General features: G+C 39.1%; 2 protein-coding genes, 2 long non-coding RNA genes and 2 pseudogenes across 5 annotated transcripts; 3 read left to right on the top strand and 3 right to left on the bottom strand.

Annotated features, from left to right (window-relative positions):
- Nucleotides 1-302: 302 nt before the first annotated feature.
- Nucleotides 303-2,234, top strand: LOC110347044 (large ribosomal subunit protein P1 pseudogene; annotated as a pseudogene).
- Nucleotides 2,235-7,094: 4,860 nt separating this feature from the next.
- LOC101708788 (mitochondrial fission factor pseudogene) lies at nt 7,095-7,784 on the bottom strand (annotated as a pseudogene).
- Nucleotides 7,785-25,659: 17,875 nt separating this feature from the next.
- LOC147824205 (uncharacterized) lies at nt 25,660-40,225 on the bottom strand. The gene is made up of 3 exons (XR_015442483.1): nt 39,638-40,225; nt 37,524-37,666; nt 25,660-36,795 (listed from the first exon to the last, which is right to left on the bottom strand). It is a non-coding gene; the product is annotated as an uncharacterized LOC147824205 (long non-coding RNA).
- Nucleotides 40,226-45,056: 4,831 nt separating this feature from the next.
- Ifngr1 (interferon gamma receptor 1) lies at nt 45,057-67,638 on the top strand. Its single transcript, XM_004871472.3, has 7 exons — nt 45,057-45,264; nt 54,554-54,671; nt 57,261-57,421; nt 59,227-59,390; nt 61,618-61,798; nt 64,903-65,027; nt 66,377-67,638. The coding sequence occupies exons 1-7, from the start codon at nt 45,168-45,170 to the stop codon at nt 66,938-66,940; spliced, it is 1,410 nt and encodes a 469-aa protein (XP_004871529.2). The 5' UTR covers nt 45,057-45,167; the 3' UTR covers nt 66,941-67,638.
- Nucleotides 67,021-78,588, bottom strand: LOC147824204 (uncharacterized). Of its 2 annotated transcripts, none has more exons than XR_015442481.1 (2): nt 70,913-78,588; nt 67,021-70,418 (listed from the first exon to the last, which is right to left on the bottom strand). It is a non-coding gene; the product is annotated as an uncharacterized LOC147824204 (long non-coding RNA). The 2 variants fall into 2 exon arrangements; XR_015442482.1 differs by having other exon boundaries at nt 67,021-69,024.
- On the top strand, nt 77,022-87,274 carry Il22ra2 (interleukin 22 receptor subunit alpha 2). Its single transcript, XM_013068042.3, has 5 exons — nt 77,022-77,120; nt 79,886-80,021; nt 82,284-82,462; nt 84,810-84,979; nt 86,041-87,274. Exons 1-5 carry the CDS (start codon nt 77,063-77,065, stop codon nt 86,188-86,190), a joined length of 693 nt encoding a protein of 230 aa, XP_012923496.3. The 5' UTR covers nt 77,022-77,062; the 3' UTR covers nt 86,191-87,274.
- The last annotated feature ends 56,905 nt before the right edge of the window (nt 87,275-144,179 follow it).

Below are 144,179 nucleotides of genomic sequence, written 5' to 3'. Positions count from 1 at the left end.
TCAATCCCCGGTACCAAAAACAAAAACAGAGTATTGAGTTGTTGTTGGTTTTTTTTTGGTGCCAGGGATCGAACTTGGGACCTTGCGCTTGCAAGGCAGGCGCCAGAACCACTGAGCTAAATCCCCGGCCCCAGAGTATTGAGTTTTCAAATTAAAGACCGATTATCACTAGCACAATAATATTTAAATAAATTAAAAATAAATTTGTACACAATTAGCAAGGTATCTCTTGAAGAATATATGTGTGTGTGTGTGTGTGCCTATTTATATACTTATATTTATGGGTTAAGTAAAAAGCCTCATATGCCCCTTGTCCACAGCTGTCACCGAGATGCTTGGTCTTTCTGAGGCACCTAAAACTGCACTGGGGCGGGCCCTTACTTCATCTAGCAGCTAGCCCCACACTTGCTGCAGCACCATGGCCTCAGTCAACAAGGTTGTCTGTATCTACTCTGCCCTCATCCTGGGTGACCTTGAGGTGACCTACACAGAGGATAAGTCAATGCCCTCATTAGAGTAGCTGGTGTAAATGTTGAACTTTTCTAGCCTGGCTTGTTTGCAAAGGCCCTGGCCAATGCCAACATGAGGAGCCACATCTGCAACACAGGGGCTGTTGGACCTGCTCTCACAGCTGGTCTTGCACCAGCAGGAGGACCTGTCCCTCCATCTCTGTTGCCTGGCTGAGAAGAAGGAAGGTGAAGCAAAGAAAGAAGAATCGGAAGAGTCCGAGGACAACATGGCTTTAATCATTTTAACAAACACTCTTTTATAACCTGTTCAATAAAAAGTTGAACTGGCATGGTGGGGGGCACCTCATGGGACTGGTGGACAGGAAGGTAACTTGAGCCATGATAGCGAAGAATCTTAATCCTCAATCACCTCTGGATTTGAGCCCAGTTACAGACAGAGTCCCTGGAATGAAGTGAAAGAATCCCTCGAGGAAGGGCCCTGCAACACTGTCATAATTCTGGACTGCAAATCTTTTTCCTAAATATTTAACAAAGAAACATGTAGTCTTTCACCAGAGCATCCATGCACTGGGGAAAAGGAAAATGCCTGTCTTTGGGAGAATTATTAGACACTAAATCTCAGCTGACTCTAATTCTGTGAGAGCAGAATCCCACACTGGCCTGTTTTTCAGGGTGGGAATGAATAGTAATAATTAAAGAGGCAGACAAAAGTAAAGGTTTGGCCTGAATTTTCTCAGAATTTCAATTTGTCTACAACCTCAATTTGTGATGATTTCTCCTGTCCCTGGGTGTACAGATGAAAGACTTGTAATAAAATCCTTCACCTGTGTAGTAAAGGGTATTGTGGTAGCAAAGTTCAAGTAGGAGGCCCTTTGGCAATCTCTCCCTTCCAAAATATCAATCAAAAACAAGGGCACATCTTTAAGGGCATCACCAAGATCTGTGCCACCATCAGAGACTCGGTAATGAAGGTTTCAGGGGGTAACTTCTATATTTTATTTAACTTACCAGTCTGGCCTGTGAAGAAGATACATGGATCTTGGAGAATGACTGCTAATCATCCTAAATATAATCACATGGAGGGGGATGATGCTGTTAAAGCATTTTATAAATGTGGTCCTTTTCTTGCACCTTCTGGCTTCAGGGACAGGGAGCATATGTCAGAAATTTCATATTAATGATAAATTTCATGGAAGAATAGAGCAATTCAACAGACGTAGGACCACTAAGGGCTCAGATCCTTCAGAAATGAATATTTGAAAATTCCAGCCAAGTAAAAACTCACTGACCAGCTATGATACTATCTATGGACAAAGGGAACAAGAACAGATAGAGGATAAAGGATAAATATTAACTAGCATTGTGATAATTGCAGAAAGAAGTGCCAGACTACTCACTATATTCTGTTTGTTAGCTTTCCATTGCTATCACATAATACCTGAGATAACCCACTTATAAAGGAGAAAGGTTTTTTGGCCCAAGGTTCCAATGATTTCAATTAATGGTCACTTGACCTTTTTTGCTTGGAGACTGTGCCAAGGCAAAACATCATGGCAGGAAGTACCTGCTCACCTCATGGTATCAGGAAGAAAAGAGAAGAGAAGAAGGAATAGGGGTCCTGATATCCCTTTCCAGTGCACACCTCCGATAGCCTCATTTCCTTCTACCAGGCCCCACCTCCTAAAGCTTCCACCCTTTCCCAATAGCACCACAGGCTGGTGCCCAAGCCTTCAGGACATGGTCTTGGGGAATATTTAAGATTCCAACCATAACATTATCACCAGTTGAGCATCCCTCACCTGAAATGCTTGTGGTCAGAAGTTTCAGATCCTTAGTACTTTTTTCTTGGTAGTACAGTAGATTAAATCTAGGGTCTTGCACATGATAGGCAAGTGCTCTACCACTAAGCTCTATTGCCAGACCTTTTGATTTTATTTTGAGATAGGCTGGCTTTGAACTTCCAATCCTCCTGCCTCAGCCTCCCACATAGCTGATATTATAGGTGTGCACCACCATGCCCGGATTGATTGATGATAACATGGGCCATTATAGTGATATTCTGTATGTATCTCCTTTTAAATCTCAGTTAAAAAAAAAACATGTTGCTTAAATATACATTTTAAGGTTGGTGTTTGTTAGACCTGTGCTTTCTGTGGATCTGAGAAGTGACTGTGAACAGACCATTCAACACACATGAGGAAGACAATAAAGCCAGAGCTGAAGTGGAGAGAAGGGGGAAAGAAAGCATTTCCTAATGAGTCAAACAATATCCAATGTGTTATCAGGGCAACTGTAGTGTTTCAGAGGCAGACATGATCTCTCTTTCCTTCCTTAAAATAAAAGAAAAAAAGAAATGAGAACCTCCAAAAGTTTGCTTAGAATCATGCCTTGAGGGAGGGTTCAGAAATGAAGGAGAGTTAATATTCAACAGTCACAAAGTTGCAAAAAATTACTAGGGATTTTTTTTCATGAAGTGGGTAGAATTCTCAAAGCTCTGAATCTTTCCAAAATATGAGAGAGCTTGGGACATGAAGTACCAAGACTGAGAGAGTAACTAAAGAAGTATTTTTCTAGTGAAAAAAGGAAGAATGAATGGAGAAGAGGTACTGATGAAAAAAGTAATCAATGACAATCAATTGACTATTCGATTAATTAAGAGATTAATGACAATTATCAAGAATGTTAATTTTTCTTTCCTTCCTATCTAATTACATTTTTCAACCATTGTGCCCAGTAATAATACTCAGGCTTAGAGCTTTGATGTCCTTAGAAACACATAACAAAAAAACAGCCGAGCTCTCATCGGAACTGAAGCTCTAATACAGCCAGTGTGACTCCTCAGTTGGATCACCCACCAAGGCACAGTAGATTCTGGTCAGATCCTCATTTCCACAGCCAGATATTCCCAGCACTGAGCTGGTAAATTCTAGCAAACACATAGTAATTGTCAGAACCACTCAAGACTCTCTGCAAACAAAAAGGACATCCAGGAAGCTATCATAATTGTGTATTTCTAGCCCTCAAATATTTGACTAATGTACACTAGATACCATACAAATAAATACAGCCCTAGACATCTACAGCTAGATACAGAACCCTTTCATTGTCAGTCGCTTGCAGTGGCCAGAGTCTGTGGTCCACATCTGAGCAGCCACTTGCAATGGGATCAGAATCATAAGGAGTATCAAGAGAAAGGTTGAGTTAGTAGACATTGTTTTTTGGGTTTTGTTATTTAAATCATGACCAGAAAAACAATCCATGTCCAGAGATAATGAGTCAATAGTAAAAATTTCTTCAGTGACATATGGAATAATCCTGTGCAACATCTTTCCAAACGCTAGATCTCAGATCTTCTGGTATGACCAAGTCAAGGGAATTTGAATGGGAGCATTTGTGGGCTCTATTGCAACTGTGCCTGATTCAAAAATTATCAAGTGTTCCCTACATATATTGCTCTATGAAATAATAGAGAATAAAATCATCCTCCCATATTTGATAAAGGAATGTCAGCGTAAGGATTGAAGAGTTCCTTTTAGTGACAAAGTAAAGGAGACAAGAACCTGCACGTTTAATCTCCAGTCTCTGCGATCAGAAGAGCAGGATGCTCGTCTGAAGCACTTCTCAATTTCATTCAAAGCAGAAGGAACAGCTGAACAATTCAGAAACATGTCAGCTCTTCTCAGTCAAGGAATTCCCCTTTTAAAATCATACTTCAGATTATTCAAAACTCTTCATCTCTGGGTAACAACAGAGATATTTCTTAAATGGTCAGCATAAATATACTACATTGTGTAACTTCCCCTCAGCCAAACCATAAACAATTACAACATAAATAGTTACATTCTTGTGAAGAAGCAACTGAAAATATTACATTCATAGTTGGGATTACTGGAAAAATGGCCCATTTTTTAAAATGTAGCTTTATGTATTCTCTGATGTAGAATATCTTTCTGTAAGTTACAAAAATGTTAAATGTTAAATGTCATTTATTTAGTGTTTACTACATACAAGATGCTGTACTGTTTTACCTGAGTTGTCTTGCATATTCTTCACAACATTCTATGAAAAGGATATTATTGCTATTATCCCTTTTTTATAAGTGTGGAAAATAAGACTTAATGAGTCAGTTGCATGGCAAATCTGTCAATAAACCAAGTTTCAAAAACCATATCTGACTCCAGAATCAATGTTTCTATTTATCTTCTTTTTTAGCAAATCACCTTTCCCCATCACTATGGATACTTCCCAAAGATGAGGCTTGGTGGCCTTTGCTCTTTTCAAGTTTTTCTCTTATTTTAACAACTGCCTTTAAAACCACTTTTCCCAAAATGAGTATCTTAGAATCAGGACATTTCCTACCTGTTTGACTTTACAGACGCCCACTGTTCCTGTGAGATCTCTAACTTCTAACTAAGGCTTTCTATTTGAATGTCACTTTCATCTCATAATAAGTAGGTGTTCGGTTTAACCAAGCATTTCATTTCTTTTGTCCTCAGCCTTTTGTTAAACCCTGGAAATAAGTACTTTTAAAGGATCCCTATAGTGTAAATTTCATTGTATGGGCCCCCACAGGGCTCTTTTGCCATTTTGCTATGTCTGCCTATGGATGTTTGTTCAGAGACCAGAAGGAAACAAGGAAATGAGTTACACAGATCACTAAGGAATGGCCAGTCAAACAGAGGAAACATAAACATGAAGTCGGGCCCCAGGCTGGAATGTCCCAGAAATCCGAGGAAGGCCTTAAAATTGCAGCAGAGTGGGTGAGGAAAAGAGCAACTCAAGACAAGTTCAGAGTGGGGTCAGGTACACAGACCTGGGGTCCCAGGGGCTCTGTGTTTACAAGGGGCCTGCACTTTCTGTAATGCTTGGTCACTGGCACCCTGAAATGCACTGGTAACAAGGGCCTCGAGTTTTCATTTGCATTGGGCATTGCAAAGTACAGCAGTTCCCTTTTATCTGTGGCTTTGCTTTCCTCAGATTCCCTTACTCCTTGTCACAGTGCCTGGAAATAATAAATGGAAAATTCTAGAAATAAACAATTCATAAGTTTTCAGTTGTACACCATTCTGAGTAGCATGGCAAAATGTCTCAGTGTCCTACTCTGCTCTTCTCAGGATCTGAATCATCACTTTGTGCACACTATCCACACATCAGTTGCTCAGCAGCTGTCTCAGTTACCCAGTCAATCACTGCAGCATCACAGTGCTTTTGTTCAAATCACTAACACTGCACTTTATTAATAACGGTCCCAAAGAATAAGAATAGTTATACTGGCAATGAAGATACACTAAAGAAAAGGAAGCTGCGTTGTTTAAGTAACAATCAATGGTAAGTGCATAGGTATAAGAAAGTAAGCAGAGCTCATTGCTATCTGTGGTATTAGATACCCACTATGGGCGGATCTTGGAATGCGTCCCTCATGGAAGAGGGGGCACTGCTGCATGTAGTCAGAGCACTAACAAAGACCCCATTGCTGTAGAGTTTGTTAGTCATTGACCTTTGCAAGAGTCTTACTTTAATTCTGAATTAGATGAGAAGCCATTGAAGGGTTTTTTAACAGTGGAATAACAAGAGATGACTTTTTTTACATCACTCTGTTTTCTTCTGTTAGGCTGGATCTAAGAAAATGAGGTTGGAAACTCGGAGACCAGCAGCAATATAGGTAGTTTTATCCATGATGCTTGTAGAAGCAGAGAGAGATATGGTCACATTCAGGGCATATTTTTGAAGGTAAAGCCAAAAACATATGCTAATGCATGGGAGGTAGGGTGTGAGAGAAAGAAAGAAATCAAAGATGACCAAGTTCTATGCCTGAGCATTTAGAAGAGGGGAGGAAGACTTCAGGAGACACAAGCATAGGGTTTGGAGTTTGATTGTGGAAATGCTAAGTTTGAGATGTTCAGTAGACATTCAAGTGGAGGTGTTAAATAGGCAGGTAGAGATGCAAGTCCAGAGGTGGAGAAAAAGGTTCAGGCTAGAAGTATGAATATTTATAGGGAGAGGAGGTGAAGGGGAACCAGAAAGAGGATGAATATCCAGCATAACGAAAAGAAAACCAAAAGAAGTAGTATCCTTTTTTTTTTTTTTTTAGATAAACCGATGAATTGTTAAGAATTAATTTAATTTGTACAGGTGGATCATGAAAATTAGGTGGTTTGATTTTCTTAAATCCGGTACCAGACCATAACTTCAAAAGTGTTAATGTTGAAAGGTAGTGCAAAAATGCCTGTTAACAAAACTGCTTCATAGTGTTGAGAAACAGCATGAAACACTTTTTCCTTTACAGATATCTTTCTAAATCCATTCTTGATGCTTTCACTCTCCCTTTCAGAGAATCAGTTGTGCAGACTGATGAGGTGAAAAATCAATTTCTTTTAAAGAAAAACGTGCAAAAGAATTTTACGTAAGCTGTTACTGCAGAACTAGCTTAAAGGGAATACAGCTGAGAGACAGAATACCTTTACTTCTACAAATATAGGTCCTTTCCCCTACTTTCTGGAAGAAATACATTGTTTAGGGCGTGGGCTCTAAAACGGCATACAGTGCAAAGACAAAAACAAAGAGTCTGTAAATCCTTTGTATTTCCAGCAGGTGGGACAATATACTTGAGTGCCGAGGTTAGCTCTAGCGGCGAAACCAGAGCCAGCTATTAAGCAGCAGAATGCAAAGGTAATTGAATACATGACCATTTCTCTTTTAGCACATTCTTTGTTTTTTTCTTCTAGAAGTTGTAGATGTCTATTTAGTTTGATTATCTGCTGTCTTAATGAAGCTGCACCTACAACATTCATATTATCTGCCACTCCTTCAACTGTTGGATCTATATTTGAAATGCCGTATATCGAATCATTTCTGACCAGCTGTCCATTTTGGCAAACAACATTTTCACTCACAGAGCACTCTCTTTTTAGCCTGCCAACTGCATGGATTTCAACATTTTGAGGGGTTGGAGGAGGTCTTTCTAAGTCCAGAAAAATCTAATGGTCTTTCACTTAGTGTAAGTACACGAGGTGGTGTTTTTAGTGCCAGAGGCTTTAAAGGAGTTGACTGAGTAAGGTCAAGATCTGCTGGTCTTGAAAATGAAATGTCTTTATTATTTCCTGCTACAACAATCCTCTTTGGAACTTGCATTATCACACTAGCACTTAGAACTCCTTCTCGGAATCGTTGTTCCAGGTCAGCATTTGGTGGTGCTACTTTTAATTTTTCCAGGACCCTCATTTGCTGACTAATACCTTCGATGTATTCCATTTCATACCGAATTCGACTAATTTCTGCCATCTCAGCAGCAGTAGAAGAAGGAAATGCTGCCACACTAACCAAATGTGTACCAAGTACCTCTTGCTGTTGGCACTGTTTCTGTGCTTCATATTAAATCCTTAACTAGCTTCACTGTGCATGGGCTGGACTTGGAGCCACTTCCGCTCCCCTGGTCCCTCTGGAGAGGCCTGCGGAGGCCCGCTGCCCGCCAGCTACTGGGATGCTCTCAGAGGCCGTTGGCCGAGCGCCTGCCTCGGGCAGCCCTGGCAAGGCACCCTCAGAGCTGCCCGCAGCCAGATGGGACAGACACAGAATGTCCGGGACTGGCCAAGTAGTATCCTAAGGTTAAATGCAGTTGGGGAATTGCCTGACCATTGGGTTTGGTAAGATGACAACTTTTTTTTTAAAGGTTTCACTAAAGTATTGGCATCCTTATCCTTATCATTGAAATGGAAACTTCGAGTATGTCAGCTCTCATTACCCTCATGCCAACATTCAGCTATTAGCATAAATCATTCTTTGATCATATCCATCTTCTTTAATTATTTTATTTATCATATCTAGATTTTACCAATACTATAACCTGGCTGAGGCTCCTTTTACCTCAGAACTGGATTACTGAAAACAAGCTGCCTCCTGGCTTGTTCCCTCTAGTGACCCAACCTGATTTGTCATCCAGAAACAAATCTTTATTTAGCAGTTTCCTAGGCTCTTTGGTTTTTACTGAAACATACAAATAAAAGGTTTGTCCTACCTGCTTCCCTACACCAGTACAAACATGCCCTGCTGATATATGACATACCTCTATGCACTTGACAACTACAAAGATTTGCTTAAACACCACAGAAAGGAACCTACAAGGAGAATCCCCAGTTAGAATGATTCCATGAGGTCTCCTCAGTTCTTCATAATTTGATGGAGTGATTTAGTCTCTTTTCATCTAAAGCGAGTATTAGAGATAGAAAAATAATAACACTGATTAAGTTGGGCAAAGGACTGATGCCTTCCAAATAAATATAAGTTCACACACCTAGAAGAATGGTTAAAGTTATACTTATTTTTAAAAACTGGCAGTAACAAATACTGGCAAGGACAGAGAACAACTGGAACTGTCATTTACTACTGGTGGGAATGCAAAATGGTTCGGCCACTTTGGAAAATGGTGCCACAGTTTTTTACAAAATTAAATGACTACTGCTTGGGATCTAGCTCAAGGGCACCACGGCTGCCTTGCAAGCACAAGGTCCTGAGTTCCATCTCCAATACCCCCCCACAAAAAAATAATCTCAAAAAAAAAAACAAAATTAAACAACTACCGAACATATGACCCTTAAGTCTAAGTGTTTACTCCAAAATGACTAAAATGTATGTACATGTGCATGCACACATACACAAACATATACACACACACATGCACACAAACTTGTAAGTGAATATATGTGGTAGCTTTGTTCATAATCTCCCCAAACTGAAAACAACCCAAATGACTGCCCCGCGGTGAAAGGACAGATTTTTGTACATGGTTTAAATAGAATTCTGCTCTAAATAAAAAAGAACATATTGCTTGTGCATGCAAGAGTGTGGCTGAATCTCAAAAGCAATATTTTAAGTGAAAGAAGCCACGGTTTACTAGGGGCTGGAGGAGGGGAGAGGGTGTGACTACAAAAAGCAGTAAGGGAACTTTTGGCAACGATGGAAAACATACTGCAATTTGATTATGGTGATGGTTGAATGAGTGAGTAGGTTGTCAAAGCTACAAAAATGTACACCTGAATTGTACACTTGTATTGCAGTGCATGTAAATGACTTGATAAACCTGATTTAAGAAAGAAAATTCCATAAGGGCAAGTACTTTGTTTTATCTACTGCTTTATCCTAGCATGAGAAATGGTAAGTGGTATATAAGTATTTATTTATCTTTTGGTTTGTTCCTTTGTTTGTTTTTGAGTCAGGGTCTTACTATGTAGTTCAGGCTGACCTTGAACTCACTATGAAGCATACGCTGACCTCAAACTTGAAGTGATCCTCCTACCTCAGCCTCCCAAGTGCTGGGATTACAGGCATGCACCACCACACCCGCCAAAAGAGAGGGAAAAGAAGAGGAAAGGGAGAATGCAGGAAAGAGAGAGGAAAGGAGAGAGGAAGGAAGGCAAGGAAAGAGAAATAGAGAAAGGAAAGAAAGGAGTAGAGGAAGAAAGAGCTAATTCTGGATTTTAGTCTAAACATTCTTCACATTACTTAATACATGAATTCTAAAACTAGTACAGTACATAGTCTATCCTACATGAAACTCCAGAATTTATATATTAAACATTTTACTTTAAATTTATTGAATGTTTTATTTCCAATTTTTTTGTAGTCCAGAATAGAGAGTAAATGTTATGTCTTGAAGTTTGCGTACCATATAGTCTTTTTTCCAATTTCTAAAATCCAAATAAAGATTATCAAGACTGTATATATCTCTCGCTGAGTTAATACAGATGTAGAACAAAAGAAGAAAACATGACATAAAATACATTTTTTTTTCTTAAATTCTTTTATTGGTACATTGTAGATATACAACACAATTACATTTCTCATTGGGAATTGTACCTTTACATGATGCATCTTGGTTTTTATTTTTTCCCCATTCCTAGCCCTCCCTTCACCCCCTCCACCCTTCTCTATTTACAAAGACTTTATTTCCATTTTTTCCATTTCTCATCATTTTTCCTTTCCCTTTTTTCCTTTCTCCTGCCCCTCCCACTACCCCTATGCCTTTGGACCTTTTCTTCCTATTTTGCATTATCAATTATTCATTCTAATCATTGGTACATTTTAGGTATACAATATAATGACATTCATCATTGGAAATTTGCACCTTTACATAATCTCTCTTGGTTCTTATTTTTCACCCTTGCCCAGCCCTCCCTTCAACCCCTCCAGTCCTCCCTATTTACAAAGATTTTGTTCCTATTTTTCCATTTTCTCATATTAATTCCATTCCCTTATTTCCTTTCCCCTACTCCTCCCACTTCCTTCCCCTTTGCCCCTTATCTTCCTATTTCACATTACCTATTATACATTTTAGTCCTTATTTACACTTTCAGTTTCTCACACCAGAGAAACTATTCGGTATTTACACATGTGTGTCCTATTTATTTCACTTAAGAGTATCGCCTCAATGTGCATCCACTTAGCTATAAATGTCTCTAATTTCTCATTTTTTATGGCTGAGTAGTACTCCATTTTATAAAAAAAAAACACATTTTCTTTATCCAGTCTCCAGTTGATGGGCATTTGGGCTGTTTCCAAGTTTTAGCTATTACAAACTGCACTGCTCTGAACGTGGACACACATATATCACTGTGGTATGATTCTTTTAATTCTTTGGGGAAGATCCCCAGCAGTAGAATAGCAGGGTCAAATGGGACTTCCAGTCCTAGTTCTTTGAGGTATCTCCATACTGATTTCCACAGTGCTTGCACCAGTCCACACTCCCACCAGCAGTGGAGCAGGGTGCCTCTTTCCCCACAGCCCTGCCAGCATTTGTTATTGGTAGATTTCATGATAGCAGCCATTCTTTCTGGAGTGAAGTGGAATCTCAGTGTTGTTTTCATTTGCATCTCTCGAATGACCAGTGATGTTGAACATTTTTTCATGTATTTATTTGCTATTTCTGCTTCTTTGTCTGGGAAATGTCTGTTCATTTCAGATGCCTATTTTCGGATTGGGTCTTTAAATTTGGGAGGTCTCATCTTTTTAAGTTCTTTATAGATTCAAGATAGTAGACCTTTGTCTGAGGAAAAGCAGGTGAAGATTTTTTCCCACATTGTAGGTGGTCTCTTCATACTGATGGTGATTTCTCTTGTTGTGCAGAAGCTTTTTAATAAGAAGCGATCCCACTTGTTGATTGTTTGTGCTAGTTCATGGGCAACTGAGGTTTTGTTCATAAAATCTTTTCCTACACTGATGTCTTCAAGAGTTCTACCTAACCTCTGTTCCAACTGGTTCAGAGTTTCTATTTTAATATTTAGATCTTTAACCCATTTCGATTTTAGTTTAGTTCATGGCGAGATATAGGTCTAGTTTTAATCTCTGGCAAGTTGAAGCCCAATTTTTCCAGCACCATTTATTAAAGAGGCTATCTTTCCTCCAGTGAGGGTGTTTGGCTCCTTTATCAAAGATGAGATGGCTGAGTGTATCTGGCGTTGTTTCTGCATCTTCTAATCTGTTCCATTGGTCCTCAGGTCCGTTTCTTTGCCAGTACCATGCTGTTTTTATCACAGTAGCTTTGTAGTATAGTTGCAGGTTGGGGATTGTGATACCCCCTGCCATGTCTCTGTTACCTAGAATTGCTTTTGCTATTCGGGGTCTCTTCTTGTTCCAAATGAATTTTTGGATTGTTTTCTCAAGGTCTGTGTCTCAACTGGAATTGCATTGAATCTGTACAGCAGTTTTGGAAGTATGGCCATTTTCACTATATTAATCCTTTCTATCCAGAAGCAGGGGATGTCTGTCCATTTTCTGATATCATCTTCAATCTCTCTTTTCAGAATGCCATAGTTTTTAGAGAAGAGGTCTTTGATTTCTTTCATTAGGTTGATTCCTAGGTATTTCAGTTTTTTGGGTGCTATTGTGAAAGGAATTATTTGCCCTATTTCTCTCTCAGTGAGTCTGTTGTTTGTGTAGAGGAAAGCTATTGTTTTTTGTGTGTTGACCTTGTAACCAGCTACTTGACTGAATTTGGTTATTAAGTCTAGAAGACTTTTGGTGGAGTTCTTGGGGTCTTCTATATAGAGTGTCATGTCATCTACAAATAATGACAATTTGACTTCTTCGTTTCCTATCTTTATTCCTTTTATTACTTTCTCTTGTCTAATTGCCGTGGCTAATGTTTCCAGAACTATATTGAACAAGAGTGGTGATAGTGGACATCTTGTCTTGTTCCTGATTTGAGTGTGAAGGATTTCAGATTTTGACCATTTAGTATGATATTGGCTGTTGGTTTTTCATAGATGGCTTCTATCAGTTTGAGGTAGAGACCATCTATTCCAATTTTTTGTAGGGTTTTTATCATAAATGCATGTTGGATTTTGTCAAATGCTTTTTCTGCATCTGTGGAGATAATCATATGGTTTTTGTCCTTGGCTCTAATGATATAGTGTATTACATTGATTGATTTTCGTATATTGAACCATCCCTGCATCCCTGGGATGAATCCCACTTCATGAGGGTGTATGATCTTCTTGATGATCTTCTGCATTCTACTTGCCAGTATCTTATTAAGGATTTTTGCATCTATGTTCATTAGTGAGATTGGCCTATAGTTCTCCTTTTTGGTTGGGTCTTTCTCTGCTTTGGGGATCAAGGTGATGCTTGCTTTCAGGAGTGAATTTTGGAGTATTGCTTCCCTTTCAATTTCATTGAAGAATTTAAACAGCAGTGGCAGCAGTTCCTCTCTAAATGTCTTGTAGCATTCAGCAGTGAAGCCATCAGGGCCTGGGCTTTTCTTAGTTGATAAGATTTTATTACGTTTTCAATTTCATTGGTTGATATTGGGTTGTTTAGAATTTTTAGGTCTTTTTCTTTCAACTTTGGTAATTCATATGTATCTAGGAATCTGTCCATTTCTTCTGTGTCTTCCATCTTATTGGCATATAGGTTCTGAAAGTAGGTATTGATGATCCTCTGGATTTCTGCTGGGTCTGTTGTAATTTCACCCTTTTCATTCCTAATTGCATGGATTTGGGCCTTTTCTTTCCTTTTTCTGACAAGGTTGGCTAAAGGTTTGTCAATTTTGTTGATTATTTCAAAGAACCAAATCTTGGCTTCATTGATTTTTTGTATCATTCTGTTAGTCTCCATTGCATTGATTTCTCCTCTGATCTTTATAATTTCCTCCCTTGTATGAGCTTTGGGGTTGTCCTCCTCTTCTTTTTCTAGAAGCCTGAGGTTCGGCATCAGGTTGTTTAATTGGGCTTGTTCTGTTTTCCTAAAATGCATATTCACTACTATGAATTTCCCTCATAAGACTGCTTTCTTTGTGTCCCATATATTCTGATATGTTGTATTGTCACTGTCATTTAATTGAAGGAACTGTCTGATTTCTTCTTTAATTTCCTCTGTGACCCATTGGTTATTCAGAAGTGTGTTGTTCAATTTCCACGTGTTTATGAAATTTTTTGAGTTTCTTTTGCTATGGATCTCCAATTTCATCGCACTATGGTCTGATAATATACAGGGGATAACTTCAATTCCTTTGCACTTACTTAAACATGTTCTATGTGTGAGTATGTGGTCTATTTTGGAGAATGACCCATGTGCAGCTGAGAAGAATGTGTATTCTGATTTTGTGGGGTGGAAGACTCTGTAAACATCTGTTAAGTTCATTTGTTCAAGAGTTCGATTGAGTTCTAGTATTTCATTACTTATTTTTAGTCTAGTTGATCTATCTATTTGTGACAGTGGGGTGTTGAGGTCCCCCACTACAACTGTATTAGTGCATATATGACTTTTCATGTCCGTTAGTATTTGTTTTATATAGTTGGGTGCACTAGTGTTTGGTGCATAGATATTTATGATTGTCATCTCTTCCTCTTGGATTCTTCCCTTTACAAGGATGTAGTGTCCTTCTTTGTCTCTCTTAATCAGTGTTGGTTTGAAATCTACTTGATCTGCAAAGAGCATAGCTACTCCTGCTTTTTTTCAGGTTCCTGTTGCATGGAGTATTGTTTTCCACCCTTTAACTTCCAGTGTATGAGTTTCCTTTTGAATTAAGTGTGTTTCTTGTATGCAGCATATTGTTGGATTTTGCTTCTTGACCCATTCTTCCAGTCTCTTTCTTCTGATTGGTGAATTGAGACCATTAACATTGATGATTATAACTGAAATGTATTGACTTATCATTACCATGACTTTTTCTTTTTGTTGGGTTCTCCCCCTTTTCATTTAATTTCTTGTCATGTCAGATGGGTTCATTCTGCTTTGCTTCCTGGGGTTGTGATCCTCAATGTCTGTTCCTAGGCTATTGTGTAAAATTCTTTGGAGTGCTGGTTTGGTATTCACGAAGTTCCTAAGGTGCTTTTTGTCATGAAAGTATCTTATTTCTCCATCCATTTTGAAAGATAGTTTTGCAGGGTACATCCATCTGGGTTGGAGGCTGTTTTCTTTTAGGACTTGGAATATGTCACTCCAAGCTCTTCTTGCCTTGATGGTTTGTGTTGAGAAGTCTGCTGTGATTCTGATGGGGTTTCCTTTGTATGTGATTTGTTTTTTTTCTCTAAGTGCTTGTAGAACTTTGTTCTTCTGTTGTGTTTCTGGAATCTTAACAATTATATGCCTATGTGTAGATTTTCTTTTGATCAAGGCTATTTGGAGTCCTATATGCCTCACTTATCTGTATGTCAAGTTCTTTTCTCCTGCTTGGGAAGTTTTCTGCCATTACTTCTGTGAAGAGTTTTTTTTATGTCATCTGCACTCTCTGCTGTTTCTTCATTGAGTCCAATCAGTCTTATGTTATTCTTCTTTGCATTGTCTAGCAGCTGCTGGATTGATTTGTGTTCCCTTATAATTTTGAAGCAATTTTTCTTTTCCTGGTCAGTAACTGCAATCTTATCTTCTATATCTGAAATTCTGTCCTCACCTTTGGCTCATTCTGCTGTGTAGACTTTCAATGGAATTTTTCATCTCCTGGAAATCTATTTGCATCTGTTTTAGGGATTCCCTTTGTTTCCTATGTTGGGATTCCATCATGTTCCTCAGCTCCTCTCTAGATTTATTAATCATGTCTTGCACTAGGAGCACAATTTCTCCTTTTATCTGAGAAATCATTTCTGACTTCATTTTTTCCAGATCCCCTTTTGTTGCCAGTTCAGTGGGTCCAGGTGTTTGAGTATCAGAGTGTTCCATCTCATTTCCCTTTGAGGTTGTTGTAGGTGATCTGGAAGTCTGGTTTTGAGACTTATTTACGTATTTTCTCATTTTGACTGGGGGGGGGCAGGGGGGTTGCTGTTGGAGCCCACGTGGCTCACTTCCTCTGAGCTGGGAGAGGTGGGACAGGGGCCAAGAGCACTGGTAGGGATGGTGGCCCGGAAGCCCCTTCCTCTGGGCCGGGAGCAGCTGGACAGACGGAGGCCAAAAGCCCTTTCCTCTGGGCTGGGAGCGGTGGGAGGGATGGTGGCTGGGAAGCCCCTTCTTCTGGACCAGGAGCAGTGAGACTGTGGCTCAGAAGCCCCTATGTCTGGGCCAGGAGTGGCAGGATGGATAATAATTCATTTTCTAATGGATTGGAAATCTACAAGAACATGGGGAAAGTTTACCTTTGCATATTACTAGAAATTTCTATTGAAATTGCTTAAGCTGGGGATTCAAAATCAGTCAAAGGTCTATTTCTCAACATACAATCATCAACATCAACCTTTGTAAATTCCAGTAGCAAGAGTTAAAATCTTAAAGAGAATTCCATTTGAAGAACCAATGTGTTTTGTGCCAAACTTCTGCTGTATTAAGCTAAAGTGCAAAAGTAGGCTCTGTGTTGTTGCCAGGCACACTGTAGGCTGGGTGCCTCAATTAGTAGCAGCAATCTTCAAAAATAACTGCAACCAAGCACAATTGAGATAATGAGGAAAAGAGTACAGTAAAGAAAGCTAGCAGTTTAGCATCAAAATACCAACAAACAAGATTAGTATTGGAACCTTCCAAGATTTGGGAGGCTATGTCACTGTAGATTAAATACTTGGTTACAGTGGGGTATCCTTTTGTGATTCACTTGTCTTCCACATGGTTGGGACTTTTGGAATTTTAAAGGCCCAATTTTAGAATGACATGATTAGCAGCCTCAGTCTTTCAATGTCAACTATAGATTGTCACTGTGAAGCTTCACCACCTACATCCTCTAGGAGATACTTATCTTCCTCCTGAACTAGACCTTTCCCTTAATGTCTGGGTGGAAACAACAACCCTACCTTTCTGAGAATGGCAGCAAGGAATAATACATGTGTATAAATTATGATTAATGAGTCCTACAAGAAAAAGGAAATGACTTGATTTTTCAGAACAATAAAAAATACGCCCCCAAAAAGTAAATTTTAGAAAATATTCAACCTTGCTTGAAGGTTGAGTGGATTTTCATTGAACCAGAAATCTTTGTTAGTGATGGAAGAATCTACTAGTAGTGCTGTTGAGGAAACCATAAGGAAGGACATTTTTTTGTTGCTATTGGGAATATAAACTGTTAAAATAGCTTTGGAAATACTGGACTTGTCTAAAAATGTTCATATACTGTGACAAATAACCAGTAGTGCAAGAAAATATTAATAAACTAAAATGGGGACCACTGGATTACTTCTTTGGCAAAGAACTGGAAACAACCAAAATGTTCACCATCAGAGAAATGGGTAAGTACATGATGGGTCCTTTATAAAATCATAATATAGAACCTTTTAAAATGATGCTTATGAAAAATTTTACTAAAAAAGAAAATGCTAAAATATAATACTAAGCCAGAATAACACAGAATTCAAAATAGAGCACTATTTCTAGCTATGTAAAATTTTAAACAATTCATATAAAAAGGATTGGAAAGAAATAGCCAAAATTTTTAATAATAGTTCCTTATGAGTGATAAGATTAAACTTAGGGACTTTCTGGGATTTTTTTTTTATAAGTCACTGTAGTTTCTAAGGTTGCTACATGAGAATGAATTGAAAACAATTATCAAAAAACATGCGTAAAAATTATTAAGTCAGGTGTGGTGCTACACACCTGTAATTCCAGGACTCTGGGAAGCTGAGACAGGAGGATTGCAAGTACCAGCCCGACCTAGGCAACCTGAGAGATCTTGTCTCAAAAAAATTTTTTTTTGTAAGGAATAGGGATATAGATCGGTGTAAAAGCCCTGGGTTCAAATCCCAAGATAGCCAAAAAAACCCCACAAAAGGATAGATAGATAGAGATATTGATATCAAAAGAATCTAGACACAAAGGAGCACATGGAATACAATTCCATAAGGTACAAAAACAAGCAAAGCCCATCTCTGTTTTAGAAGTGAGCACAGGGCTTCTCTTGTGTTGGAGGCAGAGAATAACTGGCAGCTGAAGGGCAGTTTGAGGATGCTGGGAATTTAGGTACATTCACTTACCAAAAATAAATAATTACATTCACTTACAACATGTGCACTTTTCCATTTCTTTAAACCTTATTATCAAACACACACACATACAAAAATTAAAACCATTCAAAGAAGAACAATGAAAGGAGAAAAAAACTACAGTAATATTTGAATACAGTAGAACTCAATCAAAAAGAACTGAACAGCACTTAAACATTTTTCCATATAACTTAAAAAAGCATCTCAAGCACCAACAAGACACCAGAGGATGGGATTTGTTTCAGAAAGATCCCCAAAACCAACACTGAATGAATTGTGGTCTGGAAAAAAACTCCAGTTAGTTAGCAAACTCCACACAAGCCAAGCTTCTTGCTAATTTAAATTTTGATACAGTCATATGACATGCGATGGAAACACAATCCAAGAAATATGTTATTAGGCCATTTCATCTGTGTGTATCCTTAATTATGCTTTTGGTTTCTCACACTAGAGAAACTATTTGGTATTCAAACATGTGTGTCCTATTTATTTCATTTAAGAGGATGGCCTCAATATGCATCCATTTAGCTATAAATGTCTCTAGTTTCTCATTCTTTATGGCTGAGTAGTACTCCATTTTATAAAAAAACCCCACATCATCTTTATCCTGTTTCCAGTTGATGGGCACTTGGGCTGTTTCCAAGTTTTAGCTATTACAAACTGTGCCGCTATAAACATGGGTGCACATATATCACTGTGGTATGATTCTTTTAATTCTTTTGGGAAGATATCCAGCAGGGGGACAGCTGGATCAAATGGGACCTCTAAGCCTAGTTCTTGAGGTATCTCCATACTGATTTCCATAGTGGTTGCACCAGTCTGCACTCCCACCAACAATGGAGAAGGGTTCCTTTCTCCCCACACCCCTGCCAGCATTTATTATTGGATGATTTCTTAATAGCATCCATTCTTTGTGGGGTGAGGTGGAATCTCAGTGTTGTTTTCATCTGCATCTCTCGAATAACCAGTGATGTTGAACATTTTTTCATATATTTATTTTCTGCTTTTACTTCTTTGTCTGAAAAATGTCTGTTCATTTCAGATGCCCATTCTTGAATTGGGTCTTTGAATTTGGGGGGTCTGATTTTTTGAGTTCTTTATATATTCTAGACAGTAGTCCTTTGTCTAAGGTATAGTTGCTGAAATTTTTTTCCCACATTGTAGGTTGTCTCTTAGCTCTATTGGTGGTTTCTATTGCAGTGCAGAAGATTTTTAATAAGATAAAATCCCAGTTGTTGATTCTTCAGGCAAGTTCCCGTGACACTGAGGTTTTGTTCATAAAGTCTTTACCTATACCAATGTCTTCAAGAGTTCTACCTAACTTATCTTCCAGCAAATTTAGTGTTTCTGTCATAATATTTAAATCTTTAATCCACTTTGATCTTAGTTTAGTGCATGGTGATAGGTATGGGTCTAGTTTTAATCTTTGGCAGGTTGAAATCCAGTTTTTCCAACACCATTTATTAAATATGCTATCTTTCCTCCAATGAGGATGGTTGGTTGGCTCCTTTGTCAAAGATGAGCTGGCTGAGCATATATGTAGTTGTTTCTGCATCTTCTAATCTATTCCACTGATCCTCAGGTCTGTTTCTTTGCCAGTACCATGGTGTTTTTATCACAGTAGCTTTGTAGTATAGTTTCAAGTTGGGGATTGTGATACCCCCAGCCATATCTTTGTTGACTAAAATTTCTTTGCTATTCTAGGTCTCTTCTGGTTCCAAATGAATTTTTGGATTGTTTTCGCTAGTTCTGTGAAATATATTGTTGGACTTTCAATCGGCATTGCATTAAACCTATATAATAGTTTTGGAAGTATGGCCATTTCACTATATTGGTTCTTCCTATCCAGGAACAAGGGATGTCTTTCCATTTTCTTATATTCTCCTCAATCTCCTCTTTCAAAGTGCTATAGTTTTTAGTGTAGAGGTTTTTTGCTTCCTTGGTTAGACTGGCTCCTAGATACTTCATTTTTTTGGATGCTATTGTAAAAGGAACTGTTTCCCCAATTTCTCTCTCAGTGAATCTATTATTTGTATATTAAAAAGGCTATTAGTTTTTGAGTGTTGACCTTATATCCAGCTATTCTACTGAATCTTCAATTAAGTATAGAAGTCCTTTGGCAGAGTATTTTGAGTCTTCTATGTAAAGTATCATATCATCAGCAAATAATGACAGTTTAACTTCTTCCTTTCCTATTTTTATTCTTTTTATTTCTTTCTCTTTTCTAATTGCTGTGGCTAATATTTTGAGAACAATATTAAACAGGAGTGGTGATAGTGGGCATCCTTGTCTTGTTCCTGATTTTAGCATGAAAGTTTTCAGTTTTTGACCATTTAGTATGATGTTGGCTGTTGGTTTTTCATAGATAGCCTTAATAAAGTTGAGATAAAAACCTTCTAATTCCAATTTTCTGTAAGTTTTTTTTTTATCATAAATGAGTGTTGGATCTTGTTGAATGCCTTTTCTTTTTTTTTTTAATTAAATTCTTTTATTGGTACATTGTAGGTATACAACACAATTACATTTCTCATTGGGAATTGTACCTTTACATAATGCATATTGGTTCTTATTTTTTCCCCATTCCTAGCCCTCCCTTCACCCCCTCCACCCTTCCCTATTTACAAAAACTTTATTTCCATTTTTTCCATTTCTCATTATTTTTCCTTTCTGCATCTATTGAGATGATCATATGGTTTTTGTCCTTGACTCTGTTAATGCAGTGTATTACGTTTATTGATTTATGAATGTTGAACCATCCTTGCATCCCTGGGATAAATCCAACTTGGTCAGGGTTTATGATCTTCTTGATTACCCTTTGTATTCTGTTTGCCAGTATCTTGTTGAAGATTTTTGCATCAGTATTCATCAGGGAGATTGTCCTGTAGTTCTCTTTTTGGGTTGTGTCTTTCCCTGATTTTGGAATCAAAGTAATACTTGTTTCCAGGAATGAGTTTGGAAGCTTTGCTTCCCTTTCAATTCCCTTGATGAGTTTAAAGAGTAATGGCAATAGTTATTCTTTAAATGTCTTGTAGAATTCAGCAGTGAAACCATCAGGACCTGGGCTTTTGTTTGTTGGTAAATTTTTTATTACATTTTCAATTTCACTCATTGTAATTGGGGTATTTAGAATCTCTATATCTTCTTCATTTAACTTTGGTAATTTGTAATTTGTATGTATCTAGGAATCTGTCCATTTCTTCTGTGTTTTCCATTTTATTAGAGTACAGGTTCTCAATGTAGGTATTGATGATGCTTTGGATTACTGCTGGATCTGCTGTGACCACCTTTTTCATTCTTGATTGCATAGATTTCAGCCTTTTCTTTCCTTTTTTGATAAGGTTGGCTAAAGGTTTATCAATTTTATTTATTCTTTCAAAAAACCAACTCTTTGATTCATTAATTTTTTGTATTATTCTCTTAGTTTCCATTGCATTGATTTCTGCTCTGATCTTTATAATTTCCTCTCTTGTATAAGCTTTGGGTTTGTTATGCTCTTCTTTTCCTAGGAGCTTGAGGTTCTGCATTGGGTTATTTATTTGAGTTCTCTCTGTTTTCCTAATATGGGCACTCACTGCTATGAATTTTCCACATAGATATGCTTTCATTGTGTCCCATAGATTCCTGTATGTTGTACTGGCATTATCATTTACTTGTAGAAACTGTCTAATTTCTTCTTTAATTTCCTCTGTGACCCATTGGTTGTTCAGGAGGGTGTTATTTAATTTCCATGTGTTTGTAGGAGTTTTGCAGTTTCTTATGTCATTAATCTCCAATTTTATTGCACTATGGTCTGATAATATACAGGGGGTAATTTCAGCTCTTTTACATTTACTTAGATATGTCCTATGAGCTAGCATGTGGTCTATTTTGGAGAATTACCCATGTGCAGCTGAAAAGAATGTGTATTCTGATTTTGTGGGGTGGAACATTCTGTAAACATCTATTAAGTCCATTTGTTCAGTAGCTTGGTTCAGTTCTAGAATTTTGTTGTTAATTTTTTGTCTAAATGATCTAATTGTGATAATGAGGTATTGAGATGCCCCACTACAATTGTACTAGAGCTTATTTGGTTTTTCATGTCCATTAATATTTGTTTTGTATAGTGGGGGTATTCGTATTTGGTGCATATATATTTATGATTGTCATCTCTTTCTCTTGGACTATTCCCTTCACAAGGATATAGTGACCATCTTTGTCTCTCTTAATTAGTTTTGGTTTGAAATCTACTTTGTCTGCAAATCAAATTGCTACCCCTGCTTTTTTCTGGGTTCCTGTGGCATGGAGAACTGTTTTCCATCCTTTTACTTTCAGTCTATTTATTTCTTTTTGAGTTAGTATGTTTCTTCTATACAGCATATTGTTGGATTTTGCTTCTTAATCCATTCTGTCAGTCTATTTCTTTTGACTGGTGAATTGAGACCATTAACATTGATAGTTATAATTGATAGATATTGATTCATCCTTGTCATGATGTTTTACTGTTGTTGACTCTTATTTCTTTTTTCCCCTTTCCCTTTAGTTTCTTACCTTGTCTGGTGGCTTCCCTCTTTTGGACCTCATGGAGTTGTGATCTTCCTTGTCTTTTTCTAGGATATTGCTTAGGATTGTTTGGAGTGCTGGTTTAGTGTTCATGAAATTTCTCAGGTGTTCTTTGTCATGAAAGTATCTAATTTCCCCATCTATTTTGAAAGATAATTTTGTTGGATACAACAGTCTAGGTTGGAAGTTATTTTCTTTTAGGCCTTGAAATACTTGACTCTAGGCTCTCCTTGACTTGAGGATTTGTGTTGAAAAATCTGCCATGATTCTGATGGGCTTTCCTTTGTAGGTGATTTGTTTCTTTTCTCTAACTGCCTGTAGGATTTTGTTCTTCTGTTGGCTTTCTGGGATCTTGATTATTATGTGTCTAGGCATAGATTTTTTTTTATCATGGCTAGTTGTAGTTCTATATGCCTCACTTATCTGTATGTCCAATTCTCTACCCCTGTCTGGGAAGTTTTCTATTACTTCTGTGAACAGTTTTTTATGTCAATTGCATTTTCTCCTGTTTTTTCATGGACTACTATCAGTCTTATGTTATTCTTCCTTGCATCATTTAGCAGGTGCTGGATTGATTTCTCGTGGTCCCTTACTATTTTTAAGAAATCTCTGTTTTCATGGTCCTTAACTGCAATCCTGTCTTCTGTATCTGATATTCTATCTTCTGATTCCCTTAATCTGGTATACATGCTTTCAGTGGAGTTCTTAATCTCCTGAATATCTGTTTGAATCTGTTTCGTGGATTCCATTTCTTTCTTCTGTTGGGCAATCATGGTTTCTATTTCTTTCTTATGCTGGGCATTCATGGCTTCCAGCATGTTTCTGAGCTCGTCTATTTTTTTATCTGTTTCTGTTCTAGAGCCTCTAATTATGTCTTTCACTCTGTTCACCATCTCTGTAGTTATCTGGAAGATTATTTCTGCTTTGAATTTTTCTAGAGCCTCATGCATCTGTTTTGTTACTTCCTGTGCTATCAGTTCAGGGTGTCCAGGTGGTTGATTATCAGACTTTTCCACCTCATTTTGCCCAGAAATTGTCTTTTGTAGGGTGGGAGTCTGAGTTTGTGACTTGCTTAAATGTCTTCTCATTTTTGTTTTTAGTACTGTCAGTTATAATGAGTCTCAGTAAGCCAGTCACAGATCCATGAGACAGATTTCTGGCTGTGAGTCCCAAATTGAGCTCCCTGTCCTCCTGCAGGGTTGAACTCTGCAAAGTTCTACTACAGGTTCCAGCTGTCTTTCCCCTGAAAATAGTCCAGGTTCAAATGGGAGGTGATGATCCCTCCAACTTACCAAGTACGGTAGTCTGGTCAAGTGGGCGGGGCAAGTCGGATGTAGCAGGATGCAGCCACCCATGTCTGACTGCAAGGCCAAACTCCACTTTTCTATATTTAACAATTGCCTAGAAGTTATTTTAAGAAAAATCATTAGAGTGCCTTTCCCAGAAAGAAGGAAAATTGGATATTTTAAAGGTGGTAGAAATCTTCTTAAAACTATGCCCAAACATAACATCCCCCAGTTAACCTATTTTCTTGGTAGAGAACTGAATTCGCCCCACCATAACAAGCAACTATTAAAAAAATAAAACCTCAAGACTTAATACTAACTAGCCCTCCAGAATCTCCAGATAATACTGAATACCCAGGAAAGAATCGACAGGCTGGTGATAAAATGTTTGGGGAGCATAACTGCATCATAAAAGGATTAAGCTATAAACCTGACTCATCTAGGTGTTTCCACTGCTGTGAAAGGGAGTGTCATTTCCTCCTGTTGAGGTGAGGAAGTCTTTCATAACCTTTGCTTGCAAATAGGTGGAGAACAAAATGAGAACTGTCACCAGAAAAAGAAGAGTTCTGGTGCTCACTGGACTTTGTTCAACTCAAGACCATTCATGAATGTCAGAGCCAAGGGACATTCTGAAGTAGGACAGCCACCCAGGCACAGGCAGGCAGTGAAAACTCTGGCAGAGAAAGTGAACTGCAAAGCTGAGAAATAAAAAATATGTTTAACAATGAAAATCTTTTTAAATCATTAATAAATATTTTATCTTTTTGGTTGACACAATAATTGCACATATTTATGAGATACAACATGATGTTGTTTTGAGTCATGTATCTGTAGGGTAATGATCAATTCAGTAATTAGCATATCCATCTTTAAGAAAAAGTTGTTAAAATTAGTAAGAAATGTAACAAATGAATCGTGTAACAGAAAAATATCCACCAAAAGGGAGAAGGAAAAACAAACACTTGAGTTTCTTCTACCCACCTGTCTTTACCATCAAGAAGCACACCCTCTTCCCGAGAAATCCCAAGATACAAATCTTTGCTTCTTCAATCTTGAAGCAATGATTCATCTATTAAACATAGTTGGCCATTTTTCTGTTCCCACGTCCAAAAATGTCTTTGATAGAAAGCCAACCAGAAACTACTCTTGAACTTAGCCATAAAGCTGAGAAGTGACCGAAACTTTAAGAAATAAACTTCCTTTGAGCAGTCACAGCCAAAGGGATTTTCCTGAGGAAATTTAGCAGGAAATGTGCAAGAGCAGAAAGAGTCCTGGACATGTCTGGTCAAGGGTCCAGGCTGCAGAATGAGACAATCATGTCACCTGGCATGGGGCTGTGGGACCTGCCCCTCTGTAACCAAAATGATACCTGCAGAATGAGAGTCAACATTGCTGCTAAGAATCAAACAGGATTTTACAAGGGCTTCCTTTTGTATCAGGAGCCAGTATGGAGAAATAGCCTGTATGGTCAAGCTAGCTGCAATGTGAAGGATTAGAAAGTAGTATTAGGTAGAGTTCCTGAATCATAGTCCCAATCTGGATGCTTCCAATTTCAAATCAGGCTGTGATGGGTGTCATTCCCTACATGTAGCTGCATCTGACTCGTGAACAAAAATGAAAGCCATGCAGCAACTTACTTCTTTAATCATGTGCACAAAACTGAAAAGAATGAAATAATTCTTTTCTCAGCAGCCCACAGTACTTATCTCAGCTTCCTTCATCAAGATTTGTTTTTGTAACCCGGAAATGCCCTCATAACCTCCCAGCAAATCACATATTTTGATCTAAATCAATTCATCCAGAGATCAAAAATACAGTGAATTTTTTTAAAAATGTAAACTTATTACAGTAAAAGATTGCCAAAAATGACAGGATACGGATGTTTAAAGCACAGTGAGTATTTTGAAGGGGATTAATGGCAATGTGTCTTTTACTGTAATAATTTTTTTCATTTAAACATTTTGATCAATTCAGGAATGGTAGGGCACGCCTGTAATTCCAGCACTCAGGAGGCTGAGACATGAAGACCACTGTGAATTCAAGGTCAGCTGGGGCTACAAAGTGAGTTCAAGTCCAGCCTGAACTACATAGCAAGACCCTCCCTATCTCAAAAAATTAATAAACTATTCTGATTACCCTATTCTGATTACCCTATATAATTTCAAAGCTTCATAGAGATGCAAAGAAAAGCCAAGCAGAGGAGATGGAACTTCATGCTTAGCAGTGTAGAGTCATTGTTGATGTTAGGCATCTTATAGAGGCAGAAAAACTCCATCCTTCATCCCCTGATGGTGCCAACTGGCCAGATAATGAAATTGACATCTTAGGAGATGGAATAACAGGAGAGTGAGTAAACCGATTAACAGAAGAAAAGCATACACATTTACTTACAAGTTTTACACAGCCTAGGAGCCCTTGTAAGGAAATGAAGACCAAAAGAAGTAGTTATAGTCCACCATTTATATACTACTGTATAGAACAAAACCTCATCATGAAAAAGCAACAAATCATGGGAGAAGGCCTGAAAGGTAAATTATTTTAACAAGACCACTAAGAATTTTCTAAATTTTCACCTCTTTCCTTGAATATCAGAATGTCCAGTCTTTGTAGTATAGGCAAGATGGCAATTTCATCTTCTGCTTTTAAGAAACACCATACAGGGCAAAGCAATCTTTTTGCACTTGCTGTTTTTCAAGTATCTTTAACCTGAACAGTTCAGATGCTGGAATAGCATATTTTAATCTCTTCAAAAGCAATGACGTACTGATTGAGGGAGATTTGACCAATAAGAACAGACGATGGAAGTGAGGTGGAAATGAATGTAGGGTCAAACAGCAGGCAAGCTGCTGTAGGGACCAAGCAGGAGAGCCCACGACCAACAGTAACCACAGATATTCAGAGAAAAGGGAGGAAATGAAGGGCATCATTTTCTAGTTCCTCAGACTTTAATGCAAGGCATGCATGTAACTTAAGATTTTTCTACAGTCACATTAAATTAAGTATTAAAAAGGCATAAAGTGCTTGGGCCTGGTGGTGTACACTTGTAAATCCAGCACTCTGGGAGGCTGAGCCAGGAAGATCACAAGTTCAAGCCCAGCCTGGGCAACTTAATGAGTTAGCAAGAACCTGTCTCAAAATAAAAAAATGTTAAAGGGCTGTTGGGGAATGTACTTCAGTGTGCAGACTCTGGGTTCAATCCTCAGTCTTGAAAAAAGGAATAAAAAACAGGTGAGATTAATTTGGGTTATATATTTTATTTCAATGTATTAAAAATTATGCTCATTTAACATGTAATTGGTAATATAAAATATTAAGGAAATGCTCTACTTCTTTCTTTTATACTAAGTATTCCAAAGCCAGCTATGTGTTTCACACTAACAGCATCTCCCCATTATTTTTCTTTCTTTTGCACCACTGTGGATTGAACCCCGGGCCTCAGCATAGGAAGTGGTCTTCTACTGAGCTACATCACCAGCCTTCTCTATTTGGAGTAGCTTCATTTCAAGTGCTCGTTGGTCACAGATGACTAGTGCCTTTGGGACTGAGCAAGTTTAGACTATCAAAACATCTTCAGGCGTTTTACTTTTTCTCATTTCTTAACCTATAGACTAAACTGGATTTAATGATTTTTAAATCCAAATCTTTGCCTTTAAAAATGGATTGTATGCCCAATTCACTTTTTGTTCCAAAGTCTTTCACTTGGAAAGAAAATTCCCTTCTTGTAATTTTGATATAAATCAACGTTTATAGGGAGTGTCTGGTTGAAAACCACAGACATAGCTCACCAAACCTTCTAACTCCTCTTCAAGGCTGATACATTAACACACACATCTCAAACCACAGTGCTGAAAAATCAAGTCTTTTGAAGTGACAATGAAGTAATGATTAGAACTTAACACCTTCTAGAAAGGAAACCCACTCTTAACATTATTTAAACTTCTAGACTAATTCAAAACCTCCCTTATTTTTTTGGACAGAGAAAATAAGAACAGTTTCTACCATCCCAAGATTAAAATATCCATCATTTCATTCCCTTTTCTTGAAATAAATATGAAAAATTTAACATAACCCTCAATTACAATAACCATTTTATAATAAAACTACTAAGTAACAGATCATTTTAAAGCAACGATAAGAGACAAACACGGGATCTGTTTCCAGGAGGTTGAGCGCAGCCAGCAATGGCTTCAGGGTGGGCGAGCACTTTGTCCTCATGGTCATCCAATGGGACATCATGCAGCTGTCCTGTGAGGCAAGACAAAGACACAATTCACCTCCCTCCCTAAACTTTTTCAATATTTCATCTTCTCTTAGGTCCCAGACTTTCAGTCTTCCTAAGGCACCATGCTTAAGATATATGTAAAAACTATACTGCAAGCCAATATTCTTCCCCCTAGTAGAGTCTAAGTAATTTTTCATATTTTGCCTCCCAGAGGCTGCTGGAACACGTCCAACAGTGTGGCTAGGTAAGTACCTAGTGCCATAGATAAAGCCCTCGAAATCGCAGTGGGAAGATCTAGCAGGAAAAATTCTGCCAGTCTTCAAACTTGAACTGCAACTTCAGCTGTGGCCTGGAGCTTTGAATGAGCCATTTTCTGGAGAACCTCGACTGGTACAATCATGTTTGATATATCACAAGTTTTTTTGGTGATTTAATGGACTATGCTGCTAGTCATTTCTGACCACATTTAGGAGAGTTTGAGGACCCCTTCTGAACACTTTGGTTGGCTCTGGCTACATCTGTCCCACCATACAGCCTTCATGAAGTTTGGCCAGAGCAAACCTCACCTTCACACTAAATGGGATCGTGATGGTCATTTAGGCCTAAGCTGTTTCTTCCCTTAATCCTCTATCCACAGAAACTAGTTGTAGACAGCCTGCTAAATTTGTGGAAAATGTCCTCTCTCTCCAATTAAGTGGGAAAGAGGAGTCTCTTGACTCTGGTGCTTCTGCAATCCACCTTGTGACCATAAGGGAAGTCGGCCATAAGAAGAGGAAGGACCGAGAGAAGCACAGAAAAGTAGAGTTGTGTGAACCAGGCCTAAAACTAACCCCACTTCCAGAGTGTGTATTTCTGTGAACCAATGGACCCTCACTCCTTACAGATGGCGGGACATGGTTTCATCTAAGGTCTCAGAGCCCCGTTCCCACTGTTGGTGGAACTGAGTATAGACTCGATGCCCTCAGTGTGCTCCCTGCTTTGCCTCCCCCTAGCACTGCTGTGTTTACTCAGCCCCAGTCTTTCAACAATTCTCCACAGTGAATGTGCCTGGTCCTCAAAATGATCTTCTCTAGGTCATTTGCCCTCTTGTTTTTCATCAGAACTGGACCACTGCCCAACACATCTGCCACTTGACAGCACATCTGAAATCCTGTGTTCTCTCTATAATGATTGGAAAACAGCATCTGACTTCCTGAACAACCATATCGAACAGGAGAGTAGAAACTTTCTACTCACCCCTTCCAACTCCTACTGTGGTGCTCTCATTTACCTGAGAGTATGTCAGATGATTCCTGATCTAGAGATGCTGCTTGGTCAAATGTTGTTTTTCTTTCTACCTTCTGAAAAATCTTTTATCTGCCTCAAAGTCAAGATTTGCAATTCAATTCTCCTCAGCCCCACCCTTAATATCTTTATTTTTTCAGCCAAGGATCCAGCACATTCTGTTAGCTCTTACTTATCAAACCTGTGATACTATGCCTCTGCCTCTGGAGTAGCTGGGATGAGTCATAGCCTATCTTTTTAGTTGGTAAATTACTGGCATATAAGAGCCCTTGGGGAGAGGTGAAAGCATATGTGCGGGAGAAAGAATGCAATACAGATTTGACAATCTTGGCCACCAACAAAATGGCACGCTACACCAGCTCCCTTCCAACTGAAGACTTCCACATATGTATTGGAAGAAACTTAGTCACTTGCCTGTACCCCAGGGAGCCTGGGAAATATAGTGCTTGTTCATTTTAATTCTACTTTAAGCAAGCAAAACCTAAGGAACCATCACATTGTGAGGAGCCATCAAAATGTTTTCAAAGGAGGTTGTTAGGCCATGAATGAAACCTGCTAATTACAGGTGTTATTTAAGTGCACAAACATTTGGGATGGGAATGAAAGTGGATCAGTAGAAAGTTGAGCTCAGTGCCTTACATTACTACAACCGTCTATTCACCCTCTGTAACCATCCAGCCTTTCTGCCCAGTGTGAGTCACCATAACAGACCACTACCACAGTGACTTTCTCTCACAGGCCAATGCTCCTCCATACTAAACCTCATGTTTTTATGTTCCAGAGTCCCAAGTGCAGGCAGGGTCCACCTAGCCCCATTTTAATCAAGAGATATAGCTCAGAACCTATTTAGGACTCTTGACTGTTTTGCAAGAGTTAGAAAGTCCCAGTATTGCATGACCATCATCAGGCATGTGTATTCTTTGTGCTCTAAGGAATTCTAGCAGGTGATTTTGCAGAATACCACAAGTCAGAGTCTTAGCTTCAACTTCATGAAATAACCAGTTAAAGTCAGCAAGCATGCCAAAATAGAGCGGGCTTGACCTGAAAGCTGGAGAACAAGGAGGAAATATGATGAGACTATGCTGAGTAAAGAGAAACACTTCCCATGATTTATTTGGCATTTTCTATCTCCTACCTCCTACGAAACTCTTACACATGTTCACCAAATTCTTACATCTACTCAAATGAAGTGAGTATAGCTATGATTCCCATTTTACAGGTGAAAAACAGGACACACAAAGAAGCATAATACCATGCCCAGGCTACAAAGCTAGTAAATGATGAGGCTGGGATTGAACCCAGGCTGTCTGGTCTCCTCACTCTTACTGAATTCCTCTGGCAAATATGCTAGATATCTACTCCATCAGGAAAGGACACCCTTTTCCTTGCCCTTTGCTAATGACATACTGAAAATTTTACTTCCCTGAACTCCACATTTTTACTGTATTTATACCCTATTATTCTTCTTTTAAAGTGGGTTTTTTTAAATGCTTATGTCCTCACCTAAGTACCATTTAAATTGTTCCTCCCTCTTTTGGCCTAAAAGAAAGCACTGGTTTCATTTCTCTCTCTCTCTCGCTCTCGCTCTCTCTCTCCTCTATTTAAATCACTGGGAGGGGAGGGGGAGGAGTGAGGAATCTAGTGACAGCTAATATTTGCTTATTTGTAAGGCAAAAGAATAAGCATTTTTCACAATTATCTCATTTAACCTGCACAAGTACCCTATGTGGGATCTATTTTCCTATCTGCAATTTACAAGTAACAGAACCAATGCACAGAGAGGTCATAGAAATCAGCTTTCCCATTGCTGGGAGAAAATACCTGACATCCACAACTTAAAGGAGGAGAAGTTTACTTGACTTATGATTTCAGGGGTTTCAGTACATGGGTTTCATTCCAAAGCAGAAACATCATGGCAGAAGAGCATGGTTGAGGACTGCTACTCAACTTGTGATGGCTGGAAACAGAGCACGGGGAGAAGAGCACAGAGTAAGTAGGCAGGGACCAGATATACACCCCAAGGCCAATCCTCCATGATCGACCCACACATACACATAGAAATGTGCTTTATTAATTAACTAGGCAGCTCCCAAGCCAATCACATTGAAGCAATGAAGCTTAACTGTCACATTAAGTGATGAGCCCAAGATCACATGACTAATCAACAGTTAAGGGGTACTAAGTCCCAGTGGTCCAGCTTCAGGGACTTTCTGCTTGATCACAGCACAACACTGCCTCCCTCAAATAACATCTAGCCAGCTAAAGAAAAGACCATCTGTCTCACTCCTAACTCACAAATATTTCTGTGACAAAATTAACACACATTTCCAGATGACAAGGTCTCATATGTAGAGAAAATTGTTCTCAACATAATTTGGAGTAAGTAGTAAGAGATTACTTTTTCATTTTCTTTTCATTTCTAGTCCAAAATTCAAACTATAAATTCTTTGCTCACACAAATTTAGTGTATTTTAGTTCTCTTTGAAGGGTCTAGGTTTTAGCACATATACATACATCCTTTGATCAAGGTACTGATTACAAATTTTCTCAGCCCTTGTCAGGTTCATGCCTGAGGAACCTATAAAAAAAAGATTAATAAAATAAAAGCAAACAAATTTACTTAATATAAACTTTAAATGACCTGGGAGCCTTCATAAGAAAATAAAGACCCAAAGAAAAAGGGAAACCTGTGAATTTTTATAGCAAGTTTGATGAAGACAAGGAATTGGGGAGAAGCATTGAGGTAAAAGAGAAGAAATATAGACAAGTAGAAAGAAGAAGGAAATTGTAGTTTTAAAATTGTAATTTTGAGAAAATGACAGCTTCAGGACATAATCAAAATTACCCAAGTTTACAAAGCCCTCTTTACCCATAGGCCTGTTATTTTTGTTCTTGTTTCCTGTCCATGCCCCTTACTCCTAAACACCTAAAGTCTTAAATATACAATAAATTCATAAAGTGGGCCTGTGTTTTGCTTCTGATACTATACACCCATTACTTTCAAAGATTTTCATTCTCAAAGAAACGCTATTAATTGATTGCATGTATCTCTAAATCTCAACACATGCAAACAGTTTAAGTTGTAACCTAGTCGATAAGGTCAGTTTTTGGTTCAACCCATGAAAGAGTAACCTTAAAAACACTACCTAAAAGAGAAACAACTCCGAGAACAAACATCGTAGATCATCTGTCTTCAGGCAACCACACAGCACCAAGATCACGTAAATACTCCTGACTCCAAACCACAATGCACTCGCCCCCTTCTAGCACTCATGCATTTTCTCTTTGAGTGTTTACTTTGTTCTTCCTAATAAATTTGTCTGAGGCTCTCACTGAGACATCCTGAAATGCTCTTCTGTCAAGATAAGTCAAGAACATACCCGGTGTGATGGAGGCCCACATCTGTTCTCTAGGGTTATGTCCTCAGACCCTGTCCTGGGACAGTGTGATTAGATAAAGGGAGTCTGACGGACGGTAATCAGTTGGCTAGGACTTATCAAAGCCTGTTTGTTCTGATTCTGCTCTCCGTCCCTGTGGCTTCGGCTATAGGACATTCCTTTCCTTCAGGTACAGAAAAGGTCCCTGAGAGTTAACTGTGGAATACAGAAAAAATATTCTTACATTTTTACACAATGAAGGTTTTTGAGATTTTACTGAGACTTGGGATCTGAGCTAAACAGGCAAGCTTGGGATTTAATTTAAGAGCGATTAGCTAATGAGACTTCCCCAGAACTTTTCTTCCTAAAAGTATGTGTGTGTTCACATTGAGGAGGAGTGAACCCCCAGGATCATGTGGCATCTCCTGGACATAAAGGAGAGGTTTTGGTCTTAGGTATCCTGTGGAGAACTTTATTTTAATTCCAAAAGATAAAAACACCCGAATCCTTCTTTGTATTCTCACGGAGAATTTGTTTATACTGGGGAACAATAGATTTCTCTTCAGATCTCAGAGGGAGTGAATACCTCTTTGTCAGATATAAATGCACAGATTCAATTTGGGGGTGACCTTGCCTGTAGCCAGCACCAACACATGTAGGATGACATCTAGTGCTCACTGCATAGCCTCTGGAATAAGAATTGTGAGGAAAGGAAGCAGGCATGATTATTTACTGTAAACAAATAATATTTGAAAGGCACCCTTTAAAAGACCCCTTTGTGCAAGGCAAGATATTTTATTCTCTATTTCCTGTCAAAACCTCTAAAGACACTATTGGAAGTTCATTGTTTTACTAGTTATTTTTTGTTAGTTGACATTGTTTGCTAATTGTTTTTGTTAGTTCAAAGCTGTTACAATGCCCAAATATATATTTGGAGTACTGAGCCTAAAATGATTATTAAATACAATATCTGTAAGTTAATTCACTTAACTATCATTACCCAGAGCCATCTAAGAGCATCTGCCTACAGGATATAGAACCATTTTACCTAAATGTTGATAAAAGATCAGAGTGGAGAGAGGCATTAAGTCAAAGCCTTGTGCATCAGTTCTAGACATTCTCAAAGTAGAAGGACACTGGGTGTCTGCAAGCAGTAAAAGGGCACAAGGCATTAGAATGGTGAGTTCTCTTTCCAGTGCAGACTGGAGGGGAGGAGACATGAAAGAGGAAATGATGGGTATGAAGGACACACTGTATGCTTCTTTAGGTTGCTTAGTTCCTTTTAGAAATAGCTTTAGTAGCCCAGTGTGATGTTGAGAAATACTTTCTCAAAGAACACGATAGCAACACTTTTTTGAGACACAAGACTAGAAACTGTGTATGTATTGAGCTCTTTTAGTTGCAAGAAATAGAGACACTGATTGCCTTTAGTGACAAGGGATACTGTAAAGATGTACAGGAGAATCAGCCCAGGAAAGACTCAACAAGGAGCTAGCGCCCACGGAGCACAGCTCAGGGTACATAGCACTGCCACCAGTCCCTGGCTGCTGCTGTAGCTATAAGATCTCAACATGTTCTCATTCTCCTCCTCAACAAGGGATTTGTTTTGCTTACTGTTCTAATCTTACACCTTCTGCACTTAAGTTTGTGGTTTCTTCTTTTCTTATTTCCTCCTTTCCCTTGAACATTCTCTTCTCCATTGTGGTATACATTACAACTCTATGAAAGAGAACTTACTTAGGGTGGCCTGACATTGAGTGAGAAAAAAATTTCAGCATAATTAACAGAAAGTCAAATTGACGGTGGCCTATATCAATAGGGGTTTAATTTTTCTCCCATAACAAGAGTCCAGAGGTATAGTAGGTAGTCTCAGGCATTAGCTCAGCTGTTCATTGAGAGCACTGATGACGCAGGCTTCCAATGGCCTTATTTTTTTCACTTTTAGCTTCTGATTTTTATCTTCAATCTTGTCTTCTGGTTGCAAGATAGCCATTGCAAAGCTACACATCATGGTCTCTACATTCAAAGCAGGAAGACTGAAAAAGGGTCAAGGCAAGCAAGCTCTCTTTCTACATCTGTCCCTTCTATGCGATGAAAAGGTCCTACCAGAATGCCCTCCAATGCCCCATCATGGGTGGGGAAGACATAGAGACAAAGACAGAAGTCTGTTTTTGTCTTATTGACCAAAACTAAGTCAGACTACACCTAGCTGCCATAAAGGTTGGCAAACAGAATTGAACTTTTATAGTCCCTATAGTAGAAAGGCAGAGAGGTAGGAATTTGAGAAAAGCTGTTATCAGTGATCTAGTGAACGATGTCTGCCACTGCACCATGCAGCATGTGGTGTCTATTGTAGGCAGCACTCTAAGGTGAGTTGTCTGCAAAATCATCAGTCCCCAGTCTTTTTGGCACTAGGAACTGGTTTTGAGGAAGACAATTTTTCCATAAATTTGGGAGTTGGGGGAGGATGGTTTCATGATGATTCAAGTGCATTATATTTATTGTGCACTTTATTTCTATTACTATTGCATTATAATATGTAATAAAATAATTATACAACTCACCATAATGCAGAATAAGTGTGACCCCTGAGCTTATTTTCCTGCAACTTGATAGTCACATCTAGGAATGATGGGAGACAAGGACACTGGAAGTGTGTTGCTTATGTCTAGTATACTCTGTAATCTCATTTTGTTTGCTGTCACTGTAGCAAAATAGGATGTTGGAAATGGAAGCTGGCCTTTCAGTGTTTTTTGTGGCAATCTCAGGATATCCCACTTTGACTTTAATCCAGAACATATTAAAGTTGTCTCAAACGTACTTTTAAGGCCACCATCATTTGCGGTTTCAAACAGTTGATATTCTTCTAGCATAGAAAAGGCAATTTGTCTGGCTTACTCACAAATGGGTCATAGACCCATTCTCTCCCAGTTCAGAAATCTTTTGTAGTTGGAAAGTAATGCTTGAACTCTTTTGAAAGCTGACATAGGTGATCATACACCAGCTAGGTGAAAGAAGAAACAGGCTCAGTCTCTTTCAAAAATCTCTGCTAATATTTGAAATACATAAAAAATCCCAGTGTTCACTCATCACCACCATAATTTCAATTTGGCTTTGAATACACCCATTTTATCTACTGAATTGAACACAGTTATCATTCTCCCCTGAAGTGATGGCTAGAATTCATTGAGCAGGTTCAATATGTCACACAAATAAGCACATTTTGTGACCCATTATGCATCACTGAAATGTGCTGCTGGTGGTAACTGTTTTTCTAAAAGAAATCTCTGGAGCAGCTCTTATAACTCAAAAGCTCTGGCCAGTGATCTACCTTAAGGAAGCCACCTCAGTCCTGTGTATAATAGAAGATGTGTGTGCTCTAGTCCATCTCCTCACAGAGCTGTGCAAACAGACATGAGTAAAGGGTATATACTTTAATGTGTTTGATAATTTTAATCACACCCTGCAAAACATTCTTAAGTGCAGGTGACATTTTTTGGCTAGTCAACATTTCTGTATGGGTGCCACATTGCATAGACTCACAATCAGAAATAACCTCTTTGATCTGAGTAGTGAAACCAGAAAGTTGTCCAGTCATGGCAGCCACTTCATCCATGTGTGTACAGACACAAAATGACCAATTCAGTTTTCCTGATATGCAGTTATTCAAAGACTTGAATACTTGAAGTCTTGAATGCAGCTGTGGTGTTGACAACAGAAATGCACGTAACACATTTTTAGCCATATTTTTCAGAAAAACATATCACACAAAAACAAGCATTGTTCCCTTGTCAACTCACTGATCTGGATTGCATAGCATGGTGACTCATTAACCCCTTTTAACAAACGTGCCTTAATACTCTCTGCAATTTCATCAGTTCATCTACTTGCGGGGCTAGCTGGAAGAGGAATGTGTAGAAACTTTTGAACTGCAGTCTCTTCTAAAAGTTCATGACAAATGTGCTTAGCAGCAGGCAGGATCTGCTCTTCACCTATACTAAAGGGCTTCTTACCTTTAGCAATGTGATTACCACTGAGAATGACGTTGTCAGTGCAGACATATTGAGAAAGTGCTGGGCTTCAATAATTGCCTCTGTTCTTTGCATCCACATCGTTTTGTTTGTATTTTTTCCTTTTGAAAATCTCCAAAGGCTTGTCTTATAATGCAGGGTCCTTGGTTGCCATGTGACAAAGTAGTTTTGAAGGTTTCATGGCTTCATTGGATAGCTGGTTATACAAAGGTTAGGAGAATGGAATCACTTGTTGCAGTGAATCTGGAATTTAAATAGAACTCTTGGTATTTTCTTTTGAATGCAGCTTTTTTATTATTGTTGTTAGCAGTCTTACAGTCTTCTGCTATCTCATCACTGAATCATTTCCTCTTTTCAAAGAAGTTCTCCAGTGATGTTTGCTTGTTTTTCACTCACTTTGGCTAGGGTAACCCCATGGGTTTACCAAAATTGACTGAAATAAGGGTGCAGTTCAAGAAAGAGGTGCAGATGAAAATGGTAAATAAAATTATGGGTAGACCAAGCACAGATTAAAATTAGTGTTGAAGTACATCAACTCACATGCCACTGTAAAGCCTGCCACCATATACAGATTGTCACTTGCCACTCACTGATGGGGTTTTGATGTAAGTTTTCTGGCAATTGATTTGTTTTAGTCTCTGTGCAGTCAAACTCTCTGGTAATGTTAATCTGTATTTGCAGCCACTCTGCAGGGCGAGCAACACTGCCTCGGCTCCACCTCAAGTCATCAGACATTAGATTTTCAAAAGGGAGTGTGCAAACTAGATCCCTTACATGCACAGCTCACAGCAGGGCTCACACTCCTATGAGAATCTAATGCCACCACTGATCTGACAGGAGGCAGAGCTCAGGTGGCAATGCCAGTGATGGAGACCATCTGCACATACAGAAGAAAGTTTACGTTCTTGCCTGCACCCTACTCACCTTCTGCTGTGCAGCCTGGTTTCTACTGGGCCCAGTGGCCTGTGGCCAAGAGGTCGAGGACACTTTTTCTAAAGGATTGCTGCCTTTGAAGAACTGCCATTAAGCAGGGGTTGCTCAGATATGATCAGATGTTAGCGTGGAAGCTAAGAAAGATGTACAGAAAAAGAACAGATAGTGTGTATTTAGAACCAGTATGGTACTCTCTAAAGAGTTTCTAAACATCTCTAAATTCTCATCAGTAACTCAGTAATAAATTAATCCATCATAAATTTTACTGTATCTGTTTCAATTCTAGATTTCTTTATAAGCTTGTTTTATTTGTTTATATATTTATTCAATTAATGTTATAGAATGACTAGCACTTGTCTAAGTGCAGTGACTATGGCAATTTGCAAAAATAAGTTTATTTTCTAGTAGAAAAGAGACAAGTGAAAAAATGTATCTGTGTGCTTGTATACGTACATGTACATATACACACAAACATATATAAAGTATCTTTAAATTAAGTCTAATTTTATAACCTATAAACATAATTGATAATTATATATCTAATGTATCATTCTCTATTCCTGATGCTATGTTTGGTAGTGACTATCACAATTTTAGTGATTATTTATGAAGAATATTTATCATATATACATATTCCTATGTATACACATACACATATATAGGCACATATGTCTATATATAAATATATATGATTTCCAATGAAATCTCCAGATGGTAATTAATGCTATAACAAAAACAAAGCTAAGTATGGGACAGTGTGGAGGCATAGACATGGTTAAATGTAGGAAGGCAGGGTACTGGCTATCAATTATAAAATAATGAAGAGAATCCAGAACTATGTTTCAGACACAAGTTTTCGTGTTGTCTCCTTTAAAAGGAAACAGGAGAGATTCTGCCCTGGGTACAGGGGAAGGAAACACACAGTGCCAGAGCCCAAATGCACAGTGCGTACTCTACACCCAGGGTCTGTTCTCATTGGATCATATTGTATTTGTGATTTATTTTTCTTGTCCTATTAACTTCCTTCTAAGTCATGCTGAACGTGGCCTTCAAAATGTAGCCCTGGTTCTGAGCACCACTTCAGTGTACAGTTGTCTTTGAAACGATCTACTCCTCACCTTACATTTGTTTTCATGGTTTTAAAAATTTACCCAGGTTATAATGAGACCAACACCACACTTGGATATTCTTTGGCCATTAGACATTGGAAATTTACCAAGAAAGCTGGCACACTGCTCATTTTCTTATTTTCTGCCTTACAAGATTTATATATTGGGTTTTTAAATATTTATATTTTATTGATCTTCATCCTACCTCTTTGCCTGTGACTCCCTTATCTCCCAACTTTATCAGGTTATAACATAACTGTAACTGCCTTTAGAAATGATCTACTTACAAGTTTTACAGAGTTAAGTCTCTGTTTGTGTTCCTTTCATCTTGTTGCTCTCCTTGGGGAACACCACCACAGTTTCTGTACTTACAGATGAAGTACCTATCTGATGCCTGTCATGGTGTATATCTAGATGTTCCTCTAAATCCCCAGGCACTCATAAGTGGGCTATTTGAAAGGTGATTCTATTACAAGGGTGGTATTAGTTGACTTGCTGTTAGGCAGAATCTGGTCAGAAGAGGTAGGTCCCTGGGAGCACAGCTTGGAAGGGTTTGTCTCCCTCCCTAATTCCTCCCTTCATGATCTCTACTTTCCCAAAGCCATGCATGAGCAGTTATTGTTCTGCTCTGCTCCTCTGCCATGCCATCCTGCCTTGAAACCATCAGATTATGGACTGAAACCTCTACAAACTATGAGCCAATACAAACTTTCCCTCCTTTCTAGGTGTTAGGTATTATGTTCCAATGGTGAGAAAAACTACTAAGTATAAGAGAAGTGGGATTGTTGCTGTGATGCTGCCTGACCATGTATTTCAGAAGCCTTTGAAACTGGTTCACAGGTGGAGTTTTGAAAGATTTGAAGGTGCTGGGCTAAAGAAGCAGCATTAGAATACTATAAACTGAACTTGATGGGAGATTCTGGTTGGAGCTCAGACCTGAAGGCTGATAGAAATGCAGCTGGTAAAAAAATAAGCTCAAGGCTCACCGCCGCTCACCTCACTGGATGCACTTGAGCCGCAGCGGGCCCTCGCAGTGCCTGATGACTGCAGCACGTCCCTGGTGGTGAGCCCGGCCACCGGGGTCCCCTGTACCTCCAGGAGCAGCTCCTCTGACACCATCCTGCTGTTGCTCTCCTAGGCCACCTTGGTGGGCTGCACATCAACCAGATACAGGTCCCGATTCCATTGGACCTGTCTTATAAAACTGTGGACCAGTGGGAGAGAGAGTGCAGCTCCAAGCAGCTTGTGAAGTGACTGGAGTCTGGTCAGTGTGCTGAAGTCTGGGACGGCCTGTGGAACACCACCACTCCAGTAGCTGTGAAAACATGAAGACCAAGTGTGAGAATATGGACAAGAGCCTAGAAGGCACCCCTGGACACCCCAGTATCCTTGAACACCAGTACAGTGTGGATTAACCCTCTATTGACTGCTGTTCTGTTACACCTAACCAGTCATAAGAATAAGACCAAGAAGGTTCAATGCAATTCCAAGTGAAATCCCAGCATACTTCATACACCTTGAGAAAACAATCCAAAAATTCATTTGGTACAAGAAGAGACCCAGAATAGCAAAAGCAATTCTAGGTAACAGAGACATGGCAGGGGGTATTACTACCCCCAACTTGAAACTATACTACAAAGCTACTGTGACAAAAACAGCATGGTACTGGCAAAGAAACACACCTAAGGACCAGTGGAACAGATTAGAAGATGCAGAAACAACTCCAGACACACTCAGCCACCTCACCTTTGACAAAGGAGCCAAACACCCTCACTGCAGGAAAGATAGTCTAATAAATGGTGCTGGAGAAATTGGGTTTCAACTTGCCAAAGAATAAAATTAGACCTATATCTCTCACCATGCACTAATCTAAAATCAAAATGGATTAAATATCTAAATATAAAAACAGAAACACTGAACTGGCTGGAACAGAGGTTAGGTAGAACTCTTGAAGACATTGGTGTAGGAAAAGACTTTATGAACAAAACCTCAGTTGCCCATGAACTAGCACAAACAATCAACAAGTAGGATCTCTTTTTACTAAAAAGCTTCTGCATAGCAAGAGAAATCACCATCAATGTGAAGAGACAACCCACAGTGTGGGAAAAAATCTTCACCTGCTCTTCCTCAGACAAAGGTCTACTATCTTGAATCTATAAAGAACTTAAAAATATCAGACCTCCCAAATTTAAAGACCCAATCCAAAAATGGGCATCTGAAATGAACAGACATTTCTCAAACAAAGAAGTAGAAATAGCAAATAAATACATGAAAAAATGTTCAACATCACTGGTCATTGGAGAGATGCAAATGAAAACAATGCTGAGATTCCACCTCACCCCAGAAAGAATGGCTGCTATCATGAAATCGACCAACAACAAATGCTGGCGGGGCTGTGGGGAAAGAGGAACCCTGCTCCACTGCTGGTGGAAGTGTAGACTGGTGCAACCACTGTGGAAATCAGTATGGAGATACCTCAAAAAACTAGGACTGGAAGTCCCATTTGACCCAGCTATTCCCCTGCTGGATATCTTCCCCAAAGAATTAAAAGAATCATACCACAGTGATATATGTGCACCCATGTTCATAGCAGCACAGTTTCTAATAGATAAAACTTGGAAACAGACCAAATGCCCATCAAGTGGAGACTGGATCAAGAAAATGTGGGGTATTTTTATAAAATGGAGTGCTACTCAGCCATCAAAAATGAGAAATTAGAAACATCTATTGCTAAATGCATCCACATTAAGGTGATACTCTTAAGTGAAATAAACGCGACACACATGTGTAAAAAAAAAAAGAAGCTCAAGATATTTCAGTTGGGAAGAAGAACTCCAGTGGCACTTGGAATCCAGACCATGTATGTTAAACTCTGGCAGAAAATCTGTCTACATTTTGCTCATGTCCTGAGACTTTGTAGGCAACTGAGATTAAGGGTGGCAGACTACTTAATCCGGTGGAGGAAACATCAAGGCAGCTTAATGTTGAGGCCATGGCATGGATATTGTTAGGGGATTTTAGCCAGGTTTACACTGAAACTCAGGAGCAAAGAGTCCATGTTAGAAGTTTTCAGTTTTGGCAGAAAGAAAGTACCTGCAAAGAGGACCAAAGGAGTGCTTGGTTGCTGAAACTATTCTCATTAAAAAGAAGCCAATTAGTTTGGATCAGAACAATAAGAAAAGTGCCTTGAGGAGATGTGAGGAACCAGCAAGGCTCCACTTTTCACAAGGTCAAAACTGCAAAACTGCTTTGAGAAGAGAACCCCAGGACACTCTGTTGGAGAAGGGCTGCCTAGGGAATTGATTCCCTTGGATTCAGTTTACTGTGCTCAGTCATCCAGGCACTCAGTGACTGATGATGCAGCCACAATTCAAGGAGACCTGGCTACTGCTCACACTGATAGCAGACCTTGGAGTCTGTGTGGTGCTGGTTTTACAGGCAAGCAGAATCTAAGAGTTGTGGGGTCAGAGAAACTTCCAACCAGAATTCAGAAAAATCCCTTGGAGGCCAGGCAGTGTTCCCTGAAGAGGGCATTGTCTGATGCTGAGTGTGAAGCCAAAAGTGCTGTGGAGATCTTAAAAAGCTAAAGAAGCCAGGAACATGGGATACCTGCTCAGGAAAGCTGCAGGCAGTGAGGAGCAGAGCCAGCTCAAGAAAGAAGCCATGAGGGCTACAACACCACCAGTAATGCCGTGGGGCTAGGGTCCTCCAAGGCATTTGAAGCTTACATCTCATCACAGCTTCCCCACATGCTGGACACAGAGCTACAGGACTTAATGTCAGCCCTACTGGGTTTCAGTCTTGCTTTGGTCCAGTTGCTTTCTATCTCCCTCTTTTTTCCTCTTGGAACAGGAATGTTTACCCTGTGCCATTGTATGTACGTTAGGCGCTGACAACTAAGAGTTTACCTAAAATCTTAGAGGAGAGTTTGGATGAACTTTTCAGCAATTCTGGACCTATACTTTGACAACTCTTAGAGATGGACTTTGAAAATGCATTTTGCATAAAGGAAGTCTTTGGAAGGGTGGAGCAGAATGTTATGGTTTATATGTAAATGTCCGGAAAAGCCTTGGGCCCTCATAAGTGGGGTTTTTGACAGGTGATTGGATTATGGTGTAGTATGGCCTATTTGCTGTTAGGCAGGGTCTGGCTGGAAGAAGTGGGTCACTGGGGCCACAGCCTGCAGAGTTTATCTCCTTCCCCAGTTCCTCACTTCATGTTCTCTGCTTCCCCTCAGCTATGCAGCCCTGCTGGGAGCCAACAGACTATGGACTGAAACCTCTACAAACTGTGAGCCAAAATAAACCTTTTCTCCTTTAAGTTGCATGTGTTGGATATTATGTCCTATGACTAAGACAATGCCTGTCTCCCTCTGTGGACTGCAAACTCCTTGGGGTCAGGCCCCACATCTGTCTCACCTCATTTATACCTGTATCTCAGTGCTGAGCCATACTAGACACACACATGCACACTCAATAACATTTAATGATTTGGTAAACACCTTTAGCATTCAAGTAAGTAGCACAGTGCTGTGATTGTGATGTTCACCCAAATCCTCCTTCAGGAATGGAAGATTTCACTTCAGTCTCCTCCCTACCACTCAGAGTGCTGTTGGTAGACACCCTCAGCTGTCAGCTTTCTTTGGGGAATGCCCCCCATTAAAGAGAGTCTCAAATCATGCCCTGTTCCAGGGCCACTTTGCATTCAGTGACCAATCAGTGCTGGGTTTAAGGCCCAGCCCCTTTTATCACTCAGCACAATTTCTACGGGACCATCTCAGCTTCAAAGCTCTGAGGGTCTCCTGAAGAATCTTGGGATGATATCATGGATGAACTTCTGCTCTCCTTCCTCCATCTCTCTTTCACAAGAGTATATCCCAACAGCACCCCTAATAAATGCCTTGCACCTTAATCTTCACCTGAGTCCTGGGTAACCCAGTCCATGATGGGTACTACACAAACGTTGACAAACTGAATATTGTGATCTATGGTAATCCATATACTCCTCACCAGCAATGATCAGTTATATGCCCTTCCATCTGCAATGATTAGAAGGTGCCTTTCATGTAGCAGACATCACAAGCACAACAAAGGAAATATTACCCCCAATGTGGTCTAGATTCAGCTAAAGTCTTCCTATGCAAAGTGTGGTCCTTTAGCCAAGGGCATTGTCATTCCCCGTGTCACTCCTTTTGTCAGAAATGCAAAACCTTATTTCCCAACCTGGATCAGACTTGCTGAAACAGAATCTACATTTTCTCAAGATCCCTAAGGTTTGCATGTACATTAATGTTTGAGAAAGACTGAGATGATCTAGCTGAGAATTTCTCTCTAGTTTGGGCAGTCTCTTCATGTGTTTTTTGTTCTCTAAAATTTTCCTTAAAGCTAGCACAATTGTGCATTTCTTCATTCCACAAACACTATTTCAGTTTCAAGGAAACATTTCAACCCTGTAGAGTTACATTCTAACCAAGAGATAATAAAATTAAGGTGGATATTTTAGGGTGGGGGAAGAGGAAAAGTGGTATGAAAAATAGGGCAGGGTTAAAAAGAGAATAGGGGAATGGGTTGCATTTTAAAATATTTGCAAAGGACAGTGTTAAGCATAGAAGCAGAGGAGGTAGCTCACCGTGTGCTCAGTGATTAGGAGCTGCAGTAGATTCAAGACCAATGCGGCTGGAGGGAAGGGGAGCATGCCAACTATCAGAGAGTCAAGAGGGCGGCTGAGAGCTGCTTAAAGTCTCGCTATTTGACATTTCACTCCTAAAAAAATAATGCAGGTTGTTTTCTCTCCAAGAATAAAGACGTTCTCGGCCAAGCCCAATGGATTTGGGTTGTGGGAGCTTGCACAAGCCATTTCACTAGCGCAGCCTTAGGTTCCTACGACAAAACTTCAGGGATTGGAGAAGACCTTTAAGGGCTCTTTCTGTTCTGAAATCTCATGCTGAAAGATGCCTCCATGAGATGTCCAGGCTATGGACCAGGCAAAGTTCTGCAACCCCGGGACACTACAAAAACAGGAAGAGAAATTGCGGAAGGTGATGCCAAGCTGAAATAAAGGGGGATTCAACTTGGGACACAAGTTCCTCACGTAGGCACGAGCCCAAATCTTAACCATAGATTGCAGCCCTCACGCCCTGCGCTCGCGTGAAGCCACCGCTTCCCTAACAAACTCTGCCCTCCTCGCTCACTCACGGTCTAGAGGCCCGGCCCCGCCTCCCACCGCCACGCCCACTCTCCGCCCACAAGGTCGCTTTACCGTATCACTCCCGGCTTTCCGGCGGGGTTTTAACTCCGCCCCCTTCCCCGCCTCCCCGCGTCCGACCCACTCTGGGTCTCCCTGGCCACTCCAGGCCCCGCCTCCTCCCTGCCCTGATTCTGCAACCACGCCCCACCAGGCTTCCTCAGCTCAGTCTCCGGCCTGCATATAAGTGGCGGCGGAAGTGATGTAGGGTAAGGCCAGGCAGCCTGGCAAATCCTGCGGCTGTCTGCCGTAGCTCTGAGCTGGCTCCGGGGGGTGGGTCATCATGGGTGCTGGCATGGCTGTCCTCGTCCTCCAGATCCTTCTTGTGCGGTCCGGGAGCAGGGCTGAGATGAGCACCGCGGAACCAGAGCCGTCCTCGGGTACTGTCGCTCGCGGCTGATCCACGGCCGTGTGAGATCGGGCGGGGACGGGAGGGGACCGCGGGAGCCGCCCCAGCCCGGAAGCCCTGCCCGGTCGGGCCCCCCGGGCTTCTCCGCGGCCCCGGGGTCCTGGGCTCGCCTGGGCAGCGGCGACGCAGGGTCTCGGCCAGCACAGCTAAGCATGCCGCCCGGTTTGTCTAGACTTTAGTCTCTATTTATTAACAGTCTGTTTTTCAGTGAGTTTTCAGGTCAGCGTTGGGCACTGCGTCCGCTGCTGCTGGCTTAAATACTTCAGTCTCAGGGTGCGCTCACAGTCTTGGGCAGGGGAGAAGTTTTCCGTCGCTCCTTGGAGTTATTAACTGGCGGTAAACAGTCGTCTTGCGTCTAAGCATGGAAGCTGTGGGATGCACACGCTCAGTAGCAGATTTGTCTTTAGGTCTCTTCGCATAGTTAGGTGCTTGGAGCGTTGTATTTCTGCCTGCTTGTGACATTTCCCAAGAAACGAATACTGGAAATAGCTTTTATGAAGCTCAGAGTTATTAGGAGTTCCAGTGAAATCAGTAAACCTGTTCAGCTAACCCTCCCACCCCCGTGTCTCCGCAGTTTCCAGTTACCTACTGCCTGGAATGCAAAGGAAGGCCCAGCTTCCTTAACCCCTAGTGAACTTGGACCTGAATCTCTGTATTCTCTGTTCTTCCTTGAGTTCCTGTTATGTTCACTCCACCCTATCGGTCCCTCCTTCGGCTTAATGTTCGAAAGTCAAGCCAACAAATATCTACTCGTTCCCTTGGGACAGACATAGTGCCAAATTGTGAGAAGACAAAAATCCAGTGGTTATTCAGTTTCTGCTTTCAAGCATCATGATAAGATCCACGATAAGAGTTACAAACAGCTGGGCACTGTTGTAAACATCTCGTATTCACAACAGTGCTGTAAAGTAGGTGCTGTTTTTGGTGTTTCTGTTTATGGGTGAGAGATTGATAAGGCACAAAGCTTCCCGCAGAAAGGAAACTACTACTCAGTGAGGAGCTGGGCCATTGGCTCCAGAGTTCTTAACCACTCTGCCAACTGCCATTATCAGGGTGAGGGCAATCAACTGCAAAATGCCATGCAAGACCTTGAACTTATGTGTAGGCTACTGTAAAGCAAGATGTGAGTCCTGGCTCTGTCCAGTGGAATTAGGAAAAACTTTACAGAGAAGGTTACCTCAGAGAACGTTACCTCTGCAGGTGCTGCTGCAGAGACGGGAAACAGTGTTGAGTTTGTGGACAAGTGTTTTGTCTAGGCTACGTGTGTAAGAAGGGTACAAGGGGAAATAGAATAGATGGAGAGGTAAGAACCAAGTAGTGAAATGCCTTGTCATGTATAATGCAAGGGATAGAAAGACAGCTTTGGATTACTATAGCAAAAAGGAAATTATTGGCTCAAAATATCCAAGCAACAATTAAACAGGAAAGTAGAGATGTCTGCTGGGTCTCAGAAGCGAGAACCAAGAGCCCAGACTGTTAGAACTTGTCTTTTCTTAGTTTTTTCTGGGCATTGACAGCTTTCTCACCTTGGTGGGAATCATGGAAGATATCATGCTGATAGTTTTTGAGGGTTAAAATCATGCACCTTTGCCAGGCATCAGGGCACCCCGGGCTCCCAGCTACTTGGGAAGTTGAGGCCACAGGATCACAGGTGCAAGGTTGGCCTGTGCAATGTAGCCAGACCATGTCTCAAAAATTAAAAGATAAAGGGTTGGGGATGTTCATACATGCAGTTCTGAGTACTGCGCCCCCCACCCAGTCTCGCAGCTTCTTCCATCCTAACAAAACCCCAGCTTGGTTAGGTGCCAGCTCATATGGAAAGGCCATGCTCAAAGGGAGTAGGGTGGGAACATTCCTAGAAGCAGCAGCATGGTGTTCCTGCAAGCCAACAAGACAATCTACAAACTGTATCCCTGGCTGAAGTCACTGGGCAGCCACTGGATTATTTTACAAAGGGAAATGATTTTATGCAGAATTAACTATGTCATTTAGAAAGGCCAGTCTAATTATAAAACTTTGAGGGAGGAGATCTGTTAACAAGCTGTTGCTTGAATCTGCGGAGGAGCAGGTGAGAAGTGGTAATTCTAACCGAGAAAAGAGGACAGTGTGAGGAACAAGTAGGAGACAGTCGGTAGAACTCTGTACACAGAGATCGGGATGACTCAGATTCCTGTCTGGGATGAAGCACTACAGCAAGCGCCAGCCCCTTCCTTGTACATGCAGGTTCCTCCTGAGCCCAGGGTCCCTTTGGGGCTGCACAATCTGCATGTCCTCCAGGCCTGCCCTGGAAGTGGAGCTGCCTGCCAGCGTCCCAGGCACAGATCCGCAGCCTTCTGTGCCCTGGCGTTTTGTCAGCACAGGGGTCAGTGAGCCCCGCCCCTATCTGTCAAAGTTAATTTAAAAAACAAGGCCCTCTGTGTGGGGGAAAACCCACAGAGACACCTGTTTCTGCTTCTTGGTTAGTTTCCCATTCTTGCTAGTGCCTCCATGTGTTAACTCTTGCTGTTCGCTTGGCTTTGGAGTGGGGAGATCATGTTGGGTGAAGGCATCCAATGGAACAGGCAAGCAGAAAAGAGTATGCGGTGATACAGTCAGTGTCTGGAAAACCAAGTGTTTGCCAGTGTATTATGTCACAGTCATGGGCTTTCATATTTTTTCAGTGAAAATAAAGGCAGTGTGCCCCTAGCAGCCAGTGGCATTTCATCCGTATGGTTACATATGAAAGTAGTGTGTATATTTTTAAGTGAATTGGGTTGGCTAGTGGCCCCCTTCTTCTGGTTTGCTGTTCTGCTCTAATGGTATCTAAATAACTGAGCAGGATATGTCCCCAGACTGGGCCTCTCACCTGACATTTTGTAATTTATCAACTGCAGGGCTACTGATTCTCTGACTTTAGGACAATGCCTTGGGCAGTGTTTAAATTTTTCACTTTTATGTTCAGATTCTGTTTACTTACTTCAGAAGCTCAAAATACTGAAGATACCACATTTTAGATAGTACTGTAGTAGAACAGAAGAGCAAACTGTAACAATACAATCTGAAAAGAGTGGGTTCTTGTAATTTTCTTATTAAACAGTGTCTCCCAGTGCTTAGTAATCAGAACACTATATACTTATTTCCTTCTTGTCTATTGTCTGTCAGTAATGATTTACTGTAGAACTTTGCTCAGGTTTTGCACGCGCCATCATATGATTGTGGTAGAGTAGTAAAACCAGCCAACATTACTGGAAGCAGATGCTTATGAAGTCATTAGAAAATAATCATCGCATGGGAAGGGATCTAGAGATGGAGGGAAGGAATCTAGAGATGGAGGGAAGGAATAGGGTCGGGAGGGAGGGAAAGTAAAAAAACCCAACGTGTGTTATGTACATGTTGGCTGCCCACAATGATTGTAATCAGTAGCTATAGCAAACATATACTAATAAAAGACAAAATAATCATTATCCCTTCTTCAGCGGTCACAAGGATATTTCTTTAAAATGAACAAAATTTGGCTTATTGTCAAGTGTTTTCATAACTTCCTTAAGCCCTTGTTTTCTCACAGGTGTAGTATGTAATAATAATGTGCCCATCATTGGGTGATTTGGGGGATTATGTGAGATAATAAAAAAGTTGAGCACATTGTATGTCCTGTAGTAAATATTTAATATATATGAATGATTACTACTCAATATTACATGTCATTTTTAACAGATATACTTTAAATATTGTTTTGCTTATATATAAGAAATTGTATTGGCTTTTAAACATCAAGAGTTATCCAGATCATGAGAAATTTAAAATATGTTCAGCAGCAGTCATTCTACCTTTTCCCTCTTTTTTTATAAGCTGAAAAGACCTGTTTTATTTTTTCAATTCCCAGACTACTCTCAACTTAGAATAAATTAGTCCCAAAGAGGATTAATCCTCAGTATTTTTCTCAAGGATTAGATCAGTCTAGTCCAGTCAGAACTCATTCTAGCCCTGTCCCAGTTAGATGAAATTGGATCAACAGGAACAAGAATATGCCACTGCATGGCCCTTTTCTGTAGTCTCAGCTACTCTGCAGGCTGAGGCAAGAGGATCTCTTGAGCCACAGCATTTCAAAACCAGCCCGAGCAACACAGTGAGACCCTGTTTCTTTTGTAAAAAGAGAATAAAATCCTAGCTTTTAGACCAGAAAGATAGCTAAGCAAGTATTTATTGGATAAGCTCTAATCAGGTGGTAGTTTGGGAGAAAAATATTTGGCAGGAGGAGAGAACTATTTTATAGTAAACTACAGTTTGTATGTACAGCTCTCTTTTTAAAGAGAGAGGAAGAAAAGAATTTATTGACATCCGTTGCATTACTTCTGGGCTCCACATTTTAAGAGAATGCATGAAGCACCAGAACAGGGCCTGAAAAGAAGAGACGACTTCAGGAACACTAGGGATCTTGACCTAGCTGAGGAACAAGTATGTACAAGTAAAATACTACATATTGGAATATTTTAGGCCTCACTGAACTCTTAGTTCTTAAATTGTCTTTCTCTAAAGGTACATGGCAATGATCAAAGGAAGTAGAAAGTGGGCCATTCCTCCATTAATTTCACATAGTGATTAATGTGATTTCTTTCAAAGCCCAAAAATGTTGAAATATCTCAGTTCAAAACTTGCATGAACACCTGAAACATATGCAGGAACTCTCAAAATGTCCTTTTGTAGCTTAAATGTAGGGGATAAGCATAAAGAAAAGTAGCCCTTTCATCAGCACTGCGATGCCACCGAGAAGCAAGTTTGTACTTGTAAATTTATTCTGATAGGCTTATGATTTTTTGTATGTGGTCTGAATTTCTCCAGCCGTTTCTCAATTTGCAGTAAAGAAGAAACTTCTGTAAAAGAACCCATGCCCCTATATCCTCAACTTTGGAAAGGTGTTAGATCTTTGTTCTTAGAATCATTCATTCAGAGAAGGGCTCAGATGCTTCAGTCCAGAGCGTTTGGTTTTGAGTTGTGTATCGGATGACTTCTGAGTCACAAAAACGATGTAATTACTGGCCCCTTCATCCTTCAATGTATTCTTTCCATAGAGTAAGTAAGCAGATTGTCAAAGGATGGCTGCAGAATCTGTAGCTCCAGTCCAGTGTTGGTGTACACGTCTTTTATACAGTCTTTGTACACTAGCATGTTAAAAAGGACGGTGAATGCCTTGGGCTGTCCCTCTTTCAAAAACAGCATTTGCTTTTGGCAGTTATGCATTGGAGCATGGGTGACAGCCCTTATTCCTATCACTTGTCTGCAGAGGAAATTGCGTGTCCTCAGATTGTTATCTGCAGGTGTCTGAATTTTGCCTCCCCCACCACTCTGTATTCACCAGTAATTATTGAAGAGCTCTTCTGTCTGTTATTTTTTGTCCTTTGTGACATTCCTATTGTCCTGTCGGTGACACTGCGCCAGTGCTGCTGACTTTCAGCTGTCTTAGTTTGTCCTGTCCATTGCTGTCCTTTGGTATCCTGCCTCTTTTGCCTGTTTATCTGAGAAAACAGTTGGCTCTAGCCAGAGTTCTCTTTTTCTTCTGCTTTGTACTAGAGTGTAATGAAAACTGATATTTCTCTCCTGTTTTTAGGGTTTTGTTTTGTTTTGTTTTGCTTCCCCTTCTGCTCTTTACCCTCTTAACTCCTTCCTGTGTTTAGTTTTGTTTAATCTCAGTTTAACTCCTCTGTGGGAGTTTTGGGAATTAGGTCTTTTAAAAGCTAGAGTTTATTATAGGCAGTTTTTAGACAAAATGTATAAAGTAATTCTGAGCCCATTTTTGAAACCAGTGGAGCAATCTAGGCATTTTCAAGAGATGGAAAAATCTATGTTTATTTTAAATCATTCTAATAGAATCTCTCTGTAAACTCTGTAGATAATTCTATTCTTTTGCTATCTTTCTGTATCTTTTTTACTTATACAATATTAATGTATTATGGCTAGAAGCTTATTGTAAGCCTTAATTATTTTTTTCTGAATATGTAGTAGTTTAGACTGCAGGTTATAAAAAATCTGAAAGTATGAGAAAACGACTCATGTATGTTTATTGTGTGATTTTGACAAAGACAGATATCTAATAACTGCATGGTTTCTCTTCAGGTAGCATTAAAACCACAGATTGTGTTTTTGGTGCAACTATTCAAAAATTTCTCCTTTGGTAGTAATTTTGGTCTGCTAGAATCCATTAAAACTTCTTCCTATCAGTAAGTGTTTGACTTGACTGCTTTCAAAGTTGAGATTTAAGTTCTTCTCCTACTCTAACCATGGTAGACTTTAAGTAAAATTATGAGAAACATAGTCTGTTTCACATTAAAAACTAATGTTGCACAAGTCTACTGTTGTTTGTGATTTTATAATATGTGATTTAGTAATTCCTTCCTAAGTACAAATACACATTGCTATTTTATTTAGATTGACTTCTATATCCCTTTTTCTCAAAACAGGAATTTCAGATTGAATATATATAGTTATAAAATCATTTATTAGGACTAATTAAAAAGAGGGGCTTAAAAGGAAGTGAAAGACTTGTTATTGGGAACTGGAGGAAGAAAGATCCTTGTTAAGTAGCAGCAGAGAGCCTAGCAGTAAATGTGCCCGATGATCTAGCACAGGAGATTTCCAATCAAAGTGTTAAAGGCACCACCTGGTTTCTTGTTTCTTGTCTAAAGTGTGAGACTAGACAGATTCGTCATGGAAGCGACTATTAAAAAGAAACCAAGACCTGATGGTTTGGAAGTTGTCAGCCTCTTGAGAGTCAAAAGATGCTAAAATTAACAAATGACTGCTGAACTGAAGGAGATGGGGGGGCAAGTGGCTTTTATTTCTGTAGAAGCCATGGATCTTTACTTGAAACTAGATTGTTTCATGAAGGTGAGGTACAAACTTACCATAGATGGAAAAACACTCAGGAGGCCTCAGGATTCCCGCTGGGTATGCCCATGGGCACTCTACCAAAACTAAAAGAGAAGAGCCAGAACCAAATCTGGTGAGGCCAGAGATTTGGGGGCTCCTTGGGCTCTGCCTAGAGAACCAAAGATGAGCACCAGGAGCCATCAGCAGTGTAAGTAGAAAATCTGTAGTTGTCTTGTTACGGGCCATAAAAAGATGATTAGTTGAGAGTATTTGAACCTGTGAGACCACCCTTTCTCCCCCAGGTTTATAATCTCGGCCTTTGGCACACATTGTGACACTACTTTGGTAAGTGAAATGGAGGTTAGGTATTTTGGCAGAAGCTAAATCTTTTCTTCCAAGGGGTTGGCATAAAATGTATCGGTTTACCATAAAGCATTTGGATTTCAATTTCTTCCCCTCCTAAATAAATAAGAAGCTAGGTGTGGTGGCATACACTTGCCTGTAATTCCAGCTCCTTGAGAAGCCAAGGCAGAAGGATCACAAGTTCATGGGCAGCCTGGGCAGCCAGCTTTATAAGACTGTCTCAAACTGCAGTTTGTAAAAAGGGCCAGGGATACAGCTCAGTGGTAGAGTACTTGCATGTGGGCCCTGGGTTCAGTGAACAGTACTGAGAACAAATAGCAAACTTAAAATTACAAACATATAAAGCAGAGTTCCTCACTTTTGGTACTGCTGGTGTTTGGGGCCAGATTATTTATTGTGATGAAATACCCTGTGCGTTGTAGGTTATTTAACAGCATCTTGTGTGGTCTTGACCATCTCCCTGTGTTGTGAGAACCAAAACTGTCTGTAAACATTGCCTAGTGACCCCTGGAATAAAATCACAACCTGCTGAGAGCCACTGCCATAAAGGAAAAAAGTTATCAGAAAAAGAAAAGGCTGATGCTAGAATTTAATTATCCATAACTGCCTATTATTTACCTAAATAACTTGATCCATGTTCTGCTTTGAAAAGACAATACATGTATTAAATAATTAATTATAAATTAAAACAATGTACCAGTTTGGGCTTTGGGGGGAATTTTTATTTTAGGAAAGATTGGAATTTGGGGATTTTTATTTTAGAAAAAATGTAGTAGGCAAAAAATTTCCTTCAATAGTGAGCAAATATTTTATGTATATTAATTCATGACTTACTTGATAGATAAGAAATCTAAAGTAACTGTTTAGCAGTATAATCAGGAAATATCCCAGGTTTCTTAATGTCTGACCCTATGAGGCTTTTCACTTTGTTTGCTTTGTTTTGTTTTCTAAGTGGTCCAGGTGAGTGTCATTACCTTCCAAGGTGTCTTGCTAAAATAGAAACTCAGGCTTGGACACTCTCCAAAGATAGTGATGTTATCTTTAGAAACCACTGCACCTGGCCACATTTATCATTCATTTATTTATTTTTATTTTATTAATGAATCATGGTTGATGGAGTTTCCCAGCTAGGTAGGATGGATTACCCTTAAATTTTGAGTCGTATCACTAACTATGTCCATACCTTTATGTTCATCCTCCTGTTCACCACGTGACTCTTTCAAGTATTCCCAATAAATGTTTTCTGAAATGGTTTTTAAAAGTGAAGACAGAAAGAAATGTTGGATATGTTTTGTAAAAAGCACTGCATTCCACGGAAAGCAAAATATTGATGAAACTGGGATAGTCAGTAGTTCCTTCAGTCAGTCCTTAGGTGCCTGTTCTTGTGCTGTAGAAATGGTATTAAAGATGTAATGTTCCTGGGTGTAGGGGTGAGGGCTTGCCACATTGTAGACGGAAATTATCATACCTGATATGGACAGTTCTTCTCTAGACATTGACTATAACCTACAGTGTCAAGCTTCGAAATTCTAGGAATTAAGAAAATTAAAGAATATTATTATTACACTAGGCATTGTATTTATTTATCAAAAACTCCTAAAACATTATGGGAATTTATTGCTTCATGTTATATTTGTGTTTCTCTTACACACAATGAGATTGGCACCATTTAAAATGACCCTCTCCTGTCCGTCGAGTAGATGGGCTAGGAAGCCAGGCTGAGCAGTAGGCATACTTGGGCCCCAGCAGAGTTGAACAATGTGTGGGAGAGGGAGGGAGGAATGACACGTCCCCCTCCACCCTGTGTGCCCAGGCTCAGGCCCCAGTTGCCCTCCTGGTCCTCACAAGACAGATTGTACCTCCAAAAAATAAAATAAAATAAAAAATTAAATGAATCAAAACTCTTTTGTACCCTTTGAAATCATTTTACTCTTTATTCTATTGAAATTGATTTTTCAAATATATTTGACTAACATGACATCTTACGATGAGATTTTGTAATGTTAATATGAGTTTCTTACTGTTGTCTGTTTTATTTTTTCAATCTCTTACAGTGCCTGTGCCAACCAATGTTAGAATTCAGTCCTATAATTTGAACCCAACGCTGTATTGGGACTACCAGAGCATGCCCCAGACTCCTGTTTTTACCGTAGAGGTAAAGTCCTACGGGCGGTGAGTATAACTCTTTTATCCTTCCAATTCTGTTTTTATCTAAGTCCTTGAACATTCCATAACTCTGTGTTTTCCTTCCATCATCCTTCCTTCCTACATGACAAAGCTTTCTGAACTGCTTGTAGACATCCAGAGATGCTTAGAATACAAATTAATTCTTTGTAAAATACTTCCTCTTTCTCTTATCAGTACTGAAGTAAAGAAGTATCATTAACTTCTAAAAAATTTTTTCTCTCTAGTCTTTATTGAGTGATTGATTGATTGTTGTTTTTTTGAAACTAAGTCTTGCTCTGTAGCCCAGGTTACCCTCAAACTCACTGTATAGCCCAGGCTGGTCTCAGATTCCTGGTTCACCCTCCCAAGTGCTGAAATTAAGCATTGTGCCACCATGCCTGATTGCAAAAGCTGTTAATAAAGTATAGCTAAATTTATTGTAATTAATGGAAGAAATAAGAATGCCACATTGAGCAGTAGCAGTGTCTCAGAGTAGTTACAGCTCAAGTGGTCCTAAATTGGAAGATTTCAGTGTAGATTATTCTAATTTTTTTCCTCATAATTTAATTGAGATATTTTTTGATAGGCATACTACAAAGACAATTTTGTGTCCAGTGTACAGAACATGATGAAAGTTTGTCCCATTATTGATTTGGTCATTAGCCCTCAGCTGTATCCTTTGCATAAGTTCTTTCAAATATACTTATGGGGAGAAGATTTATGAGGATATAAATGTCCTGTTCACATAAATCCATATATATTTTTAGCACCCATGGATTATTGGTATTATTACTATGATCAATACGGAGTTCATAATTTGTTTTCAACACTGTTTGAAGCCTGAAACAGGCACTCTCATACATATCTCTGGCATGAATGCAAATTAGATCTGGCCCTTTGGGAAGAATTTGGCAGTATTTCACACAACTTCACTTCCCTTTTTTTTTTTCTCCCCAGTAGGAGGGACCAAACCCAAGTCCTCACACATGCTAGGCAAGGCTCTAGCACTGAGCTAAATCCCCAGCCTCCTTAGGTTTAACTCTTTATCTGATGATCGTGCATCAGGAACTTGTCCTTAAGATACACTTACTAAAATGCAGTTTAAAGACATTACCCAGCAGGGTGGGAAGGTGCACACCTGTAATCCCAGACCTCTGGGAGCCTGATGCAAGATCAGAAGTTTGAACCCATCCCAAGCAATTTAGGGACTTAGCAACACCTTTGTCTCAAAATAAAAAATCATAAAGGGGCTGGACATGTATTTCAGCGCGAGGGTCCTGGGTTCAGTCCCCATTAAGAAAAAGCACACAAACAAGGAAAAGATATTACCCCATGGGCTGGGGATATGGCTCACTCAAAGCACTAGCCCTAGGTTTGATCCTCAGCAACTCTAAAAAATAAAAAGACATTACCCACATGCAAAGAAAAAAATTCTTATGAACTTATATGCAATGATCTCTTAAGGTGTATTTTTAAATGACAAAAAGCAACTAAGGTCAATAAAGTATATATAATATACTTGCTTGGGGGCAAAAAAGAATGAGAAGAAATATTTACATAGGTATTGCCTTAATTTTGAAAAAAGAAATAAGCAAAAACCTGAAGCCAGTGAAATTGACTACCTGCAGAAGGTAGGTCATAGATAGGATTCAACTCCGATCCATTAGTCTAAAATAATCGGGACATGTCAAAAGGATCCAGGACCCATCTTGAATAGGTTTTCCCTGGCCAAAGGTATGACCGCAAATAAGAACATAATACATTGAAATAAGAAAGGAATTCCATTTCTATATTATGGTTAATTAATAAAATAAAGAAAATGAAAAGCTCTTCTGTGGACAAATGACTTTGAAGATTTTAAGGCATGACAAATGAATCTGATAAAGATACCATCTTTTTATAGTGTATTTTTTTACTAGAAAGATAAATTTCAAAAAAAATTGATAACTGTTAGGAGTCTGTTATGTGTTTGATCCTATAATTAGATCACATTGATGTTAAAGGAATCTAGAGTTTAAAACATTTTAAAACTTAGATGTGAAATGTAGTTTGTACAGGTCTTAGAGTTTGAATTAAACCTCTATATTATAAAGGAATGTATAGTGTCATTTTTGAGTATCCCTTATCTGAAATGCCTATGACCAGAAGTATTATATATTTCTGATTTTTTTCGGATTTTGAAATTTTGGCATATACATAATTAGGTATCTTGGGGATGGAACCCAAGTCTAAACATGAAATTCATTTATATTTCATATAGGTCTTATACACATACAGAAGGTAACTTTATACACTATAATTTTATGCATGAAACAAAGTTTCTTGGTGTGGAATTTTTCTGGTCTGGCATCAAGTCAGTGTTCAAAAACTTTTGAATTTTGCAACATCTTGTGTTTCTGATTATTTTGGATTAAGGATGCTGGACCTGTACTTCCACCCAAAGTAAAGATTTCCTACTTTGTCTAGTTCTCCATTCTATTCTAACTCAGCTCTTCCTACCAGCTTTGTGCTATAAGTGAAAAATATAGCACAGAGGTGGTTCAAGTTTATGATAACAATAAAAGTTACCTTTGTGTTTATTCTTTTTTGTTTTAGGAAAACATGGATATATGCCTGCAGCAATACATCTGATCATCATTGCAATATTCTTAATGTTCATGACCCAGATCTTCCTATTTGGGCCAAAGTTAAAGCTAGAATTGGACAAAAAGAATCTGCTTATGTAGAGTCCAAAGACTTTGTCATTTGCAAAGAAGGTATGTAGAATGAATACATGTAAATATTAAATTTGAAAATGTATATTTTCTGTGCATGTTTGCTTTTATTAGCAGTTGTTAAAAATGATCATAATGCTTAAGAAACATTTGGAAGAATTTAGAGACACCCAGTATCATTCCCTTTTCTCAAGCCCCACAAAGAGACAACCATCTCTTTGCTGCTTCCACACCATTAAGTTTCCACACCGTACAAATCCAGATCAGTGTTGTCCAGCTGTACTTTGTACCACCCTTTCCCTCCCCATGTGGTCTGTAATTCATTTCGAAGTACATTCACTGAGGACTTTGGCTCCTGGCTGTCATTCTTCTGTCTACCTTAAATCCTTAGTGTCTGTGGGAACTTGAATACCAACTTAATACATCAAAAAATTTTAGAACTCTTTCATCTTTCCATCCCCTGTGATTTTCAGCTCTTTATTCTTCCAGCGTCCCACTCCAATATATACCTGTAACTCCAGAATTTCCATGCCAATTCCTATTTTCTGAATATGATGTCCCACTTTGGTAATCATATTTCACTTCTAGGTTAGATACTTTTAGTCATTTGACTCTGCCATAGTCTGATAGTCCTCTGGTACCTTTTCTTCTAGCTTTTTTGTTCAGCTTCAGTGCTAGATTACTTGAGCTACTGCCTTTCCAGTGCTGCCCACTGCTTTCATTCTCCTACTTTTCAGATTGTGCCATTTAGGGCTCTTCCACAAGCCCTTTCCCTACTTGTCGTTTGAATTAGCTAACTTTCCCATTGTTGACATAATACCCAACACCCACAGCTCAGAGGAGAGGTTTAATTTGGCTCGTGTTTAAAGGTGGCTCAGTCCATGGTCAGCTGGCTCCAAGGCCAAAACATCATGGTGGAAGGGCATGGTAGAGCAGAGCTGCTCAGTTCATGGTGGCTGGGAAGCAGAGGTGCCAAAGAGAAAGAGGTGAGGGACCAGACAGAGGACCCCCTCTCCCAAGACCACACCTCCATGACCTATCCAGACCAGTCCCCCAGGTAGAGCCCAAAGCCAATCAAGTTGACATTCCACCCTAATCACCACACCCTTAAATATTTTATTCCCCAGAATCCATACATTTGCCATCTGATACATACTACCCGTATTGTGAGACTGATTTCTCAAGGGCCAGAAATGTGCTAGAGAGTATGCCAGACCCTGATGGACATTAAACAGGTCTTCCTAGCACAAAGTAGGTACTCTGTAAACATGAAGCATAGCTAAATGGTTTACCAGTGAGGTCCCAAACATCCACAATGACTATTTGCTGAATAATTAAATATCTAGTTCTGATTTTCACAATTAAAATTGAATTAGCAAATTTTTATAGAGCCTGCATGCAGGAACCCATGAAAGTTGAAGATACAGAGTTTTTCTGCCTTTCAGAAACAGTTTTTAGAAATCTGCTCTTTTCTTAATCTATAGAAGCAAAAATAAAAAGTGCTTAATAGAGCTTTTATTATGTCAAGGTTTTAATTTTTTTTAAATCAAGTCCATAGCCAATTGTATTTCTCTGGAATTAGAAATGGGGTTAAACTGCTAAAGAGGAGTTTGGATAAGAGAACCTTTTCCTGAGATTTATGAAATATTTATGAAGGGTATTTGGAATGTCTTCTAGATTTTTTGGAGTAGTTTAAAAGTGGTCCTACTTAGTCATGGTGTCCTATTCTAGTTAAAATGTGGTCCTGCTTTAGTAAAAAACGTAAAAAGAGTGGTTTAGTTGATTGATTTTGATAATTTTACTGTGAGGTTCCGAGGCCAGTATTAATTACATTGGTTTCTCCCCAGGAAAGGTTGGACCACCTGAACTAACTGTTACGCAGGAGGAAGACCATGTCATTATTGATGTGGTTGACCCAATAGTTCATGTAAGTGGAGAAAAGCAGGAAGCCATGTATGATGCCTGTTACACATTAATGTACAAAGTGTATGTGAGAGAGAACACAAGTAAGGTAGGTGTTATTTTTTGTGTATATTTACAGTGTACAGAGTTGATTTTTAGTTTGTTTTTTTACTCATCTTGGGGAATTGATATATATATATAAAACATCTTTTTCTGTAGCTAGTATATACTAAGTCATTTCTTTGTTTTATAATGAAAGTGATGCTTATGATAAATAGAACCCTTGGATCATAACTTTGGGAAGAAAACACATGTGAATGCTATTGAAAGGAACTCGTATGGAGTTATTCACTGACACTGACCAGATGAGTACTTTTAAGTTTTTTTGTGGCCTTGTTTAGCAGCACGGCCCTGTATCTCCAATGGTAAGGTGGGGATAACTTAATTCTTCTCTCCCTAGTGATGACATAAAATAATATGCATCTATAATTTGAATCATCAGTTTTGAAAAATAAAATAGTATAACTGTGGGGATGTAATTACATTATTCTGGCACTGGTGTGGGGTCCATGCATTGATTAGAACTATTCTCCATTCTCCACAAGGATGCCTCTTGTTTACTTGATAAACATTTATCAGACATATAGTATTGCCTAAGAGGCATCCAGGAGTGCAGGTGAGAGCAGAAGGGACCAAACTCAGGATTTCTGCTGTGCAGCAGGAAGGGTGGGCACTGTGTAGGGCTGGGCCAGTGGTTTTTAGAGCAGGTCTCCCAGGCAAGGTGGTAACTGCTGTCAAGGTCAGGTTGGGAGTTAAGCCCCATGGATGTACATGGGAGAGCATTTTGGGGCGAGGACCCAGCAGGGGTACAGTGGGCACATGAGGGGGGCAGCCGAGGGGCCGGTGGGGTTGGTGGGTGCAGGAAACAGGTGAAGGCAGAAGACATTGGAGGGATTTGACTTTGATCCATGTATTGTATCTTAGGAAGATTTGAGCAGAAAAGTGAGGTCTGATTTAGATTTTTAAAATATCTTCTCAGTTGTTGGCAGAGATGTCTTTCTAAAATGCAGATCTAATCATGTTACTCCACTGCTTAAAACTTCACAAATCCCCATTGGCTATAAAGTAATATCTGAATTTCCTTCCATGCCATGGCCTGCAGGCCCTTGTGATTTATTTAGCCTTGTGGGTCCTCTCCAGTCCGTCTTCCCATTCCCTCCGGCGTTGTTTTCACCCATGCTTTGGGGAGCTGCTAGTTTTGGATCCCTGAAACTGCCATGTTTTTTCACAGAATGCTCTTCTCACCCTTTTCCATCTGGCAAATTTCTGCTTATTCTTCAGTAGTCAGCTGAGGTGTCATCTCTGCTTTCATTCTTTTCTGACCAATAGACTTGTTTCTTTTCTGTGGTCCTGGTTCCATATAGGATTCCTCTGGCAGTATTCCTTATTCCTTGTTATGTTTCTTTCTTACCTCTCTTCAACTCTAAATCGTACGGTATTTGAGCCAGATACCACTATCTTACCTGTGTTTGTCAGCATTGTTACTACAGTGAAATCCCCCAGACAACAAACATATAAGAAGAAAAGGTTTACTCTCCCCATGATGCCCTTCAGTGCTAGGAATTGAACCCTGGGCCACACACATACTAGGCAAGCACTCGACCTCTGAGTTACACCCCTAGCCCAAGTGATTACATCTCAAACCAGACCAGTGGGGGGGGGGGGGTCTCATAATCCCTCCCAAGGGCACAGCCTTAATGACCTAAGGGCCTCCCATAAGGCTCCACCTCGTAAAGGTCCGCAGCACCTCACCACACCACCACCCTGGGGACCAAGCCTATTTTATACAGGGACCTTTGGAGGACCCGTAATCAAACCACAGTACAACTTTTGTGTCTTCAGGTCCTAGCACAGTTGACCACACACTGGCTGTGGAATGAATGATGAGCTTTACATCAATCATTTCTAGGTCCTACTGCCCAGAGATCCTGCAGCCTTTGTACAACACTTTAATTATGCTTCCCGTGAAACTTTACCGGCTAAGTTTCTAGCACTTTAGGATTAGGAGAAATTAATAGTTGTTTAGCAAATAGCAATGAACCTTCCTGCTATTCAAGTTTTTGATAGATGGACATCATCATGCTATGTTGTAATAAATTGACTATTTGATATCAGAAGTGTTTCAGATATGTTTAAGATTCATCATATATTATATACACTATATGGTATGTCTGTGTGCATGTGTGTGTGTGTGTGTTTTCTTTGGTGTTTGACCAAGGTAAGTACGATGAGTATATTTTACAGATTAAAGAAGCTATTCATTTTTTTCCATATAGACCCTAAAACATGACCTTGCAGAAGATGACTGCCTCTACAGTCTATGCCAATTAAGAATTCCAGTGCCCTCACTGAATTCTGAGTACTGTGTTTCAGCAGAAGGATTCTCAAAGGATTGGGAAATTACAACTGAAAGGTCAGAAGAAGATTGTATTACCATTCGTAGTAGCAGCATAAAAGGTAAGTTCTTGCCATTTTTTTCTTTTCTAAATACAGAGAAGAGTAACTAAAAGAGGATAATGTATAAAGAGTCAAATTTACTTGCAAAAAATCTCTCTTAAAAACATTCAGTAGCTCCACTCCTCACAGAGGCAGTTTCTCAGCTAATAAAATGTACAGAGTAACCAATTTGGAAAGCCATTTGATGACCCAAGGAAAAAATATAATAAATATATAAAATTATGGGTATAAATATCTGCATTCAAAAGTTTATCATAGATAATTTGTAAAATATAAAAAACCAGAAGATGACAAAATTATGTGTAGTCCTGTCATTCCCCCACAGTATACCATTATTCACAGTTGTTTTCTTTTCATCCTATTTTTCTCTTTAGTTTTTTTATATGAAAAACTTTATTAAAGAAAATCCCTATGACGAAAACAGTTTTCCTCCATTGCCATTAGCTATGTTACTCGTCATAACAGAGTATTTGTAGTAAAATGGCCCTCTTTTATATAAAAATGTGCTAGATAAGGCCAGTGCATAATGTACCAATTATACAAGTTAAACCAATATCATTTAGATGAACTAGTAACTGATAATAGCATCAGTGTGTGATAGATTTGCTTTAGCTTCAACTGCAAATTGATACCAGAAGATCTGGTTACTAATTCTATCAATGTTTACTTTCTTTATTTACTAGAGTGTTTTAAAAATTAAGAGAAAAAACTGATTTCTGAGTGTATGATAATTAAAATTCACTATGTGCCAAAATTAATATTACTACTTTTAAATTTTTTTTCCCATAAGTTTATTGGTACATTTTAGGTACACGTTATGATCAGATTCATCATTGGAAATTTGTATAAGTACATGATATATATCTTAGTTCTTGTTTTTTTCCCTTCCACCCCTCCACTCTTCCCTATTTGCACAAGCCTTTTTTCTCATTAGTTTTTTTATGTATCCATTGTATTGTGTAGTGTATATAATTTTGTGTACTAGAGAGTTTTTTTCTTCACATACTCCCTAGAGTTTGTTTTGTGTTGTTGTTTTGATAATAATCATTCGAACTGGGGTGAGATGTCGTCTCATTATGGGTTTTTTGTTTTAGTTTTGAGACAAGGTCTCACTCTGTGGTTCAGGCTGTCCTTGGGCTCTTGATCCTCCAGCCTCAGCCTCCTGAGTGCTGGGATTGCAGTCATAGCACCACCCCAATCCACCTCTCATTGTACTTTTGATTTATCTCCCTAATGGCTAATGATATTGAGTGTTTTGGCAAATGCTTCTTGGTTATTTAGATACCTTCTTTTGGGAAGTATCTGTTCAGATTATTTGCCCGTATTTTAACTATATTACTTTTTTTTGGTTTTGAGTTTCTTATGTATCATGGCAAGTAATCCGTCATCAGATGAATAGTTGGCAGGTATTTTCTTCTATCCTTATTTTTGATCTATTCTGGGTTTTTTTTTTTTATGTCTTTGTGGTCCAATTTTGGTAGGTCTGATGTGTCCAGAAATGTATTTCTTCTAGCTTTTCCAGTTTGCTAGCATAGAGTTTTTCATAATAATCCCCATTGATCTTTTGTATTTTTGTTGAAAAAGGAATATCTCCTTTTTCACCTCCCAATTTTATTTACAGATACTTTTTTCTTTTCTTTTTTTTTCCAGTACTAGGGATTGAACTCAGGACCTTGTGCTTGTGAGGCAGGCGTGGCACCGAGCTAAATCCCCTGCCCTACAGATATTTTTTTGAAAAATGGAAATCAAGCTGAAGTGTTAGACCTAAAATTTAATGCCAGTAACTTCAAGCTATAAGTTTCAAGAAGGAGACTTAGAATAATGTAGTAGATTTTGTGCCAATTTACATTGTGCTGTTTGAAAAATAAAATGCAACTTAATGTAAAAAACTTGAAATACTGTAATGCACATGCTCTGGACCTATTTTCTTAAAAAGCCTAAATTGTAGCCAGGTAGTATGCACCTGTGATCCCACTGTGGGAGGCTGAGGTAGAAGGGTTGGAAGTTCAAGCCAAGCTTGGGCAGCTTATCAACTTAATGAGACCCTTTATCAAAATAAAAAATGAAGAAAAGGACTGCAGGTGTAGTTCACTGTGAAGGCTCTGGGTTCAGTCCCCACTACATACTGCCAAAAAAACCCCAAACCAAAACACAACAAAAAAGCCTGAATTATAAAATGATATTACAGCCACATGGTGGCAGCACTATGCCTTTGAGCGGCAGCCCCTCCTGTGGGTGTCAGGGCCTTACGCACTGCACTTTAGCAATCCAGGGATTAGCGTGCACTCTGTTGTTATGTTGTCTTTTACTATGTAATGGCTTGATTTCTTCATATCCGGTAACGAGCATGGTGTAAGCGTAAAGTACTGACTTCCACAGTTACTTTTCCAAAGGATTAACTTTGGAAGAGAAACTAGAGAAAATTAAATATCACAAACAGGAACACACATTGCCACAACATGGAGAGTACTGTTAATGGTTTTTTTTAGAAGACAGCATTATGAAAAACTGCTAAAGATTGTGTTATGAAACTAAAAGGCACAGTAGAGTAAATGCACAATGGCAATAAGAGATATGTGGTCTTCCCTACTTTTTATGTTCTTCATACCTGGCTTGCTGTCCTGAGGACTTTATTCCTGTATGTTTGTGGGCTTCTGTGTACTTTATAAGTATTTGCACTCTTGAAATAACTATAACAGAAGATTATGAGAAATAGAGCTAAGTTATTTTAAGTTACACACATTGCCAAAGTTTATTTCTCAAGAGAGATATTTTGTAATTCTTTCCCCTTCTTAACTGAGAGAAAGGCATAACCCTAGAAACACACTGTGTTTGAGGCTGTCAGCTTAAACTGTGGAAGAGCTATTTGGCCTCCTGATCTTATGGCAGTATAGTCCCAGGGAGTTTTAGAATCACAGAATTGGGGAGAATCATATTGCACTCTAGGGTAGATACCTATTTCTATTCAGGTTGCCCATTCTTTAAAACAGTGATCATACTTATTAAGTAATGTATGTCTATTAAATAATAGTGTTAAGACTTTTTGCTACATGATAGCAGTACTACATCTTAATTCTAATTTATGATTTTTCTCTTTGTTTTAGATTATATTTGGATTCTGATTATTGTTGCCTTACTACTCTTTCTAGTATTTATCCTAGTATTTGCATATTGTTATTTTAAGAAGAACCCATGCAAGAAGAAAAATATAATGTTACCCAAATCTTTGGTAATGTATTTAAATATTTCGCTTTAGTTATTAATGCTCAAATGTTAACTCTACCTTTTCGACAGTTTCCTCGATTTGTTTGTAAAGTGGGATGATGTTCGCCATCATTCAGTAGAATGATGAGATGTGCTAAGCATCATCGTGTTATATAGAAGCACTGATTACTCAGTCTATCACACATTCAGAACCAGAAGTGTTTTTGTGGTGTACCAAGTGTTTTTTTATACTCAGGATAGAAACACAAGTCTGGTGAGGAGCTTAGAGTGTGATGGGAAGGGAAGATATGTATGTGATGGGTAGGTAGTCAGTAGAGGCTTGTGCACAGCCAGTGATGGCTCTGTCCAGCCCATGGGCTGGGGTCAGCTGAGGCTGTCCCAGAGCCAGCGATGTCTGGGCAGTCCTGAGGGACAGTGGTTTATCCATACTATGGGATAGAATGTACAGAGGCCAAGAGTCTAGAAAGCCTGGTTTTTGAAGATCTGCAAACATGGAAATGCTTTATTATGGTTGGAGTATAGAAGGGAAGATGGCCAAAAGTGAGACACAAGCTTGACATTTGATCGCTAACATTCCACAGCCTTTGAAATGATGAAAAGAACATTTTCAGGTGATATAATGATAACTATTTGAATCAAATATGACAAGAATAACACCCGTGATATTCAAAATAGTTGTAATATCAACTATAAGTAGACCGTTCATATATGAATTATAATAGGCATCCTTGCTAGTCGTTAGGCACAAAGCCACCTTGCAATAGGCCATTTTGCACTCACTAGAGAAGGAACAGTGAACCCGACTGTCCAGCCGTGCCAGTATCAGTGTGAGTGGCGTGCGCTGGTGGAAAGCAGTAGAGCCTTGGAGCAAAGCTAAGTGTGTGTGAGAAGAACAGCGAGGTGTGCCATTACTGTGCCGTGTCCTCTGATACAGTCGTTCTGCTCTTTTATTCTAAGAAAATCATTTCATAAATAAAAAAGATGTGTGAAATATTCAGCACATTCTGTAGCTGAATAAAAATCAGAAACACCAGCATCTATTAAAAAAAAATTGCTATCAATAAGTAATATAGTATAATGACGGAGGCAAATAATGAAACCACTCAATAAGCTAAGCAGCTGTGCTCCCATTACAAATGTAAAGTGTACCGAGGGGGACAGTGTGTACTGTGTTATTAATTTGTAATCTTACAATAGTATTACTATTATGAAAAAGAACAGAAAAAGCCACCGTGATTCAGTTACCTTACCGCAAGTGTGTCAGTGTTCTGTTACCTGTAGACCTTTGTTGGTTTGAAAAGTGGTATTTAAGCTTAGTAATTCACTGTCTTCATTCATTTTCTCTCTTTTTAGCTCTCAGTGGTAAAAAGCGCCACTTCAGAGACAAAACCTGAATCGAAATACGTGACATTCATCACATCGTATCAGCCGATTGCCCCAGAAAACCAGGCGTTGGTCTCTGGAGAGGAGGTGTCCGCAGGGACAGTGCTGGGCGCCAGCACTGAAGGTGGCCGGGGCGGAGAGGAGCACAGCGGAGAGCTGTCCACCCAGACAGAGGCGCTGATGCCGGATGCAAGCGGCTCTGACTGGGCGCTGACAGAGAATTCTTTGCATTCGAATAGTAACCAGTCGGAACCCTGCAGTGTAGTCGTAAGCTCCTATCACTCCCGAAATGGTTCCGACAGCGGCCTCGTGGGTTCAGACAGCTTCGTATCCGACTCTGAAATCCCTCCAAGCAATAAAACCCAAGTAAAGACAGAAGGCCAAGAGCCTGTCATCGTTCTGCAGAGGAGCGCCCCCACCTCCTTTGGTTACGATAAGCCACACGTGCTGGTGGATGTGCTTGTGGGGGACGGTGGTGGCAAAGAGACTTTGGTTGGTTATAGACTTACAACAGATTCCCGAGAATTTTCTTAAGACTGAGATGCAGCATCTTCACAAGGTCTGATTTTCCTCCTTCGATTTTGTGATGAGATCCTGAGCTCAGACATGGTGTCTTAGTTGACATTAACCAAATGGAGTGACATGGGTGGACAGATGCGGAAAGAGCCTGTTGATACTGTCATGTTCTGTCTGAAAACTACAGAGACTCTTTAAAAACAACCTAAACCCGCTGTGGCTTCTGGGCCTTTTAATCCGGGGGGTTAGCTGTAATCATGAATACTCTCCAGTTAGCGCTGCTTCTTCCTGTGATAACGAGATACTTCATTCTCATCGCTCCAAGAGACTAATGGGTTTTTTTGTTTTTTTGTTTTTTGCCTTTCTGCACCTCAGTATATTTCTTTTTGTAAGTGTATATGTATGTATGTTTTTTATTTTTGTTTTGTTAAACATCTGTATTTTGAGACAGGGCCTTCCTGTATTTCCCAGGCTGGCCTTGAACTCCTGGTCTTCCTGCCTCCGCCTCCTCAGTGGCTGGGATTACAGGCATGTGGCACTACACCTGCTGTATATATTTTTAGTGCCTCATTTTGGAAGAAACTGAAAGCTGTTCAAAATTAAATTTAAAACCTAAGTGTATACTAATAGATACAGTATATAAGTAGAAACATATACAGATTTTTTTATGGACTATTATACTTAGTTATTTTGAAATAAAGTACTTTAAAAACTTACTTTGATATTCATGTATTCCAGCACTTTAAATGGTCTTTTAATAGGTAACCAGAATACTTTTATCATTTGTTGCTATGCATTAATGCTGTAGGATTACTTTCTAATTATATCTAAACTTTTAAACAATCTTGAAAATAATCTCTTTAAAAATAGTCCTTTATCGCTACCCTTCAGTATTTAGCATCCAGTGCACAAAACCCTGTTCCAAGCAGATTAGGAAGAGAAGCAAATTTGACTGCAGGGCTGGGGACTAAAATATCTTAGAAGGGCAGGGCCATCCTTGAGTGTGTGGTCCAGAAAGAGCGCTTGGAATCACAAAAGGGATAGAAATACTAAGACTCACATGAGTTAATGGGGCAACACACGGTTAAATACAATTTATGTGAGGAAATTAGCAAATGAATCAGGAAAATATTTCTCCATGGTTATAATAAATGCAGTTAAAATGAGATGGTATTTATTCTGGGGGGAGGTGGTAGTTGTAAAATCTCGCAGTTTCAGTAGAATTGTATATTCTTACATGGAGACACTTGTCTTGTGAGTGGCTTTTCAAACTGCTGTACCAGTACATGCCGCATGTGTACTGTATAAAAGTACATATCCTTCGGTAAACTTTAATTGTTCTTGAGGAAAAATTAGTTTACACATAAATTCTTAGGTAGGCATAGTTGTGCACGCCTGTAATCCCAGCCATTTGAGAGGCTGAGGCATGAGGTTCGCAAATTTGAGTCCCACTGGGCAATACAGTGAGACCCTGTCTCAATGTAAAAAATTTAAAAAATCTGAGACTCTATCTCGATGCAAAGGCCCTGGGTTCGATCTCCAGTGCTGCCACCCCACAAAAAAAACTTAAGTGAAAACACATTAGAATGGGAGAAAAGCAAAAATATGAAAATAATTGAAATAGCAAAAGATAAGGTAATAATTACTGACCTCTGAAAAGATTATACCAATATGTACTCCCTCCAAATGTGGAGGAAGGATGATTTTTTATGCACTACCTAATTCTGACCCAGAGGCCAAGTCAGCTGTGAGCTGCTGGCCCAGACTGGCCCTTGGGTAGGAGCTCCACTGACACCTGGGTTGGGATGATGGAGGGACCTGGGGCAGGACAAGGGAGGAACCCTCTGCATTGATTGTTAAGAGGAAACCCATTTGAATGGGTTCAACTCCAAAGTACAGAGATCCTGAAATCAAATGAACTTGCATCCTCTGATTTGTGTGAGCATTTTGAGGGGGATAAAAAAATCACACAGGGGTCGAGAAACAGGTAGGGATCCCTTTGCCAGTAGATAAAGCTCGGAGAAGTGTTTTTAAGGGATTTGAACTCACCTTTCCTCAAAGCCCATGTTTTTCCCACTATGGTTTGTTCTCTCTTTAACTTTCTGTATTAAAAAGAAAAACAGTATTATCTTAGAACAATACAAATATATGTCATGCTTTATTTAACTTTGGCAACATGGAAGCCACATCCAGAAATGACCCCAGGTGCATCTGGAAATGGAATCTAATAAGTTATTTATGATGAGTATGTAATGCTGCACTAAAGTTTTTTAACCACTCTTTTAAAAGGCAAATAGTATTTTCCTTGCTCAGAGGTTCATGAAAATTTTCAATTTTTGTTTAGAAACTGTACATCTTGTTGGATTGATATTTTTTTGGTTTTAGTTTTTCTGTTTTTTGTTTTCCATTATCTTTATCCTTGAATAATCAATTAACTAGCAAATCAAATACTAAATGCTAATCCATCTCTGTCTTCAATTCCCAGAAATCAAAGCAATAAGATGGGATTTCCAAATTGAGCATGGTTGTATAAATCAGCCTTTTATGCTTCTCTGGAAATCATGAAAAGCAACAATGAGAATTAAAAATTAAATAGTTCTGCTTGGAATTCTCTACTTAAAAACCATTGAGTCAGAAAAATCCAAATTGTAGAATTGATAGAGAAAAAATAGTGAAAATGCTATATTTCAGAGCCAATGGGATACATTTCAGAGTAAATTCCTGGCGTAAATACTTACATTGGAATAAAACACATGAAGTAAACACCTGATATAAGTTTTTGTTTAAATTGGAAGGAATCTTAGAAGGTAAAGAGGTAAGAATGATGCATAAATTTTTAAAATTAGAATCTATGAATAATTACAAAACCTGTAAAGATAACTCCTAAAAATAAAACAATAAAACATGGAGAAAATATCATTACTTAAAATAGGAAGCTAAAAGGGAAACGACAGAAATGAGAAACTGAATAAATAATAAAGGACCAGTTTCTCAATTCTATGCAAATAAATGTAAATGCATGACTGAAATGGATGGAGAAAGTACAATTTGCAGAAAGTGAATCTAGATGAGACAGAATACTCTATAAAAAAGCTAATTAGCATAGAAGAGTTAGATCAAGAAAACTGCCAAAGAAATTCTGCCATGCACCTACAAAAGCACTCAAATGATTTCCCAGGGAAATCTCCCTGACCCTTAAGAAACAGGTAATTCCGGATCACACGGATTAATTTGTCCAGCTGAAGAGTTGACTGCAGTGCCACACAACTGCAGAGGCCAGTGTTGCCCATGATGTTGCTTTTTGGTGTCTGCGAGAACCTGGTACCTGGGCCAGAGAATCTCAGCCCCTTCCCTCAAACTCCTACCCCAATCATAAAAAGTGGAGAAGCATTCTGTTCTTTGTGTCAATCCTGTGCATGCATGACAGCTGATGACAGCACATTCCTTTCCACTGATGCACTAGATACTCAGCGTGTCCTGCGTGTCCAGCTCCTCCCTACAGGGGGTTAAAAGCAAGGGATAAATATATGCAAGGTGCCTGATCTGTGGCTTATATTCTAGTGAAAGCCACAGACAGTGGAAGTAAAATTAAACATAGCCTATCAAATGATGGTAAATGTTACAGAGACAATAAAGCAGGAAAGGCAGCCAGCTGGTGGGAAGTAGTGCTGCTATTTAGTCTGGCTACGAGGGATCCACCAATAAGGTAAATTTGAATTGACATGAAGGACGTGAGGAAGGAAGCTGGGCATCTCGGGGAGAGCATTCAAGCAGAAGAACCATGCTGGTGGGGTACAGGCATGGCATATTCAAGAAATGTCCAAAAGGCCACCCAGGCTAGAGTGATACAGGTTAGGAGACGTAAGCGGGTCAGATATACAGGGCCAGTGAGAGACTGTAAAAATTTTGACTTTCATTCTGAATGAAATGGGAAGACATGAGATGGTTCTGAGAAAATGATCAATTTCACATTTAAAAGGAACGTTCTACCTGTTGGGAGGGCCAGTGGCAGAGGCAGGGAGACCAGTCAGGAGACTGTGGCCACAACCCAGGAGAGAGATCACAGTAGCTAAGGCCCAAGTGGTTGCAATGGAGGAAGTGGCAACTGGTCAGACTCTGGTTCTTCTCTGAAGATTTCCCTAGGGTCACAATACACATGATTAGGCTTGTGCGTGGGCCTCGTGATTGATGATATTCAGTAGAGTTTTCAGGGTCAGTGAAGGACCTAGGTCAGGAATAAAGTCCATACTCTCTTTCATTGAAAAAAAAATATGAGCAAAGATAAAAAAAAAATCTTAGTTAACTTAGTAAAGCTCTAAGTCTTGCAAATGGACATTTCTAAATACAAGTCAAATATCCCTTTTCTGAAGTGCTTGGGGAACAGAAGTGCTTCAGATTTTGGAATATTAGCATGTACATAATGAGATATCTTTGGGCTAGGACCGAGTCTAAACATGAAATCCATTATGTTTCACATATACCTTACACACATGGCCTAAAGTTGTAATTTTATTACAGTATTTTTAGTGCACCTGCATCCTGATTGTGACCCGTCACATGATGTTGGGTGTGGGAATTTCTACTTGTGGTATCATGTCTGTGCTAAAAAAAAGTTTCAGATTGTGGAACATTTTGTATTTCACATTTTTGGATCATGAATACTCCATCTAATAGTGTTCATGGCCCACACATTTATCAAAATTAAAAGTAGAAAAGTTATTATGCTTGTTATTATGTTTGAATAACAAAGTTCCTTCTTTTCTGAATTCAAGTCCACAAAACTATTTTGAATTGCAAACCAATTATTTCCCAAATTCAGAACTGCTGAAAGGTCATGGGCCTCCTTTAGGAGAGTAAAGAGGGCCTTGCAAATAAGGGACAAATGGTGTCCCAGTTGTTGGGACTACAGGTACATGGTTTTCTGTAGGTCTGGTGTTCAAGTTATATTCAAGATGAAATGTGTAGAGATGCCCGGTGGCTCTCTAAATCATAGAAGGAGAGAAAGGGTCTAAGGAAGATAAAAGAAACACAGTAAGTCTGACCCCATTGGAGGAAGACCATCAAAGACACCCTGAACACCAGTTTTTAAACGCTTTTCTGAAGGAGAACAAGGAATATGTGACCTTTAGACTGAAGAAAATGAAGCCAGCTCCATGAAAGCTGGCTCTGCCGTCTTGTTCATTCCTGCCTCCCTGGTGCCTAGAATAGTGTCTGGTATCCAGCAGATTCTCCATAAGCTTCTCTTGGAGTGAGTGAATAATTAGATCTCTACTTAGTGAATGATTAGAAAGACAAGTCTTCTTTGACATCATTCTATCCCCTTCCAAAGTGAATATCACAAGTGAAGAACAGCACAATACATAGTGATTTTCTAATACTCCTCAGGCCTGAGGTGAACCATCTCTGATTTCACCCCTCACTTTGGGTGTTTTCTCCAGAGCCTCAGTAAGGTTCTCTTATTCTGTGTTTCAGTTTTTCATCCATGATATCAGGATAATAATACCAACCTCCCAGGCTTGTTGGGAGGATGAACTAAACCGATGCATGAAAAGAACTCAGTACAGTGCTCCATAATCATGACATCTCCTTATGGCTCCCAAAATGTCACTAAAATTACAAAAAGGGGTTTTATTAAGATCACATCTTGTAGGGGCCAGGGATATACCTCAGTGGTTCAGGCACTTGCCTCGCAAGCACAAGGTCCCAAGTTCGATCCCTGGTACCAAAAAAAAGAAAAAGAAAAAGATCACACCTTGTAAATAAACCTTTAAAAGATTTTCTTTGTTATGAAAAGTCATATACAAAAGTAAAAAATATTGTGGACCTCCATGTACATAATTCTTGGTTTTAATAATTATCGGGTTGTAACCATTCCTTAGCTCCTGGATATTTTGAAACAAAGGGTAGACATTATACAGTTTCATCTGTAATACTCCAATGTGTATCTGTAAAAGAATAGAAAGAATAACCAAATAGCAGAAAGAGGACTGTATACCCAACCTGGATGAATTCATGGTCTGCTGGAAGCCACAAAGACAAAGGATGAAAAGTATCAACTGTCCAAGGCCAGGACTGGGCCAAGTTCTATCCAGACCCAACACAATGGAGGCATCCACTGTCACAGTCCTCCTGTGGGGTGGGGCTGAGGGAGGGCAGGGAGAAGGCAGCTATTCTAAGCCAGCATTTAATACCAGCAGTAAGGCAGAGTACAGGTCCCCCATTAGCTATAATTTTCTTCCACGCCAAATGACATTTCATTGGAAAGAGTTCTGTACAAATATAAATATCTCTGCTTTGAAATGAGTAGGAAAATAGACTCTAATCTTACCTTTTCATCTACTTTGCGGTATCACTGGCAATGTTGACTTTTACACATGTTATGATAGTACACAATTAGAGAACATTGAATACTGACAGGACTGGTTTGGCTTCTAAAATTTAACATAGCAAGAGAGCTCTCATCTTTGGGAGAACTCAGTTCTTACAGATTCTGTACTCTTCCTCCTTTCTCCTCATTTCCTCTTATTCTACAAAGTCCGTAACTCAGCAGAAACTCCCATTTCATGTTTTGCTGCTCTACATATAACACCTTGAGTTAAATTATTTTCCTGTTCTTTTTAACTGGAATTGAAAACAGTTTGACTGCTTTAAAATAGGATCCATTGCTGTCAGTGATGTTGAACATCGATGTTCCAAACCCAGGTTATAGCACACACATGCACATTTAAAAAGCAGGATCAATGCTCTGTCTAAAAACCATCAGTGAGTTAAGGGTGATGCTAGGAAGACTGGAAGACAGGATGCACCAAGGAGGTGAAAAGGGGAGCTAAGACTTGCTGCGTACTTCTTCTTTGAAAGCCCAAATTACCTTATAAGCAATAACAGCTTCCCTTGGAGAGATATGAGTCTGGATGCAGAGGTCAGATGCAGTGTGGAGGTGCTGGAAAACCTGGTATTATCTTCACAAACCTTCTGTACACCTTTCACTTCAGAAAGTATGCAAGTGTCCTGGAATAACTCTGGAATTCATTATGTGGTAAGGGTAGTCTTGGTCATGGTCTCCAAAGGAAGTCCTGACAGGCTCTGTTCCAAGATCACTTGGTCAGAGGTGAGGCCTTCCGGGAGTGGCACCAGCTCCACACAAGGCCTCGAGGTTCCAGCATTGCTTTCTACAGATGCTGAGTCCTGCAGTGGGGTGGTGACCTTGAGAGAACGGCTTCCCTTTGCTCCCTTCTTCCCGAAGAAGGCCGTCCTTCCCCCCATCTGTGAGGACTCCTGCCCCGAAGCACTGCTCACCCTGTCTGTTAGTGAATCTCCCGCAGCTCCAGTCCTGCCTAATCTTTATGGTGGAGGATGGAGGAGCAGGTGGCTTTGCAACCACCTTCTGAAACTCTTTGTCTCCCATAAGAAGGGGAAGAAAGAGATGACTAAAAGTCACAACCCTGCCTTTGCTCATTATTGCCTCCATCCTTGCCTTCTAGAAGGATCAAGAAGCTACAATGCTTAGCTTATGGTGGTGCAGCAAATACTTGCTAAATGTGAATGAATGAATGAATGAATGCTGCTCAGCAGCCATCACTATTCCTCACTAAGGGGCCGATTCTACTAAGAACGTGACAAGGCTAATTGCACAAGAATAAAATAACACCAAGGTGTATTTCCTCTTTTGACCTTAAGATTCTCTCTCATTAACAACAAAAAAATTGTTTTATGACTTTATTGTGCTTCAGTGTATAATTTTAGTGCCTCTAAAACCATGTGGAAAAGAACATTGTAAAACAATATGATGAATCATGGGCAAAGAACAGATGACCTACTTTGATCAGATTTAAAGGAGATATGAAAAAGATCTAACATAGCCCAAAATGATTGTCCTTCACACCCACATTTTAATGTTGGCATTGGGGATGTAGCTCAGGGACACCACACCTGCCTGGCAAGTGCAAGGTCCTGAGTTTGATCCCCAGTACAAAAAACAAAACAAACAAACAACCCCCCCCCCACATTTTAATGCATGGTTTGTTTTTTTAGGCTCAATTATCTTTTAGAGAGAGGGATTAGTTGAGTGGGGCCCGAGTCCATGACAGAGAGGGGAAAACCAAAGACTGAGGCAGGAAGTGCCGCCATGGAGGGAAGAAGGGGTGAGAGAGTCTGAGGCACACCAGGGAGGTTCAGTGGGGGCCACCCAAGAAGGGGCAAGAAAGAGTAGATGAGAAGCTCCATCCTTTTTTTAAACAATGGCCAGTGTCCCTGGCACTGTAGCTACCAAGCACAGTACTCAAAATCAGCCTGGTACTGGTGTCCCTCATGTAAGGCCAAGTGAGTTGTTTTGTCACTGTTCTGGGTTCAAGGAGGTCCCCCCAAAGAGGAGACAGGGAACCTCAACTCACTGGGGAAGAGGGTCTTAACTCACTGTCACGGAAAAGCATCTCAGCATCTCATCAGTGAAAGACACAGAGAGTTTATTAGGAAGAAAGAGAAAACGCACTCAGAAAAAGTACAGGCTTTTGAGAAAGGAGGTCCACTATGGTTTTGTGTTAGGGGTGTTTATGTGGTCTTGGGGTATCTAGACCTGGGATGCTTATTTCTTTGAGCTCTTTATCATTTACCTGGTGTCTGTTTCCTTAATGTCAGGTTACTCACTAGTGGGCTAAAGCAAAAACTGGCTTTATCAACTAAAGGTTAAAATGCAAACCATTGGGGCATGTTTGATGTTTGGAGACATGGTACCCAATTCACAGCACCATTTCATTGAGAGTGGCAGTTTTGGGAGTTTATGGGAGTGTAGTATCGGTAAAAAAATACAAGCCAAATTTATAGACATTTCATCTCTAAGATTCAGGGCTTTAGAAGTGAGAAGACAGAAAGAAAAACAGGTCTGAGGTGAAAAGGGCAATGTAATCTTGGGTAACTTTGTGACTTGACGCTGCAGTTTTGTTAAAATTGCAATTTTAAAATTACACTCTCCTTGTCTCCCTTCTACTTGTCTATTTCTCCCAGCCTGTCTCGGTTTCACTCACTCACCTTGGTGCTATTTCCATAGTGTGTGCCCTACCCTGCCCTCGGGTCTGCTAGCCCGGCTCCAAAGACAGCAAGCTTTCCATAAACACAGGACTTACAACAACTCTTTTTTTTTTCAAGTGATTCTTATACTTTTATAAAAAAGACAAAATAATGCAGCAAAATAAAATTGTAGTTGCTTCAAGGAAACATTTGCCATTAGTTAAGCAAAGAGTGGTCAGCTTGAATATTTTATTTCTTTGTTTTTCACTATGTGCCTAGTTTTATTTATGAACCATCCATTTATAAGAGGAAAGTCTTTTCAGTCCTTCAAACAGTACTAGACCACTACTGTACATCTTTTGAATGAACTTTTCTAGTGTAAAAATTTAAAATTCTGAGATAGAGAACTGCATTAATGAAAACAAAACAACTTCTACTCAGATGCTCAATCAAACCAAGCAAAACTTTGGTTCCTTTAAGCTATTCTTATTTTAACAATTCTAAATCAGTGCCAACCCATACAAAGAACAGGTCGTAACTGACAAGCAGTAGAAGAAAAATAATTTACTCAACTTACTAAGTTTCAACACCAAAAATAATTGAACTTGGCTGAAAGTTCTAAAACAGCTGAGACATCAAACCAGGAAGTTATGATTTATACTGAAATGTTAATACATCCTTAAAAGCTATTATAGCTATACTAAAATAAGACTTCTTCAAGGCTAACTTCCCCTGTAATTCAAGAATACGAGCATAACAATATTATACTTTTTATATGCACCAATACCTCTCTTTAATATATAAAGCCCTGTATGACAAATACCTCTAATAATTTTATAATTTTACAATTAAATTAGAATAAGTCTGTAATTCTTCTATACTACTTGGGTCTCAGTCATCTTAAAAACATCAATTAATTTTGAAAATACACCATTTAACCACAGGATCCTATAAATAACAAGCACATTTTGTAGTGAACTAAACACACATTCAATATGCAATCCAGTGTTCAAGTGTTCAGTACCTAACTGATAAATACCAATGCTGACCTTGCATGTTATATAGCTCCCTCCTCTGGGCCGAGCTGTCTTATTGAAAGGAGCACCAGTTGCCTGGCCAGTTGCTCTTGGGACCGTGATGCCTAAGCATTGCTTTCTAGGCTTCCTCCTCAGCCTTTTCCTGACTGGTGGAGTAGGTAAGTGCCTTGCTTCTTTTTAATGACCACAGCTTTGTCTTGGAGTCTGATCAAGAGACTGTTAGAAATGGCATTGATATTTTCTATGGGCTTTGTAGTTAAAACTACAGCTTTCTTAGGTCATTGAATGGTAAGACCAAATGGGGTCAGAGACTCTGCCCATAGGAATTATAAGCATGGGCCCCTAAGCCAGACTGTCAGAGTCTAGATTTCAACCCAGCCACTTGCTAAGTAGGAAAACTGGTGCAGTTTCTTGAACAACCTGTGCCTCAATTTCCTTGAATGGAGATTGTAGGTCACTGTGAAGATTCAGTGACTTGCTGTATATGCCAAGTGCTGAGAGCAGCGTCTGGCATAGAAGAGGGATGTACACAAGTTGTGAGAATTCGCTGCTGGTGTTTTCAGAGAACACTTCAGGAACAACAGACCTCTGAGCAAAGCCATTGGGTTCCCAAGTCAACAGATGAGTAGCTCTCAGTGGAGAAGGCGTCCATAAATTCCTGTGACCACACAGCTCGCCAGTGACTGGTGCATAAAAGTAATTCCAGCCCCCATCTTCTAGAAATCTGTGAGAACAGGCTACAGCTCTGGTCCTCTGTAACAAGGACTCTCAACAAAATGTGGCAGGATCTTACAGGCCCGTCACCATAGGCTAGAGAAACACCTTCTTTGGGGCTAATTTACAACTTTTCAGCCTCCCCATCAAAATAATGCAGTAATGAAATGACCTACCTTATCTGGTGGTGGTGGAAACTAAATTAAGTTGAAAAGAATGAGCACAGTGCCTGTCATATGTTGAATATTCATATTTGTTCAATGTTCAATGAATCCAAGCCAGAAGAGGGAGGAGGAGGGGAGAAGGAGGAGGAGAAAGGATATTCTTAGCTTCTAATAGCTCTGCCTCTTCCATTCGCTCCTCTCTCCTGAGGCTTTGCTCTTGGTTTTCTGCAGTAAGAGGCAGCTCTGGCATCAGACAGCCTTGGTTTAGAAAAACAGCTTCACCATTTGGTCCTGGGCAAGTTCCTTCACCTCTCCATAGCGTAAGGTTTCAGTCTGTAGGAGGAAGCTGCTGTCGCACCTTTCTCACAGAAGAGCTGAGCAAATCCAGTAAGTGAGTAAGATAAAAGTCCCTTGGTGCCTGGCACAGAGCGCGTTGGAGGTAGCAGCAATGGTGCTACAAAGACAAGAAATCCAAAGACAGAGAGATAAAGGGCCTGCAGACGTCTGTTTTCAGGTTAGCAAATCAGCTTTAGGAAGGTCTTCAGGAAATTGTGCCTATCATCTCCCGAGAACCTTGGAAATTTTTATGTCCTAAATGTAATTAATTGAGTAGTGATGGAGGGGGCAAAATCAACTGTGACAATAGGTTCTTCCCAACTTTACATTGCTCTTTGGTACACTAAATACAAATAAAAACAAATCCGTCGGGGTTCGATCCCCGGTACCAAAACAAAAAAACCCAAAAACAAATCCGTGACAAATAACAACGTTAACACAGTTTGATAGGTAAGGATAGATACCCGAGGAAGCAGCCCCAGTCATTAAAAATTAATTAACTGAGAGTTGCTAGATCTTCAGTCTGGAAGTATTTTCTTTCCCTCAGTTAAGTAATATTTGAGCAAACATGTAAAGAGTTAGAGAAATGGCACATGTACAGACCCAGGGGAAGAAATCCAGGGGCAGAGCAGCTCAGGAAAAGGGCAGGGGTAACTCAGAGCCCCTAAGGTCGGGTCACTGCCGGCACCGGGAAGCAAGAAAAGGAGATCACTCTGGAGGAGAGAGGTGCACGGTGACAGAAGATAAGGTCAGGGAGAAAACAGAGGTGCTTTCTGTTTGCTGCTTCTCTGGCCCAATCTTTCTTTCCTTATCAAAATCTTTGGACCCTAAAATAAAATCTTGTCGTAAGTCTCCTGGTGGCATAAGAGTCAACACAGGTGAGACTGGGGCACTGTGCCACGTGATTTGTCACATGATTTCAAATTACATGATTTGAAGCACAACCTTCCCTCTGCTGCCACGATTGCTACCCAGAACTCTGGGCCCCAGTGAGGCCTTGGACAGTGGCCACATTACTGTGGGCCAATTCATCTGAGCAATCCTGCGTGGGTCCTCGGAGCCAGAGGGCAGGCAGGTGAGGACCGCCATTCAGGAGGGGACAACAAAGACTGAACTACCTGAAGGCCAAACCGGAGAGTGATTGAAAACCAGAGAATGAAGGAACTGAGTGTTGGGCTCAGGTCCTGGGGCCAAATTAATCCCAGTCAAATTTTCCCTTGGACTAACAAAAGTCTCCTAGGGAGGAGGACAGGTGACCTTCGTGTGGGTCTTTCATCTTAATCATATATCCCGTCACTATCTGGGAAAGAACTAAGGACAATATTCTTTCAATAAGATCTATTTCCTTGGGGAGTGGGGTGGGAGGATATCACATGTGTTTTTTATAGTCTGGAACTCATCATTCTAAAACTTCACCCTGGGCTGGAGCTTAGCTCCATGGTACGGCACTTGCCTAGCATGCACAGGGCCCTGTTCCACCCTCAGCACCACAAAAAAAATAAATAAATAAAAAAGAATGAAACTTTAATGTGCATGAAAATCATCATATTGAAGAGCCAAAAATGTTTGATTTCTGGGCTCCCTTTCTACTACCTACAATTAGAGCAAGTGCTTCAAGAAATCCTGATGCTGGTATTACAGTTTAGACTGCTGCCAATAACCATGTTTCTCATCTTCATGTTCTGTGTTTTTCCTTCTCATTATTTTAGGAACTCAGCCAGCTCATGACTCTCTGAAGCCTCAGAGGGTACGATTTCAGTCTCGAAACTTCTATAATGTTTTGCTCTGGGAGCCTGGGTGGGCTCTCACCAGCAATCAGAGCATCTATTTTGTGCAGTACAAAATGTAAGTAAATTGAGCATCCTCCAAGTGACAGAAAAGACCACAGAGATGACACATTCTGGAGCATGATGAAGTCTTAATAGCTGAGATCTTTTCAGAGGAGTTTTAGATGGGGTGAGAAGAAACAGAGACAGACATAAGTGACTTGTTGTCCCAAAAAGCTGCTTGGGGACCTGAAACACTTGAGGATGCAGTCTTTAGATCAAACACTTGAGTATTAGGAAAGTACTGAGAACTTTGGCTCCCCTACAGCACCTGGCTCTTGATGAGCCCTCAGTACACATTTGTCAAAGGAATGCTGGAAGTGCCTTGTTCTACACATAGCGAGTACTATTAACAGCTGCAGTGAACTTGCAGCAGCACTGAGTGTGTAAAACGCATTTCTAATCTAACAATCATATTTTAGAATGGCATTACTGCTAATGAAATTCTTTTCAAACATTAGCAACACTGGTAAGCATGAACACACACTGGGATGTGTTGCCACACGCTCCTCTTGTGGGAGCCTCATACTTTCCCTGCAGGACCAGTGCCAATATTCAGCTCTCATTGACGCTTCCTGGTCAAGACTTGGAAATACACACTGTGGATTGGAAAATGGTGGCCTTTTCTGTATTACATTCCCTGAGTTTTTAGAGGCTCTGCCTTCCCTGACATAGTTTGAGATGTTGGCTGAGCACAAGACAGGAAGTATTACAGCTTAGTTTTCATGCATTTTTGTTAGAAATCCAGAAAATTAGAGATATGCATGAGGCAAAGTAGCAATTTTTTACTCTATGCCCCTCCAGCATGGGATAGACCTTAGTTCAGATTGCCCTAATTAATATGAGAGGGAATATCCCTAGAAGTTTCTTAGCCTTTAATTGTTCCTGCTTTTCTCTACACATTTTGCTTAGCAAATGTAAAACTCCCAGATCTTTCCAATGATGGATTCTTCATTTAAAAAATAGATTTGTGCATAGCTAGAGATCCCTCAGTAGAGAAGTAGTATCAGTACTCTTCATATGTCCCCTCAGGCAGCCTAATGGGTCCACAGTGTATCTATTTGTGGGTAAAGTAATGAGGGAATTAGAAGCTGTTTTACCATGAAGATGAAGATTAAACTTCAGGACCCCATGGAAGATTTTTAAATTTATAATTCTTTTTCTTTGAAAGGGCTCCCAAAGGCTGTATAAATTTCGGATCTCAGGATACCTGGAGTGATTGCTATCTCTATGGTATTTTCAGTTCCAAATGCAGATCTATCATTTTGAAAACTTTCACTTTGGTTATATCTGGTTCCTGTCAGTCTACAGTTAGCAGGTTGCATAGGAAGAAAACCTCAGGTATCATATTATAAGACAACCCAGTCATTACAGTTAAGTTCAGCTAACAAAGGCAAGGTCTCATCAATAATTGAAAGTCATCAAATTGTGCCCTACGTATGCTATTGGTTCTGTTTTAATCCTGATATAAAGGAACTGCTGCCATTATATAGATTACAGAGAATTGAGACCAGATGTAGTCCTCATTGCACGGGTCTAAGATTAGACTGCAAGTCCTTTAACAAAGGAGAAGCCCTGCTCCCCAGCCTCGACTTCCTGTTCTGCTCTCTACTCTCACCTTACTGATTTTGCTCTGATTTGCAACTGAAAAGGAAGTAAAATCTTAGTCTTCTCTTTAGCTGCTACACCATCCTCCAGCCTCAGCGTCAACCTGTCTGTCTCATTGCCTCATTACCTTTTGCACAACTTTATCCCCCTCTCACCCAGCCCCTGATCATAGAGCTCTCTGTGGAGCCCTCACCACAACTTCTGCTTAATTTTCAATAAAAAGATGAGTCATGTGTGTTCAGTAAGCATCACCTAGGATGACAAATGGTAGCAACTTCTCGGGATCTGACATATTGCTCAATAGGAAGCCCATGAGAAGTGCAGGAAAACCACAGAGTTGAAATGTCAGAAGCATTAAGGATGTAGAGAATGAGTATATAAAAATGGAAGTTGGTTCGTGTACCAGAAGAATCACTTTGACAAGTAGAAACAAAATAAAAAGCCTTACATTAGTGATCCAGAAAGTGCCAAGGTCGAATTTATCTTTCAGTTTGCCAGCACTTTGGTTACCGAGACAGAAAACTTCAAAATTTTCAAATATTGAAGACTGCAATAAATGGTACTGATATTACAGGGCAGATTTCAACCTGTCTAAAGAATGAACTCACTGAAAAAGCTTAAAACTCCTTTGATGGAGAAAAGAAACAGATGTTTGTATTTTTCCTTTCTTTAGGTATGGTGAGAGAGACTGGAAAAGTAAGAAGGAATGTTGGGGTACTCAGGAACTCTTTTGTGACCTTACAAACGAAACCTCAGACCTGCAGGAGCTTTACTATGGGAGGGTGCAGACGGCCTCGGCAGGGGTTTACTCTGGATGGAGCATGACACCACGCTTCATTCCCTGGTGGGAAAGTGAGTTCCATGAGGTTCTTTTCTCTTCCTCCCTTTGAGCTGCCTCACAGAGCACAGCCAAGGACCATGCCCTGGCCTTGTTGGTTTTAAAAATGTTTTGCTGAGATATAAATCACGCTTCTTATAATTTACTCATACAACATATAAAATTCAACGGTTTTAATGTGTGCACGTATACATTTAAACATCCTCCACAGTCAACTTGAGAACATTCTTATCACCTCAGAAGGAAACTCCATGCCCTGTGGCTATCACCTTCCTCTCCCCTGACTACCCCAACAAGCCCAGATCTGCTTCTTATCCCTGTTCTAGGTGGAATCATAGTATGTGGTCTTTTGGGACTGGTTTCTTCCTCTTAGCCCAATGTTTTAAAGGTTTATCCATGGTTGTAGCACATATCAATACTTCATTCTCTTACATGCTCAAATAATACTCCATTATGTGGGTTTTCTACCCATCAAGTAAGAATAGCTCAAGATTTTGGGTGAGATGAAGGGAAGCTTTGACTCAATCCTATTAAAATTGGGACAGTGTTAAGAAGAGTTTAGCATGTTTTTATATCACCATCCCCTCTAAAAAAAAGAAAAAGCCTTACGCAGTGTTCTATAAAAAGACTTTTTATTCCAGGGCCTCATAGGTAGGAGACTTAGACATGCAGTTCATAAACCAGTTGAAAATGGAGCTCCTGCCATAGAAGCAATAGTGAGGATCCCTGCTCACTCAGCCATCCCAGCACCCTCCAGCTGAGTATCCTCCTGCAACAACTCTGGAGGCTTTTTTTGAAAAGTATATAAATAACAAAAAGTGTTAAGTCGGAAGCAGAATTTGATCCTCTGTAATTTCAATATTATCTGAACCTAGACCTTCTTGGATTAAATATACATATGGATTTTTAGAATAGGACTGATATTCTAATGGAGTGGGCTACAGTCAGATTAAAGAATCACCCTGCCTCTTTATTCATTCAGCAATTATTTATAAGATACTTACTCTGTTCCAGGCATTTTATGAGGTCCTAGAGGAAATATGGCAAACACAGAAGACAACTCTTCTTTCCTTGAGCTTTCTGTTTAATAGGGAAGACAGCTATCAATAAAAGAATCACACATGCATGAAACAATACTTGTGACAGGTGGTACAAAAGAGAGTTGCACAGTGCTATGAGATCCTGGCCAAGTAGGAAGCTGGATAACGTTGTCAGGACAAGCATCCCTGTGGAAGTGACACTTGAGCTGATAGCTATAGCTAAAAGGGGTTAATTGGACAGACGGTAGAGCAGAGCATTCCAGGCAAAGACTCACTGGTAGGAGAGAGTGTGATAATCCAAGGAGCTAGAAGACAGCTGGTATGAAATACGGCATTCAAGGAGGGAGGATGAAATGAGGTGAGACTGGAAGGTAGGCTAGGATGAGAATTTTCTGTCCAGGAGTTAGGACTTCCCCTAGGAAAAAAATATAAGTAATTTCAGGAAGGTAGGCAGTTATGGGAATGGAAGCCTGAGTGCTATTCATGCTAGGCAAGAAGTCCACCACTGAGTTATACCTTAGCCCCCCAAAATGTAATTTGAATTGGGGGACCCTATGATCAGACTTACGCACTGAAAAGATCATTGTGGGTATATTTGGGGAGACAGATTGATTATAGGCATATGAGGTTACTGTAATAGTCTACAGAATACAGATTAGCTTGAGTTAGGAAAATGAAAAGGGCTATAGAAAGTTTACTATTGTAGGGATATTTCATAGGAAAAATGGCAGGACTCGGTAATAGGCTAGATATAGAGGTAAGGGAGAACGTGTCTAAGATGATCTCTAAATGTTTTTCTTGAATAATTACATAAATTAGTGAGATGCTTTTGATGGCATTTCACAGAAAAAGACCAGTTTGGTGGAAAACAAGGTAATCAAGATTGCGAGTTTAGTATTGAACGGGTTGTATTTTGAGAAGCAGAGCATGGTGGCACATGCCTGTAATCCCAGCACTCAGGAGGCTGACACAGGGGGTTGCCACAAATTTAAGACCAGCCTGGACTACTTGGTGAGTTCAAAGCCATATGGAGACCCTATCTCAAAATTAATCAATCAAAACCTAAAAGATGTGAATTTATAATCTGAAAATTACAATGAATACCAAACAATAAAACAGTGAGATAATCTATACTTAGCAATATTACAGTAAATCTGGGGACAATTTGAGTTTCATACTTAATAATGATCTGATTATTGGAAACAAAATGCATGAACCAGAATTCTCTCATTTTGTAATGATTTAGCATGATGCGTAGTGAGTCCATGTGTCATATTTCAGTTTTTGGATGGTTTGGCAAAATTTCCTATTCTTTTTACAGCGAAAATAGAGCCTCCAGTCATAAATATAACCAGAGTTAATGGATTGTTGTCGGTGGTTTTCCATACTCCAAATCCACCATATAGAGACCAAAAAGGAAAAACTATATCAATGGAAAATTACTATGACCTAGAATACCGAGTTTTTATAATTAAAAATTCACTAAAAATGGTAAGTTCAGATGAATAGATAGGTATTTTTTCATTTTGTTGAATGTTAAATAACATTTTAATCATATTGTATATCCTCTTTTCTGCTACTCTGTCTCCTCTTATTTTCCTCCCATCTTGTTTTGTTCTTCTTTACTTTCACCCTCAGTGATAAACAATGGTGGTTGGATCACCATCTAAGCTTATGTGTGCATATGTGTATGTGTCTGCTATGTATGTCGATGTGCACATGTGTGTGTTTTTCCATCACTCGACTTGCTTCCATCTGGTCTTCCCTGCATATCTAGAAATTGGCAATAACAATATTCCATCTCATTGGACTGCCATGAACATTCATTTTTTATAGGTTTTACACCATACATTTATTTATGCTTATTTATGCTTATTTAGCTTAGTAGCTTTTGAATCACAGCACTATGTGTTTCTATCAATTTTGCGATGTTAATTTGTAATTAGAAAATCCACCACCAGTGCCTTTGTCTGGGTCTGGTGGTGACCTGACTGTTCCTTTTCTGGTATCCATCTTAGACAGGTTCCTTTGGTTGTAAGGAAGAGAAACCCATTCAAATTCCTTCAAATTCAAACAAGAAGAGGGGAAAGTTTCATTAGGAGCTAACAAGCAACTCTATGGATACCCAGAAACAGGAACAAGTGCTGCCTGGCTTTATAAGGACCAGACAGGGGAGCAGGGAAATGAGTTTTCTGGGATGCTGCTCTGTCTCTCTGACTTTCCGTGTCTCTGTGGCCACACGTTGCACGTCTACGTTTATCTCTGAAAGTCTGCTCATTCTCCTCATTGCATGGTGCCAGTTCTTGAAAAACAGACACTGACCACTGGGTCAGTCGTTCCACACCGCTCAGGGCAAAGCCAGGTTGCACCTACTGGGCCCCTTACCTGTCCCTTTACTGGGTGTGGCCCAGGAGCGGGGAGGAAGATGTGTTTGGAAAGGAACCTCACCACCCATGCACTGCAGTGACCTGGCATAACTTTCTGATTTTAACAAAAATTGAGCAAATCAGTGACTTTCTAGAAACATCTGATTTTTTTTCTCTTGTGTGCAGGAACAACAAGTCTATGAAGGGCCTCACAGAGTTGTTGAAATTGAAGGTCTCATACCTCGCTCTGGTGCCTGCATAGTAGCTGAACTATACATACCCAGGTTTGACAGAGGAAGCCCAAGAAGTGCAAAGAGATGTGTGGGGGCTGCATAAACTGGAACAAAGTGCTCTGAAGGACGGAAACCAAAGTTCTCCAGGAAGGGAACGGCTTGTGTTGGAGCCTCTTATTGAAAGTCATTTTTCTATTTTCTTAAAGCAATGTTCACCATTACATTTCAGGGACTTCTTTGCTTCTCCATTCTTTCTTTTTTTTTAAGTAACATGCCTGCTGATCTTTTGTTTATTAGTATGTGTTTGCAGTACATAATGTTATCATTCCTTTTGTGGAGTTGGTACTTGTGTATAACACATCTTCATCCCTTTTTCACACCCTTCCCTTCCCCACATCCTCTATCTCTTAGTTCCCTTCCCATTTGAGAAAGGTCTTTCTCCCTACTTCCTATTATCAATCTTTTATTTTACTCTTTATATTTTGGGTTTCTCATATAAGAGAAAACATGCAATATTTAAACTTGTGTGTCTGATTTATCTCACTTAACAATATGGTCTCAAAATGCACCCAATTTCCTACAAATGACTCAAGTTTATCTTTCTTTATGGCAGAGTAGTACTCCATTGTGTGTAAGTACTCCACATTTTCTTTACCCATTTATCTGTTGATGGATAAATATGCTGCTTCGAAGATTTAACTATTATGAACTGTGCTGCTATAAACATGACTACACATCTATCACTGTACTATGATGTCATTCTTTATATTTCACTTGTAAACTAAATTTGAGCAATGCTCCTCAAAATTAGAATTTTAAGAAGAGCCAAAGAATAAAGGGCTCTGTGAGATAAAGAACTTAATTTCTGAATGTAATATCCTTAACAATAATATTCATTTTTGTAGAACAGCAAAATAAAAATTAAGAACCCAAAACTAATAGACATTTAACAAAATGTTAAAATGATTTTTAGAAAATATTGTTACATTAATATATACATACTCATGTTTATAGCAAGGGATGAAACAACATAAATGTTATGTACACATATCAACACCCCACAAAGAATGTAAGCATTGTGTACTGTAAACATATGCTAATAAAAACTGGAAAAAAATAAATAAAATACAGACAAAAAACTAATGTTACAGACTGAGAGACTAGTAAAGCAATTATTTTTCACTCTATTCAGCTGTTAATTTGACATAGTTATGCTAATTTAAAATTCTCCTATGAATGAATATTTTTCTGTGCATTTCTAATTTACATAAACATACTTTTTTTACATCTACTACCTATTATAAAATATTTCTACTTAAAATTTTGTTTTAAATTCTACCTTATATAAATAAGAACAGTATTTATAAAAAGCTTTTCATTATCTCTAGATTAATATATAAATTAAAATGATCAAGAATAACATATAAATATCAAACAAAGTCTACTCAATATAATTTCCCTTCATTTTGCACCTATCACATGAAGATTATCTTTTCCGTTTTTGTTTTTAACATCACCTTATATGAATTTATCTTTATTCTCAAAATGAGGCATAATATTTTTCAGCAATAGAGAGAAAAAGAGACCTTAACTTCAAGCCGATATCACACTAGTAATTCAACCCTCCTAGTAAAGGGCCTCTTGCTGGTAGCACCTTCATAATGCTTATGTAGGAGGATCACATAAATGACAGCTTGACTGGGGACAGAACTTGACTCAAATCTGAAGGCAGTCACTGAGTGATAGGTTTGTTGGGAAAGGACCTGGTGGGAGCAGGTGTTTTCAGAGATTATAAGGCTAATCAAACCCTCTGAACCTTCTCTGCTTCTCCTGAGTCAAGATCGGTGGCATGAGGCTCAGTGTAGCCAACAGAAAGCTGCCTTCCTCATTCTGGGCTAAGTCCCAATATGTGCTTAAGGTTGTATGTTTTACCAGGAGTTGTATATCAGAAAATTTTTACAAGTCTTTAGGAGAAGTGTGATTTAAAAGAATAATTGGTGCTTCTGGTTATATACAAGTACTCACAACAATAAACAGATTAAAAATTACTCAGAAATGCACTAGTGGGGAGTGAAGAAAAGAGCAAGAGGAGTCATTGGATGACCCTCTTGTCCTTTGGGGGAATGCTGGAAGTCAGCCCATCTGTCCCAGTAGCTCAGTATTCCCATGAGAGACAGATGATAAGCAAATAAGTATATAGTAAAACTTTGACAGAGAGGAGCAGCGCTGACCCCAGCACAGAGAAGATGAACCTTCTGGGCTGCAGTACCACCACCCCAAGCACCCAGGTGGTGAGACAGGCAGGCGCCAACAACACACATCCTCCAACACCCCCCCGCTCCCCACCTTGAAATGAGAAGACACATAAACAAGCCTCAAAACCAGACCTCCAGATCACCTAAAGCAACCCCAAAGGGAAACAAGATGGAACAATTTGATACTCAATGACCTGGACTCCCTGAACTGGCAATGAAAGAGGATTTGGAAAAAATGAAATCAAAAATAATTTCTCAAATATCAGCAGAGATTGTGTCCACAGTGCAAGACATGATTAATAAATCTAGAGAGGATACAGATAAAAAATAGAGAAGCTGAGGAACATGATGGAATCCCAACATAGAAAACAAATGAAATCCATAAAACAGATACAAACAGATTTCCAGGAGATTAAAAACTCCACTGAAATTTTACGCAGCAGAATGAGCCAATGTGAGGACAGAATTTCAGATATAAAAGATAAGATTGCAATTAGAGACCAGGAAAAGAAAAATTGCTTCAAAATTGTAAGGGACCATAAGAAATCAATCCAGTAGCTGCTAGACGATGCAGAGAAGAATAACATAAGACTGATTGGAGTCAATGAAGAAACAGGAGAGAGTGCAGATGACATAAAAATACTAGTCACAGAAGTGATGGCAGAAAACTTCCCAAGCAGGGAAAAAGAATTTGACATACAGATAAGTGAGGCATATAGGACTCCAGCTAGCCTTGATCAAAAAAAAAAAATCTACACATAGGCATATAATAGTTAAAATTCCAGAAACCCAACAGCAGAACAAAATTATACAAGCAGTTAGAGAAAAGAAACAAATCACATACAAAGGAAAGCCCATTGAATCACAGCAGACCTCTCAGTGCAAAACCTCAAGGCAAGAAGAACTTGGAGTGATGTATTGCAAGCCCTAAAGGAAAACACCGTCCAACCCAGATTGATGTACCCTGCAAAACTGTCTTTCAAAATTGATGGAGAAATAAAATACTTCCATGACAAAGAAAGAGCACCTTAGGAACTTCATGAATACCAAAACAGCACTCCAAAAAATTTTAGACAATATCCTAGGAAAAGCCAATGAGGATCACAACCCCAGGAAGCCCAGAAGTATGAATCCATTGGGCATGACAAGAAATTAAAAGCAAAGGGAGAGAATCCAACAAAAAGAAAAAGTCAGGACAAGCCCAAGTCAATATGTATCAGTTATAACCATCAATGTTAACGGTCTCAATTCACCAGTCAAAAGAAATAGACTGGCAGAATGGGTCAAGAACCAAGATCCAACCATATGCTGCATACAAGAAACACACTTAATTCAAAAGGAAACTCATACACTGAAAATTAAAGGGTGGAAAATGATACTCCATGCGACAGGAACCCGAAAAAAAAGCAGGACTAGCTATCCTCTTTGCAGATCAAGTGGATTTCAAACCAATACTGATTAAGAGAGACAAAGAAGTACACTATATCCTTGTAAAGGGAACAATCCAAGAGGAAGAAATGACAATCATAAACATATATGCACCAAACACTGGTGAACCCAGCTATATTAAACAAATACTAACGGACATGAAAAATCAAATAAGCACTAATACAATAGTAGTGGGGGAACTCAATACCCCACTGTCACAAATAGATAGATCAACTAGACAAAAAATAAGCAAGAATGTACTAGAACTCAAACAAACTCTTAAACAAATGAACTTAACAGATGTTTACAGAGTATTTCACCCCACAAAATCAGAATGCACATACTTTTCAGCTGCACATGGGTCATTCTCCAAAATAGACCACATACTCACTCATAGAACATGTTTAAGTAAGTGCAAAGGAATTGAAGTTATCCCCTGTATATTATCAGACCATAGTGCGATGAAATTGGTGATCAATAGCAAAAGAAACTGCAAGAATTTCATAAACACGTGGAAATTGAACAACACACTTCTGACTAACCAATGGGTCACAGAGGAAATTAAAGAAGAAATCAGACTGTTCCTACAATTAAATGACAATGACAATACAACATATTGGAATCTATGGGACACAAGGATAGCAGTCTTATGAGGGAAATTCATAGCAGTGGTTACTCATATTAGGAAAACAGAGCGAGCCCAATTAAACAGCCTGATGCTGAACGTCCAGCTTCTAAAAAAAAGAAGAGAAGGGCAAACCCAAAGCTCATACAAGGGAGGAAATTATAAAAATCAGAGCAGAAATCAATGCAATGGAGGCTAAGAGAACAGTACAAAAACTCAATGAAGCCAAGAGTTGGTACTTCGAAAGAATCAACAAAATTGACAAACCCTTAGCCAACCTTACCAGAAAAAGGAAAGAAAAGGCCCAAATCCATGCAATTAGGAATGAAAAGGATGAAATTACAAAGGACCCAGCAGAAATCCAGAGGATCATCAATACCTACTTCGAGAACCTATACACCAATAAGATGGAAAACACAGAAGAAATGGACAGATTCCTAGATACATATGAATTACCAAAGTTGAATGAAGACTTAAAAATTCTAAACGACCCAAATCAATGAAATTGAAAACGTAATTAAAAACTTACCAACGAAGTAAAGCCCGGGTCCAGATGGCTTCACCACTGAGTTCTACAAGATATTTAGAGAGGAACTACTGCCACTACTGTTTAAACTCTTCAATGAAATTGAAAGGGAAGCAATACTCCCAAATTCATTCTTGGAAGCAAGCATCACCTTGATCCCCAAAGCAGAGAAAGACCCAACTGAAAAAGAGAACTATAGGCCAATCTCACTAATGAACATAGATGCAAAAATACTTAATAAGATACTGGCAAATAGAATGCAGAAAATCATAAAGAAGATCATACACCCTGACCAAGTGGGATTCATCCCAGGCATGGTTCACCACATGCAAATCAATCAATGTAATAGACTATATCAATAGAGCCAAGGACAAAAACCATATGATCATCTCAATAGATGCTGAAAAAGCATTTGATAAATACAACACACATTTATAATAAAAACCCTATAAAAGATCAGGATAGATCGTCTCTACCTCAATCTGATAAAAGCCATCCATGAAAAACCAAAAGCCAATATCATACTAAGTGTTCAAAAACCGAAATCCTTCACACTAAAATCAGGAACAAGACAAGGATGTCCACTATCACCACTCTTGTTCAATATAGTTTTGGAGACATTAGACACAGCAATTAGATAAGAGAAAGACATAAAAGGAATAAAAATAGGAAATGAAGAAGTCAAATTGTCATTATTTGCAGATGACATGATACTCTCTATATAGAAGACCCCAAGAATGCCACCAAAAGTCTTCTAGACTTAATAACCAAATTCAGTCAAGTAGCTGGATACAAGGTCAACACACAAAAATCAATAGCTTTCCTCTACACAAACAACAGACTCACTGAGAGAGAAATTGGGCAAACAATTCCTTTCACAATAGCATCCAAAAAACTGAAATACCTAGGAATCAACCTAACGAAAGAAGTCAAAGACCTCTTCTCTGAAAACTATAGCGCTCGGAAAAGAAAAATTCAAGATGATATCAGAAAATCAAAGGCATCCCTTGCTCCTGGGTAGGAAGGATCAATATAGTGAAGATGGCCATACTTCCAAAACTGCTATATAGATTCAATTCAATCCCAATTGAAACCACAGCAGCATACTTCATGGACCTTGAGAAAACAATCTAAAAATTCATTTGGAACAAGAAGAGACCCAGAATAGCAAAAACAATTCTAGGCAACAGAGACGCGGCAGGGGGTATTACAACCTCCAACTTGAAACTATACTACAAAGTTACTGTGATTAAAAACAGCATGGTACTGGCAAAGAAACACACCTAAGGACCAGTGGAACAGATTAGAAGATGCAGAAACAACTCCAGACACACTCAGCCACCTCATCTTTGACAAAGGAGCCAAACACCCTCACTGGAGGAAAGATAGCCTCTTTAATAAATGGTGCTGGAAAAATTGGGTTTCAACTTGCCAAAGAATAAAACTAGACCTATATCTCTCACCATGCACTAAACTAAAATCAAAATGGATCAAATCTCTAAATACTAAAACAGAAACGCTGAACCGGCTGGAACAGAGGTTAGGTAGAACTCTTGAAGACATTGGTGTAGGAAAAGATTTTATGAACAAAACCTCAGTTGCCCGTGAACTAGCACAAACAACCAACAAATTGGATCTCTTCTTATTAAAAAGCTTCTGCACAGCAAGAGAAATGACCAACAGTGTGAAAAGAAAACGCACAGTGTGGGAAAAAATTTTCACCTGCTGTTCCTCAGACAAAGGTCTACTAGCTAGAATCTATAAAGAACTTTAAAAAATCAGACCTCCCAAATGTAAAGACCCACTGAAATGAACAGACATTCATCAGACAAAGAAGTAGAAATAGCAAATAAACATGTGAAAAAATGTTCAACATCACTGGTCATTGGAGAAATGCAAATGAAAACAACGCTGAGATTCCACCTCACTCCAGAAAGAATGGCTACTGTCACGAAATCAATCAATAACAAATGCTGGTGGGGCTGTGGGGAAAGAGGAACCCTGCTCCACTGCTTGTGGGAGTACAGTGGGTGCAACCACTGTGGAAATCAGTATGGAGATACCTCAAAGAACTAGGACTGGAAGTCCCATTTGACCAAGCTATTCCCCTGCTGGGTATCTTCCTTAAAGAATTAAAAGAATCATACCACAGTGATGTATGTGCACCCATGTTCATAGCAGCACAATTTATAATATCTGAAACTTGGAAGCAGCCCAATTGCCCATCAACTGGAGACTGGATGAAGAAAATGTGTTTTTTTTTATAAAATGGAGTACTACTCAGCCATAAAAAATGAGAAATTAGACATTTATAGCTAAATGGATGCACATTGAGGCTATACTCTTTAAGTGAAATAAATAGGACACACATATGTAAATACCAAATAGTTTCTCTGGTGTGAGAAACTGAAAGTGTAAATAAGGCTAAAAGGTATAATAGATAATGTGAAATAGGAAGAAAAGGGACAAAGGGGAAGGGGAAGTGGGAGGGGTAGGGGAAAGGAAAGAAGGGAATGGAATTAATATGAGAAAATGAAAAAATGGAAAGAAAGTCTTTGTAGATAGGGAAGGATGGAGGAGTTGAAGGGAGGGAAGGGGATTGGGGAAAAAGTAAGAACGAAGAGATTATGTAGAGGTGCAGATTCGCAATGATGAATGTCATTATATTGTATACCTAAAATGTACCAATAAAACTAATTTTTTTAAAAAGAGCAAGAGCTAGAGAATTATTTTCATTGCTTTTTCTAAATAGTCAGAAGACACTGAGTTGAGCATAGTCCTAATGATGGAAAAATTGACTTTTAGCGATGGTTTTGAATTATTAATTATTATTTTAGGCTTAAACCTTTTTTACCTTTTGTCCTTTTGTGAGGTGGGTGATAAATTCAGAATAGTAGTGTTGGTGGGGAATAGGAATTGTGTGAGACTGATAACATTTAGTGTAGGAAATCTAATAGTTCTGAAGCCTAATTTAAAGAAAAAGCAACTGTAGTTGCCTCATGAAAGTTAGTAGGCAGCATCAAATTTTGATTTTACTTGCTTTGCTTTTTCCTTCATGCCTAAACTCTAAGGCATGCTTAGCCAAGTATAAAATACTATGCAAAAAAATGCTGATTTTCACATTTTTTCATCATGCTAGGACTATGTTGTCACACTATTTCAAGAAATCATTGTTCTAAATTTTGCTTTGCAGTTTGAAATATTTGTTATTTGGGCTTTTAAGAAGCATACAATGTCCTTTAAGTCTTGCCAGGTGAAATCCTACCTGGGCATCTTAAGTCCACACTAAGTTCCAGCAAAGAAGAGCCAAGCAGTGTTGAGCAGGACTCCAGGCACTCATCGAGTGTGTCTTGTGATCAAATGGCAGCGCCACCCTTATAGCTGCTTAGGCCAAAAGCTCTGGGGCCATCTTTGCTTCCTTTCTCTGACATTGTGTATTCAATGCATCAATAAATTCTATCGGACATACACCAAAATAGGACCCATCTCATGACCTCTGTGTTCTAGGCCACCAGCATGTCCATTGGACAATGATTCCAGTCACCCCAGTCTTCTTGCTCTGCCTTCTTCACTAGTTGAGTCTCAACACAGTAGCCAGGATGAGCCTTCAAACACACATCAGATGCTGTCACTCTTCCAATGGCTTCCTGTCTCAGAAGGGTGAAAACCGAAGTCCACATACTGGCCTGCTAGGCCCTGTAGTATGTCTTTCCCATTCTCAATTTCTCTCAGACTCCATTCTCTAATTCTCACCTTGCTCACTGTGCTCCAGTACACTGTCCCCATGGCTTACCCTTTAAAACTGATGCTCTGGCCTCTGCGCCTTTGCACCAGCTATTTTCTGGAAGGTTATACTTCCAGCACTGATACATCATTCACCACTTGATTTAAAATTGAAACCTGTGCCCTACAACTCTCTCTCTGTACCCCTCATTTTCTCTAGAGCACTTTAATCACCTGACATAGTATAGTTCATCGATCTTGCTTATTGTTTGTCTTTTCCCCCGTCTGCTGGAATGTAAAAGCAGATCTTTTCTTTCCACAGCTAAATGTTCACTATCTAGAACAAAGCTGGTGCATAGCAGAATAGAAAACATTCAATTAGTATTTTTTGGATAAATTAACGAAGCAAGCTTGGAATCTCTGAGAGCAAGAAGAGACAGATCAGGGATACAGGAGGGAGGAATTTCTTGTAATTTTATATAAACTGTTACCTCATCTTCCCCATAGATCAGTGTGGGAGAATGAGCCATTCTTCATGGAGATGATCTTTACAGACCAAAATAGGTAAAGATCATGTCTTGGGAAATTCTAGTGCTACACACAGATATATGGAGTTAGTGTTCTTTCTCCAGCTATATAACATTTCCTAGATATTATTTGTCCTTTCCAGCTGGTGGCCAAGTCTAGAAGTCCTATCTCAGTCCTGTTTTTCAAAATGAGAGAGGACATGAAATTAAGAATATAAAAAAGAACACAACCACATTGACAAAGAGGAATTAGAGTGTGTCCTCAAGACAGGGTTGAAGTGAATGAATGAAACCATGAGAAATCAGGAAGTCCTCTTAGCATGGAAGCCTGTTTCATCTTGCATTGTATCAAAGCTGTTTGAAGGAAGACATTAGAAGAGAGCTGACTTCTCAGATATTTGCATTTGTAATTTTGCTGGAACAAAATGCTTTTGCCTTGAGTGAAACTTATTCCAGACCAGGCTAGTAACTAGAATTGTGTGTTTCAGGCAGAAAGACCCTTCGTCCTGCCCCTGAAATTATACTGCCCAAGGCTGATGGTGCTGGGGATGGGTCTATTCAATCTTTCCAGAGGTTGCAAAGGAGGAAGCTGGTCTGGCTCCCTGGGAGGCCTTCCCTTTTTTCTACACTCACTCCTCATTCCATCCACTGACATCCCCATAACCCAACACTCTCTTCCCTGTCCCTGTTTATCATCTCATCGAAGGGGTCTTCCCACCTCCACATACACATTCGATGGTGTGGTGGGGCTTGACTCGGGCAGGTCAACAGAGTTCTTTTCAAATATTAGTATCCAGAGTAGTGCAGAGAAGCCTGCAGCCTCCTCTGGAACCAGATGATGGCTAAGCTTGGAGTTGCAAAAGGCAACCTTCCCAGCAGATGGAGAAAGCCCAGGGGAGAACAGACGGAAAGAAGAGCAGAGTGGGAAGAGACAGATGCCGGATGGTATCCAAGCAAATCCAGCTGTGCTGAAAACAGCCCAGTTTCTGAACTGTGATCTTAAGGGAACAAGTAAATTACTTTTTCCCTCCTTAGTTTGACTTCAATTTCTATCAGTTTCAAACAAAAGATCTTTGGCGAATAGAACAAAAAAACACTTTTGTATGGCATGAGTTATGTACTGAATTAAACAAAATAAAATTCTCCCCTGTCTCTCTAACCTTTAATATTGTGAACTTTCCTGGGAGCTTTTTTTCGGCAGATGACACAGTCAACGCAATGTGAGCCCTAAAATGCCTTATAGAAATGTGCATGGCTGTTCGGGTCAGGGCTTTGGTGTCAGCTAGGGTCCCCTATTTTCAACAATTTCTCACTTGATTATATCACTTAGTTCAATTTGCAGCTTTCTTGGCAATAAAAACAAGTGAGATTTTATTTCTATTCATTTTTATAACAGCAAATCAAGGTCCCATGTGATATTTTTCAGAGGTCACATGGCTATAAGAATACTATAATCAAAGAACTAATGTCTCTCTTTTGCTTTATCAATACAGTCTTCAAGGTCAAAAAGTCATTTTTAAAATGCTCCAAGTTCAAGCCAGAACTAGTATTGACATCCTAATATATAGCCAGGATAGTGCTAGTGAACACAAGTCTACTGCCTGGACCCCATCTCAGTACTTGCTTCAAATGTTTCCTCTCTCTCTCTCTCTCTTTCTCTCTCTCTCTCATACACACACACACAGCACCTCCTGGTGCAGGCTCATAACATGCCATCTCCTTGTTTGAGAAGAAAGCTTTATAGCAAATCAGTGGCCCTGCTTTCCAATGTATTGCATAGTTATAAAGAAGATTGGTTCTTCAGATGAGTCATTAATACAAATGCCCACTAAGAACAAGTTTTCTTTGCTGCCTGAAGCCTGGGTAATACCTGATTTCATCGCTCCCTTTTATATTTGTGTAAATAGCCTTTGCATTGTTTAATTAATGTTATTTTGTTTTCATTGTTTCTTCTCAAAACAACTGCAAGGCATAAGTGGGCCATCAATGGTTTTGCAAGAATGAGCTGTAGAAGCAAGATAGTCACAAGCAGCCAAGGCCTTCATAAGCTAGGACTCACTGCCACTAATGCACACAGTAGTCTGAGAGTTCAAGTTCATCTTTAAAAGACATACATATCAAGTCTTTTAGGGACAGAAAGTTGAGATCATTACTTTTACTTTTTATTACCCTACGAAAGAAAAAGTGAACTCATATCAGTCTGGAAAGGAAAAGAATTCATCAAATACTAAGGTCTGAGCCTAACCTCTCAGTGCCTGCACTCTGAATATGCACACATTCCTTTTCCATCCTGCAACTGAGTGAGGAAAACCCAAGAAATCTAATAGGAAATCAGCCCCCAAGGATCAATTTTCTTCACCAGCACAGTAGCTGGTACCACACAGGCACACTGCAAGAACTGGTTGACTAATTGAATCACCTCTCCCATACAGACATCTGTTGTTCTTGCAGGAGACTTCTTATCAGAACCTCCTTCTGATGTTTGAGGAATCTCCCAGTTTATGACACAGTAGCAGATCTCCCCTCTCTCCCAGCCTCCCTTGCAGCTAAGGGGCAAATGTCTGTGCTGAGTGGTGGGTAAGTGGCATGGAGCCAGCTGTGGGTACAGTTTTAGTGACAGAGCTCTAAGAGGGTAAGTTGCAATAGCTGTTCCCAGCGGCAATACCAGGGCCTCCAATAGTCTGTGACACAGGGGGACATTCTTTCTGGTTGGTCAGCCTCCAAATCTGCTTCTCTGTGCCTCTAGCTCCCAAAAACCTTGTACATTATATCAAATCCATTTTTTTCCTTTTTAAATTAAATTGTAGCTCACATGTAGAAAAGCACACACATCTTAAAAGCACACACATCTTAAAAACACAAGTGAAATTTTTACAAATATATTTCCCTTTGTAGCAACTGCCCAGATTAACATACAGGAGGCTCTCCTTACCCATGTGGAGTATGTTCCAAGACCCCCAGGGAATACCTGAAACCATAGCTCATAATAACCCAATATATGGACAACTATATTTTTTCTTGTACATACAAACCAATGATAAACTTTAATTTATAAATTGGACTTAGTAAGAGATTAACAATAATTAACTGTAAAATAGAATGATTAAAATATATTGTCATAAAAGGATGTAAATGCGATCTTTGTCTCTCTCAAGATATATAGCACAGATAGGCTAAAGAAAGGGAACAATCATGGGACAGGGTCAGGCAGCATGAGATTTCATTATGCTGCTATTTAGAACAGCAATTTAAAATCTATGAACTATTTATGAAATTTCCACTTAATATTTTCAAATTGTCATTAATCACAAGTAAGAGAGCTGGGAAAATGCAATCGCAAATGAACAGGGACTACTCCAGGTCCCACTTCCAACACTCAGAATGTTTCTTTGTAGAACTCTCCTACCTCATATTTCCCCAGAGAGTAGTCTTTTGCATCTGGCTACTTTCACTCAGTGTTCTGTCTATGAAATCATTATTGCAGCACATGGCAGTAGCTCATTTTTCAATTAACATGTAGATTTTCATTGTGTTATGGTTTAGATCTAGAATATGTCCCGAAAGGCTTATGTTTTCAGAGGTTGGAGCTTTTAGAAGGTGATTGGATCTTGGGAGCTGAATGTGCTAGGAGGTGGAGCCTAGTCAGAAGAGGCATGTCACTTGGGGTGACTTGGAAGAGTATATGTCTCTCCATAGCTCTTCCCTTCTTCTTTCCTGGCTGTCAAGATGTAAGCAGCTTTGCTCCACCTGACCATTCCACCATGCCCTTCTTGTCTTGGAGCCAGCCAACTATGGACTGAATCATCTAAATATCATGTGCCAAAATAAACCTCTCCTCCTTTAATTTGTGGGCATTGGGTAATGTGTCCAGTTATGGGAAAGTAGACATGCTGTATATTTATAATGGAATTCATGTAGTCTGTTAATGGACACTGAGTGTCCTCTAGTTTGGAGCTATTACAAATAGCTTCTAAAACCCTTCTTATGTTTGTTTTTTTGGTAAATACAATGCAGATTTCTGTTGCATATATAGCCAGGAATATGTCATTGGGTTTAAGTATGTTTAACTTTAGTAAATACCAGGAAACATTTTTCTAAAGTGATTGTTTCATTTATATTCCAGTCAACAATAAAAGAGAATTTTACGTGTTCTGCATCTTTGTAAATATTTGACATTGTTAATATTTTTAATTTTAGCCATTCTGGGAGTAGTAATATTTCACTGAATAAGTTTGTACATGTATTTAATATATATTTCAATTATATATACTTAATATAAAATATATCTACATATATTCAATATATATTTTAACATATAGTAGAGATTTAACTTATAAATGAGGGACTCAGGGGAAAAGTAAAATATGTTGTTGCCTGTCTCCCAAAGTTCATATGCTGAAATCCTAGCCCTCAATTTGACAGTATTAGGAGGAGGGCCTTTAAGAAGTGATTAGGCCATAAGGGTGAAGCCTTCAAGACTAGGATTTGTGCCCTTATGAGAAAAGAAACCAGACAGATTATTTTTCTTTCAGCTGTGTGAGGTTACAATGAAATGGTGATCTAAACAATGAAAACCAAACTCCCACCAGACAAGATCGCTGATGGTTTGATCTTGAGTTTTGCAGCCTCTAAAACTGTGAGAAATAAATGTTAAGTGATCCAGTCTATGGTATTCTGTCAAAGAAGCCTAAGTGGACTCAAAATATCCTAACTAATAGCCATTGGTAGGGCAAGGACGGGCCTTTTGACAATGAAAGGACAGATACTGTAATGGAGTGTATCTAGATGTCTCCCCCAAAGCCTCATGTGCTCAGGTGGGGTTTTTAGAGTTGGCTGGGTCTACAGCATGTGATGTTGGGATTAAAGTTGTGTGCTACTAAGTTAGTCTACCTATTGAAACTAGCATAGTTCTGGGTGTGGATAATGGAAGCACCACCCTGGCTGTGGAAGGCACCAATCAATAGGCTTACAGCCTGGATAGAATATAAGCGGAGAGGGGGAAGGCAGGTTTGCAGCTGCTGCTTGTTGCTTTGCCGTCTCCTGCCTGCTTTGCCATGGACTGTTTCTTCTCTGCGATCCCTCTCTGCTATGCCACCCTGCCTTGGAGCCAGCTAATTATGAACTGAAACCCCTATAGACTCTAGCTCACTCTAGCTCAAAGACCGTTCCTTAGTTAACATAAAACAAGGACAATTCATAATTATAGGGAGAATGTCATAGCTGAGGGTACTACGAGAGAAGCCATTTCTCCAATGTCAGTTGATTAATTAAATATTTATTAACTGAACATCGAACCATCTATAACCATTTAAAAACATTTTCTTCATATGCTGAGGCTCCCAGAACATTTGAAAAACCCATAGGCTCCTTTCTGCTCTGAGTTTCACAGCCTCACCAGCACTAGTTCCATTCTCAGTTAAAATGAGCTAATTACTAAAGATTATTTAATTCAATAAAAATAAATTGTACATATTATGTGGACCACTTCCAATGTGCTGACACATTATAACTGAGCTCAAAACATTTCTCTCGACCAATACTATTCAAATCACAGTGAAACACCTCTCTACATCTCTTACCTTGTGTCTGGAAACACAACTGGGTATAGAATATTTTCTGCTACTGATTATGCTAGAGCATGCAGGTTCTAATTTCCAGGATAATCTGAGAGGCAGAAGTAGTTAGTAAGAGAAAAAAGCAAATCAATTTGTCCAGTTCTTCTTTCCTCATAGCACAGAACTAATAAATCTGTACATCACAAACACCATTTTCCAGAGACATTCATTTCCTTGCTTCTGTTCATACTTTAAAACAAGTTTTTTAAGATTTTCCAAACAAGTGTAGGATGCACAGCAGTTATGCAGAATAACTATGAAATGCCTTGCAATAGTGAATTCATTTTTTTCTTAAAATTTTTTCTGATGTCTCCACATGTAATATCACAAAAGATAATACCAGTTGCTTACCTAGACAAATAGAGGGAGGTGGAACACCAGAATAGTGAATTGTTATTTTATAAAAATATCTAATACAATTTAATTAAAATTGCAAAACATTGTTTCACTTTGTTTTAAAGACTTAATTTTAATTTTATTAACAATAAATACAATTTCATTAATTATATAACAGCCATTAATTATCATTTTATTTTAATAAGATTTTGTTGAAAGAATAACTTTCTGAAAATAATACTATAACAGTTTCATAATTTTATATTAACATTTATTTTAATTATACATAAAATATATTTTATTTATCAAGTCACAACAAACACAATAAACAGTTACATTTTTAATATTATATCATTGAGAATACTCTCAGCCAAGCATATAGTAGGAATAGATTAATGTGGATTTCATAATATGAAATAAATACATTTTTATCTGCCTAAAGATGGGACAACTTGGTGAAAGACATATAAAAGGGAGAAAGTGGTAAAAGAAAAGGACATAGAATCTCTTCAAAGAAATTATTAGTGAAACTTTTAAAATTCTGACAAATGAGAAAAACTACATTTTATAAATTCTTTAATAAAATTTTAATTACTGGTCAAATTAATGAAAATAAGCAAGAAAAATATTCTCATCAAATGCACAGTTTAATTCAGACAGAATTCCTGTGACTTTGTATTGCTTACTAAATGATTTAATCACGGATCATAAAAAATCATTTGTACACATGTAATTATTAAACTGAAAAGTCTGAATAAAGAGCCATCAATAGAAATTAATAAAGACAAACACCAACAGAGAACATCAGTGTGATGCTTTTAAATGAATAAGTAAATGATAATCATGGGTCTATTTAGCCAAATGTAATGATACTTACCTGGCTGCAATAACAATATAGTTGAAGAAAACAGTGGGAATATTCTAGGCTTTGCAAAAATGATTTTGAAGTTTGATGAAATAGTGGCTCAACTCAATGTGTAAGATTGTTTCTCTAAATGCAAAAAAGCACTCCTTTCTAGGGTAGAGAATTCAAACTGAGATAATTAAATAAATGGGTAATGATGAGAGAGAATGACTCCTACATAATTGAAAAAGTAAATATTACAAGCTTACCTACAGGAAGGACAAAGGGCACAGTAACAAACATTTATTGTAAATATCACTGAGCAAACAGAAAAGGTGTTCAAGAAAGTTGAAATTAGTGATAATTTTATGACATTTGTTTTAAGTTTAAATTAGAACTAAAAATTTTTTAACTTGAAATGTTGGTCAACAAAACACCATCAACAGGAAGCTATGGAAATTGTATTAACATGTAGACAATGAAAATAGCATCACCCAGAATTCTGGCCAAAAAACTAGATGTGTTTTCTGTGCCATATATGTCATGGTTAGAATCTTTGAAATAATTTAGGGATTATATCAAATGTCTTCATCTGCCTAAAGATGAAACAACTTGCTGAGACACAACTTACAAAACACTATTAGATAAAAGAGTGAGCATGCTGATCAAGTGGTATTAAAGCATTGGTTTTTAATTTAGAGTAGATACAATAAGATGCTCTAAAAGAGCATCGTGAACAACGTTCTCCAAACTCATGTTCTTTGGTGGAAAATAAAATAAATTTTAAATTTTTATTTTCTAGAGTTATTTGATGTGCACTACTAATAAAATCAGCAAAAACTTCTAAAAATAAAAATATTGATGCCGCCACCACCAATCTAAGTTTCATTTTTTAAAAGCAATTTGTAGGCCTCAGCAGAGCAAGATTTCTCCAAATTGAAAGCAGCAAAAATGAAGAGCTTCAACAACAGTAGGAAGTAATTTGTCATTACTGTCAGTGGAATGTAAAATAAGTGAAATTCTTAATTTAGACAAAATAACTATGAAATATAGAAAGAAGAGATTAGAAATAAAGTAATAAATAATAATGTTACTAAGTAAAAAGATCATAAATAGATAATACTAATAGCTAGATAACATTGTATTAATTATATACATTTTTATTACTTATGTAAACATCACTGGTCCATTAACAGAAACCCTAGACATATATAATAAAAATAAAATTCAATCAGTTTGATATTTCACCAACTTTCAGTCATATTAAAACTAAGGTTTTATAAAGTTTTCAATTTTGTTGTTACAAAGGCCCATTTGTCAAGGCGACAGAATAGGACATATTTGGTTCAACAACTTGCCTGTTTTTAAGTGTTTAGGCACAAGAAACAAGGGTTTTATTAATTTGTTCTCTTGCCTCATTTCCGTAAATGTTGAGAATAGGTCTGCTCTTCTGACAAAGGGCAGCACCTGAGGCCTGGGCCATGCCATCCTTTAATTCCTTCAGTTACATACTTAGCAGGAAGTGGAGGCTAACTTCTCCCATCACCTAGTACTTGTGTACAAGAGGAGCACCTCCATATTCGAAAGAATGCAGCCAAGTTCTGCCAGACATCTCTCACCAGATCTGCAAAGTGGAGGGCAAACTTGTCCTTTGACCCTTGTCCCACTCCCTCAGCCAGTTTGCATAAGCAGAAGAGAAAGAGTTCATTGAAAAGAGAGGAATTAATAGGAGTCATTGTAGCTTCTCACCAAGATACCTGAGAGGAGCTAAAACAAACAAACAACCAAACAAACAAATCCTGCCTAACTTGCAGCCTGGTGTCCCATTTCCACATCGGGCTTGCTGAGCTACCAGGATTCATCACCTCACCCCATTGCTTTAGAGAGTTGTTTGGAGAAAGAGCTTTTGGGAGAGCTAAGAATTCTTAACCCCTAGAAGAAATAACTGTCTTCCCTGGATTCATGGACATGCACAGTCATACATACCCATTCACACATACATATACATATGCCTACCTTCCTCATGAAGAATTCTGAAAGCAAAGTTTGGCTAAAGCATCCCAAGAAGAGAGAAAAGGGGAGAGGAGAGAAGCAGAATATGCCCTGCATGTCTACCATTCAGTAGGGTAAGGATAATGATTTTCTTATGAGATAAGTGGAGTGGCTGGGTTTCATCTGTCTTGAAGGAACCCCAAAACACAAGGGTGTTAGAGCTCCAGGACTCAAGAGTAGCTTATTGAAGAATAGTGTCCTGAGGGCTGAAACTTGAGGGGTAGCCAGATGCCAATATTGCCTCCAGCACACTTTTATGTACCCCCTCCTTTATTATTCCAGATCTGATCATTACCGCAGAAGTGAAAGCATGCCATTTTTGAGATTGGGTATATTTATCTCTATATCTCTACATCTCTATCTCTACCACTACCTCTATGTCTGAGATCAGTCCTCTAGGGAAAGTTAGCTACTAGGTCGTGAATTGCACTGTGGAGAGATCCATGTGGTAAGGAGCTGAAGCTTCCTGCCAACAGCCTTTTGAATGAGCTCGGGTTTCTGTTTACAACCTCCAGCCACAGCTGAACCTTGAGATGACTGCATCTGCAGTTGACAGCTCCACTGCAACTTCAGGAATGAGACCGTGAATCAGAATCAACCAGCAAATCCATTCCAAATTCCAACTCTCAACCACATGAGAAGATAAATGTTTGTTGCCTTAAATTGTTAAATTGTGAAATCGTTTGCTCTGCAGCATCAGAAGGCTGGGAAAGCATTGTTTGTCTCAAGGAATTGTGCAGGATGGATAGTCTCATAGGAGCAAAGCAAGAAATCTGTAATGTGCATTACAAATGGCTAACTGTTTGAATGCCTGTGTAATAATATGTACATGACAGCAAACAAAAGAATAATAAATACCACCAACTTAGCAAAAACAACCTTTTCCCTTCAATCTACCCTGTCTGAGCCCTGGCCTTGGAAACCCCAGGATATAGGAAAGTCTAGGAGGGAAAAGAAACAAATAGAATTCAGGTCCCATTATTTCTATAGGTGTTTGAACCATGGTTCAGTTGAGAGTTGGAGAGCAGTAGAGCAGGATCTGGAGTAAGACAGAACACAGTTCAAGTTGAATGAGATTATGATTATGGGTTAGCCTAGACCAGAGATTTCCAGGCTTTGTAAATTGTTGTAAAATACACATAAAACTTAACCATCTTAACCACTTTTAAGGGTACAATTCACATTCACATTGTTGTGCTATCACCACTATCTTCTGAACACTTTTCATGTTGTATGATTGAAACTCTATACCCAATAAACAATAACTCCCCATTTATCCCTCCCTCTAACCTCTAGCAACCACCACTTTACTCTCTGTTTCTGAGTTTGACTACTTAGAGACTTTATGTCAGTAGAATCATTCAATGTTTGTTGTTCTGTGATTGGCTTATTTCCCTTAGCATAATATCTTCAAGGTTCATCTGTGTTAGCATGCATCAGAATTTTCTTCTTTTTTAAGCTTGAAAAATACTCTATGGAATACATGTATTTTGCTTGTCTGTTGATGAGCACTTGTGAGGCAAGAAATCCACACTATGAGAGACAACAGGCCCTTAGACCCACAACAGTCAGGATGCCTTCTGGCATTTAGATATGAAAAGGGCATGCTCAAAACCATGTCTCCTTAACATCATGACAGGAATCTAAAAAAAATCTGCCCTTATCACACTTCTTTGACCTTCGGCATGAGCCAGAGGAATGCATGCTCTAACTACTTCAAAGTAACCCCATGATCATTACAATAACATTAGCATGGCAGTCTTGAGCTCTCCCTATGGCTCCTTCCAGCATGCTTCCTTCTAGCATGATAGTGGACGCTTTCAATTAAATGGACAGAGTTTCCTTGGTTGGCACTCCAGACCCCAAAACCTGGGAAAGGACCGATAAATACCTCAAAACCTGAAGCAGATAGGGCTACTCTGAGTCAAATTCATTCTTGAGTTTTCTTATTGTTCCATTCTCACTTTGAGGAGTGTTCATTCCCTTCATAAATCAGTCTTTCTTACTACTTCTGTGAGTCCTGCTCAATTCTTTGGGATCAAAGAACCTGGATATTGAGTGAAACTAAACTCACTGTGGTATATTTTGGGTTGCTTCCATTTTTTTGGATATTGCCAATAATGCATCTGTGAATGTGGATATACAAATATCTCTTCAAGTCCCTGCTTTAAATTCTGGATAGACATCCAGAAATGGGATAACTGGGTCATATGGTATTTCTATGTTTAATTTTTTTAGTAACTGCCAAATTGTTTTCCATGGAGGCTAAATACCATATTATACTCTGCACAAAGGTTCCAATTTCTCAAATCCCCACCAAAGCTCATGTTTTTGTTCTTTCATGCCTGTCATCCTAATAGATGTGAGGCAATATCTCACCATGGTTTTGATTTGAGCTACTCTAACAGTTAATGGTGTTAAGCATCTTTTCATGTTCTTATTGGTCATTTATAGCATTGGTCCTCAACTTTTTTGATACCTGACCTGTTTTGTAGACAAAAACTCATTTACCACTATAAATCCTGCCACCACATGTAGCTTAGTTGTCACTTCCACTCACTGGTAGGGTTTTGATATGAGCCTACAAGCATTGGATTTATTATGGTCTCTGTGTAATCAAATCTCTTTGCTAATGTTAATCTGTATTTCAAGCTGCTCCCCAGCACTAGCATCACTGCCTCAGCTCCACCTTAGATCAGTGGGCATTAGATTCTCATAAGGATCAGGCAACCTAGATCCTTCACATTACCTGTTCTCAGTAGAGTTCACACTCTCATGAGAATCTATGCCACCACTGATCTGACAGGATGGGCAGCTCAGACAGTACTTTCAATGATGGAGCCTAGGGGTTGAGAACCCCTGATCCACATATCTTCTTTGGAGAAATGTCTGCTTAAGTCTTTTGCTCATTTGAAAAATCAAATTTGGTGTTTTGTTATTGTTGAATTGTATTTATTTATATATTCTAGGTATTAACACCTTATCAGACACATGGTTTGCAAATATTTCTCCTATTCTATAGATTGTGTTCTTATTTTGAGTGTGTGCTTTGATACACTGAAGTTTTTAATTTTAGTGTAAACCAGTATATCTCTTTTCTTTTGTCATCTATGCTTGTTCCTGTTTTCTTCTACAAGTTTTTTATCTTAGAGCTAGATTTTTAATCCACTCTAAATTAATTGGTATATGGCACAGAGTTCAACTTTGTGCTTTTGCATGTGGATAGTTAATTTTCCCAACGCCATTTTTAAAAAGACTATCCTTTCCCCTCATCGAATGATCTTGGCACTCTTATCAGAAATCATATGATCATATTTGTGAGAATAGGCCAGAAATTTTAATACTAAAATTACCTGTGATGTGGTCAAAGGCTGGGGAAGGAAGATGTAATACAGTCTGAATGAAAGCAATGATGGGATACAATTAAAGCCTTTCCTGTTTTGTTTGTTTCCTCATCATATTCAGTTCATCCAGATAACTTTCTAGGCTCCATGTGGTCTCTATTGCAAATTTTTCTCTCTGTCTTTTTCTTTCATTAAAAAAAATCTTTAGGGGTATAAATATCACTCTTGGATAATAGGTTGTACAAAAACAGGCTGAGAGCTGTGTTTGGCTCCTGGATAATAGTTTATTGACCCTTGAGTTACATAATCTACATGTATGGCAAAAAGTTGTTATTAGTGATGAAATTGAGTTATTGAAACCTAAGGAGGAAATGGACTGATAAACTAATCTTTATTGAATAGAATGAGCAATATAAATCAAAAATCTCAAAGATTTTCCTAATGTTAACTGTATTAGAGTTCTGCAGAGAAACAAAATCAATATGACATCTAGAGAGGTATAAAGCTGATTCACTACAGAAAATGGCTCACATTATTATAGAGGCTAAGAAGTCCCATGGTTTGCTATCAAAACCTAAAAAACCAGAAAATACGAATCTGAAGGCCTTAGGATCATTGACACCAGGAAAGCCAATGGTGAAACTCTCAGTTTGGGGCTGAAGGGCTCACAACTGAGTGGCCTAGTGGCCTAGTTCTCAGAGTCCAAAAACCAAAGAACCAGAAGTGCTGACATCCAGGCACAGGAGAAGAGAAATCTCCTGGTGTAAGAAGAAAGCAATTCACTCTTCCCCCACCTTTTCATTCTGTTCTGGCCTTCAAGGCACTGGGTAATGCCTGCCTACATTGTTGAGTATGGATCTTGCTTACCCAGTCTATGGAGACCAATCCTAAGCTCTTCCAGAAAGTCTTACATGCACACCCAGAAGTAATGTCTTACCAGTTGTCTGTGTATCCCTTAGCCCCATCAAACTGATATCTAAAGTTAACCATCATGTTAAGTAATGTCCATTTAATAAAATCAAAACATCTTCAGTAGTTACACTGTTTAATATAGGGTCATCTATAGCTCACACATAAGTCAAAGACCCTTTTGAAATTGGGCTTTGGGTATGTAATTCCCACACAGTGAACTGGCATAGTACTCAGACAGAATGAGCCATGGGCAGGCCATCAGCTTCTATAGTTAATGTGTCCAAGCCCACAAATCTTACAGAGCACAAAATCCTTTTTCTGAATAATAATAATAATAATAAATTCTATTTCTGGAAAAATATTAATTCCATAATAGAAAGTATTATTTTCAATATATGCATCTATTAAGTGAAATCTACTCCCTAAAAAACTTTGGCATTAAAAATGTCATCTAAAAGAAAATATCAATTCCAAACCCCAAGCTTGAGAAATATATACAATGGTTATCCACTCTTTTTATATATTTTATAATTCCGTTTTATAAGTTATGAAGCAGTTTGAAATTCTAATCCACACATAAGAAGATTCTAGGCCATCAACACCATATGTAAACATTTTCCTTGTCATCTAGAAGATCAGCTTTATTTCCATTTAGGGTGAGAAATTTTATTTATATTAGCATTTTCCTGAAATTCAGTGTGGCATTGAAACAGATTTCTGAGAAATGAGGAGAGAAAGCAGCACTGAAAATAAATGCTGTTTTTAGTGGCTGACATAACAGTTGCAGGCCATCCCCAAAGCACTTTCTGTTTTTAGGAGCAGAACTACTATACTTTGGTGAGGAAGAGTGAGAGTAGAAACAAAAAATATGTCCTTTAAAGAGGATCTCATAATGTCATGGAGCCAAATGGAAATTTCCTAAGAAACAGTAGGGTAGTTCAGATTCATCCTTTAATTTTAGGACTGACATACAAGTAAAAGTCATTGTTGAGTGGTTATTTTTTTTTCTTCACAAAAGGTTTAGGGTAGCTTTGTCCTTTGGGACATTTCTCAGAAACAAAAGCCTGGGCTGTCTGAATCAGGGGTTTGATCCCAAGTGGTACTTCTAATAAAAATGTACACCTCTGTGTCTTTATGTGTTAAACACACACACACGCACACACACACAGAGAGGCACAATACCATTATGCAAATACACGCATGTCTATGCATAACTTTGTGCATCCAATTGTTCTCTAAAGAGAATTATATTTCCTTTTTTGACATGCAAAAAAATGTCAATTTCTTTATTTTGCCCCAAATTTTAACTGTTTACAAAAAGCTTTACTGTGTCTAAGGAATATGACAAAGCCTGTATAACCATATACAATTACTTGGAAAGCCCCTTATGTTTCTCTTGAGACTTTGGTTTTGGGTTGGTTGGATGTGGAGGGAAGGGGGAGAAAAATGCAGAAGAGGTAAAACGGAGCCCAGTGGGAAACTGACTTTCTGTATTCTATGACAAACTAATTGTTTCTCAGACTTGGGTAAACTTAAAAACCCCCAAGGATACTCCTCAAAATATAGATACGTGTCAGCCAAAACCAGAGATTATTTCAATGAGTCTGGACAGGGATCAGCACACTTCTTTAGGTAAAGGGTTAAAGGGTAAGTATTTTAGACTGAAAGCCCACATAATGTTAGTCAAAGCTACTCAATTCACCCACTGCAATACAAAAGAAGCCACTGAGTATGTGAACATGTTAGGATGCCTGTGTTCCAATCAAGCTTCATGCACAGGGCAGATTTGGTCCATAAGCCATAGTTTCCTCACCCTTAGTGTAGAGGAAAGCTCAAAAATTCTGTTTGGGAAAGCATTATGCAACTGTAAAGTGCTCCTAAAGATCTGTAATAAAAAACAATAACCCAACAAAAAAATGGCAAAGATTTAGAACAGTCAATACCAAAAACTTACTAAACATAATTAAAGAAATTCAAGGTGAAACAAGACACCATCTTTTATTTAATAAATAGGCAGGGCCGGGGATTTAGCTCAGCGGTTTCGCCTCCTGCTGCACAAGCGCAAGGACCGGAGTCCGATCTCCAGTACCAAAAAAAAAGAACGCAAAACCTGAAAAGTCTAATAAAATACATTTTTGTGAAGTTGTGGGGAAGCAGGCATGCTCAATACTGTTAATATGAGGATAAATTACTACATGTTCAAATGGGGATTTGGGGTGCAGTTATCAAAATTATAAGGTACAAATGTTTATATAAGGCATATATATATATATATATATATGGCACACATATATAATGTGTTTTATACATAATATGTACTATGTATAGATAGATAATATATGAGGGCTTTTAATAGCAATAAATTTGAAACAACCTAAAAATCCACCAAAAGTAACATGGTTGAAAAATTGCAGTCCTATCTACATAAATATTATAAAAAACGAGGTAAAACTTCATGTTGATGTGACAGATTACTGGTCATACCCCTAATTATTCTTGCCCTTGCTCTTGAGTGGGGCCTTCCTGGTAGCTATGGCATTCTTCCAACTTTTTTGCACTAAGCGTAGTCATGTGCCTAAGTCCTTGCCAATCACAAATGAATGAAATTGGTATGTTCTCTTGGCAGCTCCTCTCCTGAAAGATGTTTCCCTTTAAATCACCCTTCTTTTTTCTATTTCTGCACCATCCATGCTACAACCTCTAGCGGATGATTGATTGTCTTCACTCCTATGGTCCCTGAATGATTTCCTGGAGCAGAACCCTCTTACTAGTCCAGTGTTGGAAAGAAAGAAATATCAGTCATATTTAAATTAGAGTATTTTGGGTTCTCTTCACAGAAGACCTAAATAATACAGAAATGGACTGTGGCACTGCAATAACTAAGACCTAAAATGTGGCATTGGTATAATGGGACACCTATGGTGATGGGGACTCAGTTATTTCAGACTATAGGGTTAATGACCCTCCTTCTGAGTTCATAAATCATTTGGTAAAACTATCATCTACAATAACTGGAAAGGCAGATCCATTCTGCTACTTCAGTGAAAGACATTGGAAAGAATATTAATGTGTGCTGGCTGCTCCACTGTTTGTAAAAAGGTTGTTTGCAATGTGATGAACTAAGGCAAAATATGGCAAGTCTGTAAGCAGAGGTGGGGCAAAAATAGAGACCCAGAAGGGTGAGATTTGTAAGATTTGAAGTGTCAACTGGTAACACACCCTAAAGTGCTGCAAGATAAAACTATTGCTCATGGGTTTTTCTTAAAGCCTGTTAAGATTCCTCAGCCAAACAAGGGAGGAGGCCTCAGGCAAAGAACATTTTCAGGGTGTTGCCTTCCTGCCCAAGCCATTTTTTTCAGGTGATCTCAGGCTATCTTTTGAAGAGGGAAGAGAAATGTGTCAAACCTATAGGCCAGAAAATAAGCTAACAACTTATGTCCAGAAAAGAACTTTGAGAGTGTGCTTTGGCTCAGGTAACTGTCAGGAAGCAAATAGACCCAAAGTCAACCAAATTTGAGCTCTTCTGTGGGAAGTATTAGGCAGAAAGTAGACAGACTTTAGCAGGCCTAGAGAAAGGTGGCGGGAGGCTATGTGAATAGCAAAGAAGGCATGATTTTTTTCCTTTTTCCTTCACTTTCTTAATCATTAGCTATCGATAAAATTCACATGAACTTGTGATTTCATAGTTCAGCTCAAGAGAATGCAATATGCTCTGAGTCTGTGGATAAGGCCCAGGGCTCCTCCAAATTCCAGGCCATGGGAGAGAGACTGGAAAAACCTTGAGGCACTGATGGTAAACCTTGTATAGACCAAGGGCACAAACTGCAACCCAAAACTCACTTATTTATTGCCAAGTGCCAAAACGGCAATTAAACCTGAATTCTGAGGATTTAGTTTAGAGAAAAAACAATTCACACATTAGACATCTTTGTCTTAAAAGAAAAATGCAATAACAGAGCTTTTAATGACACAAACAGCTTTTTATTGAAGGGTAAAACTGCATTTGGCGTCCTTTTGCACATTTAATGTGATCTTTGCTGTTGTATGCATGCTGATAATTAGTCAAAATCTTGGTTCACACTTCATTAGTTTGAGAGCAACACACATAGCACTTGGGTCATCTGTTAGTCTGATTCTTGTATCAGATTTTATATGATTCAAAGCTGAAAACAGCAGCTCACAAGCATAAGATGGTCCAAACAAAGTAAGCAAAGCAATCCCAAGTGCCTTCATTGACTAAAAATTATTTGGCAGAGAATTCTTACACTTTAAGGATTTCATTTCCAGAACTACCTGTCAGGTAAAAGAGCCAAAAAACAAGACCAGACCAGGCCACAACAAGCCTTTATTAGGGGAATAGATCTGCCGGGCTGCCTCTGAACAAAGGAGAGACAAAAGCAATATGGCCGGGACAGGGAGAGTCTTTTATAGAGACCGGGGTGGGACTTGTAGGGGCTGAGGCGGGGTTGAGTGAGGTAGTGAGTAGGGAATGGAGAAGCCGGTGATGTCACTAGATGGTAGGAGGTGAGCGAGTATTAGGTTGCTTTCTAGGCGGGAACAGGCGCATGCTGGGAAGAAGGGTTTGTTCTTTGGTGGGAGCAACCATCTTGGCATGACGTCACACAGGGGAGGGGTCAAGGCACCACAGGAAGAGGACAGCTACTATACATAATAGCTGCTGAGGTAGTGGGAGACCTATCGCTACCAACTGGTGTCCTTTGTCATCCCTTCACTGTCTTCTCACATATTGCATGTAGGTTATAGAATTTATTTTTCCAGATAGAGCTTTTTTGAAATTCTAATAGCTCCATTTCCAGATTTCCAAAATCTAACCAGCATAAATAGGAAAGATCAAATTCTTCGAATTTGGCTTTATGTGGAGAAGTAAGAAAACACAGTTGTCTCTAATGGAACTGTAAAAATCTGTTACCAAAGTTCTCTTTTGCTTCAGCTACAACACTACAAAATTCCTTGTAGATTTCCTGATGTCCTGGAACCAGTAACACACTGAGCTATACCCTCAGCCTCTCTTTGTGGAATGACTTCAGGCTAGGCATGTAGGCTGTTGTATAGAGTAGAGGTAGCTTGTAAGATAGCTTGTAAGACTGTCTGCCAATGTAGAATTTTCTAAATTCTAAATTCTAATTTCTAAATTTTTAGATTTGGAAAGTATTTCAGCTACCCACATGCAAGATCCCGAGCAACTTGGCTTGTGGGTCAATAGAGAGGGCTCTACATGCTCACTGTGGCATGTGTGCCATAGGTTCGCCACCACTGCCTGAAGATCTCAAAACAAACTAAATGGAAAACAACCACCAAAGGCGTAAACAGGGACCTACTTCCCTCTGAACTAGATCAGCACAGCTCATTTTCCTTGCAAAGGAACAATGATTTCAGAGGAGGAACAAACTATTCCTAGAAAGACCCAGCAGTCATATAAATGTACCCTTCGACCTCATTCAGTGCAACTGCCATCTTGGCACTTACTCAGTCTTCATGCTTGAAGTGTGTTCTCTCTCATTCTGAAAATCTATCATTTTGCAGTAAACTGTACCTATAGTTTATACCAGTGATTCTCATCCTTTTCAGTACCAGGGTCCAGTTTTGTGGAAGACAATTTTTCCATGGACGGAGATGTTTCAAGCACATTACATTTATTGCACACTTTATCTCTATTATTATTACATTAGATTTTCATAAGGAACATGTAACCTAGATCTCTCCCATGTGCAGTTCACAGTAGGGTTCAGGCTTCTAAGAGAATCTAATATAGCTGCTGGTCTCACAGGAGGCCAGCGATGGGGAGCAGCTGTAAATACAGATGAGTTTTGCTGCTCACCTGCTGGCCTCCTGCTTACCTCCTGCTGTGCAGCCAGGTTGATAATGGTCCATGGCCTGAGGGTTGGGAACCTCTGATCTATACAACAGCCTACAGGTCTAGTCTGAAGTCACTCCTCAAAGACACAAAGAGGAGCGGAGATGTAGCTCAATGAGAGAGTGCTGGAGTGTGTTGCTGGCTCCTTACGTGTTAGAAACTGGCTTCCTGGTGAGAGGAGCACCAGGAAGTGTTGTATTATGAAATGTTACCATGAATGAAACATTCAACAAGCCCACAGTGCAGGACCTCCCAAAACCATGATGGGCTATGAAAGCCAAACCAAATTTAGAGTCACCTGCTTCATGGGGGACAAATCACTGCCCCCTCCAAGACATGCTAGCAGGCAAGATGTTTGCAGGCTGCAGCTGCCATTGGCTGACACAGCGCTCACACAGGAGCAGCCAGTCAGCCCCAGGGAGAGGAAAGCCAGGGCTGAGCCATGCAGAACAACATTCCTGCTGCATAGCACTTGCTCATGAGCATGTGTGGACAACACTGGTGCATCTGGGAAGATTGAGTAAATCACACATTCATTGTGTCACTTGGTGCACTGATTCTCAACATCTTGAAGCCTATTTGCACCTTAAACCAGAAAAGAACCAGGCTATCATATAAACAAAGGAAGTGTTTATTTGAGAATAGCAATTGCAATTCTGGCACATATTGAAGGGCAGGCCCCAGGTGTGTTCTGACAGGGAACACAGGAGGGAAATTTTAAAGAATCAAGCAGAGTACCTCTCTCTGATCTTGAGTCACTTGTTTTGAAATTTTTGGGTTAGTTGATAAGAGCTGCAGATGGATAGAAAAATGACAGGGTAGAGTTGTTGCATGCCAACCAGAGGACTGTTGGCCAACTCTGAAGAACCAGGGAGTTGTTTAGTTTTGCATATACACTTAGCCAGTTCACTTGTCAAAATGATGGAATCTATTTGGCTTTATGCAAGTTCCACAGAATGTGATTGGTCCGGTCATGAGATGGTCCTTCTGCCTCATGGCTTGACAGTCCAGAGAGCACCCATTCGTGGTGGGATCTCAGGCCACACGATCACACAGCATTCCCTATTCAGGCTTTCCCTCTCTCAAGACCTAATTATAAGCCAGCAGCTGTTTTCCAGAATGAGACCATTTGCAGAGAGTGAAATGTTGGTTCAAAATCCTAGAAGCCTTAGCTGTGTGTACTATCAAGGCAGGCTTGCCATAGACTTCCTGCTTGGTCTTTATCTAGTGCTGCTTCCTTTCTTCTAATTTTCCTATTACAGCCAGAGGGATCTTTCTAGAACAAAAAGCTGGCACTAGCTAAAATCATCACTAACTCATTCAATCACCAAAGGTGAGTCAGTTCTAAATATTAAGGATGCAGCAGAGACAAGGGTAGAGGGCCCTTGAGAAGGCCTTTGTTTCATCCTTCGAATCTTCAAAGTAGGCACTTAAGGGCCAGGGATTTAGCTCAGTGGTTTCGCCACCTGTTGCACAAGAGCAAGGACCCGAGTTCCATCCCTGGTACCAAAAAAAACAAAACAAAACAAAGTGGGCACTTGTCTCACAAGTGACTTAAGGAACACTAGTCCCATCCTGGTGTCAAAATTCTATTAGACATTCATCCTTTGCATAAGGTTGCTCATTTTGTGCTAAAGTGTAAATACTTTTTAGGGCAGTACAGCTTGGTCATTCTTGACCATAAACACTTTTTTGAGTAAATTTATTTATAGAACAAGTTTCAATACAACAACCAAACACTGGTTCAGTATCATGTATATGAATTTTGTGGCATCCTTAACAGTAGCTCTGGGCCACTGTTCATTTTAGGTGAACAATTAATACTTTATAAAAATTATAAATTCAAATCTCTTATTATTCCTTGAGTTTCAAATTTAACTCATAAACCTTATTATTCTGTCTATAAAACTGGAAACTTTTTACAATCATTTTAAAGAAAGCTTTTACAATTTGATTGAATTACCTTAAATATTTACAAACTTAGTATATTTTATATAATGTTTTAATACTTTAATTGAACAACAAAAAAAGATATCAAGAATTTCAAGAAGTCCAATCGCTTATCCTACTTGGGAGCTAATTAGCTTGTCAACATTTCTTTGATGCTGGTAGAAAAAGGGTCCTTGAGGCAGAAACAAAAACTTTAATACATCTGCTCATCATATAATAGACCGAAAATAGGTCTATTACAAATATAATGTGATAATTAACGTTAATATGTTATCTAGGAACAGAAAACAAGACATTAGGTAAAAACTAAAGGAAACTGGAATTAAAAAAAAAAACCCTTTAGTTAATAATATTGTTTGCATTTTAGGTCATTATGCATCTAAAATTTTACATACAAGTGTGCCCTATTAAAGTAAAGCAGTATCAATGGGGAAACCAAGTGTAGGGTATATGGGAACTCTCTACAAGCCTCACAATTATTTTTTGCCAATTTGAAACTATTCTAAAATAGTTTATTTGTACAATTGAGTAAATTAAAACATCAAACAAATGACGGCACATATTGCACTTGAACACTAGAAACATCCAGCTGGATTTCTGAGTTCGGGAGCATGGATGATGGGTGTAGCAGGGATGGGGAGCAGTCTGCTGAGCCTCACTCTCCCCCACCTGTGGGATAGGAGACGTGTGATTAAAGCCCAGCACTAACTGCCCACAGGTGACCATTTCGGATGACTCTTCTGCGATGCTGACTAGAAGACTCTTATGTCAGCCGCCCTGAGAATGAGCAAGAACTGACCACCAGAAGCAGAGCTGAAACTGCTGGAGAGTAAAGCATATCTTTCTCTAGAGGAAACTGGGGCTTCTTGATGGCTCAGGGGATTTCTTAGGTGCCGAGTCACTACTAACCCCAGGCGCTGGTTTACCACAGGGCTTGGCTGTTCAGACGCCTTACTTTTTTAGCAGCTTCCTTGGCAAATGAGCCCTTTTCTAAAGACAAGACCTTCCCTCTGGAGTAGGAGAGGGACTTGAGGACCACACATGGATGCCCAGACTTCAATAGCCCCTGACCACCTGACTTCCCACCCTGCTCACAATCACTTCAGAATTGTAGCACCTGTCACTCCCTAAACTCAGTACCCCAGGTCTCAAAGTGAGAGCAAAAGGGCCAGTGTTCATCATCTGTAAAATGGAGGTTAACAGGCAAGGGTTAGACCAGTGGTTCTGGAATTTTAGCCAAATGAGAAGGATCTGGGGGCCTTATTCAAACACAGGCAGCTGGGCCCCCACCTCCAGAGTTCCTGTTCAGTGCAGTCAATAATTTGCATTTCTAACAAGTCCCCAGTGATGCTGAACTCTGGTTGGAGAGCCACACTTTGAGAACCACTGGTTTAAATAATCACAAGAGCATCTTTCTACTTTCATATTGATTAAATCCCTGTGTCTCATACTCATGTGATCACATGAATCACTCAGGAGCCTGGTTAAATGCACAGGTCACCAGTGCCCACCCAAGACTTTCTGACTCAGATCTACCAGCTGAGTGTGTCAAATGGTTCTAGTAGTTTGGGAGGCCATTTTTCTAAAACCCGGGGCACCATCAATGAATATGGTGAATGAATAAGCAGAATCTGGTGGCAAGATCGTGGACGTTCAAAGACAGCCCTCAAATGGAGACACAAAGTTACAGGAGGAGTGAGAAGGGCTCAACAGAGTCAAAGTTTTTTCCCTGACCCTATACTCAAAGCATTGCAGTAATGATCTCACCCACTGAGCATGAGTCTTTGCTATACCACTATCAATACCATTTGGTAGGGAAGGCAAAAGGCTGAGGAGAATATGGATAGCCAACAAGTTTCTGGAGCAAAGGACAGCATTAAAATGTCATTGAATACATCTTGCAGTCATTGAGTATCTTTAATGTGAATGGTTTCCTCAAATACTTAACATATCAGTGAAAAGTTGTTTATTTTTAATTTTTTTGTATCCTCTCTTAGGGGTACTGTTATATTCAAAGATGAAGCTGATATAATGAGCAATTACAGAGGTGGTTTTTTTGTGTTTTTTTTTTGATACTGGGCATCGAACTCCGGACCTTGCGCTTGGAGGCACTGAGCTAAATCCCTGGCTGGCCCCAGAGGTGGCTTTTTGAATGCAAATAACAATCAAAGAGAGATTCACCAAAGAATGATGTTTATTTGGAAATAGAATGGCATTGCAATATGAAAATATATTCTATTTATGCATGTATTTAAAGAGGTTGAGACAAGAGGAAATTTTTAAAGGCAAAATGAGGATTACATAAGAGATTTTGAAATAATAATCCTTGGCCACAAGAATTAATAACAAGAGGAGCACGATTCTAAGGCTCTCCAGACAGTTGCTGGGCAAATGTGCTTGCAGAAGCACTTCTTGTGCAATGTTTTGTGGCGCAGGGTGAGGCTTTGTGACAGTTACTATCAGGCAATCATGTGTGAGAACCCTTCCTCATTACCCAGCCCTTGGGTCAACATAAGTGACTCCACTTTTTTTTCTGACAAATTCCACAGCTTCTAGAGACTTTTATAGCAAGCAAACCAATCTGCCCAGGTTTTCCCCAGATAGTTTACTATATTATCCCAGAAAACTATCCAGTCCTCCCTTTCTTCTCTCTGGCTTGGATAATTTAAATGGTCACCTTACTGATAGCACTAATATACCACATGTCCATAGATCTAATTGTAGTCACTAATATTTGTCTATGCCTTATACATTAAAAGATATTTTAATAAAATGAGGTAGAGGTCTTTTTGTCTCCACTGTAAAGTTCTAGAGACTCCGAGAGGCTAAGTAGTGTGAGCAATATCACAAGGTTATATTAATGGCAGAATACAGACTACGAACTTCTTCTAATCCCTAGACCAATGGATTTCTTCCAAAATAGTATTTTTGAAAGGTAATAAAATGGTCCTTCTCTTTAAATTCTTTTACCTATCTGACTCCAGAAGATAAAATTACACCACTAAGATTTTCATTCCTTTGAGTCTTTTAACATCAGTGTTAGAAACCTTTTTATAAAATGCAAATATTCTAAGCCCCCACTGAGTAACGGGATTAAATAGAGAGATTGCGGCAAACCAGGCCTCGTCCAGCAGGTAATGGAGTCCAGGGCATTCTCACCACCCCTCCTGTTCAGACAGGAAGTTGAACAGAAAATGGTGAGAGGAATAGTGAGGAGAGAGAGGGCCTCCGGGAGGGTTACAGGGAGGGGGAGTGTGGGATCCAGAGAGCATCAGAGCTCCTGCCCGCCTTGTTGCCTGTGTCATCTCTAGTAAGTACTCAAGGATTTGAATTAAACAGAAACCAATACCAGCCCTAACTAAAAGCAGAATGAGACTTTAGTTGGGCCTAAATTCTCCCCTTTCAGATTAAAGGACAGACAGAAAATTCTCTTAACAGAGAAAGACTCTACTCAGAGATGGCAGCCCAAGAAGCTCCATGTAAAAGAGTGGCTTCAAAATGCCCCTGTCCAAAAGAGAAGGCTGAGTCAGGAAGAGACCAGAAATCTAGGAGAAGACCAAGACCCCAAGCCTTTCTCCCTTTCTTCCCCTGGGCCATGCTGTTTTTCCCGGTGGTGACCCTCCTTTCATTCCTCCTGCATGGTGGGGCTGCTCAATTAAATGAGAGGCTCAAGGATAAGGCTGTTGGAAAACTGGAAAGAGAGGCAGCAAGAGAGCAGATGCTCCTGCCTTATAAATTAGGGGAAGATTATGCATGGCCAGCTGTACCATATAAATGCCTGGTTTTTATACCACACCATGATCCTCTGTGTTTATCATATGTTCCAGCATCTGGTCAATTCTGTCCCCAACTCGCATATATCTATTCAAATCAAGCATTGCCTGGGGATTTATTTATGTGTGTGCTTCAATCTCAATCAGAATCCTCTCCTGAGGTCTTAAATTGCAACGTGGCAGTGAATGAACCCAGCAAGGCCTTTGTATCACAACTATATACTCTTCATTCACCTGGAGGTAAGCACCTTATTTTCACTAGGTTTAGGAGGTGACGGAGGGGCCAGATGAGTAGTGTATGCATGTGTGGCAAGAGAGGAATGTGCTCAAATTCTTCATATGGCAAAAGAAATACTCTGAAATATGGTAAAAGTAATTATTATATGTCTTGCGTAAGTAGGGGAAAAAAAGACAAGAACTCCCGTGCTAAAAAAAATCTTAAACTGAACCTGAGGCTACATAAAAGTTTCCTAAGTGTCTTTCCTTTGTAAAGGTAATGTTTCCAGGGAGAAAATTCATTCACTGGTCTCTTGGCCTTGGACATTTGCCTTAAATGTCATTGTTCCTTTCTTTTCATGGATCCAGGTATATGGCTCTATTTTTGTGGTTCAGTCAGACAAAATTCTCTTTCTCTTCTCATACCATACATCAAAACCAATTCTAGATTGACCAGAGAATTAAATTGAAAAATCTCAAACTAAAAGTGAACTTAGAAGAAAGCACTTTATGATCCTGAGCTCTGGAAGGCAAAGGGCTTTCAGAATATGAAAACAATAGAAGAAGTCTTAATGAAAAGAGATTGATATGTTTTTGGTTCATAAAACTTTAACTTCCTGAATCTTAAAATTTAGCATAAACTGAATTAAAAGACAGCAAGGTATAAATTTTTTGCAAGAATAAATTAATATTCTTGTTATGAAGAGCTCTGATGGATTAACAAGGAAAATATTAAAACAATAAATAGGAAAAAGATATAAAAGGTTGTCAAAGGAAGGAATACAAATTGTTAGTATTTTATTGTTCGATCCATTAATAATTTTAAAATCTGAAATTAAAACAAAATACCATTGTCGACCTATCAACTAGAAAAAAGATTCAATTATAATGTTCATTCTGGCAACATTGGGATGAGATCAATAAATTAGGGAAACTAATTTGGAACATGCAAATTGGCTTTAAAATGTTCATATCCCTTGACATAGTAATTGTATTTCCAGTCTTCTATAACAAGGGTGAAATTTTTAAAATGCACAATATTCACTTTAGTGTAAGATATTAAATAGCAAAATAATCATTTTATTAATAATTATATTAAAATAAGAGAAAAATGGAAACAATCTAAATGCTTTTCAATTATAAAGAAGTGCCAAAGTATATAGGTTTGTCCATTAGGCTATTATGTTCCCATTAAAAATCATTCTTACAACAATAGGATGGAGGAATACAGTCACATTTCTCTGGCTAAAATCATGCAGCAGCTTTTCCATATGCACAGTCTTTTTATTTATTTATTTTTTTTGGAGACAGGATTACTCGATGTTGCCCAGGCTGGCCCCAAGCTCCTGTACTCAGGTGATTCTCCTACCTCAGCCTCCCCAGTAGCCAGGACACCACCGCACTCAGGTCTCTATGTACACTTGATCTTGAGCTTGATCTGTGACCTGAAATGTTGATAAAACTCTCAGTCAGTGGCTGGCAAGTGGAAATTCCTTCATGAATTTAGATATTATCAGTATTCTCGTTTAATCTTTGAGACAGTTCTGTGAAGTTAGCATTCATTGTTTTACCCATTTTACCAGACAATAAGCCAATTTTCCATGAGTTCAAGCCCAAGAGCATTTAACTGAGCCGCAAAATTTGAACACAGCTTGGTCAACCTGTACAGTCCATGTCATTCCCAATGCATCATGCTGTCAAAGGCTGGAGGATTCAAAAAGACTTGGTGCAAAACTCAACAATATGTCCTACTACAAAGCTGTTTTCAACGCCTGGAAGGATGGGGTTCTGTGAAAATGGGCTGCTAACTATGACTCTGGTCCACAGGGTATTTTAAGATCTTAGGTATTTCAAGATCTTAGGTTAAGAAAACTATCATCCAAATAGAATTATTTTGCTTGCCAAATGGGTTAAAAAGAAGAAAAAATAGATATATGATTTCTTTGCCATGTTTTTTTCTTTCTTACTTAACAGTTTTCTGATACCTGGAAGAAAGCATGCCTCTAAGTTGCAAATCAGAAAATCCAAACCTGGACTCCAAATTATTATTGAGTGGAAAGTCATAAACATGACCCAGCTGTTAACTTTGCAGGCAACAAACAGCAGAGTCTCAAAATGGCTCATCAAGTGTCTTGTAAATATTAATCATGCAAGAAAGAGTAGCCTGTTTTTCTCGACTATATCATGATATTAAATCCATCCTCTTTGTTAGACTTTGTTCGCTATGTTTTTCCTTTCCTTTTTTTTTTTTTTTTAGTTTTCCAAGATAACACCCTGTTTAAGATATCCAAATGCGTGTTAGGATGGAAGTTTGCAGGGCAGAATTGGGAAGAGGGAGCCCAGCAAGGTTTGTTTCTGGCATAGAAAGCAGTCATTAACACTTTAAAGGAAGTTTGGAAGTGTTCAAGGATTAAGGAGAAAGACTATTATGCAAAAAGCATTATCTTAAGTTCAAAGAGGGGCTTTTAAAAGGTTGAGCTGCCTACATTTTTTTAAAGGTTTTATCTCATTCTATCTTTTTAAAGCTAACATTACAAATGTGAAATTTGAAGCATCTTACAGAATAGAATACTATAAATGTGACATAGCAGATTCCTCATGTGCTTCAAGACGTAGGTGTCCCAACATGGTCAGCCAAGTGGCTTATAAATATTGATGATGCAAGAAAAATTACCTTGGTTTTATATAATTGGGCACCCTTGAGAATTTGCAAGGCTTCAGATTTTACTGGTAATAAAAGCTATAAATTGAATCTTCTCTTATCACCAGTCTCTTCATCTCAGACCTCCCTTCAAACCCTACTTTTTTTAACATAATAAACAATTGGACCCCAGCATAATTAACCAGTGTTATAAGATGGTTTTATCATCAACCTAGAATACAGATGCAAATGTCTTTCCGCAGTCTGGGGTGACAGGCACATGCTCATGAGCATGTCTCAGGGAGTTATTTTCCCTGACCACTTCATTCCCCATCAGGGTCTCTGGGGGGCAGGGCATGATGAGGAAATAAAGATTTTCCCACCAAGAAAATGGTCCAAGTGAGTTTGATATCAGGCAATAAGATCATTTTGGAGAAGCAGGTAGCAGTGGTTCAGGGTTTTGTTTTTATTGTTGGGCTGTTTTGGGTGATTGTTTTTAGTTACGTGGTTTAAGTCACCATAACATATTTCAAAAATAGATGACATTTCAATCTAGAAACCGAGCAAATGATCCTTCTCATACTATCTGAAAAGAAGGTATTTACCTCCTGATACAATGGTTAGTAGCCATATGATGCTGTTGTGTGATTCATGCTGAGGAATCCGTGTTCTGGTAAAGAAGCATGTCTATAAGTGTATGTGCATACACAATGTTTCTACTGCTTTCTTATCAGTGGATTTCAGAGGCATTCACACAGTCTCATTTAAGGTTGGAGCAGATGTGGGTCTGAGAGAGGAAGTCGACTGGTCCCATGGGAAAGCAGGCGTGGGTGCAGCCTCCAAATCTGAACAAAGGGGAAGCCACTGAGGACATAGTTAGCTCCTCTAGGCAGCCACAGCCTTTCTCTGATGGACCCTGGTCCTCAGCTCACAACTACTTTCTGTGCCTAGGATGTATTATCTCTACTGTCATATAAAAATACTCTCCCTTTATTGAGTTACTTAGGTTGCCTTTCACAGTCACTATTGTATTATGGAATAAAACTCAGAAGAAACTATAACCCACCAGCCAGAATCCTCTAACCAGTAATTCTGTACATTTACTAAAAACTTAAAAGTTGAAGCTTGCACCGTTAGTGTATTTGGTTGCAGATTTCCTGGTTAATGTAAATAAAACATGGATTTAGTGGAAAGATACAAATTAATTCATGGAATCATTGGGAAAATTACACTGACTTGGACAGAAACTAAGTTAGGCAGAACCTCACCAACAGCCTGCTGGATTCTGCTGATCCCAGGAACTGGCCGTTGTGCCCAGAGCCTCCCATCTGCGGTTACAGCAACTGTCCCCATGGCCCTGGGTCTTTGTCACACCAACCCCAGGACGAACATCCAACTTGCCACACCTGGTCATGAACCTATACTCTAGCAGCCAGGGGGCAAAGAGTAGAAAAAACATCTGCCTCCTTTTGACCTCCGCTGTTGGGGAGAAGCCTTGTCTCCCACCCAAATAGGAAGGACATGCGGCAGCTGGAACCACAAAATGTTTAGGGCTTGATGACGAGCACTTCACCTGCTTTTCTCACTTACTTATGACAATCTTAAAGATGAGAAATTGAGGCAAGAAGAGGAGCAACTGACACTAACGATGAGACCCAAGACACTAAAGAGCCATCCCAATCATCAAAGAAATCTTAAATGATGTTTATTATAATTCTCATGTTAGATATGTCTGAGTATATTTTCTGTGAAATGTAGTGATCTAAATGTGATATATATAGTAACATTCAACCAAAATATATTTAATAAAAACACCCATTTCCTCAAACACATCAGTATCCTGGGTCTTCATGAAGAGCTTAGTGTCTATGTAAGCTAGAAGCACACATTCTTCAAGGCAATCTGTCAATGTATCTGAAACCATGAAAGAAATAACTATCCTGAAGTTTAGAATAGGGAGTTCACAGATTAAAAGTATCTAGAGGAAGCCCAGAGGGTTGGGCTTGTCTTGTTTTGTTTTTTGTCTCCTTGTCGCACACAGCACACTACTGCCCTCCAGGGGTCATATTTGAAGGCTCCATCTTCCACGTGAAATCCCTTGTCGAGAGGAAGGGACGGTAATGGCAGGGGAGGTTGCTTGGGTAGTTTGATCACATCCCACAAGTCATCACTGGGAAACTAGCTGTTGTTGTACTCAGATGCAGAATTACTGAACTAACAGGCCCAATTTTGCTCTGCTTAAAAGCCACAGTCTTGGGGGTTTTTTTAGCACTGGAGATCAAACTCGGGACCTTGTGCTTCAGAGGCAGGCGGTAGAACCACTGAGCTATATCCCCGGCCACAGTCTTGTTCTTAATCATTTGCCCATAGCACAACTTCTATTTTTTAAAAAAATTTATTTTATTGGTACATTTTGGGTATACAATATAATGAGTTCATCATTGAAAATTTGCACCTTTACATAATCTCTCTTGGTTCTTATTTTTTCCCCATTCCCCTGCCCTCCCTTCAACCCCTCCATCCCTCCCGATTTACAAAGATTTTGTTTCCATTTTTTCATTTTCTCATATTAATTCCATTCACTTTTTTCCTTTCCCCAACCTCTCCCACTTCCTCTTCCCCTTTGCCCCTTTTCTTTCTATTTCACATTATCTATTATACCTTTTAGTCCTTATTTACACTTTCATTTTCTCACACTAGAGAAACTATTTGCTATTTACAAATGTGTGTTTATTTATTTCACTTAAGAGTATCGCCTCAATGTGCATCCATTTAGCTATAAATGTTTCCAATTTCTCATTTTTTATGACTGAGTAGTACTCCATTTTATTTTTAAAAACCCACATTTTCTTTATCCAGTCTCCAGTTGATGGGCATTTGGGCTGTTTCCAAGTTTTAGCTATTACAAACTGTGCTGTTATGAACATGGTGCACAAAAATCACTGTGGTATGATTCTTTAAATTCTTTGGGGAAGGTACCCAGCAGGGGAATAGCTGGGTCAAATGGGACTTCCAGTCCTAGTTCTTTGAGGTATCTCCATACTGATTTCCACAGCGGTTGCACCAGTCTACACTCCCACCAGCAGTGGAGCAGGGTTCCTCTTTCCCCACAGCCCTGCCAGCATTTGTTATTGGTTGATTTCATGATAGCAGCCATTCTTTCTGGAGTGAAGTGGAATCTCAGCATTGTTTTCATTTGCATCTCTCGAATGACTAGTGATGTTGAACACTTTTTCATATGTTTATTTGCTATCTCTAATTCTTTGTCTGAGAAATGTCTGTTCATTTCAGATGCCCATTTTTGGATTGGGTCTTTAAATTTGGGAGGTCTGATTTTTTAAAGTTCTTTATAGACTCTAGATAGTAGTCCTTTGTCTGAGGGGCAGTAGGTGAAAATTTTTCCCCACACTGTACGTTGTCTCTTCACACTGCTGGTGGTTTCTCTTGCTGTGCAGAAGCTTTTTAATAAGAGATCCCACTTGTTGATTGTGCTAGCTCACAAGCAACTGGGGTTTTGTTCATAAAATCTTTTACTACACCAATGTCTTCAAGAGTTCTACCTAACCTCTGTTCCAGCCAGTTCAGCGTTTCTGTTTTAGTATTTAGATCTTTAATCCATTTTGATTTTAGATTAGTGCATGGTGAGAGATATAGGTCTAGTTTTAATCTTTGGCAAGTTGAAACCCAATTTTTCCAGCACCATTTATTAAAGAGGCTATCTTCCCTCCAGTGAGGGTGTTTGGCTCCTTTGTCAAAGATGAGGTGGCTGAGTGTGTCTGGCATTGTTTCTGCATCTTCTAATCTGTTCCACTGGTCCTCAGGTCTGTTTCTTTGCCAGTACCATGCTGTTTTTATCACAGTAGCTTTGTAGTATAGTTGCAAGGTGGGGGCTGTGATACTCCGTGTGGTGTGTCTGTTGCCTAGAATTGCTTTTGCTATTCTCGATCTCTTCTTGTCCCAAATGAATTTTTGGATTGTTTTCTCAAGGTCCATGAAGTATGCTGCTGGGATTTTAATTGCGATTGCATTGAATCTATATAGTAGTTTTGGAAGTATGGCCATTTTCACTATGTTGATCCTTCCTACTCAGGAGCAAGGGATGTCTTTCCATTTTCTTTTTTTTTTTTTATTAAATTCTTTTATTGGTACATTGTAGGTATACAACACATCTCATTGGGAATTGTACCTTTACACAATGCATCTTGGTTCTTATTTTTTTCCCATGTCTAGCCCTCCATGCACACCCTCCACCCTTCCCTATTTACAAAGACTTTATTTTCATTTTTTCCATTTCTCATCATTTATCCTTTCCCTTCTTTCCTTTCCCCTGCCCCTCCCACTACCCCTACCCCTTTGGACCTTTTCTTCCTATTTTACATTATCAATTATTCATTCTAATCATTGGTACATTTTAGGTATACAATATAATGACATTCATCATTGGAAATTTACACCTTTACATAGTCTCTCTTGGTTCTTATTTTTCACCCTTGCCCAGCCCTCCCTTCAACCCCTCCATTCCTCCCTATTTACAAAGCTTTTGTTCCTATTTTTCCATTTTCTCATATTAATCCCATTCCCTTCTACCCTTTCCCCTAGCCATCCCACTTCCTTCCCCTTTGCCCCTTATCTTCCTATTTCACATTACCTATTATACATTTTAGTCCTTATTTACACTTTCAGTTTCTCACACCAGAGAAACTATTCGGTACTTATACATGTGTGTCCTATTTATTTCACTTAAGAGTATTGCCTCAATGTGCATCCACTTAGGTATAAATGTCTCTAATTTCTCATTTTTTATGGCTGAGTAGTACTCCATTTGATTAAAAACCCCACATTTTCTTTATCCAGTCTCCAGTTGATGGGCATTTGGGCTGTTTCCAAGTTTTAGCTATTACAAACTGTGCTGCTATGAAGATGGGTGCACATATATCACTGTGGTATGACTCTTTTAATTCTTTGGGGAAGATCCCCAGCAGTGGAATAGCGGGGTCAAATGGGACTTCCAGTCCTAGTTCTTTGAGATATCTCCATACTGATTTCCACAGTGCTTGCATCAGTCTACACTCCCACCAGCAGTGGAGCAGGGTTCCTCTTTCCCCACAGCCCTGCCAGCATTTGTTATTGGTTGATTTCATGATAGCAGCCATTCTTTCTGGAGTGAAGTGCAACTTCAGTGTTGTTTTCATTTGCATCTCTTTAATGACCAGTGATATTGGACATTTTTTCATGTATTTATTTCCTATTTCTACTTCTTTGTCTGAGAAATGTCTGTTCATTTCAGATGCCCATTTTTGGATTGGGTCTTTAAATTTGGGAGGTCTGATCTTTTGAAGTTCTTTATAGATTCGAGATAGTAGACCTTTGTTGGAGGAAGAGCAGGTGAAGATTTTTCCCACATTGTGGGTTGTCTCTTCACACTGCTGGTGGTTTCTCTTGCTGTGCAGAAGCCTTTCAATAAGAAGAGATCCCACTTGTTGATTGTTTGTGCTAGTTCACGGGCAACTGAGGTTTTGTTCATAAAATCTTTTCCTACACCAATGTCTTCAAGGGTTCTACCTAACCTCTGTTCCAACTGGTTCAGAGTTTCTATTTTAATATTTAGATCTTTAATCCATTTTGATTTTAGTTTAGTGCATGGTGAGAGATATAGGTCTAGTTTTAATCTTTGGCAAGTTGAAGCCCAATTTTTCCAGCACCATTTATTACAGAGGCTATCTTTCCTCCAGTGAGGGTGTTTGGTTCCTTTATCGAAGATGAGACAGCTGAGTATGTCTGGCATTGTTTCTGCATCTTCTAATCTGTTCCACTGGTCCTCAGGTCTGTTTCTTTGCCAGTACCATGCTGTTTTTATCACAGTAGCTTTGTAGTATAGTTGTAGGTTGGGGATTGTGATACCCCTTGCCATGTCTCTGTTACCTAGAATTGCTTTTGCTATTCTGGGTCTCTTCTGGTTCCAAATGAATTTTTAGATTTTCTCAAGGTCCATGAAGTATGCTGCTGGGATCTCAATTGGAATAGCATTAAATCTATGTAGCAGTTTTGGAAGTATGACCATTTTCACTATATTAATCTTTCCTACCCAGGGGCAGGGGATGTCTGTCCATTTTCTGATATCATCTTCAATGTCTCTTTTCAGAGTGCTATAGTTATCAGAGAAGAGGTCTTTGGTTTCTTTTGTTAGGTTGATTCCTAGGTATTTCAGTTTCTTGAATGCTATTTTGCAAGGAATTGTTTGCTCTATTTCTCAGTGAGTCTGTTGTTCATGTAGAGGAAAGCTATTGATTTTTGTGTGTTGACCTTGTATCCAGCTACTTTACTGAATTAAGTTATTAACTCTAGAAGACTTTTGGTGGAGTTCTTGGGTTCTTCTATATAAAGTATCATGCCACCTGCAAATAATGACAATTTGACTTCTTCATTTCTGATCTTTATTCCTTTATTCCTTTTATTTCTTTCTCTTGTCTAATTGTCATGGCTATGTGAGACCTAAGTGACTCCATTCTAAAATTTGGTGGCATAAATTTCAGTTCTAAGAAAAACCACAAGATGTATTTTGACCACCTGCATGTGATAGTGTTCAGCCATCCCCTAGCAACAGCTAATCAGTAGTTAGCAACCATTTGCAGCTTGGGTGCGCAAGCCACAATCAATCAGGTTTAATTGCCAATCTAGAACCTTGCTGTAACCACTATAAAAACCCCTGCTGATTTCGAGTCGAGGCTCTCAATCTTGACCTGCTGCAGCGGTGACGGTTGGGAGTCCCTGCTTGAGCTTGAATAAATAACCCTCGTGTGTTTACATCGGAATTGGCTTCTTGGTGGTCTTTGGGGACCTCGAAATCTGGGCACAACAGCTAATGCTTCCAAAACTATATTGAACAGGAGTGGTGATAGTGGACATCCTTGTCTTGTTCCTGATTTGAGTGTGAAGGATTTCAGATTTTGACCATTTAGTATGATATTGGCTGTTGGTTTTTCATAGATGGCTTCTATCAGTTTGAGGTAGAGACCGTCTATTCTGATTTTTTTGTAGAGTTTTTATCATAAATGTGTGTTGGATTTTGTCAAATGCTTTTTCTGCATCTATTGAGATGATCATATGGTTTTTGTCCTTGGCTCTATTGATATAGTGTATGACATTGATTGATTTGCATATGTTGAACCATCCCTGAATCCCTGGGATGAATCCCACTTGGTCAGGGTAGATGATCTTCTTGCTGATCTTCTGCATTCTATTTGCCAGTATCTTATTAAGGATTTTTGCATCTATGTTCATTAGTGACATTGGCCTATAGTTAGCTTTTTCAGTTGGGTCTTTGTCTGCTTTGGGGATCAAGGTGATGCTTGCTTCCAGGAATGATTTCAGGAGTATTGCTTCCCTTTCAAATTCATTGAGAGTTTAAACAGTAGTGGCAGTAGTTTCTCTCTAAATGTGTTGTAGAATTCAGCAGTGAAGCCATCAGGACCCAGGCTTTTCTTAGTTGCTAAGTTTTTAATTACATTTTCAATTTCATTGATTGATATTGGGTTGTTTAGAATTTTTAGGTCTTCTTTGTTCAACTTTGATAATTCATACATATCTAGGAATCTGTCCATTTCTTTTGTGTTTTCCATCTTATTGGCATATAGATTTTCGAAGTAGGTATTGATGATCCTCTGGATTTCTGCTGGGTCCTTTGTAATTTCATCCTTTTCATTCCTAACTTCATGGATTTATGATTTTTCATTCCTTTTTATGATAAGGTTGGCTAAGGGTTTGTCAATTTTGTTTGTTCTCTCGAAGAGCCAACTCTTGGCTTCATTGATTTTTTTGTATCATTCTCTTATCCTCCACTGGATTGATTTCTGCTCTGATCTTTATAATTTCCTCCCTTGTGTGAGCTTTGTGTTTGTCCTGTTCTTTTTCTAGAAGCTTGAGGTTTAGCATCAGGTTGTTTAATTGGGCTCGCTCTGTTTTCCTAATATGAGTATTCACTGCTATGAATTTCCCTCGTAAGACTGCTTTCATTGTGTCCCATATATACTGATATGTTGTATTGTTATTGTCATTTAATTGAAGGAACTGTCTGATTTCTTCTTTAATTTCCTCTGTGACCCATTGGTTATTCAGAAGTGTGTTGTTCAATTTCCATGATTTTATGAAATTCTTGTAATTTCTTTTGCTACTGATCTCCAAATTCATCACACTATGGTCTAATAATATATAAGGGATAACTTCAATTTCTTTTCACTTACCTAAACATGTTCTATGAACGAGTATGTGGTCTATTTTGGAGAACGACCCGTGTGCAGCTGAAAAGAATGTGTATTCTGATTTTGTGGGGTGGAATACTCTGTGAACACCTGTTAAGTTCATTTGTTCAAGAGTTTGATTGAGTTCTAGTATATTCTTGCTTATTTTTTGTCTAGTTGATCTATCTATTGAGACAGTGGGGTATTGAGTTCCCCCACTACTATTGAATTAGTGCTTAATTGATTTTTCATGTCCGTTAGTATTTGTTTTATATAGTTGGGTTCACCAGTGTTTGGTGCATATATGTTTATGATTGTCATTTCTTCCTATTGGATTGTTCCCTTTACAAGTGTCCTTCTTTGCCTCTCTTAATCAATGTTGGTTTGAAATCCACATGATCTGCAAAGAGGATAGCTACTCCTGTTTGTTTGTTTGTTTCAGGTTTCTTTCACATGGGGTATCGTTTTCCACCCTTTAACTTTCAGTCTATGAGTTTCTTTTTGAATTAAGTACATTTCTTGTATGCAGCATATTGTTGGATCTTGCTTCTTGACCCATTCTCCCAGTCTATTTCTTTTGATTGGTGAATTGAGACCGTTAACATAGATTGTTATAGCTGATACATATTGACTTAGCCTTGTCATGACTTTTTCTTTTTGTTGGATTCTCTCCCCTTTGCTTCTAATTTCTTGTCATGTCCAATGGATTCATTCTGCTGGGCTTCCTGAGGTTGTGATCCTCATTGTCTTTTCCTAGGATATTGTCTAAAAATTTTTGGAGTGCTGGTTTGGTATTCCTGAAGTTCCTCAGGTGCTCTTTTTCATGGAAGTATCTTATTTCTCCATCAATTTTGATTGAGGATTCTTTGTTTTTTTGGTACCAGAGATCAAACTCGGGTCCTTCCACTTGCAAGGCAGGCAGTAGAACCACTGAGCTAAATCCCCAGCCCCTTTTCCATCAATTTTGAAAGATAGTTTTGCAGGGTACATCAATCTCGGTTGGAGGTTGTTTTCCTTTAGGGCTTGAAATACATCACTCCAAGCTCTTCTTTTTTTTTTTTATAGTCTTAAATTTTTTATTGTTATTACAGCCATTGTAAAAGCTATAAACACTTCCAGAAGAAACACTTATTACAGCATTCTCTCATAAAATAGGAGGTAAGCTTGTGAGTTCAGTACTTCAGTTGTAGTCACAGCTTGCACATGTGTATCGCTGATGTGAAACCATTGCCCTTTGGTTGATTCCATTTCAAAATCTTGTGGAATATCACCATGAAGAATAAGATTAGAGAGATGATTATTTGCAGTTCTTGCCTTGGCATAGGCAGTGTAATGCCCTGACCTCATAGTGCCACTATGTTCAACAACTCCATATAAGGAATACAGTACTCTTGTATTTTCTTCAGCAACATTCTTACACTTAAGAGTACAAAAAGGAGCCAAATCTAAGATTTCTGGAAACTGTATGTGTTTGTTAACTTTACGTAGGCTAAAAGCAGCCTGCTGAAATCTTTTTAAATGAAGAGTGAGAATAGGAGGAGCAAGAGAAATTAGCATTTGCTTTTTAGCATTAGTGTAAACATGCTTCCTGTCACCTTTTATATTTGCCTTTGGCCCATTACACTGTCTCTGAGTGCATACTTCACAAAGCAGTCTATTTGCATCTCTAAGTTTCTCATTACAGGTGAACCAATATAAACAATGTTGGATTGAACACTCATCAGTACTGAAAGCTTCCCTGTTTGCAAGAGTATAAAAAGCAGTCCAAGCTCTTCTTGCATTGAGGGTTTGTGTTGAGAAGTCTGCTGTGATTCTGATGGGCTTTCCTTTGTATGTGATTTGTTTCTTTTCTTTAATTGCTTGTAGAACTTTGTTCTTCTGTTGAGTTTCTGGAATATTAATAATTATATGCCTATGTGTAGTTTTTTTTATCAAGGCTAGTTGGAGTCCTATATGCCTCACTTATCTGTATGTCAAGTTCTTTTCCCCTGCTTGGGAAGTTTTCTGCCATGACTTCTGTGAACATTTTTTTATGTCATCTGCTCTCTCTTCTGTTTCTTCATTAACTCCAATCAGTCTTATGTTATTCTTCTTTGCATCGTCTAGCAGCTGATGAATTGATTTCTCATAATCTCTTAAAATTTTAATGCAATTTTTCTTTTCTTGTTCACTAATTGCAATCTTATCTTCTATATCTGAAATTCTGTCCTCACATTGGCTCATTCTGCTGCATAGACTTTCAATGGAGTTTTTAATCTCCTGGAAATCTGTTTGTATCTGTTTTATGGATTCTATTTGTTTCCTATGTTGGAATTCCATCATGTTCCTCAGCTCCTCTATTTTTTTTATCTGTGTACTCTCTAGATTTATTAATCATGTCTTGCACTATGGGCACAGTCTCTGCTGCTATGTGAGAAATTATTTCTGATTTCATTTTTTCCAGATCCTGTTTTGTTCTAGTTTAGGGATTCCAGGTGGTTAAGTATGAGATTGTTCCATCTTGTTTTCCTTTGGGATTGCTGTAGATGATCTGGAAATCTCTTTCTGGGGCTTGGTTACATGACTTCTCATTTCAATGGGGGGTAGGTGGGTGCTGCTGGCACCCATGTGGCTCACCTCCTCTGTTCCGGGAGTGGTGGTAAGTTGGCCCAGAAGCCTCCTTCTCTGTGCTGGGAGCTGTGGCAAATTGACCTGGAAGCCTCCTCTGTGCTGGAAGCACTCAACAACTTCTAGTTTTAAAAAAAAATTCATTAGGCATCTATTATGTTTGGAGCATTAGATATGTGTTTTACCTACATTGCCTTGTGTAATCATCACAATAACCATATTATCCCCATTATAACAGATGATAAATTCAAAGCCAAAGATGAGCAATTTTCCTCAGAACCAGATGTACTAAAAGAAAATTTTTTAAAAGGCTTCAAATCCCCTTCACCTTTTTCTAACTCTCTCCAGCATTTTCCATGACTATTTTGCACACAGAAATATCATCTACTCAGATGTTAATATTTAGCATATGCTGGTTTATATTATTTTTATATGTGTAGTAAAAACCTTGGTTTTTGGTCAGATGGAAAGGGTGTCAGTCTGTAAAGCTTTTGAACAAAAACTTCTCTCTAGGGTCAAAATCTGCCAATACTGGGGAAAGAACAATGGTGATTGCTAACATTTGCCTCAGCTTGCTGTGTGCCAGGAACATCTCTAAGTGCTGTCCATGTACTAGGTGACTGAATCTTTATAAAATTTTTAAATTAGTACGTGTTTACAGTGCATAATGATTACATTCATTGTAGGGAGTTAATACATGCACATAACACATTAATTCTTCTTACCTTCCCTCCCCTTTCTCCCCCTCCCCCTTCTTCATCTCTGGATCCCTTTCCCATTTGCAAAAGTTCTATCACCTTGATTCCTATTAACTATCCTTTATTTTACTCTTAGATGACTGACTCTTTATACTAACTCTACAATGCAAGTGGCACTATCTCCCTGTTGTACAGGGTGAGGAAACTGAGAAACAAAAAAGTCAAGTATATTATTCTCATAGGAGACTCTTGTCTCTCCAAAGTCCATACATTGAAGTCCTAACCTTCAGTACCTCAGAATACAGCCTTGTTTGGAAATAGATTATTGTGAATGTAATTAGTTAGGATGTAGGGATCCACCCTACTCCAATATGACTGGTAAAATGAATGCCATGTGACCACCCACGCATATGCACACACATACACACACACACACACACACACACACACACACAAACAAATAATGCCATGTGAAGACTGAAATTATGCTGCCAAACCAAAGGAATGTCAAAGTTGCCCACAAGTCAACAAAAGGTAGAGCAGAGATGTGGAACATCTCCCTGACGGCCCTCAGAAGGAACTAACTGTATTGATGCCATTTCCAGACTCCAGAACTGGGAGACAATAAAGTTTTGTTCTTCTCAGCCTAGTTAATGACACTTTTTCTTATCTGCCCTAGGAAGATGACAACTCATCTAAAATCATACATCTACCAGCTAGAGAAGCCTCAAAGTAAACCTGAAAAGCATGGCTTGCAAGTCACAGCTCTTGACCTCTCTGCAGAGTTCTGGGAGAGGTGGGAGGAAGAGGAGCCAGGTGAGGACAGAATTATCAAGGTGGCCAGCACCCCAGACTGGAAGCAAAAGACCCCTGTATGTAGCTGCAGTATCTCTGTCCTTGATATCCCAATCTATCCTTATCACTGGGCACCCCAAGGTGGTCATGGGAGCAGCCTGCCGAGAGCAGCAGCAACAGGAGCAGTGGGAAGGGCTGCCCCACCATGCTTGCCCTGAAAGTTAGACCTGGCTGCCCACTGTCACACACCAACCACAGCAATAGGCAAGATTACTGAGGGTTTTTTTAAAGTTAAATAGCTTTATTGGCATATAATTGCCATGCTATAAATTATAAATATTTTCAGGATACAGTTTGATTATTTATATATGTATCCACAAAAGCATCACCCAAACTAAGATACTGTACTGAGCATATCTTTTATCTACAAAAGTCTCATCATGCCCCTTTGTAATATCTTCCTCCACCCCTCCCTGCCCACTTTTCTGTCCCCTGGGCAATCATTGGTCTACTTTCTTTTACTATGAATTAACTTATATTTTGTAGAATCTTGCGTAAAAAGAATCATATAATACAGAAACTTAATATATGATGGACTCAAATCCCAATAAATCCATCATAAGTTGAAAATATTTTAAGTAATAAATGCTTTTACTACAACTAACCTACCAAACATCATCACTTAGCAATATACTGCACTGTGGAATACCAGCTGTTTTTCCTCATCATGATGGGATTTTCTAGGAGAGAGTGTCATCCTATATACTGCTAATCCAGGAAAAGTTCAAAATTCAAAATCCAAACTACAGCTTCTGCTGAATGAGTATCACTTTTACACGGTTATGAAGTTTAAAAATCATAAGTTAAACCATCATAAGTAGGGACTATCTATATACACTATTTTTATCTGGCTTTTTTCATTCAGCATAATTATTCTGAGATTCATCTATATAATTGTGTGACGCATAGTTCATTTCTTTTCACTACTCATTAGAATTCCATTGTATGACTATACTACCATGTATTTGTTCATTTATGTGTCTGTTGATAGACATTTGGATTATCTTTATTTGGAGCTATTACAGATGTCTGCCATGAACTTTGTGTCCAAATCTTTGCAGAGATGCATGCTTTCATTTCTTTGTGTAAATATACATCTACCAGGAGTGAAATGGCTGAGCCTAATAGTAGGGTGTGTTTGATTTGTTAAGCAACTACCAAACTATTTTTCACAGCAATTACAGCATTTTAGCTTCCACCTGAGACTGTGAGACAATTCTGGTTGTTCCTCCTCGTCATCAACAATGCTTGGTATTATCAGTACTGTAGATTTTAGCCATTACAACAGAACGTAGTAGTCTCCCATTGTGAAACTCATTTGCACCTTTCTAATGATTAATGATTTCAAACATCTTTTCCATGCTTATTTGCCATTTCTTCTTTGGTATATCTAACTATTTCTCATGTATCAATTTTATTTAATACTGGTGACTCTCTGAATATCTCTTTTGATTTTCCTTAATTCAGGCTTATGTGGATTTAACCTTTTCTATCACCTTCAGATTTTCCATCCTTTGCTTATATGACTTTGAGAGGAGCAGCTGGTGTAGGCAGTAAGACTGGAGGAAACTTTTGAAGCTCTTCCATGGCTTTCTCCACATTGTCCTGTGACGATCCCTGCTTGCCCTGTCACTGTGCTGCAGTCCAAGAGCTCAGTCATCACTTGCGCTGCCATAACAAAATATCATAGACTGGGAGTCTAATAACCACCCAAAATGTATTTCTCATGGTTCTAGACTAAAAATCCCAAGCTCAAGGAATCAGCAAATTTGGTGTCACTTCCTCATTAGATGGTACCTTCTTGTGTCCTCACATAGTAAGAGGTCTGTCCAGCACATCTTTTATAAAGGCATTGTATTTAGCCACCTTCCAAAGGCCACACCTCCTAATACCATCACATTGATGTTCAGGTTTCAACATATGAATCTGGGGAGAGGACACAAATACACAAAAACAGCAAAGCCATTCTATCCAGGCAGCACAAAAGCACAGCTCAGGAGCATATAATGAGAATGGGTGCAGACTGCCCTCCCACAGGTTTGCTGATGAGTCCTGAAGAACGTGCCTCCCTCTGAGGCATCCTCCCCCAGGGTTAAGGATGGAGACCCGCCTGACTTCCCCATGCCTGGTGCAGATACAGCCGTTAGCAGTGGTCACCACATTCCTTCCTTCCTGGTGCACAAGGTCCTACATCCCATCACTCCCCTCTTCTTAAACTCACAAGGTGTCCACACCACACTCAGCTTGAGCCCCTTCTCCAATCCATGGTACCAAGTGAACTACGCAGAGATCAGCTGTTAAATTGTGATTCAGATACTTTGGGGGCACTCTGAAATAAAAGGAAAAAAGCATTTGTAGATGAAATGAGTGAGTAAACCACTTTTTGGAAAAAGAGAGGGCTGGGGATATAGCTCAGTGGTAGAGTACTTGCCTAGCATGTTCAAAGACCTGGGTTTGATATCTAGCAATCCAGAAACATTTTTTAAATTAAATTGTAAATTAACAAAATTTTAAAAGGGAGACAGTTCTATCATTAATGTTAATAGGAACTGTTTCCTGGGTCTCCTGGATACTTACTTCCTGTGGTGCAGGGTAACTCTAGGCTAGCTCCCACCTCTTCACAGAATCAATCAACTTAGGAAGAATAACAAGGCCATCTAAGTCCATTTCATCCTTCATCCTCTTGGGTGTAAGCTTTAGGAAGGCAGCAGGAGCTCTCCTCTGCCTCTCTCTCCTAGAGGTCTCTGCAGGCCAGCACTGCTCAAGCAGGTAGGTAAATGGCCTGACTGTGCTTCAGAAAGCAATGCATGTGGCGCTCGTACTAGGGTACATTCTCCACAACAGACTCCCATCTGTAATGATGTTTGTCGCTTCTGCTTCAGTATTTACCTTTTTTTGTTTTTGTTTTCCAGCTAGTTCAGAACTTATGGCCAACCTCTTGAGGGTTGCAACAACTGCCAAACAGGACAGAATGCACAGTTATTCAGCAGAAGCCAAACTCATCCTCCCACTGCCTGTTGCCTAGCCACTGCGCACTACTCAGGGTGTGGCCTGCAGAAAAGCATCACGGGTATTATCCAGCTGCTGGGAGAAAGACACAGCATCAGACCCCTCCGGTACACAGGGCAATGGAATCTTCATTGGAACAAGATCCCAAGATGATTCATACGCATGTTAAAGTCTGAGTGAAAGGTGCTAGGGAGATAGTAGCAACTATTAACACAAAAGTGCACTGTTGCTCTCTCAATTTAACCTTGCAGTGCAAGTTTACTTTGTACTAATTGTATTAATTTTTAATCATTTTACTTAACATTAATTTTTAGATAGTATTTTACACAAATTTCTTCACAAAATTTGCATGGACTTTTTACATTCTTAAAAGAGGGCAAAATAAAAACATTTTAATAAAAATCTATGTGACCATAAAATAAATAAACTACATTGAACACATTCGTGTTTGTTTTTTACAGTAATAGAGTTCAGAATCTTGGTTTCTAGTTGATAGTCTTGCTTTGCTCTAATACAAAGGGCCATCAGAGCTCCTCTAATTGCAATAAAATCTTTCGTATGAATCTTTATGACAGCCTTGTTTTCATTTTTGGCCAGTGATTCACTACTTTTGACAGGAGAGGTGAGAGGCAGAGGAAGATGTGACTCATTTATTCCTTCTTTTCAGCGGAACATCAGCCTGAGTCTCGCTGCACACACTTCAAGATCACACTGCTGTGAGATAATAGCACCTTACACCCCTGTGGTGTGCAACCATTAGCCAAGCAGCTCCCCATGTATTATCTTGTCTCAGCCTCCCACCAGTCGGCAAGGTGAGTGATGTGATTTTCCTATTGATGAGCAGAGTCCAGCACTCTGAGATGAACTTGCCTGAAACCACAGTAGTCCCACGGTATCTGAGGCCATGTGCTGCAAGACCCCAGTGGATGCCTAAAATCAGTTAGTACTGAACCCCAAAATACTGGGGGGTTTCTATGCAGGCATACATAAGATAACACTTATAAGTTAAGCACACCAAAGAGTAGTAATAAATAATAAAATAGAACAATTATAACAATACTAAGAGTTTTACAATATGTTCTCTCTCTTTTTGTCTCTATCAACATCTCTCTTTGTCTCAAAATATAGGGCTATACTTTCACCTTTCTACTTAAAGGAAGCATTTAACAGCTTTGCCCTGTCATATCCAAATTGCCAGCATCACTCATCACAGGACTGGATCTCCAGTCTCACATTCTTTCAACTGATTCCCCTCAGAAGATGAAGTGTGTTTCATTTCCCTGCTTATGTGAGCTGCTCTTGTGAATCACTTTGACCAACAGGAATCAACAGAACTGAGCTGTGTCAAGTTCATCCACAGAAGGCTTTTGACTCTTGATTTCAGCTAGTGGTTTGGAGATAGAGATAGTGAGATACAGATGGCATATATACATATATATGGCAAACTGATAGCACCTATTCCTTGCACACAAGCTGATAAACTGGTTTTTATGCATTATGTAAAGGTACAATTCCCAGTGAGAAATGTAATTGTGTTGTGTACCTAAAATGTACCAATAAAAGAATTTAATTTTTTTAAAAAACTGGTTTTTTATGACTTATCAGGGAGTTTCCAGCCTGGGCTGATTCTTGGTAGAACTGAAGAATTCTGTCCATGGTTATAGATGGGCTGACCCTCTCTCTGTGACATGGGAGGACCTAGGAGTTCACAGGGGCTGAGGCCCAAGCCACAGAGGCTGCAGGCCTGCCCCAGTAATTATATTTCTAACAAAAAAGGGAGAGAAAGAAATCTCAGATCTGAACTGACTGAGAAATCCAATCTGGCAGTCAGAATTGCATCCTATGAGCTGGGCTGATAGGAGACAGCCCAGAATAGAGATCTAAACTCTACTTCCCTTCCATTATTATTTAATGTTTAGATAAGGCCTCATGATTTACAAATGCTTTATAATAATTTATTAATCTGGTATGCTTTATGACTAAAGATTTTAGAGCACTTAAAAGGAAAGATTAATTACATGAAGGCATAGAAAAAGGTGGAGGCACGATAAATGATTCATTAAACCCTCCGCCGTGAAAGGCTTTACCCGTCTCCTGGATGGACAGTTGGGGGTACTGCAGGGCACAGGAAAGACCAGTAACAGAGTTCAACAGCAGGACTGAAATCATGACCCATGGATTTTTTTTCCTTTACAAAAATATCATAGCTGTGAAAAGTTCTTTTCTATTTTATAGCTGTTACAACTCTTATTTTCTAATTTTCACCTTGAACTCCATTCCTCTTTATTTTTTAGCCTCAGAAACCCTTCTCCTCCTTTTTGGAGTATGAACTGAGACTGCCCTTTTTAACTTCAAATAGGAACAATTCTATCTATTTGAAATATGTCCCTACTTTATTTTTAAGTTAAGTTTCTTACTGTATAGCCAACATTAGGACTTGTGTCTAGATGCTCCCCCTAAAGCCTCATGTGGCCATAGGTGGAGCTTTTCAGAGGTGGCTGGATCTAGGGTGTGTGATGTTGGGATCAAGGGTGTGTGATTACTAAATCAATCCACTAATCGGTTTGGCATACTTCTGGGTAGGATTAAGGGTGCCCCACCCTTGGATAAAATATAAGTCACAGAAAGAGGGCTAGTGTCATCGCTTGTTGCTTGCTTTCTGCTGCCTTCTGCCTGCCCTGCTTTGCCATGAACTATTTATCCTTTGCGGTGCCCCTCAGCCATGGCACCCTACCTTGGATGCCACATTGGAGCCAGCCAACTGTGGATTGAAACTTGTATGAACTGTAAGCCAAATAAACCTTTCATCCTTTAATTCTGAGTGTTGGGAGCTTTGTCTCAGCAACGAGAAATGTAACCAAGACAGCTGATGTGTTCAAAGATGATACATAAAGGTAGATTAAGAATCTAGTCTTAGAAAAGAAGGCAAAAATTTTTTCAGATGACAAGAAGAAAAGCAAGTGTAACTTCATATGCTATAACTTTCGTACATTAGGGTGACAAATCAGTAAATTAGAAAAAAGAAATTGGCAATGAATTACAACATCTGTTAGAATCTGACGAGGTGTCATAAAGTCCCCCTGAACATAGGAGCTAAAGTCATGAGGAAAGTGGTATTGAAATAAACACAAAGAAATCTTGGTAGACCAATTCAAACTGGTCAGTATGTTTTTACAGCATTATGAAATCGAGCAGCATTCAGTTATATTTCACTTTTATTCATCTTTAGGAAAACCAAGGCATTCATTCTCAGCAAAAGAAGGATGGAAATACTACAAACTAGTGATGTTTAAAACAAGTGAGGAATAAGAAATTTTAAAAAATCCATTCAGGGGGATTGAAAGAATAAAATAAAAAAATTCTAACTTTATATAATTAATCCTGTAAGAAGAGGAATGGATTGCTATTGTCAAATGACACTGTATATAGAAAAACTACACTAGAGATCATCTTCACCATGCCATTGTGAAATTAATAATCACAACTGCCAACCCTCAGTGTACCTGTAAATTGACCATTTTGTAGATTATTTATTGCAACACTGTAATCCCAGGCCCATTTTTTCTCTGCTACTCTACACATTATGAACCATCTTCCCTATCATCCACTGATACACCAAGAGGATAAATTTATTTAGCCAGTAATCTGTGTGTCTCAGATTTCACTCCAAGAAATAACTTGTCCTGTAAAAAAAAAAAGGTTCATCATCAAATAAATTTGAGTGTTACTGCTCATGATTCCTGTCATGGTGATTCAAAAATGCATGTTGTGTTTTAAATTTTCTGAGAAGTCTGGCAGTAGAGAAACTCATGTACGCATTAGGTATGTATGATTAACTATGGATAGCTTGGGTGGGTTTTTTTATATAATACTTTTTAGCATCCCATAGAAATAGGGCTCCCAGAGACCATCACTAGATAAACCAAGAAGGAGAAAAGCTATCCATACCAACTTTCAAAGACTTGATATGAAGAAAAGAATGAAAAATATCTCAGTAATAGTTTTATATTGATTGCATATTAAAATGATCATATTTTGAATATATAAAATTAAATAAGATATGTAAGTATTTTTAAATCCATAGCTACATTTCAAAGCTAAACTTTAGAAAACAAGAACCCCCTTCAGAGTGCCAGATCCCAGGGTTGGCAGCAACTCATCCTCTTCTTCATATGCTTCCTGCCAGCATCATCATGCCTCTCTCTTTCTGCACCAGAAGCCTGGCTGATTACCCACTAAGATCAGTAGTATCCTTTACAACAATACTCTTTGAAGCTCAGGTGAAAAATCAGCCCTCTGTCTTTAGGAAGTTAGAAAAATACATACGCCTATACAAGACAGTAGTAGGAATATATCTAAGCAAGACAGAATAAAAGCATTAAAAGCGACTTTTCCAGTATCAGCTTTGGGGATGTATAATGGTTTGGGGATTAAATAAAAGCATTAGATCTATAACTATTCCCCCATAAAATTGTATTAGCTCAAAACACAGACAGCCAATTGTTGAGTTGGCTGGAGTGGGGAGGAGAATAGAAAACTAAGAGATGGTCTTTTGGACTCCCTGGACTCCATGGATTTTCTTTTTTTTTTTTTTCTTTTTGGTACCAGGGATTGAACTCAGGACCTTGCGCTTTTGAGGCAGGCGGCGGCACCACTGAGCTACATCCCCAGCCCTTCCATGGATTTTCTTTCTGGCAGCAAAAATAACAATGAAAATAATCTCATTTAAGAAAATGCTAGTTACAAATTGTTCCTCTTCATTTCCCTTCCTTTGTTCTCCCAACACCCCAGAGTCCTCAGAGGTGGAACTCACCATATTATAATACCAAGGTTCTTGGTGAAAATACTTTCATTTGTGTCGCCTACTGAAATGTCATCCTTATAAGATAAAGTGCGATGTCTGCTTGTTTACTTTGATATTCTCAAGATTAGCACAGTAGGGCTGGGGATTTGGCTCAGTGGTTTCGCCACCTGCTGCACAAGTGCAAGGACCCGAGTTCCATCCCCAGTACCAAAAAAAGAAAAAAAAAAAGATTAGCACAGTGCCAGCACTTAACAGGTGTCAATAAAATATTTAAGGAAGAAAGGACAGACCTGATTTTTTGGTGGGTCGTTTTCCCAGAGTAATAGTGGGTTTACACTGTCATGCTGGGGCTCATCCTTAAGAATGTAATCTGTGACCATGAAATAGGAGATAATCAACACAGCATTAAATCATAGCATTACTTTCACTTGCAGTTATATTCTACTCAGTCATTACAATAAACACTTATATAGTAAGATAATTTTAAAATGTAGTTCTATTGCTAAGTGGGTTCCATCTAGATTTCATACTTGGTTAGAGTCATATGGCTAGCCATATGAGGTCATTTGAGAAATGAAATAGGGTGAGAGTTTAGATTTGGTATTTTCATATTTGTTTACATGAAACTAAGAAATGTATATTTGATTATTGGGGAGGAGGAAAATAAAGGGCATCTAGTTATTCCAGCCTCACATTTTCCCTTTCTTCTTCTATAAAACCGTGACTGGGTGACTGAATAGAGCTGCTATATTTTTTTTTCCTGTGATTTTGCTAAATCTGCAAACTGAAATTAAGGCAGAGAGCATGTAAGTATCATTAACTAACTAGCATGCTGCATAAGATCACTGATGTATGCTCACAGAACAATAAAACAGGAAAACAAAGATATCTGCTTAAATATTTTTTCTACTCTAATCAAGTTGAAGCAAGAAGAGTCACAAAACAACACACTTTTCATTGTTATGCTAAGCAGGGTATTTAAAAATAGTGCTGCTTCAACAAAACAGAAAAGGACTCAGGTATTATTCTCATATATCTTTCTTGATCCTAGATTTGAGCAGGGCCATTCCATCTGATTGTAATTCCTGTAGGTAAGCAGATGGTCAGGCGGCACACCAAGAATTATAATAATCTATGTGGGATGTTCCTAAGACATGAGTTAATGCTTTCAGACCCATAAAGCTTAGGATTTTATGGAGATGAACCACATTATAAACCCACGTACAAGCGTGTGCTCATC

The sequence above is a fragment of the Heterocephalus glaber genome, unplaced genomic scaffold (genome assembly GCF_053883595.1).
Source record: "Heterocephalus glaber isolate CG9 unplaced genomic scaffold, H.glaber_assembly_v1.0 deba00001550, whole genome shotgun sequence".
Taxonomy (NCBI): Eukaryota; Metazoa; Chordata; class Mammalia; order Rodentia; family Bathyergidae; genus Heterocephalus; species Heterocephalus glaber.
This window is presented reverse-complemented; position numbering and strand designations above follow the sequence as displayed.

Coding starts and splice junctions, on each gene's coding strand:
- Il22ra2 (XM_013068042.3), top strand. CDS start 77,063: ATGCCTAAGCATTGCTTTCTAGGCTTCCTCCTCAGCCTTTTCCTGACT. Junction 77,121..79,885: donor TTTCCTGACTGGTGGAGTAG/GTAAGTGCCTTG, acceptor TCATTATTTTAG/GAACTCAGCCAGCTCATGAC. Junction 84,980..86,040: donor TTAAAAATTCACTAAAAATG/GTAAGTTCAGAT, acceptor TCTTGTGTGCAG/GAACAACAAGTCTATGAAGG.
- Ifngr1 (XM_004871472.3), top strand. CDS start 45,168: ATGGGTGCTGGCATGGCTGTCCTCGTCCTCCAGATCCTTCTTGTGCGG. Junction 54,672..57,260: donor GAGGTAAAGTCCTACGGGCG/GTGAGTATAACT, acceptor TTTTTGTTTTAG/GAAAACATGGATATATGCCT. Junction 65,028..66,376: donor TAATGTTACCCAAATCTTTG/GTAATGTATTTA, acceptor CTCTCTTTTTAG/CTCTCAGTGGTAAAAAGCGC.